This window comes from Pezoporus wallicus, unplaced genomic scaffold, assembly GCF_028554395.1.
Source record: "Pezoporus wallicus isolate ANWC-B61680 ecotype Strahan unplaced genomic scaffold, APGP_CSIRO_Pwel_v1 contig_3017, whole genome shotgun sequence".
NCBI classification, from domain to species: Eukaryota; Metazoa; Chordata; class Aves; order Psittaciformes; family Psittacidae; genus Pezoporus; species Pezoporus wallicus.
The window spans coordinates 3,095,119-3,215,259 of NW_026638957.1; the positions used below are offsets into that span (position 1 = coordinate 3,095,119).

General features: G+C 40.9%; 2 protein-coding genes across 8 annotated transcripts; both read right to left on the reverse strand.

Annotated features, from left to right (window-relative positions):
* Nucleotides 1-12,556: 12,556 nt before the first annotated feature.
* Nucleotides 12,557-46,936, reverse strand: TC2N (tandem C2 domains, nuclear). 7 transcript variants are annotated; one of them, XM_057413317.1, is made up of 12 exons: nucleotides 46,918-46,936; nucleotides 29,167-29,293; nucleotides 28,289-28,519; nucleotides 25,072-25,236; nucleotides 22,131-22,222; nucleotides 21,602-21,677; nucleotides 20,411-20,511; nucleotides 19,415-19,531; nucleotides 18,210-18,422; nucleotides 16,166-16,280; nucleotides 15,494-15,693; nucleotides 12,557-12,762 (listed from the first exon to the last, which is right to left on the reverse strand). In XM_057413317.1, exons 2-12 carry the CDS (start codon nucleotides 29,231-29,233, stop codon nucleotides 12,652-12,654), a joined length of 1,488 nt encoding a protein of 495 aa, XP_057269300.1. In that variant the 5' UTR covers nucleotides 29,234-29,293; nucleotides 46,918-46,936; the 3' UTR covers nucleotides 12,557-12,651. The 7 variants fall into 7 exon arrangements, with proteins under 7 accessions (XP_057269300.1, XP_057269298.1, XP_057269301.1 ...); XM_057413315.1 differs by lacking the exon at nucleotides 46,918-46,936 and adding an exon at nucleotides 43,723-43,804; XM_057413318.1 differs by lacking the exon at nucleotides 46,918-46,936 and adding an exon at nucleotides 43,723-43,762 and having other exon boundaries at nucleotides 28,289-28,516.
* Nucleotides 46,937-62,050: 15,114 nt separating this feature from the next.
* FBLN5 (fibulin 5) lies at nucleotides 62,051-106,675 on the reverse strand. Its single transcript, XM_057413323.1, has 11 exons — nucleotides 106,171-106,675; nucleotides 103,969-104,023; nucleotides 101,760-101,811; nucleotides 100,358-100,600; nucleotides 75,325-75,447; nucleotides 72,468-72,584; nucleotides 70,935-71,054; nucleotides 68,022-68,144; nucleotides 67,358-67,484; nucleotides 64,639-64,834; nucleotides 62,051-62,922 (listed from the first exon to the last, which is right to left on the reverse strand). The coding sequence occupies exons 1-11, from the start codon at nucleotides 106,185-106,187 to the stop codon at nucleotides 62,761-62,763; spliced, it is 1,335 nt and encodes a 444-aa protein (XP_057269306.1). The 5' UTR covers nucleotides 106,188-106,675; the 3' UTR covers nucleotides 62,051-62,760.
* Between the last annotated feature and the right edge of the window lie 13,466 nt (nucleotides 106,676-120,141).

Below are 120,141 nucleotides of genomic sequence, written 5' to 3' on the forward strand. Positions count from 1 at the left end.
CTTATGAAGTTTAGCCATGCCAAGTGCAAGGTCCTACACCTGGGTCAGAGCGATCCCAGCCACAGCTACAGGTTGGGCAGAGAAGAGATTCAGAGCAGCCCTGCGGAGAAGGACTTGGGGATGTTGGTTGATGTGAAAATGAACATGAGCCGGCAGTGTGCGCTCCCAGCCCAGAAAGCCAACTGTATCCTGCGCTGCATCAAAAGGAGTGTGACCAGCAGGTCGAAGGGGGTGATCCTGCCCCTCTGCTCTGCTCTTCTGAGACCTCACTTGGAGTATTGTGTGCTGTTCTGGTGTCCCCAGCATAAAAAGGACATGGAAGTGTTGGAACAAGTTCAGAGAAGGGCCACAAGGATGATCAGGTGACTGGAGCACCTCCTGCATGAAGATCGGCTGAGAAAGTTGGGGCTGTTCAGCCTGGAGAAGAGAAGGCTGCGTGGAGACCTCATAGCAGCCTTCCACTATCTGAAGAGGGGCTACAAGGATGCCAGAGAGGGACTCTTCATCAGGTACTGTAGTGATAGGACAAGGGGTAATGGGCTAAAACTTAAACAGGGGAAGTTTAGATTGGATATAAGGAAGAAGTTCTTTCCTGTTAGGGTGGTGAGGTACTGGAATGGGTTGCCCAAGGAACTTGTGAGTGCTCCATCCCTGGCGGTGTTCAAGGCCAGGTTGGACAGAGTCTTGGGTGACATGGTTTAGTGTGAGGTGCCCCTGCCCATGATAGGGGGTTGGAACTAGATGATCTTAAGGTCCTTTCCAATCCTAACTATTCTGTGATTCTGTGAGGACCATGTGCTTTACCTGTCACAACATGGCCCCCTGATCCTTTCCCCACGAAGTATTTACATGTAGCAGTAATGTGGCTGTCTTCGTCTGTGCATGCGGTACTGGCATGAGCAAACTCCTGTGTGGCTGCCCAAGCGACTGCAGGTTTTGTACCTTTATGAAAATGCTGAGCCCTGTCTTAGCTTGTGCCGTTTGCTGCAGCATGGGGAATTGCCATGTTTTTTTTTGCTATGACCTCTCCATTAGTGTTGCATGCCTTTATTCTTTAACCGTCTCTTCATGCATTTTGGATCACCTATTACATGCATTCTGTCATAGTTTTAGTAATTCTGTAGGAGCTTTTGTGAGCTGGATGACTGTCACCACTTTGCAAAGTCCAATGGTTTTATCACAAATTAACTGTAGAGATTGTGATGTCACATTGAGAAATCCTATTTAGTAAAACAGGCACAAATGGATAAAGCTTATTAGTTGATAATGAAGCTGTACTTTAATCAAGAAACACTAAAACTGAGAAAGTAAATAATGGGATTCCAAGGGTATGGAAGGCCAAGGATTAACTCTGCATCAGTCCAGACTATAGATGAAGGTTCTTCTTTCCCATTTTCACCTGAGCTGCTGAAATTGTATTTCCAGTCCTGAACACTTGCTTCCGAGACCCCAGTGCAGTGTACTGAAGCTTTCCAGGGGGTGAACAGCAACAGTTACAGTCTTCTTACCATGTAGAAGACTGTAGTTTCTGTGGCTTGCCTGTCCACACGCCAGCTGAGATGAGCTGGCTCAGATTTTCCAATGCACAGTCCAGTTTAAATTGCACCAGCTGAGGATGTGCACCTGAGCATCAAATTCATGGCTTGTTCTGCAAAAATTCCTGCTGCAGTGTTGATGCAGTTGGCATGGCTGACATGCTCGTTGCTTTTGTAGACCAGGGTAGTGCTTTGATCTGTTCATACAGAGAGACACTTGCAAACAGATTTGACATACATTTCTGAAGCACTGGAGAAACTTGTCATTCAGATGACCTTCCAGGGGCTGATTAAAGGAAGTAAAACAGCTGGATGTTTTTGATTATGCTTTGTCTCTTAGGCAACTAAGAGAGGTGCAGGCAGGGAAAGGGAACAAAATGCTGATGAAGTAAAGTAGCTGAGAACAAGTGGATGCCATGAATACAACTCAGTTCAAATAGAATATAAGCACCTGCTGTACTTTTCAAAAAAGGTAGTTGTACAATTTTTACTTCCACAGCAAGGAACAGTGTTGCTAGACTGTGGAGGCAGTGTTCTCACAGGAGAATGGATAATTGGTACATAAACTCAGAAAATCCTGAAAGATACAGCAAGGACATGAGAGGCCTGAGGAAGCCTAAACAACCAAGATAAGAAGCTGGATTTCACCGAGTTAATGAGAACTGTGGACTGTTGGCAAGCTTTCGAGGTCAAGTTCCCACACCTGTGCTTAACCAATTATATGTTAGTTGCAAAGGGTCTTCAAGACATGTATCCAATCATAATATGCCAAATCACTGTAAGTGCATGTAAGAAACAGTATTTAAGGGGTTAAGGCTTTGTAATAAACGGCTTTTGTCTGATCATATTCATCTCTGACTGAGTCCATATATTTTCTACGGCACTAGACAGAGAATGTTGAATACACACTGATAATCTATTTCCTTCTGTCTGAATTTTGGCATTACATGCAGAGTTAATACCTGAAATCCCATTGTGGTATACTTCTGAATCCATCACACTTCAGGCTTTAATTTATACACACTATGCAGTTTTTCTGCACTGAAGAATGGTAATCAGCAGGGTTGAAGTTGCTCTTCAAAATGCATAATGTGGAAAGACAGTGAAGTCTTAACAACTCACAGCAAAGGAGTAGAGCCTCAGAGATCCTCTTCAACTCCCAAGGTCTACTTCACCTTAGCACAAGAGCTTAGTTAACGTGCCCCTAACATCACTAAGACTCTACTTCCTTGCCTTTGAAATTAGGGGAGTGTATTAATCCTGATTTTTGCAGCCCTTTATCTAACTTTCCCAACTTTTATTTTATGGGTATTCTGACCCACTTTCCCCCCCCCCCTCCCGGCTTATCAGTTTGAGCCACTTATGTTGATCACAAATGCACATTTGATTGTCACAGTTGCATCCAGAATTTCTTGAGTTTATCTGTCCTGCTTTACAAAAAATAAAACACCACAAAAACTTTTGAGTCATCATGAAATCATCCAGTTCTTTGGGGATGTTTGTACAGTAATTCTAGATCAACAGACTCACAACTGGCAGTTATGTGTTCCAAAAGCAAGTCAGACTACCTGAAACTAAGCTGATTCCATTGGTGAATTTGTTTTTGATGCTCTGCACAAGTCACAGGGTAGACCCAAAAGCAATGGTTAGAAATCTCAGCTCCTGATCCCAAGGTTCAGGACTGTTTGTAGCTACCAGAGTCAGTGCTGTGCCAGTGGAACACAGAGCTTTTCAACCTCAATGCCTTGGGAACTGGAATCGTGATCAGCAATGATCTGAAAAGCTTCTCTGTCCTGTGGCAGTACAGAGGAAAACACGGCTGAGCCCTAAGCTCCAGAAGCAGCATAGTTTCTCTCCTTCTCTCCAAGCCCCACAATAATTTTTGAGCCCATTAGTCATTGCAGCCAAATTTGACTGATGATAGATGTCACAGATAGTTCCATTTCCAAAAGTTTCAATAAAACCCAGCAACAGACAGGTAGACAGGGGAGAGCCAGCTCCCAGTTTCCCAAGTGAAGAAATAACTGTCATGATCTTGCCACTTACTAGAAATCAGAGAATCTATCTGGGAGAGAAACTCTTACCATGACCTGATGTGAAGCAGAATGATTCAAGGTCTACCTCTATTTGCCCACCAAAGTCAAGGAACCACGAAGGGCGAATCCGTAGGAAATCAGGCATAATTAGGTCAACAGATCAAAGGTCAGTGAACACAGTAGAATGAAGCATTATTTAAATACAAAAAGAATGAATTCAATCAAGGAAGTACTGAAAGAACCTAAGCAAATACCTAAATGCGTCATCATCTATCTAAAGTCACGTCAAATAAAAGCTTTGTCAATAGTTACAGGCATGTTACATTGCTTTGAAAAACAGTGTTTTTCAAAACAAAAGTGCTTCTTTTATTTTACCCCCCTCGCTACCCATCCTTAACAACTGCCCTTCTGACCTGTCCTTACTGCAGGAAAAGGGGCAGATAAGCATGTCTAGGTCCACCTCAGTGTTTGAAGGACTAATGAATACCAACGCAGAGGAGACTCCACCCTGCTTTGGGTGTACATTCTGTTTTCTTCTGCTATATTTCACAGACAAAGAAGTCACTTCACTTCTATGACAAGTGACAATGCTTGGCTATATTTAAAACTAACAAGTACATTCCCATGACTGGTTGGTTTATTGTTTGGTTGGGGTTTTTTTCAAATATTCCCAAGATCTTTCAGTCAGTGCTCTGCTTTATATATGAACCATACCATTCCTCCTGTGGAAAATTTCCCTTTTTAGGTACTGCATAGGTCCAGAATTTTGCAAGATAAGGATAAAAAGTACAATATGACAACCCCTACCTTTTGGCATCTGGCAGGGATTCCAGTCCCTGGGCTAATAAGCATTTCCCAAATCTTATATACAGGAGGTACAAGCCTCCCTCACCTGGAGGGAGCTTTTCATAATTCTTCCTCAAGCCTTCCTTTGTCTCACAGCACAGATAACAGCAGTCAAACAACCACTTTGTCCTCAAAGGTCAGAAGCACTAACAGCTTGCTCCTTCTCACCACCCAAAATGATTTCCTAAAGTAATTTTTGGAGGAGGATAAAGGCAAGTGAAGATACCAGATATACCTAAGATTCACCCCATTGTTGTATTCAGTGGTGGTAGACAATACAGAAAGTCAGGGAGCTCCAAAAGAACCATACCATCAAAGCTGTGAGCAAAAGTAGTGTCAAAATGCAGAGCATCGGACATGACCCAAGCCCTGGGACTGAAAGCATTCTGCTTGTAGCTAGTTCTTTAAATGCCAGAATTAGGACGTGTATAATGCTGGTCCAAAACTCTAGATGAAAAAGAAGTGAAACATTGCTAGAACAGCAGAAAGTTAATTGCAAAAAGCAGACATCATTTAAAGACTTGCCTATGATGAAGAAGAGCAGCAGTCTACAGGAAAATAAAAGGAAAGAGAAAATTGCACAATCAGTAATACAAGGAAAAATCAGCACAGAGGATTTGTTTCAAAGCCACTGTAATCTATGTGCAAAATTGCATTATGTTTAAGACATGCAGATCTAGTTTCAATGAAATTCAGTTTCTACAAAAACATCACTGTGAAGAGATTTTTATCTATTTAAAAATACATATTAAATATTAAGCTGTAACCTTTTGTTAGAAAAACTGTACCATCACAGTGCTGAAATAACTAAAACAGCTTTGAAGACAAGTTGGCTTCTGTTGAACACAAAAGGAGTTTTGCCCTAGGTTGTGAGAGACAATCACCTGTCCCTCGGTGCAACTAGGGAAAAAATCTAAATCTGCTGGGGCAGTTTTTGTGGAACATGGTGCTGATTTTAATGATGGCTTTCTCCATGCACCAGGCATGAGATCATGTACAGAGCTGTATTTACATGGTGATGTAATTTTACAGAGGAAGCTGGAAAAACAAGGAGGGTATACCATATCCAGCATGATTTATGTCAAGCTTTCCACAACTATGCAGCTTCCCGCCCATGTTGGCAGGATGAAAGTAAAAACTGGGACAAACCTGCCCCCAATTTCTAGACACACTTATGCCTTAGCTGTGAAGTCAACTCATAACTCAAAAAGCAACTTCCAATGGGCAGTTTTTAAATCAAAGAACATATGTGCTTAATTGAATGCTTAAAATTACCTTTTATTTTAAACAGATGTCCTGCCAACAAAGGAACAAACTAGGAATGTCTAATGGATTTAGCAATATGCCACTATTTATGTTGTGATCACAAAAGATTCGATACTCTAATACAATTATTTTCCAAGAAATGTTCTGTGATAATGTGGTTTACAAACTTTTACATCCACTCATCTTTTGAAGTAGAATCTTACTTTTCTCTTCCTTAAAAGAGATGCCATGCTGTGCCATTGAGATGAAAAATAAATTGAGACTTGAAAAATAAATTTGTTGGCCTTGTTTACATGCAGGATGCTAGTAGTCATAAATAAACAGAATTGTTTGATTTATCAGTGAAGTTATATACACACATTCTGGAAAATCTCATCAAGTTTAGTCTATGGCAGGCACGGACCTCTGTATGAATAACATTTAATATAAGATCATAACTGGTCTTCCAGTTCCCCTACATTCATTTTGGAGTTGATTGAAATAAAACTCGTGCAGCTTCTGAACCTTTTCTGCCTTCATCGAAACTGTTACAAGCTGGGAAGCTTGGTGAGTCACTAACAAGAAGCAACAGCAAATCTGACTATAAACCATGTGTGCCTTACATCTACAAATTAAGTGAACTGACAAAACCAGCTTTTATAACAGTATTTTCAGTAACAGTAAACTTGGATATAACAATCAAAATAGTGGCTGAACATGCATCAAAAGGATAGCACACAGCTGTCACCATTAGAAGAGTGCTGTGAGACACTTTTTTTCCATCCTTGTGCGTGTATCCTGCAGTACATAAAGTTCCTTGCTAGTTTATACTGTGGCTTGGTCTTCAAGTGGTGCATCATTTTCCTTTGTTGGAGAACTGCCTTAGCTTCAAATAAGCCAGGAGCTGATTTGGAGGAGCCAAAGTCTCACGTGTATTTATAGCGAGGTAGACTCTAAGCAGTAAAGCAAAATATTCTGCAATTAAGAGGCAAGACATCACAGCTGATTTTCAGCTGGTGTCTTAAGACATTCAAATTGAAACTTAAAACACCAGCTGAAACATCCTATTGTAAAGTCAGCTGTACCCCCAGACTGGTGGTAGGAATATGCATGTATCTTGTCTCACATTTTTTCTTCAGGACTGTTATCTAACATAACAACTGTACTGATAAGCTCTAGACCCGGTGAAGCATGAATGAAGAATGCTTTATGTGGCCGCTAGTAAGTTTGTCTAACTGATTGATTCTACTACACCACAAATTATCTTCCATCTTTCACAGTTCTGTTCAACAGTCGATGTGTATGCGCCCCAGTGTTTCCATACAGACATTTTCCACTCCCGTACATCCTCTGCAACACCTCCAATGCAAATAACCACATAACTGGATTAACTGGATTAACATTCAGTGATGGCAGCCCCTATCCTCCAAAATAGTTTTGTTTTCCAGCCCACTGTAAGCAATCCTCTGGACAAGCCCTTTACCTGGCAGGTATCCTCCAAAGCACCAAAACAGGCATTATCATGAGACTACTGTTTTGGGGGAAGATGCGTTGTTCAAAGCACAGCTTTGGTTTACTTGCAAAGTAAATGCTGATGTGATGAGTGGGTGCCTTTTGGTTCTTGAGCGGGACAGGACTCTCTCCATTCCTGGATGATGTTCCTCAATAGTGAAAGCAAAGAGAATTGCTGGTTTCCTCCCAGGATCTTGGGAGGCGGTAATTAGGACACAAGTAGGACACAGCAGTTAAAGCCAAAACATTGCAACGTAAGTGTCTTTTCATCATCATCTTGCGTCTTTCCCTCTCTACCACACTATATACAACAGGGCTGGAGTGTGCACAGAGACAGACATCCCAATGCTCTGCTGCCATGCTCTCAGTAATGCAGTGTACACTGAGTCAGCTGAGACTAGTAACGAGCAGAGCCATATTTTGTGTGGTGGGACAAATAAAGCATTTTCTACTTTCTATACCTGAAATGCAGTCAGTTTCGTCAAGATCAGTGTAGTGCTCTGGACAAATTAAGGAACAAGTCTGAGCGACAAGCAACTTACATGCTCCTATTTTGTAGGAAAAAAGCATAGTGTCTTTATCCAAATATTCTATTAAGAATTCATTAAATTCTTACATGAATGCAGACACAAATGCAGAAAACTACAAAGCCTTGGAATGAGCACAGGCTGAAGCAGTGCCTCAGACTATTCTTTTCAGAGTGCTCTGATACTCATGTGCGTCTTTCAAAGGAAGGCCTTACATATCTCCTCAGTGTGTTAGCAGTCAACTCCACTACGTGCAACATTACAGGAAATACAGTTCCTTACTTGGCACAAGCAATCTAGGAGGTTCCTCGATTGTGTGGAAGACAACCTCCTTCTGTGAGTAATAGAGGAGTGGCCCAGGAGAGGTGCCATGCTTGACCTCATGCTCACCAACAGGGAAGGGCCCGTTGGAAATGTGACTCTCCAGGGCAGCCTTGGATGCAGCAATCATGAGATGGTTGAATTCGAGATCCTCAGGACAGTGAGAAGAGCGTGCAGCAAGCTCACTGCCCTGGACTTCAAGAGAGCAGAATTTGGCCTCTTCAGGAACCTGCTTAGTAAAGTTCCATGGGATATAGCCCTAGAGGGCAGGGGGGCCCAAGACTGTTGGTTGATATTCAAGGATCACCTGCTACAAGCTCAGGAGTGTTGCATCCCAACCAGAAGGAAGTGCAGCAGGAGGGCCAGGAGACATCCTTGGATGGATAAGGAACTGCTGAGGAAAATTCAAAGGAAAAAAGAGGCTTATAGAAGGTGGAAGCAAGGACAGGAGGCCTGGGAAGAGTACAGGGATGTTGTCCAGGAAGCTAGGGACCAGGTTAGGAAAGCTAAGGCCAAATCAGAATTAAATTTGGCTAGGGATGTTAATGATAACAGGAAGGGATTCTACAGGTACATAGCAAATAAAAGACTAGGAACAATGTAGGCCCCCTACACTGGGAGAACTGGGTACCCTGGATTTGGAGAAGGCTGAGGTTCTGATTGACTTCTTTGCCTCGGTCTTCACTGGCAAAGGCTCTGACCACAGCACACAAGTCTTGGAACGCAGACGCAGGGACTGTGAGAATGAAGACCCTAGGCCCACTGTAGGAGAGGATCCAGTTCGAGACCATCTTAAGAACCTCCAAGTCCATGGGACCTGATGAAATTCATTCTTGGGTCCTGAAGGAGCTGGCAAATGAAGTTGCTAAGCCACTGGCATCATATTTGAAAAATTGGGGCAGTCAGGTGAAGTTCCCGATGACTGGAAAAAGGGAAATATAACCCCCATTTTCAAGAAGGGGAAAATGGATGACCCAGGGAACTACAGACCAGTCAGTCTCACCTCTGTGCCTGGCAAAATCTTGGAGCAGATTCTCCTGGAAGGCATGCTAAGGTACATGAAAATCAACAAGGTGGTTGGTGACAGCCAGCATGGCTTCACTGAGGGGAAATCCTGCCTGACCAATTTGGTGGCCTTCTATGATGGGGCTACAGAACTGATGGACAGGGGTAGAGCAGTTGATGTCATCTACCTGGAATTGTGTAAAGCGTACGACACTGTCCCACATGACATCCTTGTCTCTAAATTGGAGAGACATCAATTTGATGGATGGACCACTCAGTGGATAAAGAACTGGCTGGATGGCCACACACAAAGAGTTGTGGTCAATGGCTCAATGTCCAGCTGGAGACCAGTAACGAGTGGTGCCCCTCAGGGATCGGTGTTGGGACGGGTCTTGTTTAGCATCTTCATCGCTGACATGGGCAGTGGGATTGAGTGCGCCTTCAGCAAGTTTGCTGATGACACCAAGCTGTGTGGTTTGGTTGATACCCTGGAGGGAAGGAATGACATCCAGAGGGACCTTGACACGCTTGTGAGGTGGGCTGATGCCAACCTCATGAAGTTTAACCATGGCAAGTGCAAGGTCCTACACCTGGGTTGGAGCAATCCCAGGCACAGCTACAGGTTGGGCAGAGAAGAGATTCAGAGCAGCCCTGCAGAGAAGGACTTGGGGGTGTTGTTTGATGAGAAAATGAACATGAGCTGGCTTCAGTGTGCACTCGCAGCCCAGAAAGCCAACTCTATCCTGGGCTGCATCAAAAGGAGCATGACCAGCAGGTCGAAGGGGGTGATCCTGCCCCTCTACTCTGCTCTTGTGAGACCTCACCTGGAGTATTGTGTGCAGTTCTGGTGTCCTCAACATAAAAAGGACATGGAAGTGTTGGAACAAGTCCAGAGAAGGGCCACGAGGATGATCAGGGGACTGGAGCACCTCCCGTATGAAGACAGGCTGAGGAAGTTGGGGCTGTTCAGCCTGGAGAAGAGAAGGCTGCATGGAGACCTCATAGCAGCCTTCCAGTATCTGAAGGGGGCCTATAGGGATGCTGGGGAGGGACTCTTCATTAGGGACTGTAGTGATAGGACAAGGAAGGGCTAACAGGTTAAAACTTAAACAGGGGAAGTTTAGATTGGATATAAGGAAGAAGTTCTTTACTGTTAGGGTGGTGAGGCACTGGAATGGGTTGCCCAGGGAAGTTGTGAATGCTCCATCCCTGGCAGTGTTCAAGGCCAGGTTGGACAGAGCCTTGGGTGATATGGTTTAGTGTGAGGTGTCCCTGCCCATGGCAGGGGGGTTGGAACTAGATGATCTTAAGGTCCTTTCCGATCCTAACTATTCTATGATTCAATGATTTTCTCAGAGAAAAAAGGTAGGACTTGAACTTCAGTTTGAGATGCTGGTAAACATGGGTATAATTAATTGGGGGGAAAAAAAGATGGAATATTTTCTTTTCATAACTTTTATTATAAACACATAGATTAGATATTAACATAGGAAAAGAGAGATGTTTCTAGTTAGGCCTTTAAAGGTGTCCTTAAGCAGCCCAAAAAGCCGATTTTACACAGTATGCACTGAGTTGGCAATCTCTGTAGAATCAAAGCCTCCAAAGTACTGGGATATTCCCTGTCTTCTCTTTCAAGTAGAGCAGTATTCTGAATAAGGAAACAGTTTGCACTTCTGTTTACTGCAGTTCAGCCACAATGAATAATAAGATTGTCATATTCAAGTAAAGATACTCCAAGAATATCGGCTAAGTCCAGTTTCCTTTTGTTCATGTTACCCAACAGGTCAGGCCAAGCGTTGAAACTGTCTGGGAGTTAATGCTGTCAGTCAAGATCCTCTAGGCCTATTGGGAACTCGGCAAAGAGTGTCAGTAAGAGCTAGAACTGATGTTTGCTCTCTGGGTAACATGCAGAACTTTTCCAGTTTGTTTATAAAACTGGTGAAAAGCAAAATATGTAAGAACCTGGGAAAACGCTTTTGTTTGCCTGTTTTCAAAGTATTAAATTTAAAAACCAAAAATGGTCGAAGTTTTAAAAGCTATAATTATCAGCTGATAAAAGAGAAATATCAAGGAAATTCCATTTTTTCTTTACCCTTACTCAAAGTCAAAAAAGTTAAAATAAAGATGCTCTGAGCTCTTCACTTAAATACAACATGCTTTCCTGTTACAGCATTTTTTCTGCTCCTCGCTGTTCCGTTGCCTTGAAGCAGCAAGTGCTCTCACTGCCACTCTAGTCCATGTCAAATGCTTGAATGGGATTCAAGTTATAAAAAAAGCTAAAATTACTCAGTGTCTATACAAACATACATATTTGTACAGTCCAGACAGCAAACAGTAAATCTGTAAGCAGTGGATTTAATAGAATATATTTTTCAAATCCCATAGTTCCAAGTAGGGCAGAGGCCTGTGCTTTTAGATGTATATATGATCAATCATGTACATGGCATTTTCCCACCTTAAAAATAACTGTGAATAAGCCCCTGAAAATGCAGGCACTGACAGAAAAAATCATCATAGGATTTTGCAGTGAAAATATAATTTGCAATAAAAATAGGATAATTTTTTCTTGCTACACACAAGTAACAAAAATACTCCCACACGTAATTTTTCACCATCCTAGACATGTAACAAATATTTCTGCATAGTAGCCCATCTTTTAAACAAAGCCTAAGTTCCATACTGTGCTGCATTTTAATTAATATCAAAAAGCACTTATGTCAGTAAATATTTGCTTACTCCCTCGTACATGGTAGTCTGGGTTTTAACAATGTAAGCAAATGCTAGAACATTGTTGATTAGATAGGAAGTGGTTTACACATAAGAATTCTATACAAGAAATTTGTCTAAAAATACTAGCCCTGATCCAAGGGTGGTTGCCTGTTTGTATTATTCCATTGATTCCAACCAGAATTCTCCCAAACACAGCAAGTCTAGAGGGCCCTACTTGCAAAGATCACAGTCAAAGAAACTCTTTTCTTTCAATCACTCTGTTTAGAGAGAAGGATGGGAGAAAACACAAGCTGCAGGCATGTCAGGGAACTGAACAACCCTTTATCAAAGATGGAGACTAGAAAAGTCTTTGGATACTGCCTTACTGCAAAGTTCCCTTTATGCCTTTTACTGCCACAGCCTTCCCACTTGCTCCGGCACACACTACTCTGATCAAAAGGTGTCAGCACAGGTGTAGCCTGAGAGGCTCAGAGGTATGTAGGATCAAGCCGCTGACTGGACCGATTCCTGTGAACTTTGGAGCGTGCCCAAGACAAGACTGCAGATGAGGATAGAGTCAGTGACTAGTGAAGAAGATGCTGATTCAACCTGCTTCTTTCCAGGATTGGATTCCTGTGCTCTCATGGAGCCTGAAAGGGACAAAAATATATTTTTCAATGTGGATTTGTTAAAATCGAATGAGCACTTTTCCAGTTCCTAAGTTTTCCTCTTAATAATATTTAGCCAGTATTCCTCTTGGTGGAACTGAGTTTTCCCTGTTATCATGGAGGTTTGATGTATTGGAGAGCTTCCAAAGAACTTGTATAGACGATATTTTTCTTTTTATTTATACTATTTTAAACAGTGTAGGAATATCTTTGTAGAAAAATCAGTCCTGAGTTTCATCTGCAGTCTTCAAGACGGACCAATGCTGTACCACTTAACAACAACCTTTTCAGGGTTAGCAATAGTATCTCTCCACTGCTTTACTGCTTCACTGTTACTGCTATCAGAACTTATCCAGATCTGCAGAAAGAAACAAAAAGAAAAATAAAATTGAGTTTACCTGATATAACACAGAGGCCCAGAATTTATTGGCTCCAAATAAATACCATGGAAGTGTAGAATGAGATACAACATGTAGACTGTGACCAAAGAGTAAGACCAACAAATACGGTTCTCTTGCGACTAACGTATTTTGGCTGTCATCTGGGAACACAGGGAGTCTGGGTTTAAATTTAGTCTCTAAAATAGTTTAGAGAATTCACTACATGCTAACGTTTCTGTGCTTAATAAGATGTTTTAAGTCAAGCATTCCTTGCTCCACACAAATGCATGTGCTAGGGTCAAGGGCTCATGAGGGCCAGTAATGGCTCTATGCTTTCAAACTCCAGTTGGCTGCAAGCCATCTGGCATCCTCAGCTAGCTGTCCAGCATTGTCATATGCATTTAAAATTGCACACTCCAACAGTCAAGGCCAAACCTGCGTTCCACAGTTACTAGCATGCCCATACCACACATAGTCACGCAGTAGGAGTCTCTTCCTTCTCAGTATTTAGTTAATGGATAGTGGCCATTAAATGAGGAAATGAGGTACAAGGAGGACATTTTCCTCTGAACATTATCACCAGTCTCATTGCCAAAAAGAATTCTGCTTATGTAAGTAGGTATCGTTATTTACAGGACTCTTATTTCCTCGAGTCTTCCAAGAATGAGTCTTTTTAAGACTTCTCAGAAACCTTCACTATGGAGCACATTTAGCCTACACTGCTGAGGCATGAAGTCCTTAAGAAGTGAGAATAATGTCTTCCAGAATACCACAGACATGTCCACAGAGATTCAATATACATTTTGCTCATGATTAAAGACATGCCTGTAAAAGCAGGCTAATCTAAGTATTGTCTGCTTAGAACAGCATCCAATTAAACATCACTCTCTGAAGAACAAAATTAATAGATCCAGCTACATTCCTCTTTTTCCAGCTATCCAGCCAGTTGCTCAAAGTACTTTTTTCCCTGAGCCATATTTTATGTCTTCATGTGTTATGTGGCAATGTCTGCCTGCATGAGCTGAAACAACCTTTCCAAGTAACCTCTGAGGAGCAGAAGTAGCTCATTTCCTCCCCCTAAAAATAAGATCTGTGATTAAATGTAACTCATCAGATTGAGATGACCTCATATATTGCTAAGTGACTGCAAAATCATACCCAGTTATTTTTGCTCCAAGGTAGCACAACTAAGATGAACAATTCTATTTTTTTAATTTTTGTTTTTCCTATTCCAAATCCAATTCCACCAACAGGAATTGCAAAAAGATGGAACGTATGTGACATGAGGCTTCATAAAATGGAGGAACTGCACGTAACTTGCTGGCACATCACTTCTGTAGCATATCAGCATCTCCTGCAACTGCATGTCTTCAACAGGCACAAGAAACATCACCACAATGGGACACTACCCCTTTCTGTACCTGAGGATAGCACAGCCCTTCATCTGACAAGGGACATTACAGTTGGTGTCTCAAAATCAATTCTACATTATTCATTTAACCATATATTAAAATTCTGCTACTAAAACTAGCTGAGTCAGGGAAAGCACAGAGCATTAAGAAAAGCTATGTCTTGCTATACCAAGAAGAAAAAGAATTATAGAATACCAGGTTGGAAAGGACCTCAAGGATCATCTGGTCCAATCTTTCTAGGCAGAGCACAACATCAACTAGATAGCCCAACACCCTGTCCAGCCAAATCTTAGAAGTGTCCAACATTGGGGAATCCACCAGTTCCTTGGAGAGATTATTCCAGTGGCTCATTGTCTTTATTGTGAAAAATTTTCCTCTTGTGTCCAGTCAGAATCTCCCCAGCAGTAATTTTTGCCCATTACCCCCTGTCTTTTCCAGGTGACTCCTTGTAAAAAGGGAGTCTCCATCTTCTTTGCAGCCACCATTTAAATACTGGAACATGGTGATAAGGCTCCCCTGAGCCTTCTTGTCTCTAGGCTGAATGAATGCAGTTCTTTCCCCATACAGCAAGCTCAGCAAGCTTCCCAGTCCTTTGGTCATCCCTGTGGCGCTTGTCTGGTCTCTCTGCAGCCTGTCCACATCTTTTTTGTATAGCAGAGATAAAAACTGAACACAGTATTCCAGGTGTGACCTGACAAGCACTGAGTAGGGTGGGAAAGAAAGAAGGGGCAAGATGACTGTAAATTAGAACAACAAGGGGAAGAAGACAGAGAATAAAGAAACCAGACAACCAAGTTGTATGGTGGTTAAATAAATATGACCACACAAATGCTTTCAAAAGAAACAGTGCTGGTATTTTCTACCCAGGAAGGCAAACTGATTGTAGCTGTTGATAATTCCTTTCATACACAAGTGTATTGGTATGGTAAGCCAACACACTCCCTTTCTGTACAGTACAGTATAGGTTGTGCGGTTTATTTTCTTTAGAAAGCCTAGAGCCAAGGAGGAGATTGTATATCTGTCTGTATGAAAGAATCTTCCACATAGTAGTACTCCACGCAAAAATGACTCAAGGATTTCTTCTTAAAAGAAAAATCAAGTGTCAGCTCCCATTCTGATGTTAGGGCATGTTTAAGAGTCCAGTACTGTTATTTCTTGGGTTACATCCAGGAGAGTTTATTAGCATTTACTATTTTGCTATATGCCACCTTATTTAAAGTATTTTAAAACTCATACCAAGAAATCTGTGGAACTGGATTTTAATTAAAGGATATCATGCCAGTTAGCAGAAACCAACCTGTCCTAGGAAGTGTTTTCTTCTCACTGAACTTCTGCTGTAGAGCTTGATGAGAAAGCCAATTCCTTGTTCAGCTTGGCTAACTGGAAAAATCATCATTTCTCTCCACTTCACGTGGCCATTAGTGGACTTCAGAAGACGAGTCTTCTTCTTATAGATCATCCCTTCTGTAGTAAACATTCCAACTTTCACAAAGAAATCTAGCACAAAAGGGAGGGGAAAAAGGCATAGCACACAAAGGGTTACTCACAAACACATCCCAAAAGGAACCGACAAGATCTACATCTATTGTTCAGATTGCAATAAATTCCCAAAAGTCTGGCCAAAAGGACTGTTCAATAGCTTTCCTGACTAGTCACACAGAGTATGTTCACTAATATTGAATTGATTAACACAGTGTGCAAACAGCAAGTGCAGGCTAATGCTCTTATATGTCAGGATTAATACTGGGATACAAACCTTCCAAAATACATAAACACATAACTTCAAACCAAACAAAAAGTAATCAAGTAAGACATCTGTGGAAACAAGCCTTGGCAATGGAAATCTACTGCACAATATGTTAGACTGAGGTTTGTAAGGAATGTTATGAATTGCCAACCCATTTGAGCAGCAATTTACCTGTTACAAATGCTTTTAGACAGGAGGCATGAGACAGCTGATGTAACTTACTTGAAGACAGTGGTGTAGATGAAACTGGAAGGTTTTGTGCTTCCAGAATCTGTAACTGTATCCTCCTGTTTACTGCTTGAAAACAAGTTCCTACTTGAAGTTCTGCACGGCACACCTACAAGCAAAAGAATGTTGCTATAACATCTGGATTAAGTTGTTTATAAATTCAGGAAACACAGGAATTCTGTCATATGCTGGGCTCCCACAGTTATATCTGGGATTTCCTGGACAGAAATAAAAGTATGTGGTGTATACACAACCTGCAGATGCACAGTAAGTGTGTCTTGCACTTGTCGTAGCTGCAGTACATGTGCTTCACTGGTGGACTGCTTACGTGCAGCACACAGATGACCCTAGTGGGCTGCAGCCAGAGAGACTGGATAAACAGTCACCTGGGAAAGATCCCTCAATGGTAAGTGCAGACACATACAGGGGAGACCAGACATGCCATTGTAGCTCTCCTAAACCTGGGTGTGGAAGTGAGAGACCCACTATGCTCCACTAGTGCAAAAAACCTTTGCAGTACTTTTCCCAAACTTCTAAATTTTGCAACATGCAGATATAAGCAATGCTTTCTATAAATAAGAGACCCCATCACTTAGTGTTATGAATATAAAAGGGTAACTGCACGCTGTGGTGTTTCCTATGTTATGGACGCACTTGGGTTTTACATGCCTAGGTACATACACACCCCCTGCTCTCTGACTGTACTGTAAGCTCCAGCCTGAATTTTTGTATTTTATAATTTATAGTATTTTTTCTAGTTGCAAGGGTGCATTGAGGCATCTTCATTACTCTCCTGTCAGATGCTAATATACTCTGAGCACTTAAGAACAGCAGGAGAAGGCCAATGGAGACCCAGGTTTCCTGACAACCTCCATTTAAAAGGATTTTGCTGGTCCTACTTCACTTTAAGTTTTAATGGACTGCAGTGAAGCAAATGTACCAAGTAAGAGAGCAACAGGTTAGTAACAGTGAAATCAGGCTCCAGTTCATCGAAGAGACCCAAATTCTCTTTGCAGCTCAGCCACAAAACTTCTGTGTAACCCTGAGAGGAAGCCACTTATTCAACTGAGCTTTGGCTCTCTATTGGCAAGTAGAGTACTTGCTGCCTGACAGGGTAGTACAGGGGTGAATTCCAGCAGTGTCTGGAGGGCTCTTAGAAATAATGGTGAAGAAAGCCAACAGAGAGAGAGAAACCGTGAGGTGATACAGGAATTTACACTGGGATGAAGCAGTTTCTAAAAGAGCTTCCTCTTTCACTTAAGCTTATGACTTTTGAAGCAGTATGGTTATTCTTGTTGGAACTAAAAAATGTCAAGTGTAACTTACGTTAGAAATCAAGAGTGTCATTCATGTTACTCAGACACACTTTGATAAAATTTGCTTTTGAATTGCTAATTCAAGTTTAATTTGTTGCAAATACAAATGTCTAGACACAATCTGTTGAAGAAACAAACAAAATGAGGGTAGGGGGAAAGGAAATCCTGCTGTGAAAGCCACCTGCTTCTTATTATGCTAATGGAAATGAACTGCCTGAATTATTACTTCACAGCATGGAATCTGAACATGAAATATATAGCTATCTCTGCAGTTTCAAGCCACTGAAGATCTTGGCACTTTTCTTCCATAACAAAACCAGATTCCATTTGCTCTGAGCTCTTGCTGTGAGTCCTAAGGAACTTCTGATGCCTTTTTGGTCAGAAAAGGCAATTACATGGTGTACATTGCTGAACGTTTCCCCAGAATACTGCTCCCTCAAGCTGCAGGCCATGGTGTGGAAGAGCTTGCTCTAGTCTTTTCTCAGAAACAGCTGCAGTTTATGACCAGAACAGCTACAGTCTGCATTTTTTCCCCATCAGAATGCCTTTCACCAAGAACAGGGCGGGGGAGAGGAGGGATAAGGGAAAAAAAAAAACAAAAATAAAGGGTAAAAAGAAGAGAAAAAGAGACACACACACACCAATTGCATTAACATTAAATTACTACTAAATTACTTTACTTTCATTCCCAGCAACTATTTCTAGTTGACACAGCAACATACTTTTGCAGTATTGGCACTTACAGGTGCCTTGGAAGGAGGAGATATATCCAGCCAATGACTTGATTCCTCCGAGCTGAGCTCCCGCAGTGCCAAGGAGCACTCTCCAATTGTTTTTTTCCTGGGAGTCTGTGTCTGGATTTTAAATACCAGTCGGACAGCCTGCAGGCTTTGCAGTTTAATAGCAAATACAAAAGTTTCCATAAATTCTATATCCTAGAAGGAAAAACAGAGGGGTAACATCACAACCGTAAAAGTCACACTCAACTCAAATGCTAAAAACTAAGGCTTCCTCGTCCTATAGCCACTGCTCCCGGCTACTATTTTAGGTTGCTGTGGAAAGTGTGCTTTTGCAGTGGTAAGTCCCCACAGACTCACCACCTCATTGTCACACCCTGGCAGGGACAAAGCTCTCTATGATTTTTCACTACCACAATGAGTTGAGGCCATCTCTTCTGGAGCTTTACAATAACATATACACATTGTCAGAGCAAATTCCTCTGTGGCCCTTTGCTTCTGTCTCTCCTAATTTTAGTTCTTTTACCTCTGACTCACATTATGGGAGTTTTATGTTGGTTTACCTTCCACGCCCTCAATATTCACTTACTGACACTAGCAGGAGTCTTGTCCCATGCAACCAATTCTTACTGCCTTCTGTAGAAAGGAAGTATGAACTTCATCTCCTGCCCTAATGAGAGGCAGTACTGCATCTGCCTTCCCTGGGGTGAATGTGCACCTACAGGTATGCCCAGTCTTCCTCCAGTCCCCAACAACTGAGTTGCCAAGGCCAGCAGCTCATGGTTCAGTCCCCTATAAGCCTATCTGTCCTGCTGACTTGGGAGAGAAGGAGGGCAACAGTACAATGCAAGAGAGGATATATAAGGGGAGGAAGTGGAACAAAGCTTTTAATAGGATTTTGAGAAAGGGGGCTAGGAGAGGTGGGGAGAAATAACCAAAACTTAGACAACTACCACGCAAATATGGCATAGGAGTAAATGTTTGGTCCATTAAAAAAAAACAAACAACCCCCAAAACAAAAACCCCAAACAAACAAAAAAAACCCACCCAAAACAACAAACAAAGAAACAAACAAAACAAAAACAAAACAAGAAACAGAAAAAAAACAAAACATAAACCAAACACATTTACATTTCATTTTTATTTATCTGGGGAAAAGATTTCATTGTTTTTTTCCTGCCTCTACTTACAATACACCCTTCCTTGGCAGAAGATTTGAAATGCACTGGTTTGGGCAGTGTGAGAATTCCCTTGACATAGATACGAGGATGTTCCCCACAGCTAGAAGGCCAGCTTAGGTCTTTGCACTGTAACATTGAAAAAGACAGTCATTTTAGACAATGTAAGACTCTGGCCTTCAGACAACTGAGAGTCTTCTACACTGTTCTAGAACTATGCTAAATTCCTGTAATACTGACTGTAAATCAGAGCCAATGTAATGATTGCGTCACTTCAGATCTTTTCATAATTAATTTTTTACAACCAGAGGGTAAAAAATTGCTCAGTAGATTTTAATGATTTCACTATGTGGTGATTTGACAACAGATAAATCATGAAATCCCTTATGTATTATTTAGCACTTGATGTAGTTATGAGGATTTCAGACTACTCAAACTTCCACTGCCTAAAAATTATTCATAGTTCCTGGAAAATTCTAAAACAGCCAGCAAAACAATATCACATTAGCTAACAAAAAAGCCACAAGAAGTTATATGTCCTCAAAGTGTTGTTATGGTTCTGCCCTGAAGGAACTGTTAAAATCTGTTAAATGCTGCCTCCAAAATAGCTCCAATTAGCTGCCTCCAAATTTCCATAGCAGGACCAGCCTATGACCAGCTCATCTTTCTTACCTATGCTGAACAGTTCCTCACTCCACAATCAGAACACATGTATAGTAACATACAGAGTTGGATTCAACTTTTGAATCAAGTAGATTCTACTTACTGCAGCAGAACAGAGATTGCAACGGGGGGAGGAGGGGGATGTGGGTGGGAGAAGGAGAGGAAGATACTTTGAATGAAGCCAAATATTACATTAGACTGAACTTTATATCAATACTTAGAAGGAATTTTCTTTTTCTCCTAAAGTATTCCTTAATGTAACAGGGAGGCAAATTTAATAAGAATTATCACTTAGTAAAATAGATACTTGAGTAAATAACAATCAAGTTATTTATATTTTCTCACATGTGAAACTGTGATCCAGATCTGTTCTACAGAAGAAACATAACACAACTTCACATTCAGTCTTCCAAAGTCTCGTTCATCACCTGATAATGTTATAGTATCTGTGGAAGAAAGCCAATTAGTGTTTTTGAAAGTAATGCAGTATTTTAGAAGTTCAGTCCAAGAATAAGGGAACTTGTTAGTAGGTGGACTGCCTATCTTTGAAAACTTCTCTCAAAATAAGTGTGAAATACCTTAACACCTACATTTTAAGGACAAAATATCCATGAAGTCCTGTAGCCTGACCTTCTGCATAGCTAAAAGCTGTCATGTTTACCTCAGTTATAAATATTGAATTTTATAACTTGTACTTGAAAAACTTTTAGGAGGGAAAAAAAGCATATGCTTGAGACACATTTATAATCTATCACTTCCCGTAGATTGATCACTTCCACTCTTAAGGTTGTAAATTTGTCTGCTTTTTATCTTTCTTAGATTTCAGTTCTAGTTTAATAAACGTTTTACTATTGTGCTTTTCTCCAAGTCGGAAGAACTGTTTAACATCCAGTGTTTCTCTGGCATAACTGAAACTGGGTCATTGCCCCTCCAGTCTTCTTTTTGAGGAGACTGGGTGAAATTCTGTCTGCCAGCAGGGTCAGCTCCATGGGGACTTGATTAATTTTTGAGGGTTTATTTTGCAATATCTCCACTTCAGTATTTTTTCATAAATAAGCATACTAGGTTTGCATGCAATATTCTTTCCTAATTCTCAGTGTAATATGGGCATTGGATTCCAGGTTCTTCCCGCAGAAAAACAGTGATACATAAAAAAGGACTAGAACTGTGACCAAGGTGCTGCATTTGATCCTAACAGAACATCTGCAGTTTTGTATTTCACTGAGGTAGTAAATCCAGGGGTGAGTTTTTCAAAAGCATTTGAGAATTCCTCAAAGGCTCATTTGCTCAATCCCCTGATGATAGGAAAGTGCAAATCCAAAACTCTACATTTCGAATTGTGAAGTAGTCTCCAAATTGACTTGCTAATCATAATCACCTAAAAAAACCCAAACAACAAACCCAACCCCAAAAAACAAACCTCAGACAAAGAATATACCCAACCCAAACACTCTCTCCCATCAACAGCAGAGACAACTTAATGTTTCAAGTGCAAAGGGAATTATTTCATTACAAGGAAAACAAACTAAACATTACCCAGACTCCTGTTACTGCCTTGTGAATCCTTCCTGGAAGAGGTACTGCTGGGTACACTGGATAATGAATCGTATCTCTGGAGGCAAAAATAAAGTCACTCAATTCAGGGCAACAAATGTAAAAACCCAGAGAGATTCTACCATCAGACAAGACATGATAAAAAGCAAGCAACACCCAATTTCAAATAATTGTCTCATTCCTTACCGATCTCTTTATTCAGCAGCATGGAATTACTACTTTAACACACATGGAATTACTACTTTAACACCTTAACCTCCTGTCTGTCTTGGCGTGCCTAACAGACTGCTCAGGTTTCTCAACAGCCTGTTGGGCTAAAACACCAGTACTAAGAGGAGACATCAGGAAAGAGCCTCTTGAAGTTGGTCAAGACACTGAACTTTTCCCCCTTGTCTTTCCAGTGGGTAGTTCAATGGTCCTCAGTGTTTACTTTGAAAACACAATGCAACAGGAACAGATACACCAAGTAAGCTGAGTTTTCAGTATAATCTACGTTACAAGGGGAACTCACCTTCATGAAGCGATGAGGTGGGCTTCTGAGATCAAACATTGAACGACTTACATCAAATGATCCAGGCAAAGCACTGGATCTCAAATCACTAACTAAAAAGACAAAGCGAACAATACAAATCATATAAGCAATGTTGCTAGAAAAAAAAATTAAGCTTCTTAAGCATTTAAGTAGACCTATGGTAGGATTGAAAACTAGCTAAACAATACCTAAGGAGGGATGTCAGCACCTTTCCCTGCTTCCCCTTTTCAAGAGAGAATGAGCCATTAAAATATCTTAATTCCATCCTTGAAACAGTTTGAACTTACTTGGTCACACTGGTAGCACTGGTGGAATGGGAAGCCTGCCTCAAAGTTATTTCCTCAAGAGAACTGGTTGTTTTTGTAAATGCTTTAGCCAAACAGAAAGCCTTGTCTCTAAATACAGTCAGCCAGAACTGGGGCTTAGCCTCATCTCCTTTTTAAAATTTTTCCACAGTTAACATCCCAGTGCAAAAACATGCTTCCTGCTAAACTTGTCCTCATCTCCCTGGCTTTACTGATCACAGTGTCAAAGCACTGTAATCTGCACTCTTCCTAGATCTCAGACGAAGCAAGTCTTAACTCTAAGATGACAGGTACTTGTTACAGCAAAAAATCAAGATCTTTATTTTATAGAAGGATAGTTTCCTCAGCAGTTGGAGGTGGTTAAACAGAGCCTATCAGTTTTCTTTTGACCTCGAAGCAACGCAGAGCTAAAGCACGCTGTCTGCATATGTAGCACCAGTAGAAAATGAGAGCTGAACTAGTGCCACTGTTTCAGGAATCTTTGCTGACTCCAGTAATGTTCAAGAGATTTTTAAAGCCTCCCAGCTTCAAAACTGACCCATACTGAAAGCAATATGGTTTAACTTCTAGGACTGTCTGATGCAATGAATAGCTTTTTCTTGCAATGCTGCGTTACATTATTTCAGAATTAATACAATATTTCAGAAGACTTCCATTACAACTCACTGATCATAGCTTAACAGAATTAACATCACTTGTTACTGAAAATTTATTTCCCTCTCTGTTGCTATCAAAAGAAAAAAACAATTATGCTTCTTGTAGGATATGACAATAAAGAACAAATCTTTCTTTTCCCAAAGAAGAAAAAAGAGAACAAAAGATAAAGATAGTTTTGAGAACCCATAAGAGGAAAAGGAAAGTAACATAATAATTTAGATAAAATTTAATGAAGGTCTGTATGGCTGGCACAAGCTCCAAATTCTCTTCCGTGCATGACATAAAAGGGCTGAGTTGTTCATGAAGTCTAGTGTAGCAGTACCACTATAATATCATATGAAGCCTAGAAATCTTGTTTGATACAATGAGAGCAAGTAGTAGAGTCCAGCTCATTAGTTAATTTGAAATTTATTACAGTTATAGAAACTCATTCCCTATTCAGTACTCATGACTTTCACAGCTTACTGGGAAACATCCACTTGAGCCTACAGGTTACAAATCACCAAATTGCTTTAAGGACAGTACAGTCTGCTGCATCTGTTAAAGCTGCTTACTGTTTTCAGAGAACATGGGGAGAGGGCTTCACATGAAAATTCAAGAATTTCACTTCATACCTTCCAAATAAGCACATTCTGTTCTAAGCCCCACCCCACCCTCCCCAAGAATAGTATCATAGCACTTGCTGCAACAAAACAGGCTTAGAGTTTTGCTTAATTAGTCTATAGATGCACATGAAGAGAATCATGTAGGTTCTAAAAGAGTTGTCAAAAAAACTCTGGAGGAAGAAGACCTTTTAGAACTGCACTCTAGACACACTTAAGTGACATTTCTTATACTTAAGCTTACTAAGACAAAACCAGTGAAGCGTTTACTTAGCTTGAAGAAGAACATAAAAGAGATGATGAACTGAAGGAAAAATTCAAGACAGTTTATAGAACCCATTTGGCTCCCACCACAGGTGCTTACAAAGCCTAGCAAAACCATATGCGTTAAAGGTGGCTGAAATGCTAAGTGTGTTTTGTTCTCTTAAAAAGAAAATAAATGGAGTAGTCTTCTCACATAGTCTCTATGGTGATTCAGAATTATTTTTAAAACAAGCCCCAGAGATGTTTTCCCCAGCTGTAAAAGAAGCATGCTATACCATTCTAACTAAAACATCTTTTAAAATGCACATTGTTGCCAGCTTCTGATTCAATAGAGGTGTGTACATTTCTTTGCCTGCATGAGCTTTTTGAATGTGTTTGCCTTAGCAGTCACTTCAGCAAGCAACACTTAGTCATTTACTTTAATCTAAACAGTATTCATTATAGGATACATATACTAATGAACAGCACAGAAGTAAACTTTTACCTGGATAGCTAAACACTTTCTAGCTGAACTTTTACTATCTCACAGCCCTCCCCCATTCTTAAACACTTGCAATCAGAAGCAGGGACATTTCTGCACCTTCAAAAGCAAACTACAGAAAAGCTGGCATATAGCATCACTTCCCATTTTACACCTGTTCTTATAATCTAATCCTGGATGTTTTTTTGGTGCTTGTTCTTCTCTCCATATATATGCACTCCTCATGCATTCCTCCACTCAACATACTGCCTGACTTTCTTTTTCCATCTCCCTCACTCCTATTACTGGTAACTGGAATCTGCAGTACTGCATCCTGTTTGAGATCACAGGCAGCTACACTAACTTGCCTTGCCAATTTGTCTACCTTCATGTGATACATGCAAGCCTTGTTAAGCCCTCGAAAGACATAAAATAACAGTGCAGCTGGAAATCAAGCAGAACTGGCTCCACAGACTGATTCAACACCCAAGAAGCATCTATAGCATACAGACTAGTTTGAGAACTGCTATAACCGAACACGTCTTCTGTAGACTAATGGCTTTTTTTCTCTTACCAGTAAACCCTGGGAAAGACAGAAAAATAGAAAAAAATGAGGGTGCAATCCTTCTCACCTGATCCATATAATTTCCTATTATCTGATTTTGCTTGGAAGCGCCTAATCAGATCTGGCGAAACGCGCTGCTCCAAATAGAATGGGTTATACACGTCATAATGGGGCCACTGGTACACGCCGTGCAGTTCTGCTTTCCGGTCACCAAATGAGGCTCTGGCAGATTCTGCAGTGCACAAGTAAACATCAAATGCAAGAGTTCCAGACATAACACATGCTGCCTGGCTTCAAAAAGCAGGCAGATTGCCTTCAGGGCAAAGGACAAAGTATTTCAATATTATCTACTTCAGGAAAAGGAAAAAAAGAAGTAAAAGTAAAGAAAACACACATACACAGTATGTCAGATTTCCACAGTGTGCCTGCAAACACAGGAATTAAATTGGCCACAAAAAGCTATGCATACCCTGTCTTGGGGTTCCACAATAAATGCCTAACTAGTTAAAATACAGAAGGCTCCAAAACCAGACAGCAAGATAAAAAATCAACAGCAAAAGCAGGGCCATGTGTATAGAAAACCTCTGACTTATTTGGCTACCTACTCTCAGTACATTCCCACTCAGCTGATGGACCCCCAAACCTTCAGGAGGGTCTCATATGGAAAGATAATGCAACTTACGACTACAGTCTCCCTGTCATCCAATTTCCATAGAAAGTCTGTCAGTGGTAAGATCACTGGTCCAAAATGACTCAAATTGTTGGCTGAGGCATACGTAGACAGATACGAGACTGCTTGAATCCCAGCCCTTTACTCAGCCCATTACAGCACAGGTGCCCTATTTTTCTTTCTTTTATTTATAATCATTTTGGAAAAAACATACACGTCTCGATCAGCAGAACAGTAAAGAACACTGCTCTAGTGCTTCATTTTGTCTGTCTGGAGCAAAAATAAGCTGCATAGTACAGTACAGTAGAGAACAGGGATGGGGTGACCTGGACTCTGAAAAGCTCTGGCATTTGCTTCCTTCACCTTCCTGGACTTCAACCCATCTGTTAAAAAGTTCTTTACCCCATTATAAAGTGTCTTCAATTCTGGAAGTGTGTTGCACCATAAGAGGCAAACAATTATTGCTCTAAAATCCTTTCCACCAAGTGTTAGTAAAAGTAAGTAACCAAGAATAACTAAAACAGTGAGATGGAACATGAGAGATGATAAAGCATTAATTCAAGTATAATGGACTTGAGTATGATGTGAATCAGGATGAATGCTAGAAGTGAAGCCACAAAGAACTGCTACATAGCAGATGATGGAAAAGCCAGTGTTCCAGACCAGGAGCACACTTCTTCCCTGCTACCTTACTTCTGTGACAGCATGAGACATGCTGCAGTGAACACTAAAGAGGAAAGCTGCCAGAGCTTAATTGCTTTCAGGAGGGATTCCAAGAATTAACACTGAGCATGTTCAGTTTCACTACAGAAAAATGGTCAGACATGCACAGAAAATGGAGTGGAACCAAGAGCAGAACTTGGACTTTTACAGGTATTTAACAGTGGCCTAAGAGGCAAATACTCCAAATACATTTTTTTTTAATACACTTTGGCTAATATGAAGAAGGAATGACAGCTCACTTCAATGTGTTTAGTAAATCTCCCTAAAAAGTAAACTTTTCATTTTTAAACAGAACTTTAATGAAGCTTAAAAAATAAGTATTTATATTTTGAAAGAGGAATGGCAGTTGCCTACTTGACATAAGAGCCACTTTTCAAATATTTGTTCAAGAATTTAAAATATTTGCTGAAAAGAGACAATCATGAACAGTCAGGTCATCTTACTAGAAGATCTACCAGGTTTATAGCCTGAGAGCCACTCTGTTCATCCGGTCCTTCAGAAATGATGATAAAACAGAATTCCCAGTCCTGACAAACTTCTCTGTACACTATCTTGAGGATAAGGTTGGACAAAGCAAGGCAGAGCCTGAGCCCAGACCCAGTTAGAAAGGGGATTACCAGGACCATGTCCTGCATGTCTGTACCTTGTCCAAGTATGGTGGTTCTTTTAAGAACCAGCTACTGAAATAGCAGGCAAGTAGGGAGGCTAACAGAGGTCAGGCTCAGAGATGAGGAGGGCCTCACATATTCTACCTCCAGCTATTAGGTCGCCTGTCCATGTCTGGTGAGGCAGACTTCACCAAAAAAAACACTAACCAGATTAGGTACAGAATGGCCAATCTATACCAAAAAGCTCTGCTAAACTGATTAGCCTGGTTCTGGTGCCATTGTTACCAGCAGGGATGGGTGAGGAGGCAGTTTGGCAATAGGCTTGCAGGAGGAGAAAAGAAGCAACAGCAAGGACCTAGAGAAAACAGAGAAATCACACAAACACAAAGCAGTTAGGTAGTACTGTACGGGTTGTTATGCAACATGTGGCTGACTTTTTTTCAGTTACTAAGGTTTCCACCTTCAGAAAAGAAATACAACCACATGGGACTGAAAGCTTATCACAGCCTCGAAGCAAAGCAACTCTAGAGAAAACAACCATTCGTGTATGCCCCTGTGCCAGACTGATTCTAGGCATCCCCTGGCAGGATCAACAACCTAGCAATAGTGTATGACCTGAAACTCATGTTACTGTGCCATGCTCCTATTCTTTTGAAATGTCACTGTGCCTAAATTGCACGTACATCATTTTGGCAGTCTGAGCATGGGACTAACTGATAGAGGTTGAAGCATAAGATTGTCGTGAAGCAAAGAATTCCAGTAGCATGTGCAACCTTATACCACCGAGATCCATGACCCTTGGCCTTCCAAACAGCAACAAACAGAGCAGGAAATAGTAGGGGCAAAAAATTCCACCATGTAGTAGCATATGCTGTCTATTAGCAAAAATTTGAAAAGGAAGATGTGTTAGTATGTTAAAGCATATCAGTTCATTAAACATGAAAGCCAGACTACCCTCCTTCTTTACTTGAGTCATCTGTATACTAGGGATGTGCTAGGTTTTTCCTTGCTGCCAATAAACTCTCTACTAAAGCTTCTGTTTCCTTTTGAGTATGAGCACTGCTGTGCCATCCTCTCTTTCAGTTTTATTCAGGCAACATCACAGAGACTCACAGTGGGAAGACATCCTTCCCAAAACCTCTCTGGGTGTCCAGAAATAAAAGAAACAGAAGCAGGCTTCTAGAAAAGTTCTGCAAACATATGTTTTCAGTAGGGATACTCGACAACTTCTAAGGAGTAGCATAAGCTAAACAACTATTTCAGCAATGCTGTTTATATTTTACCTTGAATCCCTCCATATGAGATACTAGGAAGGTTCTTTGGTTGTACATAGGCCAATTTGAATGGAGGGACCACAAAAGGTACCTCCTGACCATCCAGGGGCAGTTTAGAAAGCAGATAATCCTCTGAACAGCCAACTTGACGCTTCACTGACACGGAAGACAATGGAGGCTTCTCTACAATAGCTGGCTTGCTTGTGGCTGCTGCTTCAGATTCTTTCACCATGGAAACTGCTAAAAATAAAACACAAGAAAACAGACAATCCACATGTGTATTAAGTTTTGAGCAATACTACGAAGAGAACTCTTATTTCACAGGATCTGCGCTTGATACCTTACTGCTAGAGTTCAGTTTTACTAGTATTCAGGACTAGCACCTGGAAAAGATACTCATCCTCATGACACTTGCACTGATCCAAATTCTTTGTTGTCCAAGCTTCTATATTTATAGCTACCTTGCTCTTAAGTGACTTCTCACAAGAGCTACACTTGTATCATAGGAGAGTTTTTCAGACATCTAAGATGTTTGCAAATCCACAGAGAGTTTAAAAAAGAAAAAGAAAAAACCAAAAACATTCACTCTTAGTGTTTGAAAGATACAAGACAATTACAACCTTGGGTAAAAAGCTAGCTTTTTTGGACAACATTCTAGGCCGCAGGAGCAGACTTCAGACGAGTGTTATTTTTCAGTTCCAATTCCAGTTCATAACGCTAACAAGCATGTGTTCCATCTCCAGATGAGGTATGGAAAGAATCTTGGATATCATAAAAGAATTCAAGCTTATCAGTTGTAACACAGTCATTTTACTAATGGGAAATCTCATAATTAATGAAGCCAGAACAGCAAAACCCTTAGTTCATGTCATTATGTCAGAACTCACGAGAATTTTTTTCTTTTTCCATGCAGAAACACCATTTATAACAGTCTTTTATACATTCTGTTGCCATTGTTTTCAGTGTTGTGATTTAGAGGAGATCACAATCAAAGATCCAGTGGAGCTATCAAACCTGAAAAACAAAATAAAATAAACCATGGCAGATGGGAATAAATGAAATCAAAATACAGTATTATCAGTTATTTAATACATGACTGCTTATTGGACACAGTCCCAGGGTCAATGAGAAAGTTACTTCAGTCCTAAAAGGATCAGAGCCATCAGATTTACTCAGATCTTAACCAAGACAAATTATGTTTTATGTAAAAGCACAGGAAAGAGATCATTTTAACATACAGCATCCAAGTACTTTCGGTGACCCACTCAGACAGGTCCCTGTCTTTTGGGAACGCTAAAATTTGTCTCATATTTCTGTGTATCACTGGGCTGTGGAGTTTGTTCAGCTTTACAGCTGTTTTGATGTGGCCTTGTCAAGTCATTTGCAAGATGTGCTTTTTATTCCATTCCCCTTGTTCATGCTTCTCCTATCCTCTTTCACTCACGTGCTATTTGAACATACATCCGTACGCGTTTACATTTTTCATTCAACATACTCCATTCTTCACATTTGAAAACACTTGTTATGAATTATGCCAAAATTGCTTTCTCTGAGGAACTACTGCTTTCTCATAATTGTATACACATGAATCTGAAGATTTGGTTTATTATATTATTGTCTGCTATGCATACAGAAATAGAGAGCACTGACTTCCAGCACAATAAGAGGCATGTAATCTACCAAAGAATGAGAACAAATCTATAACAGCTGGTTAACATTAAAAGAACTTTATGACAATGCTAACTGGCCTCATTTAAATGTCTTTATCCATATCCTTATGTTCTCTTTTCAGAGGGACTCAGACAGCTGCATTGCCTCCTGTCCAAAACTTTAGCTGTCTAAGTCTAGTTATTTTCCATGTACCTAAAGTACACAAGGTTCTTTGTAGAACATACCCAAGATGTGATTCCAGCTCCATGGAGGTCAGAAGACACCAAGCAGCACATAAATACTAGCTGAAGGGATGGAGAAGACAAGAAGTGAAAGGGGGAAAGCATAGAGAGAAGATGACAATTATACACAAATGGACATATTTACTCAGTTATCTCAATGGCAAGAAATTGCTGAAAGCTTCTGTACTCCAGCACAGGAGTTATTCCCACCTGCAGCTTGAACAGTGTTGTCATTTTCTTTGTATGTGTATTCAAAGACAGCTAGGGAACCACACAAATACTGTGGAAATAATACTAATATCTCCAAAACTTTTATTTCATTAAAAGCCCCTCAAAATTCTGATGGATGCCAAGTGGAGATATTAAGCTACAGGCACTTCATTTAACTTAGAAAACGTGCTTTCTTGTGTTAACATTATTTATTTCCATGGGTAGGGAGCAACTGAAAGTTATCAACAGATGTATCAATTTGCAAATATGGAACAAACACAACGAATCCTTACTGACCTGCTCTTTTGCACCCTACAGTACCTCCTCACTGTTAGTTGTGTTTTACCTTATGGGTTTTGCAAAGTCACTGAGAGCACGTGGCTTCATGAGGAAGTCTTGAATTAACTTGGTATCTTTAAAATACTAATGTAAAATAATGAAGGTTTATTATTATAAGTATATAATTGTTCCAGAATTAGTCTTAATCCTGAGCTATCACAAAGTACTGATGAGAAGGCAAGTCTTAAAATGTATTCCCATGAGACCTACTCTACTGAAAGAAGGACCTAAGGGAATATTTGGTTTAATACAATTTCTCTGAATAATTTTTGCTGACATTAACTATTTCCTCTAGTTTTATACTGCTCTTTTTTGATTAGTAGACCAAAATGAACAAAATCCAAGTGAATGTAAAAACCTCAGAAGCAGCCTGAATATGAATAGCACACATTATTCTGGAAAATGGGAATACTACTGAAGAGATTACAGCTTAGTTTCTATCCAGACACTGTAACTCTAAACAGAATCCATCACTCAGTACTTGCTCTGATCTCAAAATTGCCCATGTGTGTAAGTACAGCATGAGATCTGCATCAAAAAATCTTCAGAGGCCATGCCACCGACTCCAGAACCTGATTTGCATCTATACTGGGGCACTAAAAGAGGCAAGCGAATTTCTCGTTAAATTCTTCACATTTCTAAGGATCAAATTTTCACTGCTGCTCTTCCCTCAGAGGCATGCTCATGATACCTAAGCCTGCTAGAACTACAAGTTTACTTTAAGGTTCCCTTGCAGTGATTTTCCTTTCCAGCTGTTATCGGTACACAGCTGGTGTTAATATGCTTTACTCTTGTTCACCATGTTTAAACTGGGCTGAAACAGCTGCTTCATTTGCTCTAAGCTTTGAAACAGTGGTATCTAAGCCTCAGTGGCAGTTTGCACAGGCAAAACATCTTTGATCTCAAAATGTCCAGATTGAATTTATTCACTGCTGCTGGTGAAGAAACCAAAATGTCAGTAACCACCCTACTTTCCACCTACATAAAGTGGAAAAATTGATTTTTCTGCATCAGAGAAGATTCAGTTCATGGTAGGGATCTTATTTTCCCCAGAACTATTTAGCTGAGGCCATTAATGTAAGCAAATAAACAAATGTAAATAGTCTGTCACAACCAGTTTCCTTTCCATCAAGAGTTGAGTGCCTTACCTAGAAAAAAAGGGCTTTTTTTTTAAAAAAAAAAAAAAAGTTTAAATATTTTAAGCTTGAAAATGTAATAGTTTAAGTGACAAAATTCGTGCTTTTGTTCCTAGACTTCTACCAGACCCCCATTATAACAAAAAGACCACATTTGCCAAGGGATAGATCACCAACATGCAGGGCTCCCTCGTTCCACTTTGAGCACTTTGCTTTGTGAAATCATAACATGGATGGTCTCAATACAGTATCTCTGTACTTCATTAAGCTACAAAGATAAATATATATGGGTGTTTTTTTTTGTTTAATTCAGAAGAGCTATCTTGGCAATAAATTAGATGGCTTGGATCCAGTTCATTTATTTTCTCATATCTTTGTTTCCCAAGTTACTTAAGGTTAGTTACACAACTTTCACTGCATGCAAAAGTTTCATCTTAATCATGTGGGACAGAGAGAAATTTATCAGGTTCTGTTAATTAACCAAAAATGAACAAAAATCTTGCAGAAAATTAAACCAGTATTTCATGATCTTGACAGAGGTTGACATTTCTATCAAAGGTTACACTTCTCCCACATGCCAGAAACTTTTGCGGGTGTCAGCTACCCAAAAATCCTTAGTGTATCATTTAAGAGTTGTTAAAAGGTTGTACTAACATGCATTTGCCTGGAAATTTACCAAATAAACCTGAACTATAGAGACGTTTGTTAGGTGCACCACCAAATTCCAAAGAAATACTGACTTTCCAGCTATACCATTCTTCTTAACAAGAAGTTAGGACTCCTTGACCCCATCTCTAAGTTTTCAAGTGAATTTTTGTTAGGCAATATGCATACATCAAAGACATCCTCCATTTTGGAGATATTAGGCTGAGAAAATGATAGGAAGAAAAGGAGAATTATCCCTGATTATCAGACAAAATAAATGAGAAAAAGAAATCAAATCATTTGCAGTGGAAGAGGGAACAGAACCCAGATCTTCTCACTCTGTCTCAAACTCTATGGCTTCCTTGGTATTTTTCCACTGATTTCAGTGAGCTTTTTTATTTCTCTCTTCCCAGTATCAAGCCAAAATAAGATAATCAAATGTAACTCAGCAATAGTTCTTCCACACCAAGGAAGAAGAAGAGCCAAGTTATTAGAACATCCTGGAAACAACAAAGTTTAAAAACCAACCACACGCATACACTGAGCCTAGACAATTACAATCACTACTATTTTAATGGGTTTAGATGGAGAACATAAATTATCTTAATGATTTCCAGATTTCTCAGATAGAAATTTTGAATGAGCTAAAATCAGATAAAGTATCAAAGACTTCAGTTCCAAATGACTCCAGGATGATTACAAGACAGAGCTGTTTGGAGAAGAAAGTAAATATTTTCAACAACTCATTAAATAAAAAGAACATGGTAGAAAATGGATGATTGCGGTATTAAATATTAAAAGCTGAAAGCAGTCTGAAAAAAAAATCAGTCTTTGCTGTCTTATGATAAAAAGCTGTGTTTTGCAACAAGTTTGTAGGCTGTCGATGTATTTTACAGCATCTAGACACAGCAGTGCTCCATAAGAGTTGATCAGGTAACACATTTAAAACTATGCAACAGATACAAAGGTGAAATAGCTGATGTCAAACTGGGAAAGTTAGCTAAACCAGAGGTTTCAAACGTGATGAGATTTACTGACAGCAATAAATGTATGAAACACATTCTCAGATCTGCATTCCAGAAACACATCAGAGCAAAATTTCTAGTAGCAGGAAGTCATCGCAAAGCAGGAGGTGTAAAAGTTGTTCTTCAGCATTTGGGATAGATCCTCAAATGACATAAGTGTCTATAGCTCCAGTAGCCCCAGCAGAGCCACAATATATTGCAACATCCCAGGATCTTGCCCTGTGAAGAAAGTGAGCTCAAGCTTGCCGGTTCACACCTCAGCCAAACAGCACATTTATGCTACCTCTGTGCCTTTCTGCCTTTCATATCCAGGAGACACAGTCAATCCCACCCATATAAATCCTTCAAATTGTGTAACAGTACCCCTGCAGGTCTCAGAAGATTAACAGGAACATAGCACAGCAAAAGCTGCTCCTGATGCAGGTCAGACAGATTCTCTTTTGACAGTGCAAATGCTGCAAAAGGTTTAACTCCAGTGGCCAGCTGTTTTTTGAGTTTTGTTTCTGGGGGTGAGCGTCTGGGAGCTGCTCAACAGTCTGAGCACAGCTTCTTGTCTGAAGAGGGGTGCCTGGGACCACTGCATCTCAAAACCAGTCAACATGAGTAAACAGCTTCAATGGTTTTGAGAAATTTGCTTCCAAGTACTTTGCTACTATATCAACAAGGACAGCACATGCACCCAACTACACACATCGCACCATGCATAGTCATACACTTGCCAAAGGCATAGAATCATAAAATCATTGGATGGTTTGTGTTAGAAAGGACCTTAAGATCATCTAGTTCCAACCCCTTTGCCATGGGCAGGGACACCTTCTAGTAGACCAGGTTGCTCAAGCCTCTGTCCAGCCTGGCCTTAAACACTGCCAGGGATGGCACATTCACAACTTCGTTAGGCAGCCTATTCCAGTGCCTCACCACTCTCATGGAAGATTTTTTTCCTTATATCCAACCTAAATCTCCCCTGTTTAAATTTAAACCCATTGCCCCTGTATCACTACAGTCTCTGATGAAGAGTCCCTCTCTGGCATCCTTGTAGGCCTTCTTCAAATATTGGAGGCTTGCTATAAGGTCTCCACACAACCTTCTCTTCTCCAGGCTGATCAGCCCCAATTTTCTCAGCCTTTGTATGGGAATAAGCCCCATGGTTTAAAAAAAAGCCCTATTTTATGGTGGACTGTAAGCAGGTCTGACTTGCATCATCCATACAGGGAAGACAGGCACTTCAAGTGGGTCTGAGCATGTGAAAAGACAGCACACAAGCTTTTGTTGCTATTCATTATAAACCTAGACAGTAGTAGAAAAGGAAACAAAAAATGCCATATCAACACGCCTTCCAGGTGCATGATAAAAGATTCCTACCTATGCCTGTTCCAGAAGACCCTCACAATAGTGATATCTGCAGTAACTAGGGGTGGGTAGGGGGGTGTGTGTGTGTGTGTGTGTACATACACCTTCGTTCCCTGCTTGTAAGTCAGGGAAAAACACAAAAGCTCTGGAATTTGAGTACAGAGATTATTCCAGTTCTACCTTCTAAGGAAATGAAGAAAAACGTGAGGCTTTCCTTCCTTTTTGTGCCTGGAAAGTGAAAGGGATTTCACCCTGACAGTAGCGGGTTGCAAATGAGTTGCTGAAACACAACAGAAAAAAGTCAAGTTATGAGAAGGCTTTTGAAGGACAAAACCAGAAAGGCATTCTTGTGAGAGGCAGCTTACAAACAGTTTGACAGAAACATAATGAAAAGATGCAAAGCTCTCCCAGTGCAGCAAATAAATGCAGAAAAAATACAATTACATATTTAAAACTGAAAGAAAGAGACTATGCATCATTAACCTAGTTCAAATGATGGGTATTTTATGATGGACCATTGCACAGCTTTCCTGGCTCAAAGAGCCTAGTGGCATTGTTTAAGTAGTTAAAAAATTAAATCTAGTAATAGAAATAGATGGCAAAAAGTTGCTGGGAAGAGTGTCATGCTCCATGATGCAAACAAACCACTAACTGCCTAGGCAGAGGAAGCACCTTCCCACACTGGTAAATGATGGCACAACAGCCCATCCAGGAAAGCTTTACCAGTTCTTCTCACTGATCCCAGAAACAGGAAACTGAACTGAATGGACAACTGGTCCGAACCAGCATGATTCTGTCCTGCAAACTCCTCTCATTCACTTACAGTTTGCTAAAGCAGAATCTCCCTTTTGAAGAGCAGAGGGCCCATTATTGCACCTTTGTCCCATCTTCCTCAGATACTGACACCCCTGGATTTCAACCAGTTACTGCTGCGTTACACTGAGCAACATAAGCAGGAAAACTCCTGGGGTTTATGTCAGAAAATATTCCAATGGCTCATCACCTTCACTGTTAATATTTTAACTCAATTTGCAGTTGTTTGGCATTTTTTTTCCCAGTTTTTATGTCCCTTTGCTATATTAAGAGTGTTAATTAGCAGTAGTGTATCTTCATTCAGATCTTAAAAGATTAGGATCTCACCTTTTGTTGTATTTCTCTTCAGTAAGAGAAGTAGACCAAAGCTTCTCTGCCCAGATGAAGATGATCTAATATATGTGTCTCTTCATGCAGGCCCTGAACTGAACCCTACAGAAAATGCACTTGTGCAATCTAGCTATGGTTTCCCTCAGCTCAGCAGCTGTTTCTTCCCAGGGCTCCAGGCTGGAGGTGGCCAAATGGCCTTCAGTACATCTGTAGATGCAGCCCTGGCACAGACCATGAAACAGAGTATATCGTGAACAACTAACTGCTTTTGCCTACTTCCCTGAAGAAAAATAAAGCTGAGCAGGTGTGTGTGCTTGAGCTATTGTGCTACAGGAACAACTGCCTCTGTTTTACAGGCACCATTTGGAGAAGGGGAACAAGCCCTGGCACAAGTACACAGTCCAAAGCCATCCTTCTGACACAGCCCCCAGGGACACCCTGACTGGCTTAGCATTACAGCCTTGCACCTGCAGCCCTTAGATGCAGACTTAATCCAACCCTACCCCAGTATGCAGAAGATTAATAACATCATTTACAAGGGCCAAAAGAACACTTTTCATAAATCTGAGCCAATTTTCTCATGCAAGATTTATATTTGAATTAAGAAGGGAACATTATAAATCTATCCCATGCTAAAACTTAAAACTTGGGATTTTAATATGCTGAATCCCCTATGCTCTGGGCTTGAAAAGTTGATAGTGTTTCTTCCTAATGCTGCATTAGGCAAGTAATCAATTCATCCAATTACTGAACTGACAACACTGTTCCTGTGAGCTGTAGATAAATTCACTGACTTGGACAAGGATGTACAATATGGTATGTATTGGGGCGGTAAACACAAATGAATAAATCCATTATGTTGGACTACAGATCATTTTGGACTCAGATGGAAAACAGCAAAGCAAAAGTTGAAGTCAGGACACCAGAAAAGAAAATTTAAGAGACTGAAATCTCTGTAAAAAGAACTTGGCTTTTGATGAGAGCATGGAAAGAATTCAACATAAGATAAGTCCTTTGCTCTAAGCAGATTAGGAAAAAATCATTACTATCACCAATGGTTACTTAACTTAAGACTTTCTTTATGTATTCTGTGTCAGGTTTTAATCCAGTTTTCTCTCCTTCAGCAGTAATGCCAGGAAGCCACAAAAATAGAACTGTCAGCAGTCCCTCTAAAGCCCCAATACTAAAGAGAACTGTTAACATCTGGATGTATTTTTCAACAGGACAGCCAAAAAGAAGGTATTTTAGGCAAGAGCATCTGCCTGTGCAGTGGAGTTCCCTAACATAGCTAAATGTGTCTAGCTTTGAAAAGATGGCTCTCAGAAATCAACTCAGTGAAACACTTAAAGAGAGCACTGAATGGCATCCAGGGCTCCTCAACCTCTGCCGTGACCACGGAGCCACACACATGGATACACATGTAATATCCAGACAGCTAACCAAAAATAGCTCCTCCTGTATATATAAAGAAAAGAAGAGTCTTGGCCTACAAGAGTCAAAATGGAATATTTCTTTTTTTATATATATATATATATATATATATATATATATATATATATATAATAAACACACACATATGCACACACGCACCTACTGCTTTGGTTTAGGTGAAGCAGTTTTTTATTAGTTATTTTACATTAATTATTCAATAGTTATTTTACAGATAATTATTATCCTCTTTCATGATGAAAACAAAAATTTTTAAATTATGGAGTTTGCACAGGCTGAGGATTCCCTGTTCAGCAGTTCTGCTCTGCACTATCACTATAACCAGTTACAGCACTGTGGTGAGAGAAAGGAAGTAAGCAACTGGTGTAAATGAAGGCTATAAGACTATGGCTGAGATTAAGAAAGGCAACAGGTGACTGCAGGAGATCCCATATATGAAATAGATTAAATAGATTGAACAAATGACTTGAGAACAGGAAATGGGAATTGATCTAAATTAATTCAAATCCAAAATACACTGGGTGTATGGCTCTGCACAGCATGTGCACTGAGCTCAGGAAGCTGCCCGAACATATTTTAGAAGTCCAGGAGGATCCCATCTTTATAAGATGTAACAATGCATTATTTTTTGCTTTAAATCCACCCAGACCAGGGGCCCACGACCACTTTTAACAGCCCCAGCAGTGCCTCTCAGCTGCCTGGTTGGAGAGGTTGGCAGTTGCCCAGGCAGAGGAGTGGAAACCATGCACTGCTGAAAAGAGGTATTTTTGAAGACTTTTGCATCAACACTGGGAGAAACCAGCAGAAATCAGAGCTGTCTCAATTTGATGGGAGTGTTGAACATCCAATTTATTATCAGCCAACCTTTGCTACAACTATGGGGTATGGTGGTGAGGCTCCACTACCTTCTGACAAGACATAGGTCCTGAGAGCAGAAGCTGACAGCATGAACTTACCATTCCCTTTTCCCCCTCAGAACAGATTTGCCTAACAACAAAGCAAATAGCTATACCATGAATGTATGGGGGTTTTATCCTGTTAAGTTTAAATCAACACTCTTCACACAAGATTTTTGACCCAAGATTTCACACATTGGTGAAATGAGATCTGGAAGTACACATACCACTGAACTGAACAAAAGCCAGGATGATTCATGGAGATGTTCTGTGCTTAATCAAGGTTTCATGAAGGAAACTTTAGCTACTCCAGTCAGTGCTGAGCAAACAGAGAACCTGAATGGGAGACTGACAGAGAGTTTCCAATCTAGAGGCTGACAATCCAATTTTGCAAAAGTAAATTGCGGGGGGGAGAAACCCCACACCAAAAACCCAACACAAAACTAAAATATTTTGAATTTTACTCTACTATGAAATTAAACCAATCTTGGGATTGTTTTGTTGTCACCTAGAAGATCAGTTCTAAATGCTTTATAAATCTCTTGGAAATGGGACACAGAACTGTTTGGTTTTTTTTTTTTTTGTACCGGTTCACTGCTACCCACAGCAGCAGTGCTAGCTCAAGTGACTTTTAAATCTTGTTCTCTGACTAACCCTCCTCTCTCTATGGCAGGTGCTTTCCTCACTGGAAGATGTACAAACACAGAGGGATGGATGCTTTAATTCTGTAAAGAGAACTCACCCGTAGCACCCCTTTATCTGCCCCTCCAGCCCCTGCCAAGCTGTGGTCAAGGGGTGGACTATTTTCTGGTCACATGAACCACTTGATGCTGTGCAGGCTGGCCCAGCTCCAACAAGCAGGGTGGACAGGGCCACATCTAGCCCCCTCAGACTGGAGGCATGAGGGTGCTGTGGGACCAAGGGGTTTCATTCCTCAGGTGTAAGGGACCCTCCTGCAGTTCTGGTGATGAGGCTGTCCCACAAAAGCCAAGCAGTCTTTTAGCTCTCCATGCTCCAGACAAAGACAAGGTGCTACACATGTGCATCGACATAACACAAGCGTGCTCTTTTGACGAGTCTGGAGGGGCCCAGGGGAGCTGAGCGGGGAGCCAGGTACCCCTCTGCCCAGGCTGGAGCACACTGAGCAAGTGTCCAGGTTCAAGGCTCCAAAGCACAGGTGCAAAATTAATTTAAATGCAGAATAGGTTTTGAAGCCACTGGATCATGGTCCTATATATCTTTTCTGGACTTGAAAGCTAGTTTAATTGCCAAAGCAGCATCTCCAGAACTGGCTCTTTAGGCCAGATCCAAAGCTCTTCACAGTGACCACAAGAGCCCCCAGACACTAAGGGCCTTAATCTGGGGCCTAATTATCTTTTGTTTCCAGTTTAAGTGTGGATATCAGACCACTGAGAAAAGGCTTCTGAACAAAATCACCAATGTACAATTTACAGGAAAGAGAGGCATGAGATAGTTGACATAATTTTTATTTTGGCACTGAGTTAATGTAAACTTCAGCTGCGATGACAGGCAAACAAACACTAGTACTAAGCTTAAGAGAAGTGTCCTCACTAATCCTGCGTGGTTTGATGTATTAACATGAGTAAGAAATATGATGCAACAGAGATGAGCTCAAACCAAATCCAGAATTTGAACCTCTTCCCACATGAGTTTAGGTTTGAAGATTCATCCCAGCCACAAAAAGCTATCAACATAATTTTTCTCTGCAGAATCAATCTTTCTGAGGGAGCCTGAATAGCATTACTAACCAGTATGACAACACAGCTTAACCCAAACTCAGCCTGTCCTACTTAAAGTCAAAACCCCCTTTGCCTTTCCCCTTCAAGGAACAATGTCTTAGGTTCTCTGCTGACAGAGATTGGCTGTTGTCCTACTTAGCTTATGTAAAGAGAATATTTAGAAGACTTAAAGTATCGTGGGAGACAGAAATTCAGAGTAAACAAAGTCGTTCTTTTATAAAATGAAACAAGAGTCCAAAAAGGGGGGCAATAGGTCAGTATATGCATCACACAAAATTCACCAAGTGAAATAAATAACACTTTAATCAAGCAAACCAGTTCAATAAACATTTCCACCAAAGGCAAAAAGGCATAAGCCAAAGCGGATAGGATTCACAGGAACACAGTAGGCCTAAGCTAGCCAAATCCCGGCTTCCTAGCAGAGGCTGCTCACCACACATAGCAGCTGCATCCTCCTGTCCTGAACTTGCCTAAAGGGCTGGCCGCTACCAAGAGGGGCAGTTCCTGTTGGATGTAGTAGACATGCAGCTGCATGATGAGTTGGCCCAGCTCATTGATTAGATCCAAACTAAACCGCCAAAATAAATGAACTTTTTCGGTTTTTTTTTAAAGTACTTTTCCATCTCCCCCTGTGGTTGACTGCACAAAGTGGGGTCAGTGTGCTGTGAGGAAATTGGGGGGGGGGGGCAGACCTGGACTGCCCTTTTCACAGCCAACCCACATCCCTGGGAAGTGCGTTTAGAGTAATGTACATCTGAAGCTGAAACACCTACAAGTATGATGAACAGAGGCTGAGTGAAAAGCAAACCAGCTGATATGAAACAGAACACAAGTGACAGGACAAAAATGTATTATGACTAAGCCTAACGGTTAGGACAAAGAAAAAGAGACCAGAGTCTGAGTTTTTTCTCCAACACTGTAAATTAATACCCTATAGACACATAACTGATGGAGCAATCCTGCTCACATTCACTCTTTCCATAGCATAAGGAAACTAAATCACCAGGGGATCCACCACCTAAATTAAGTGCAGAAAAGGGCAGTGGATTTGATGGAACTTCTGTGGTGTCCAACATACCCTTTGGGTGCAGTGCTCTTAGTAGGTGTGATTTTTATAGGTATTTGCAAGAATCAAGGGACACTTTAATAATAAATATATTTTTCTTGAAATCCAATATTGCTTGACCACAGCTAGTCTGCAAATATACTTTTAATATTTAATTTACAGCTGGAAAAAAAAAACCAGAAATCAAACTTCTCCACTCCTGGATTTGTGCCCTAGCCACTGAATTGTAGGACCACAGCTCACCTAATGAATATTTCTGTATTGAAAGCAAAGTGAAAAAGTTTCATAAGTAAGGAGCCAGAGACCACCAGCCCAGAACAACACACAGGTTTATGGCTCTAACACTCTCTTGAGAAATAAAAGATGCAAATTCAGAACTTGGCTCTTCATATCTGGATAACACCTCTAGACAAAGCCTAGAAAAAATAAGAAAGCGGTAAGGAGGGAACACATCAGTATAGTCCCCCTGCATGTCTTTTAAGTGGTCCTGATCATCTATATGTAATCTGAAGACACCTGGGCTCTTCAGGAGCAACTTGTCAAGGAACACCTCACTTCTAGATCCCTGGACAGCATGGGCAGCTAACTAATCAACACTGTCAAAACTAAAGGCACAAGCAGCAGCAGATCTCAATGCATTTAGTGAGTATTACTGGAAAAAACCTGAGTCTGCACAGATCAGAGACTTAGGACTGCAAGGATATAGCTCAGAGGTGAGGGTGCCCGCAGAATCATCCCAAGCACTTCACAGCTGTGGTGCAGCATACATCCCCTGAGATCTAGTTCTCTTCCTGCACAATTAAAGTGGCACTGACTGGAAGTGTACCTTAGAGGAATGACCATATCAACCTTTCTGTTCTTATCTAGTGAAATGCATCGCATGAGACATTGGGCATGTTTTCACATTGAAGAAAAGTTACCAGACCAGCTTAATTTAAGATGATATTTATTTCAGAATGCTGTTTAATAATCAGAGTGATCTAAACCAGCCAGGAATCCAGCTGTATGGTATGCATTAAAAAAAAATACACCGTGGCTTTTGAACAGGACAGTTTGAAACTGCTTACGAGCATGACTGCTGCTTTAACAGTGCTCTTGGATACAGCAGGTTATAACTTCACTAAATATAATGTATTTAATGATGCTAATTTCATGCAGTACAGAAGGGAAACTGTCTAGCTATATTCACAACTTCCTTCTGAGTTTCGGTAAACCACACCTCTAATTACCTGAAGTGTTCATAGGGAAGGAAATAACCTAATTAGTTGTTTCTTGTCTATGAAAATGCTTAGCTGTTAATTCACACAGAACAGCAGGATTTTAAAAGGACATTTTCTTATAGCAATACCAGTTTAAGGCTGTTTTAAGTACAATTTAATCTCAGACCTAATTCCTATGAAGATTTAATTCTGTAGTAGTTCAATATAGTGAATATTTTCCTACCTCCCTCCATTTCTCTAGGTCTGTCACTTGATAGAAACTACAGTCCTCAGACAAATCTTGGAAGCACACTGTAAAATTATCACTCATAGCCATAAGCAAACAAACCGCAGGCACTGAAAGGTCTCCACTCCAAACCCCTGATCCTGTATCCTGGTGACAAGGCACTGTAGATCTGCACATCACCTGTAACACAAACTGCCCATAACAAATACTGCGTTTTGTAACTCATGTTCTGCAAGTTGAATTGTCTGTCCAGTTTTAGCCTACTTAGAAAAGCCACTTAGATCAACATGCTGACATTCATAAAAAAATCTGACTTTAAAAACACACTGTCCCATTCAATATACCTATCAATATGCACTGGGGGAAATACATCAGTTTGTAAAAAAGATCATTAACTTTTGTTTCTCAGGAGCCTTCTTTAGTTTTTCAAGGGCACAGTGAGAAAGTAATAATTTACAAATCACAGTAGTATCATTGTATACTCATGTTTAAATACTCTAAGTATCAATACACAAGGCAGTTACGATATGTTCAATCATGTGGGTGATACATACGGAAGAGTAACTTTAGCAAGACAGCCCAAGCCAGCCTCCCCGGCTGCGGTGTTCCCATTTACTCTCACCGACGTCCCACACTGCTATATCGGGGTGTGCCACGAGTTACAGAGCCTGATGGAGATCGGCTGTGGTTCTGCTGGAAATATAAAATCCAACTTCACATTTCCATTGAGGACTAGGCAGGGAAAGCAAGCTGCCACTTCCACCACTCGCCGCGGTGGTCCGAGGAGGGCCCGGACGCAGGGGACACCTCGGGCGGTTCCCCTGCCTCCGAGCTCCGCCGGCAGCCACCACCGCGGGCCTTCGGGCTGCCCATGGCCGCCAGGGCAGCTCTACGGCTGGCCCGGAGCGGTGCTCGGCCTCCCCGGCGGTCCCTGCCTGCACCTGCCACCTCGCCGCTGCCTGCGCCGCTCTCCACCGCCCCCTTCCCTTCACACAGCCGGCGGCGGGCAGCGCGCCAGCGGGGCCCGGATGGGTGCTCCGGACCTCGCTTCCCGCTCCCACCGGCCCAGCTCCCCGGACCCTGTACCTGCTAGGAGGGCGCCCAGCCCCTCCTGCGCCCGGTCGTGGCTGCTGCTGTCCGCCGCCTGCCCGCCGCTCCTGCGGCGCGGTACTGCCCTGCCCTGCCCCGGAGCTGCGCCCTGCCCCGCGGCTCCTGCCCGGCCACTCGCCGCCTCTCTCTCCTAGGCCTCTCCTCCCGCCCGGTGGCTGCCGGCCTCCGCCTGCCCCTCGCAGCCGGGCACTGCCGGGCTCTTTGCCCGCATAGCTCCTCAGGTGCGGCCCAGCAGCGTTTACTCACCCATCCCTATCCCGAGGGACAACTTCACCGTCGACCTGAGCCTCACCCGCCTCACCAAAGGGACAGATTTATTTCCCACATAGCTGCCAGTAACTTTTCCTCGTCGCTTGCTAGGCTGTTACAGTGGCAAAGCCAGTGCCAACGCTGCCCCTTGCTTTGCTAGGAGCAACACCAGGCCTATATTTTAGAGAGGAAAAATGAATTTCTAATTTTTTACAATGCTCTTAGTAAATGGCATGTTCATCTGGAATATGGATCCCTGTCAAGTCGGGTTTTACATAGACACACGAGAGAAAGCCCCTGCCACAGAGTGCATCGTCCATAGGGGTAATTTATGGATCACATGTGGTGGATTGGTTCAGAAACTTCATCAGGAAATTCTGGTTCAGAAATTTCCTTGCAGGAAGCAAAGTTTTGTGAGACTCAAGGTGGTCTCCTGTCCCTTTCCCATCCCCTCCTTGATTCCAGTTTCTGATAAAGAACTAGAAGTGTTAAAATACCACAGGAGGCAAATATGAGTGAGATATTGGTGGATTCCCCATCCACCAAGACTGCAGTTTTTCGATTACAGTATTTTTCATTTTAAATTTAATAGTACCATGGACCTGCTGCTTACTAAAAATTTCATGGTTGTCATCATGCAGTATAACACAGCTGCTTTGAGCTCCAGAGCCACTGTAAGGGGAGATGCTTTGCCAAAAGCACCAGCTCGTAATATTTGAGCTAACAAAGCATCTCTCTTCATCTCTGCAGAGCCAGTCACATAGTGCTGGGGTATCACATAGCAAAGTGGCTCTGATTCCTGCTAATGGAGCTCATGAGATTACGTGTGGTCACTATTCTAAAGAAATACCAGTAACCTGATATGCTTCCAAAATTGTCTGAGTCCTCCTGATGTGCACATTAAGCAAGCATTTCAGGGTGTCTTACTGAATTAATTTACCTGATTGAACATCTTTATCTTCACTGTTCACAGAAGTGCGTTGTTTAATGGCCAGTAAGGTCCCTGTGTGTAGCTTGCTGCTAACAAGTTACATCGGCATTTTCACACTCAAGGGTTTTTCAGGCTCTTGAGTGACTTCCAGTCCTGCCTGAGTGGCTCTCCAGGTGCTGGAGCCAGCAGTGCAGTAGCAGCCAGCCTTTGGGACTGCAAGTTGCCTCTCCGATGAAGGAAAGGACATTAAAAATGGTATTTTTGACAAGGCAGTTAAAGGAAAAAGCAGTTTGTAAGTCCAGCTTTCCTTCTTTCTCAAGGCAAGACTGCCCTCTGTAATTTGAGGGGGACTTTTCTCACATCACTAAGGCTGCTTTAATGGTTTGGGACACACCTTCCATTCTGCTTTCAGCCACTTGAAAACTGGGGAGTTCGTTTCAGTAAGTGCATGGTAAGGGGTATGACTAATTTGATCTAGTATGGAGAGGGAGAACATTAAATATCAAACTTAAACATGGGAAATTTAGGGAGAAATTCTTCACTGTGATGGTGGTGAGGCCCTGGAACAGGTTACCCAAGGAAGTTGTGAATGCTCCATCCCTGGAAGTGTTCAAGGCCAGGTTGGACAGGGCCTGGTTGAGCAACTTGGTCTAGTGGGAGGAGTCCCTGCCTATGGCAGGGGAGTTGGAACTAAATGATCTTACGGTTATGATTCTGTTACTGTGCTGCGATTTTTTTTTAGCTGGGGTGAGAAACAAACCTCCACCATCCCATAGATTTTTGTCCCAAGCAAATCTAGTCTGAATGAAATTAATTTACCACTGTTCTTTGCTTCCTAGACCTTTCTGTCAGCTGCAAATACTATCTTCCTTCCCTGCCAGCCTCCTGGCAGCATAGAGTGCCCCAGGTTGTGCTCTAGTGTTTGTAATCTTTCTGCAGCTAAACCTTGCTTGAGAAACCTGGTGATGTTCCCATGCCTCACTGATGCCTGCTCTTGGCCCCTCTTCTCTGTGTCCACACCAGACAGTCACTACAGCCACTCATCCTCATTAGTTCTAATGCTCTGCAGCTGCTCTTGTCTCCTCATGCTGCCTCCACCCAGGGCACCCTCAGTACTAAGACCAGGCTAATAAACTGGCCTGGTTTTGGCTGGCTGTGCCAAACCACAACACTGAGCTCCAGAAATGCAGGGCTGAGACACTTGAGTAGGCCCATGCAGAGCCAACAGAGGAGAATTTATTAGTCTGGGCTATGCTTCACATCTCATATCCCCCAGCAAGGTCTTGTCTCATCTGTTTTGAACCTTTGCACAGCACACTTTTTCACTTGCTGCTGAGGTTGTTTATGCTATTGGATTACAACTTCCCAGTGTTTTTCTCAGTGAAAGAAGAGTAGCCAGAAGCGGAGGCTGTAGAAAGTAGCTACAAGCAGAAGTGCATGCTGTTGTCCTTGGGCCTCAAACCTTTAGGAAATAAAATAATGATACAATAAAACCCCCATGTCTAAATATAGATACAAATGTTCTTGAGTAATCCTTTTTATCTACAAAAGCTTTCAAGCAGACTAAGACCCTTTTCTTCACTTTGTGCAAATACTCCAGTGAACAAAGTTTTAAGCAGGAATGCTGACAGAGGCTGCAGCTTTGCATCAATCAAGCCTGAATTCTTCCTCACAATCATTTGCCTCAGAACCCTGATCCCAGCACTTGTGCACGTGTATTGAGTCATGCCAACCCCCATGTTAAAAGATCTAGCAGCTCAGAGAGTTTGAATCATGTTTGCAGAGAGCATGCTGTAATCTTTCAAGCAAAAAAGTGGAAAACATCATTGCTTAGTAGTTCTTGCCTGCTTTGCAAAAGATCACATGCAATTAAGCCAATACTTGCAAATAGCTTCCCCAGCTCTGGAATCCTTCAGAGCAAGCAAGGATCTAACATTGCTGCTTGTGAAATACTTTAGTTTTCAGAAACTAACATGAAGTGATGTACTTACCGTCAGAGCTAGAATCCAGTGTATATTGCAATAGCCAAGTGATGAGCTTAGCTGTTAGGACCTAAAAGCAGGGCGTTATCAGTACAAGTCCAGCACACAGCATACGACATCTTACAGCCAAATTCCGTGTGTAGCCACTAAATTAAGTTTTCTGATACAGAGTTTTTTTACAAGAGAAAAAAGGAGTTTGCAACTTAGATGTAAGTGAAATAGCAGAATCCTTTTCAGCTGAAGTCTCTAAGTGGTTAATACACCTTCGTTATAAACAACTTCTGCAGCCAGAGGCTTTTACAACCATTAAAGTTTTTGCAGCAGTGATCTTTATCCCCTGAGGTTTTACTGGGAGAAACATGAAACTATTTCCTCATCCTTCCTGTGCTACTCTCAGCTGGAGCCTGGCTTTTTCCATTCTCATCATAACCTTTGAGTTAAGCAGACACCTTCCCTCTTCTGCCACAGATGCTGGGTGGGGTCCACACACTTCATTATAGAAAGCTGCTGTAATTCAATCTATGACTGTTATTTTTTGTTTTCTCCTTTTTTTGAATGCATGTTTAACGTCACGCTCTCCTGACATAACCACTGTAATTCTGTCCCGCATCTGCGGCTGCAGCCAGTTACCTCCTCCCAAAACACTGGGAACAACTTTGTTGCACAACATCTTTTGAAAACGTTGCTGCAATGCCTAGAGGAGCAATTGCATGGAGACACTTTGTTGTCCAAATTAGACCCTCTCTTTACCTCGTCTAGATTAGATGTACTGTGAATTGGAAAGATATCTGCTGGCTTGTTGCCTCGCTTTATCCTATAAAGCAGATTTTCTTTGTACAGACACACATCATTAATACATTCTGATAATAAATCCAAGGCAGGCTTATCCTTCATGCACCAGAACACTTTGGTTCTGTCTCTCTACAGCCAGTCCCATATCTGTGTGGGCTGCAGCAATTGCTTCTGAACTACACAGCAGTCTTCAACCTTCAACCTTGCCAGTTTGCCAGCCCCGGACTAGCCTAAGGCGAGTTGAGGTTCCTGGGTAGACAACCACTGAGGCACAGGGGTGCTGTGCTGGACCTGGAGTGGACTTTTCAGGCCATCAGCTTCACCCTGGGCTGACAAACAGAAGTGACTGTGGGTGCATATTTATGCAGGAGCAAATGGTTCAGCTTCATCCTCAGGCTGCATTTCTTGCTGCTGCTACTGTCTAGGAATCCAAGATGATGCATCCAGTAAACTCAAGAGACATTATAAACTTTCATGTGCAGTTTGCAAAAGATGAAATAGAGCCAAGACATGCTCCTTGAAGTGTTTTCCAGTTGCATCCTTTTCTTGACTGTTCATTAAGAGCCAGCTGCTCTTAATGACCAGCAAAGGTTTGTGAGGACATTGTCACACCTTCTGAAAAAAGGTAATAAGATTAAATGTTACCAGCATCCTGGCACCTTCAGATATTTTCTAGAGCTTTCATTCTTGCAAAATTGTGGGTAGATGTACTATCCCTGCTTTAAAATGAGCACACTTCGGGCAAAAATCACTTGGCATATCCAATCTGTCATTTGGATCCAAACAATTCCAGTATTTTCCTGTTTGATTTGGTGCTTTAAGCCAATATATTTAGTGTTTGTCTGGATACGGTTTGCTATTTGAAAACTGAATTTTCTGGGTAAAGGATAAAAAAGAAAGGAAGAACTTTGCCTGTTGTTGATTTCAGAAGAGATTTGAAATCTGAGATATCTTTGAGTTTCCGTCTACCTCTCAGTGCAGTAGTTGAACTCAGTTCAAGAACTGGATTTCAAATTGTTCCCAAACCTTCATTGCTTGGGCGGGGGGGGGGGGGAAAACCCCAAAACCCACACCCAACAATCCTCCCCCCCCCAAAAAAAAGAACAAACACACAACCCCACCCCCAAAACCACCAAAACCCCCAAACAAAACAGGAAAGACCTGTTTCAGGGAAGGTTGTTGTATCACTGAAAAAGTCCCCATGGAGCACCTCTGAAGTAATACTTATTTATTATAAATAATTTCCATAGTGTCACATTAACAAACATAAAAGGTCATGAACTCCTGTATTTGAAGCAAATGTATTTGGCTGCTGGGATCTGGCAGAATTTCCTCCTGTGGGATAGATTGTTTGCACAGACCTTTATTGAAGAATAATATTAAGAATGAATTATGAAATATTAATGTAACGTAGTAAGAAATTATTGTATTTTACAAGTCAGAGACATAATAAATCTCACAGAATTATTTTAGTTCATCTGATTAAAAAACACATGAAAAAATGATAGCTGTGACCAGCTAGCAGTGGAAATCTGTGTGGTTTAGGCACTGCAGTTCAAAATGGGCTGGAAACGCAAGTCCAAATGTAGGCATTTAAATGCACATGTGTATTTTTGCTATGCCCCTGCTGTATGAAGGGATTGAGGAGGGAACTGATAGGGAGCCTCGGCAGGTGGGGAAGCCAAGGGCTGATGGGGAAGACAGGCCACCCTAATGCACCCCCATTCACCCCCAGCCAGGGAGCAGGGCAGCTGCACAGCCCCAGCCTTGGGCATCAGAGATCTCTGTGAGGATGGGGATGGGATAGGGATGGGCAGGACATCAGAACTGTGGGGAGTTGGAGACCATCACTCCTACAGTTTGTGTTTTTCTCCCCACTCTTGCCCAGGCCAGTGAAAATCTCATAGGAGAAGCCCTTTCCCAATACCTGGGGGATGTTCCCTGGGCTGTTTGTGAAGCCCAGTCACCCCAGAAGGTGCTCTCCCAATGTGCTGGGATGGTGCCATCTCCTGGGATGCCTCTGAGTGTCTCCCCAAACACTGTTCCAGTCTCAGTTGCTTGTGACACTTCTCAGAAATATGTGTTTCAACGTGAAATTGATAATGAGGGGCTGCTCTCCAGGTCTTCCCAGTCTCCCCAGGGCCTGGGTGCCTGCCTGCCCAAGCAATAGGCAGAGCAGGCAGCTGACCCAGGGACAAAACGTGTCCAAATTCCTGCCTGGCCCCTTTCTTACCCCTGCTTTGATGGGACCACAGGACCTGGTGCTGCTGCCCTGCCCTATGTTTTCACACCATTGTCTCTCTGGGTTCTGCTTATGGCCTCAGAGCTGGACTCTCTCCCAACAAAAGACACAAAAGATACAGGCCTGCCCGAGGATGAGCAGATGTTCCTCTCCCTGGGACACAGAGGCCAGCCAGGTGTCACCGCTCACAGAGCAAGGGCAACATGCAAAAAGTCCTTCCTGAAAGGGACCAAGTCAAGAAACAGCCCCAACTTGTGAAGCACAAAAATAGTTTATTGTTTCCCATTCTAAACCTCTGATCTTTTCTTCTTCTATTTTCAGATGAAAGCAAACTTTATTTACCTTGCTTAAAGGGGTGAGGGCAGAAAGCCATCCCAGAAATCACAACACTTTAAGGCCTGCCACCCCTGTGAAAATGAGGGAGCCAGGAAGAACATTTATGCAGCCCGGTGACCTGTTGCCCATAGAAGCTGGAATGCTGTTTTTCCATCTGAAATTGCTCAGTTCAAAACAAGAGAACATGCTGACCTTCTAGCTGGATCTTTGGGGAAAGGCAAGGAGGCAAAAACAGGCCAGTCTGGCTTGGTGTTTAAAGCCATTTAAAAAATAGCAAGAACTAGAAACAGAGGTTGCTAGCCTAAATTTAACCCTTTAACAAAGCTGCAGTATGTTTGGCTCTGTTCCCTGGCAAGCACACAATATACAGCACTCTCAAGGTACATGAAATAAGGCAATGCCAACCTGCTGCCCTCCCTCCCAGCCTTCACTTTGCAGGGCTGCCAGCAGCGTTGGCTGCTCCAACCAGTGCACCCAGAGTCACTGGAAAGTAAATGTGCTGTGGTCACAACCCTTGGCAATAACACTAGGGACCTTGACACGCTTGTGAGGTGGGCTGATGCCAGCCTCATGAAGTTTAACCATGCCAAGTGCAAGGTCCTACACCTGGTCGGAGCAATCAATCGGCACAGCTACAGGTTGGGCAGAGAAGAGATTCAGAACAGCCCTGTGGAGAAGGACTTGGGGGTGTTGGTTGATGAGAAAATGAACATGAGCAGGCAGTGTGCGCTTGCAGCCCAGAAAGCCAACCCTATCCTGGGCTGCATCAAAAGATGTGTGACCAGCAGGTCGAAGGAGGTGATCCTGCCCCTCTACTCTGCTCTCGTGAGACCTCATTTGGAGTATTGTGTGCAGTTCTGGTGTCCTCAACATAAAAAGGACATGGAAGTGTTGGAACAAGTCCAGAGGAGGGCCACGAGGATGATCAGGGGACTGGAGCACCTCCCGTATGAAGACAGGCTGAAGAAGTTGGGGCTGTTCAGCCTGGAGAAGAGAAGGCTGCGTGGAGACCTCATAGCAGCCTTCCAGTATCTGAAGGGGGCCTATAGGGATGATGGGGAGGGACTCTTCATTAGGGGCTAATGAAGACATTAGTGACAGGACAAGGGGTAACAGATTAAAACTTAAACAGGGGAAGTTTAGATTGGATGTAAGGAGGAAATTCTTTCCTGTTAGGGTGGTGAGGCACTGGAGTAGGTTGCCCAGGGAGGTTGTGAATGCTCCATCCCTGGCAGTGTTCAAGACCAGGTTGTACGAATCCTTGGGTGATATGGTTTAGTGTGAGGTGTCCCTGCCCATGGCAGGGGGGTTGAAACTAGATGATCTTAAGGTCCTTTCCAACCCTAACTATTCTATGATTCTATGATTCTATTTTAGAGGAGGAATAAGGATGTACTCTCACCCCAAAGCAGAGCATTATGCATATTTATCTCATGTTTGGTTATACACATTATTATCCAGAGAGGAGAGAACATGCAACCCTTCAGAGGCTGCTCTGCTGAACAGACTGAAGTGGGTTACTGTCTTGGTACAACCTGATCGTACAACTTGATTCACTTGAGCTGAATGGTGCAGGTGTCACAAACCTGTATGTTAACAGAAAGTTTAAAAGCTGCACACTGCAGGATATTTATTCTCATTGGTATTTTCTTGGCAGATTATTTTCAAGAATCCTGAGTCAGCAGTAATAACTGTAGGTACAAATATTTGTTTACATGTCACAGTAGCTTTGCCATGTTATTTACCTGTACTTCCCAAGCCAAAATTTTGTATATATATGACTAAATCTGGCGTTCCATGGCAAGCAAATACCCGCTCGCCTCAAGTGTTTTCAGCTGTTATTATCGCTTTAACTCTTAGGTCCGTAAGAACTAGATCATGTGGTAGCAAGGAATTCAAGGGTGAAGGGTTAATCATTGCACTGCAGCTTGGGGATTAACTTCATGTTAAAACCACGTGCGTGTGTATCCAAGTGACATAATGAAAAACATGATGGGAGATGGAAGGTGCACTCATTCAAGCAAGCAAGGATTTATTGAACTAGTTCTTCAAGATCTTAGGAAAACTAACTGAACATTTCTCAGCTAGTGCTGTGGCTGCTCCCTCACTGATATGGCTATCCCATAATTAACAAGGATTTTCATTAGCAGGCAGACAGAGACTTTTTGTCTGTACTGGATTTTAGGGGCCTTGGTGATCATTCTGTACTGGTATGGTGTCTGAAATGTGCAAAAGCCCATGAAAGGAAAAATAAAACAGTCTAGAAAGAGAAAAAATGGAAATTCAGAGTGCCATTGAAGATCAGCAATTACCTGCCACTCGGGACAGTCCTTATGATCAGTGCCACAGACTATGAAGCTTTGCATCAGTGTGAAAGAGCCAAGTTCATGCATGCTGTCCTAATAAGTTACTGGTATGAGAAAATATTTCCCACTTCTTGGAAAAAACATGAAAGGTTCATTTTTTCCATCCTTATGTGGCTATGTGCAGGCTGACACTGAGGACAGTTTAACAGCATTCAGCAGCACCTGCAGGCCCAATGAATAACTGGTGCCACCAAAAACAGAGCGAGGAGAGGGAGGCAGGAGTTCTGATACACAGAATACAGCCTGTGGGACTTCTCAAGGAAACACGATTCATAGCTCACCCTTAAGGAAGTGCAGTAGGAGGTTAAATCCCTGCAGGATATCAGTTCTACAGCTCAGCCAAACTCCATCTCTCCAGCAGCAGTGACTTTAACCAGCTGGCTGGACAGCACTGGCAGAAGAGAAAGTACAACCTCCACGCTTGTGAGTCAGCTCTGGAGATACTGTTGACTTATTCACAGAGCTCTTGCTGAACAGGGACCCTTGGCTGGGAAGATACTGTCAGAGCAGATTGGTCTTCCATTGTGAAAAGAACAACAAAAGGGAAGGAGGGTCACACTCTCCAGTCCCATGTGCAACCCCATCTAAGACAAACATGACAGCATATATAATAAGAACAATCTGAAAAGTGGACTGCTAGCAGCTAGAGGAAGAAGAATGCAGTGGTTCAGGTCTGGAAACCTCAGATGAGGCTACTTGAGCTGTATGCCAACAGCTAAATCCGAGCCATTTTGTTTCCCAAAGTGTTTATTCTCCACCAAATTGAGTGGAAAGCCCAGCCACTCGGTGGCTTCAGGCCACTTGTACCAAAGCAGGTACAATGGAGACTAAGAAACAAGAGTCCTTGATCATGGACCACAGACCTGTTTTCTCATTTTTTTTTTAGCAGTTCTAGACAGTTGTTTGCTTTTCCTGAAACTTTGCAGCCCAGTGTTCCTGCACGTGGCCTCTCCTGTTCTGGTTTGCACATGTGCCTGTTTCAGTGTCATTTTTCTGGAGTGTGTGATTCAGGAGCAATGCATTTGCAGTGTAGTGGAAGGAACTGACGTGTCCTCATGATACTGTAAATGAGCAGCAGCAGTTCCTTTGAGTCTGAAACAGCTATAAAGATCTTTATCGGCTCTCTGAGTGGCTTGTAAATCATCACAAGCCCAGTGAATGGCGTATTACCTACCTCACTTCTGCAGTGAGTTATTTGAGTGATGGAATGTGAGAGCGCAACAGTGTGACTTAAGTTCATTCACTTCCCATAAAGCAAACCAGCACCAGGCTTGGTTGCCCTTGCAATTCACTGAAAAAAGAACTTTCCACCTTCAGCCACAGAACCAACCAACAACAGCCAAATGCCATTAGGCATGGGTCATTTAGTATGGTACGGGTGGAAAAGCCTTTGTTGTACTAAAATCACAAGCTTTGTAGTGCAGGTGGGAGTGAGAACTAGCTGCTAGTTAATGATTTATACATAAGGAAACCGGTTCAGTCTATTTTGTACTAACACTATTTGTTAAGTAGACAAGTTTATTTTGCAGAGCTAAGCCAAATTCTGTCCATAGCCTCATGTTCCATGTACAAACCCCTGCCTTCAGTGATCCATGTTGTACCTCTAAGATCCAGGGCAACTGGGAGAGGAGAGTGGCACCATATCAGGCTGCGAGGAGAGCTCATCTCCTAGGATCCTCCAGGAATGCTTCCAAGGCTGCAGCATGCAGCTTTATAAACCCTCCCATACATCCTACTCCAAAAGCATGCTCCTACTGGGCAAAGCATGGCTGGTGCTTGGAGGAATGAGGCAAGGGAGCCATCCCCACTGTCAAAAGCAACGACCTGCTACAAACCTTTGGTGAGTTGCAGGGGAAAGAAATACCTCAGATACATCAAGCTCCGGGTACAGATAAAGTAGTATTACACAAAATGTTAATTTGAGCCTTATCATGTATAAATGCAGAAGGAAATGAAGGTAAAATACACACACACACCTCCGAGTATGGGCAAGTTTACAACAAAAACTTTCAAAGAAAATTAGCTTCCTGAGAATTCACTGTATTTTGCTTTTAAGTTTTCTCTGCCACTCTATGTATGTTACTAGCGTTCATGATCAATAGATGTACCAGTATCACTGATACTCATTCAGCTTGTTTTGCGAAGAGGTTATATAATTCTGGCATGAATGCTTGTAGTGATCCTATATGATCACCATTAAACCAGGCAACGATCAAAATAAACTAGAATTCAATTATGATTTTTGTTAGCAATGTATTTTTTATTTAAAAAAAAAAGCTTTAAAATAGTCCCTACTGGCATATTCAATGTAAATTGTTCACAAGTTGTAAAACAATACTAGAAGTAAAAGCTCATTTTCTGCTACAAATGAAGTAATGCTTATTGGTTAAGGGGGCAGGACGAGGGACATCGAAACCATCCATTTTAAGTTACAGTATTCCTCTTCCAAAAGGAATGAAGATAGATACAAAATATAACATGCTTATTAATCTGTACAGCCTGCAAGTAAGACTTCAGGAAATTACTGCTTAAGCAAAAGCAGAATTTCTGTGGAGCATCTGTTGAGCTGGGCAGCAAGTTCTTCTCCCTGCACCTATACCGGGTGCAGAAGAAACTGTTGGTATAAGGTGGTTCTGTATGTCCTGTACCTTAAATTGTACTTACAGGCTTCTGGTGTTCAGTGCAACTCATTAGGTGACAGGCTGGCCAGGGCAGTGCGATTTTATTGAAAGCTGATGCTGCATTCAAACACATGAATGCTGCCCTCCTTTTTTTCTATTGAAGTGACTCCTAGCACTTTTCTGTCTTTCAAAGGCCTCAGCAAAGCTAAAACATTTTGTACAGCAAGAGAGAGACTTGTCTCAGAGATCCTGCACAATGAGAACGTTCCTTAGAACTTTTACATTATACTGGTTTGTACTTCCCTTGCCTCTGCCCCTTCTCGGGCCCATCCATCAGCCAGCGTTTGTGTCTAAATCCTGGTAAGGATCAACTGTGTTTATCTTGCCAATGGGAGACAGGGATGCTGGAGGCCAAGGAGTGAATTCTTCCTTTTCCAGGGAAGGGATATCTTCATATCCAGTGTGGGATATCTTCATTCCAGAGCTACTTACAGGCTACAGGAGTACTTATCTTTCTAAGGAAATAACATCATTTTTTATGTTTTTGTTTTCTAATTGATTATTTTTGTCCCTATCAATGACATCATAACCAAAGCACTGAATATTAACTAATGAGCAAGCTCTTTTTTAATTAACTTTCTGGTTCAACTGCAATTTTATGCCTCAATGATTCTTTTTTTTTTCATCTATGGGAATGACTTCACAGTGGTGTGAACCAAATGCTGTCACTTAGACCGCTGTGACTCACACCAGATCAGACTGGGTAATTAAGTGAGCACAGCTCTGGGGAATGGCAGAGGGATAGGATAGATCTTGCTCCAGGTAGTATGCATGTGGTAGGCAACAGCTCAGTCCAGTAATTTTGAATTTTTCATAAATGTATAAACACAGTGACAGATTTTATACACATTATGAAGTGAAACTCACTTGACATCATTAAAAAGTAAATGAAGACATCTATCCTTCAGCTGAGCACATGTCTTTATGAGTTTAGTGCCTTCATCACTGATATGGGGTGCAGACTTGGACTGAGAGGTGTTTCTGATCCCTGCAGCAGCCTTGGGATCTCTGTAGAGTAACTGCTGTTGTTTTGGAAGGGGGCAGTTTTTCTGTCCCCTTCCCCTACCTGAATGGCATCAGGTGGCAGTATTTTTAAATGATGAAGTAGATTCAGACTCCCTTGGAGATACTGATTTGAATAACAAATCTTTGTTTGGATTTTACATAATCAACAAAATGAGGTTACTGACCAAAATGTTTCTTAAACCCAGCAATTTCTTATGAATACAAGAGAAGTCTGCTGCTGGACTTCTAAATTGTGTTTGCATTTTGTGTAGGCAGCCAAGAAATGCTGTATGTTTTGAGGATTTTTGTCAAAAGTAACCTTTGCAGCTATGATTTCACACATGTAACACAGAACATTTGTAGCAAGTTGTTGATGAGCAATCTCCAGACTTAGGTCCCAGTACTGAAAGCCACATGCACATGCATTACTTTGAACACTTCAGAATCTCAAGGAAGTCGGCATAATCCCTTATAGGTTATAGGGAGGAACAATTTCTATGAACATTGCATGGGCCATGACTCTGCAAAGGCCTGGGTATAGCTTGATATTTTAACAATATATGGAGCCAAGAGCCTGGGTTGGCCTTTGAAGAACAGGGATGAGGAATCATTCATGGAAGCATATCAATGAATGGCTTGAAATACCAGAGGAAAGTTTGAAGCGTCAAAGATGCCTCAGGAAATCATGAAGTACCCAATGACAGTGCCCACAGAGAAAGAGATACTGCAATTGTAGTACTGTTTATTTACTGGAAACAATCTTTCAGCTCTACTGTAAAAATGATATGTATCTGCTTATGTTTACACCATTGACACTGAGATTCAAGACCTCAAAAAAACTGGGCTAAATCCAGACCCAATGTAAGGTGGTAAGCAATCACTGAGTTCAGCATAGTGGTGACATTTCACTTTTTGATTGGGCCAAATACTCTGTAAAGTGGGAAAACCTCATCCAAGGTGTCCAGAGCCCAAGGGTGTATTGCATAAGCTTGATCATATCAGGCTTCTTAAAAAGCCTTGATACTATCAAGCCAGCATGATACAGATGCAATTTCAGGAGAAAAGTGATTCATCAGGAACTACAAGAGCATCTATCACCTTCAAATTTGGGGGGTTATGTTCATTTTTAATCCTCTTCATGAAGTCAAACCCTGCCAGCAGGCTGGGCAATCCCTTCAGCCCTAATATTTTGCTGTGAGGGTGCCTACCATCATTGCAGGGGGAGGGGGCTTCAAAAGCAGCAGGTGGGTCAAAAGAAGCACCTTTGTTTCCAGTGAAACATCTGAAGAGCTTGTTGTACAGATGGTGGGTGCAGAGGAACCTGGCAGGGAAATAATGGACCTGCTCTGGCTATAAGAAAAGCAGCTGAGGTCAGTCAGAGCTTAGAAGAGGCACATAGCCTCCATCTGATCTCCAAAAAGTGTGACAAGGTCTCCAAAAAAATTATTATAGTGCCAGAGAAGTGAAGCTCACTCAGCGTGTGCTTGCAGTACATGATCATAATGAGATCACTTGTTTGGGACAAACTCAAAAGGGAGAATGAGTCACTTCTGGGATACAGGAAGGAATTGAAAGAGATTGGACATTTCAGGAACTTTTGTTTGCTGAAGTGTTTCCTGAAGATCCCTTGCTACAGAACTACATTCCTCAATTCTTACATAAAGATTACTGCATCATTATTCACTTGCTGGTGTAAAAGTGTATCTGCCTTGCACCAAAACTCTCCCTCTTGTGAATTCATCAACATCAGAGTAGTTACACAGGGGAGTCAGTTTGGCCAATGGAAGCCACTAGAGGGATCTCAGAAGTCTGAAGAGCTGGAGTAGGTGAGGTTTTCACTTCTGTTACGCACGCTTATAAACATCAGATGCACTCTGCGCTGAAAACAGGTAAGGAAATCCTCTGCAGAATCAGAGGCATCCCCACACAAATACCTCTGGATCCTATGGCACTGACCCGTCAGCCTCAGTCTTCATGACTAGCACCTGCTTTGGGGTTGAGCTATTCAGAATTGGTTCAAAGACTTAAAACAACAAAATGTGACACCTGCACTCATATCAGATGAGGAAATAGAATTTGCTTGTTGTGTGTTATCTTACAACTCTGACTTCCAAATGCAGAACCACACTACCACAACTAGTTTTAGCTATGTAAATTCTCCTTGCATACACATACATGAACAGTTGTTTACACACACATAGGGAAGACCCTAAGGATACTTCTGATCTTTCTGTTAAAGAGCAGCAGAGTCATGCAAAGTGTGAGGGGTTTGTCCATCCAGGATAGAGATTTATTTTAACAATAGTGCCTGTCAGGTTTGAACATACTGTTATTTATTTATGATTTATTTTAACATCTTTATTCTATGACATTTTAATTGGATCTAATACATCTACACGCTATGGAAGATATTCAGTAGCATATTCTGTGATTAAGCCAAATTGGAGAACTTGAATGACGACTACATTTGGTGATGGTAGGTGATCAGCTACTCAAAGAAGCTTCAATATTCTCAACAAAGTTGTTGTCAGAGAAGCACAAGTTGACAAGCTATCCCGTGGGATCCAGCAAACTCCCAGGTGAAACAATATTTTTTTGTCTGTGTCAAAACATCTTAACCCCCTAAAAATATCTGGAAGTCAAATAGACCAGATAATAGGACCCATTCAGGCTCTACAGCACTGGATCATTCATCTCTTGCCATTATTCTCCGTCTGGCACCTAACCTGACTAGCATAAATCACTTGGTTCATTTATCAGAATAGATTATCCTTTCCTCACTGTGATCCGTATCAAAATGACCGAATGACTGTCATTTCTGCTTTTGTTTACTTTTATTCCAATTATTACATTGGCAATAGGTGCTGCACAAACACACAGTGAGAGCCAGTCTTTCTTCTGAGGACCTTCGTTTAAACAGACATGACAGCCAACAGGGAGGAGAGGCACAGAGCTGTCCAATCTCAGCTCAGCCAGGGCATGGCTCTGCCACCCCAAGTGAGGAGCGTGTAAGATCAGAGCTGGAGGGAAGCCACATGTATCCAGACAGGGGTCAATGCCCTCATCTTGTGCCAGCCAGAATATTGTCATTAACTATATGTTAAAACCCTTTGTGTCAGAAAATCCTCTGCAATAGGTTAGAATAAATAATCATTTTCTGGACCTGGAATTCTGTCTACTTTTATGGAGGCCTGGCCTCAAAGGAGGACATAAATGTATACAGGAGTTGCAAGTTCGCATTTTTAGCTTTCAAGCTGTATAAACCTGACATGCATATCCCTATTTTCTTTTCCTTTTTTTTTAATTTGGCGAGAATTGCTGTACTATACAAGTCTGCGATGGTCTATTGGAAACAGACCCCGGACTAGGAAATGGAGAGTTTAGATATTATAAACTGCTAGTAATTTATTATTTTGAGATTGGCATATATTTTGGCAAAGTTAAAGTTGGCTGGAGTGATAGTGAGTGATGAAAGATGTTATGGCATTTGAGAAGTGGCTGAATTCCTTTGTTTCCAGACTTTTCACTTTTTTTTAAGGCACGGAATGTTTATATAGAAAGTGTGAAGTTTTATGAGTACTTGCTGGACCCTGCTAAAACCAAGTGTTCAAGCTTTACTCTCTTAACAAAGTGTTTTGTTATGGAATTCCTCTGGGGTTTGATGTTTCTAAATTAGGGTTAAATCAGGCTGGTATGTGGAGGCCATGGGAGAACAGCCCAGAAGTGAGAAACTGTCTGATGCCTAACAGGGTGTGCTTCATCTCCAGGGGGTGATGTGATGGCAGGAAGAAGAGGACTTCTCAACTGAGCATGAAGAAACCTTAACACAGGGGAGAAAATGGGCCTTTAAAGTGCTGGGAAAACTTTCAGCATGTGAAGAGTTCAACATCTTTAATGTAAGAGACCCTGCCTGACCCTTGCCTCCTCTCTGGGCCACCAGAGCCTGCTTGTTTCCCATGTCTCACTTCCATCATCTGGGACACATGAGTACTTTTGGTTAGCCCCATGGTTATAAAATAACATTCCTCTTTTCTGCTCATCTCTACTTTCCCCTCCAAGACTGTGGTATATGATGAGCCATGATACACTCAAGAAACACATTCTTGTTTCTGATATTTCTGTCCACATTTCCTCTACATGTATCTCCTCCAAGTTGGCTACTCACAAAACTCATTGGCTTCCTGCCCTCAGTTTGCCTGTTAAACCTTGGAGTCTGTCTCCAGCCCTTTTGTTTTTACAATAAAGGACAGCCTGCATACAGAGCTGTAAGCCACAAGATCCCAGGACATTGTGGCAGCATGGAGACAAATAAACCATGAAGAAATAGAAGCTGCTAAAACACACTCAACTCAATGTTTCATTGTTGTCAGTCATCGCATCAGGGCTCCCCTCAAACTGAGTACAAGTAAAAAGAGCAAGAGTCTCTGATAAAGCTAGGGAAAAACAGCTCCAGACGAACTCGCAAAGCTTATTAGGAGTAAGAGTTAGTTTTCTGATTGTGTAATGCAGTCTGTGCTGTGACAACTTTCTGAGTCTGTATTCTCCAATTTAATAGTCCACTTTAACGAAGACCTCACATAATGCTTCCACTCTGCTCCTGCCTGCTTGCATTGTAATCTTCATAAACTTCTTTTACCAAGTAGCATTATGCAATTCCAGCTCCCCAAAAGACAATGCAAAGGTTCTTTCTTGCCATGGCAATGCTACAGGGCAAATAAGGCAAGAAGTAAAGTAGCAAGGGGAAAAGCAGAAGAGCTTGTTTCAGAGAAATGTAAGAACCAGGCATATGAACCCTCATCCCTACTAAAATAAAAGACCAAACTGCCAGTGGCTTCAACAAGATGAGCATTGTATCTCCAAACTATACAATTTTTATTTAGTTTTTTTTCAAACTCCTGAACATATATATAGATTTAGCTTAGCACTGTGAGGCCTCAGCTGGAATATTTTTCACAGTTTTGGGCACTGCACTTCAAGAAAGATGTGAACCAACTGGAGAGAATCCAGATGAGAGCAACATGAATGATCAAAGGTCCAGAAAATGTGATGTATGAGGAAAGACCAAAAGAATTGGTTTTGTTTAGACTAGAGAGGAACAGTCTGAGGAGAGACATGACAACAGCCTTTAGACACGTTAAAGACTATGGCAAAGGGGAAGATAAACTGTTCTCTGTTTCTACTGGAAGTAGGCTAAAAAGCAATGGATTTAAGTTACAATAGCAGAGATTCAGATTAGACTTTAGGAGAAACTTTCTATTGGTTACAGCAGTTATACCTGAGAAGACATTGCCTGCGGAAACTGCGGGACCCCTTCATTCGAGGTCTGGGTACTTGTATACACCGGGGTCTGCTTTGTGGCAGAGGCATGAACGGTAAGACTGGTCCAAGTCCTTTTCAGTTTATTCTCCCCAGTGTTAGGAATGCAGGAGGGAAACTGCACATGAACATAACAATTTTTTCTGAAGGAATTTGGACCGCCTGACCTGAGTGGTCTTTGAACAGGAGATTAGTTGTAACCTCAACTACAAAGTTAGTATTGCTGCCTTATAACCATTACAAACTGTCTGCAACTACCAAACTCAGGAAAACAGGAAAATAAAGTTCTGGGGTTTATCTGCTCTAAAGATCCTGGACACTGTTCTGGCAGTGAAGGCCTACATTAAAAAGCCTGGGTGAAAATAAGCATAGCATCCTTAATATTATAAAACATGCCATCCAGTGATTTCTATGAACTCTGTTATATATGGAAAGATTTAATACAGGAAGGAACCCAAACATGTGACACCTTGCTAGAAAATAGAAGATTACATAGTAAAACATGTATTTTGGAATGAATTTACAATGAGTTTTAACTATAAAATGGAATCAAAGAAAAAACAGGAGAAACTAAGACAAATGCAGGGTGAATTGAGACAAAGTGCCTGACTGATAATTCCAGCGATAATTGGGAATGTAAGTTAGCACTTCTGAGATCCCTTGTTTCATTAAGTGACTTTTTGTTTCTTTTTTGTGCTTTTTTGTCTGCTTTCCATTTATAATAATAAGAAGAATAAACAGCAAGATTGCAAAAGCCAGCTTTTTCCTCAGTTTCTTTGGTGCTTTTTGCCAAGCAGCCTTGCAGCTACAAAGGTTCACAATCTTTGAAATATAAGACTCATACCCTAGAAGTGTTTACAATGGAAAGAAGACTCCTTAAAATGTATGACCACATAGAGAATCATATGGGATCTGCTGACAATACATCTTCAGATGTCTACAGCCTGGTAGGGGCTGTGCAGGAAGAGGCCTCACTCCTCAGACAGGCATAGGTCATGGGTCTGTAGAAGTACTGATTTGTTTTGGAGCTGCTATACGTACTGGCTTCTGAGGAGAGTTCTGCAGGGGAAGAACTGTCTCTTATTTTAATGTTTTCAGAGCATGAACTCAGGGTTTAGAAGGAGTATTGTGATACGTATATCCTCAGCCGGATGACAGAGCTTCCTCTGAAGTTGATGACAGTGTTAACAGTGATCATTTCCAAGTCCAACTCAACAGTACGGGGGCCCTTCACAGGGCGAGTCATCACCAGAGTAGCACTGATTGGTCCTGTTTGCTGTGCACAAAACAAGAGAAAGCAGGTAAGATTGCCTATTATTTGCCTATTATTTGGGAAGATATTATTTTGTTTGGTGTAAAGAACATTATTATTTTGAAGCAGTGAACACCAAGAAGGGATTATGTTAACAGATCTCAAAGAACAGATATTCCTATGTGAATAGGATCAGGGTTTGTTATATAATTGCATATATTAACATCACAAAACCTTACCCTCTGAAGAGAGCTTTAAGTATGTGAAAGCAGTTCAGAAAAATCTGTCTGTAGTAAGTGGAAGCAGACCTTTGAAATATTTGGCCAGAACAGTGGATTATGGACATTTAAGAATCAGAGCTTCTGATGTTAAGATCAAGTGCATTATTTTTTTATTTTTCTGGCAAAAACTTATGTACATAAAGAGTTACCTGTTTTATCACTAAACTGAGCAGTTTGTGTTATCTCTGATCAGAGAAGCCCAACAAAGCTGTGGGGAGCTGGACGGCCCCTTGTGCCTCAGCCGCCGGGCGCAGGGTCCGGGTTTTTGCCCTTGCCCCGCCTTTCCCTTTTCCCAAAGCAACGAAGCAACGACTGGGCACCACCTGCCGGCTACGACCTGAGTGGAGAATGAAGCCGCTGCCAGGGAAGGGGTAGCTTGTGCCAACGGAGTGGCTTAGGTGACAAATAAACGGTGGTGTGATAAATGAAGAAAAGAAAACAAGCAACTTGAGCACTGATACTGATGGCTGGAGCCTTAGTATCTGGTGGGTCAACCCAGATGAATGGGAAAGGTTGGTGGCATCAGTAATGGCTTTGCAACAGGAAAGCTCTTGTGAGATGTAAATGATCATTCTGGGACCACTTGTCATTCCAGTATTTTGAAACATTTTCCTTTTTTTACAGTGAGAATCTGAGGCTTTTGTGAGAAATTGGAATCTATCACACTGTTGGTTTCTGTGGGCAACGAGAACTATCAATAGCTGCTGAATATTACTTAATGTGAATATCAAAGGCAGGTTTTGCCTAGGGTTAAAAATCAACCTTTTGAATGTCACCATCCCTGGTGCCTCTGCCTCATTCTGTGCAGATGCTTCCCATTGTCCCTACATATCAGAGGTGCAGTAAACATGACTGGAGAACAGAAATGTCTTCTGAGGAAAATTCAGATTAAAGAAAAAAGTAGTTATGTATTCCTCTAACCATAAATACACAAAATCTGTATTCTCTGTGAAAAAAAAATACATAACAAATGAAAGAAAAGAACACAGAAAATCAATTACTGAGATAAAGGCTGAGGTTTGGTGGGGGTTTTTTGTTTGGTTGGGTTTTTTTGTTTGGTTGTTTTTTTACTTTGTGATTTTTATTTTTTCCCAATTTCCAATGAAGAGTTTAATACAGCAAACAAGAAACGTTGACTCAGTGACAGTTACTGATTGTCCATCAAATATAAAAGGTTTGGCACATAGTTTCTCTTGAGCATGGGAGCCCTGAGCTATTCTTAGACATGGGTAAAGCCCTGGATTTTCCTGAAACTAATGTCTCATTAAAAAATATGTTTGCTTTGAGTCAGTTACATTCCTGAAAGAGCCAGCAGTGTCTGCAGATCAACTCACTCTTTGCGTGTCCACATGTGAAAATGTTTCATACTCAGTCTTTAAATGATATTCATTAAAAGTATGTTCTGCTATGAGGATATTCAGTTAACTCAGTGTTTTCTCTCAGTGAGCACCAGACTTACCCGCATGTAGAATTCCCTGCCCTCATTCCCTGATTTGATTTGGAATATGTAATAGGCTCCAGGGTAGCGAGTTGTTGCTTGCATCTGAAAAATGTCAGAAGGCACAGACCGCCCGGACACCATGTCCATCACTCTGTACAAGATGGTGAATGGCTGATCTCTGCAACCGGTGTTTTCAGCTGGACACATGCAGCGGCTAATTGTTAGAGATAGGATTGTCATCAGAAGTTACAAACTGCTGTAATATTTGATTCTTTAATGCAAATACAGCTGCTTAAATAAATAAACAAATCATATTATTGACCAGAAAAAAAAGAATCAGTGAAACTTGTAATGCATTTTCTCACTTTTTTGTATTCTCTGTGTTGCTATTCCGACCCACCTATATCCCTGCCTTGTCTTTCTTGTCTTCTAGGCCGAAATATCTTGGCATCCTTTGTCTCCTTAGAAACAACATTCGCTTTCTTATTCATCAGCTTGTCCAGCTTCCCCTTACATCCACATGAATGTTTGCCATATACAGCCAGGAGCTCCACAGCCCCCCTTCACCTCTCTGCACTGCCCCTTGCTGGCTTTGATGCTTAAAGCTTTTCTATTGAAAGGAGGGCAGCCAGGCAACCCCTGCTCATTCTCCTCACACAACTTAGGGTTTCATATTTGACCCTGCTCGTGGCTGTAGAGTCTTAACAAGGAAGCTATTTCATACTTCTGATCATCCTCACTGCTCTTCATGAACTTTTGTCCAGTTATATTTCTTTTGAGAGGAAGAGAAGGAACTGCACAAGTCTTGAAGATGTGGGTACACAATGGCGTGTGCTCTAAGGACATTATCTACCTATTAACAGCTCAAATTAAGATTGCCTTTCAGATCATTAGGTAAGTATTGCAGATCATAGAAATATCTATGACAACCCTCAAATCTCAGTTTGGGTAGATTATGATCAGCACCTTTTATTTAATTTGGGGTTGCATTCATTTACACTGAATTTCATCTGCTACTGTTATTGCACAGTCATTAAGGCTCCTTCTGCACTTCTTTTTTGACCACCACTTTTCTCTACTGTCCTCAGGTAGTCCTGCAGACTTTGCCCATCTTATGATTTATCCTTGCTTACAAATGTTTAGCAAAGTAGGTCCAGCTCAAACTCCTGCAGAACTTCACCGTGAAAGTTGACAACCTAATACTTTATTTACTTTTTCTCTTTTAACCTCTTATTCTTTTTGCCAGGGACTTCTCACTTCTTTATTGCTGCTTAATCTCCGTAACATTATGTGAGGTGCTCTGAAACCAAGGGGACTGTATCAGCCCATGTGCCCTAGCCACATGCTGCTGATTTCTTCAGAAAACTCTAGTAAAGTTGTGAGGCAGGATGTCACGTTATAAAGGCCATGCTGGGGAATTTACTGGAAGAGAGTTGTGTCTTTTTGCTTATTTTTTCTATTACTTCCACTACTGACACCAGTTTAAGACAGTTCATCTGGCATGATCACCATAAAAAGGCTCCTGGCATTACAAACACCCAATTCCTTCCACAGAAAACACAGATGCAAGGAATTCACATGGCTTTTATACTGACCACTTCTAGACAGATGCCACAAATTAAACGCTGTCACATCTAGGCACCAGCCAAGGCCATGAAATACAAAGCTCAGAGATCAAGAGTTCTAATGCAAGCTGATCTGTGAGGACTCTATAGTTGGGCTCTGGGGAGTTTAGGTCATAAGACTGCAGCATATAGAATGTTTTTTAGTTGGAAGGGACCTTAAAGATCACCTAATTCCAACCCCCCCTGCCACAGGCAGGAACATCTTCCACTAGACCAGGTTACTTAAGGCTCCGTCCAACCTGGCAACCTATATACAGAGATTTCAGATTTTTAAAAATCCAGTTCAGATCATAGAATCATAGAATAGTTAGGGTTGGAAAGGACCTTAAGATCATCTAGTTCCAACCCTCAAACACTGTGGGTGAAATACTATGGGCAAAATACTATGGGCTGCAATATACAAACATCTGTCTGGAGCTGAAATATTTTGAGCCCCAGAAAAACATCAACAAAAATGTAAAAGAAACAGGCAATTTTTGGAAATGTGGGGTTTATTTTTTGCTTGCTCAAATAATTCCAAATTTAGACAGTAACAGTGCTAACAGCCTACCCTGACATACTAGATTTCTGCACAAGGCAAATCAGTCTGAACTTTTTAGCATCTCTAACCTTTAAGCACTAGGAAACTAACTGTATTCTGCTATAACTGTCATCTAATGTTTTAAATTACTTCCCAGACATAAGCTAGTTCGTATTTACAGGAAATATTCATACTAATAAACAGGCTGAATTTGAGCATATATGAAGTCAGTAATATAAGTAAATGTCTTATTACATTACAAACCTTGTTGTTTTCTCTACTCCCTGATAAGTATTATTCCAGTCTAACTTCCCACACATCTGAGTATCATATCATATCATATCATATCATATCATATCATATCATATCATATCATATCATATCATATCATATCCTACCTGGTGATCTGGTAAAGAACTGCAATTTCTTATATTTACAAAGCTTACCAATGGTAAATGCAGCAACAGCATGTACACATAGGTTTCTAGACCCATTTCATGGCTGTGTTATGAAAATGTAGCCTGTTTGGTTCACTCTAGATATATTTCATACAGAGAGAATTTGCTTTTGCGGCTGTGGGTAAGTTACTCACTTCTCATTAATCTGGATATAAGGATCCTCACATCGTACTGGGTCTAAACATTTGTATTCTCCTGGGATATTGAAACATGTTTGCTGCGGAGTGCAGGTGAAATTTCTGGTTTCACATTCATTGATATCTAAAACACCAGAAACAAGAGGAAGGATAAATCAGCAAAATACACGCAAGACACCAATCTTACAAGCCAGTTTCCATCTTAAGGGGTTGCCCCAAGATTCGTAACACTCTTGCACCATGAGAAGTGGCCTTTTGTTAACTGGCCCCTGTTTTAAGATCAGTTTTTACTCCATTCATTTCTGCTGTTAGAGTGCTCCCATATGCTGACCACTGCAAAAATAGGAAAGAAATTGGCTGCTCAAGGTCTCTGACCTTAGAGAATGGGAAAACTAAAGAGAGACGTGCAGCAGAGAGGAATGCATCTGAGGGCTTTCCCATGTAGCTGTTTCCTAGTCAGTGAAGTCTTACACCAACAAACCAATTCACCTCAGCGGGACTATTCACGTGATGACATTCTTACCAGAATTACACAATTGGCCCCTACGAGTATTTCACTGCGCAGTGCCAAGACAAAGCATCTCAAGTCTTGAAAACCTTTCCAGACACAGAACTATTTTCTGATCCCCTTAGGTTTTAATCAGTGCAGGAATGTTCTTACCTTGGCAACTTCTGTTATCATCAAGCAAGTTATAGCCCGAAGGACAGATACAGTAGTAAGAACCAGGCCCATTCACACATTCGTGCTGGCAGAGGAACTCTGAGAAGCTGCATTCGTCCATGTCTGCAGTGGTAAAACAAAATTTACTGTCTTTGGCTTTATAGTCAAAGGAGCAGTCCCACAGGCAGGTGGCCATCCAGACTAGTTGCCCATCACCTCAGCTGGAGGTTGGCAGCCTCCAACTCCCTACAGCTTTGGAGCAACCTAGCAAAACGCTATACAACAAGTTCATGGTTAAACACTTTTTTCCTCAGGAAATCAAAACTGCTGCTGAACACAATGCATTTTATTTATTTATTTTTGTTTTCGAATACCTGTCAGCAGTTGGCCAGGTTTTCAGTTATGTTTTACGTCAGAGATAGAGCCACTCCAACAACAAAGCTGCAACTGTAATTTGAAAGGAGAGACTTGGCAATGGTTTTCTTTGCTTTCTTTCCCCCTCTTTTTTTCTGGACAGCAAACTTCCCTTTCCCAGGGCCACATGGGTCCCAGCAGAAGTCCTGCAGCCAGCCCCGGCTGTTCTATATTTCTTAGCCTCTAGCCAGTTACTTCCAAGGCATTCCAGCAAGACTACAGAGCTCATCCCTGCTTGGGCCAGACCTACTGGAAGGCTCAGCCATCTCCCAGATACCCAGGAAGCTAAGCAGTCTGTCAAATCTTTGATTGAAAGCAGCAATTGTGCTCTTTTCCCCTTGCACTCATTAATTGAGCAGTCATTTTAGTCTGCGGAGCTGTGCTTAAGTGAGAAATAGGAACTTCAGAGCTGCACATGGCTGACTGAAGGGAAAACACATGCAAAGGCACTAGACTGAGGGAGGCTGCAGTTAATCATTTCCTTATTTCTCTGTTCAGGGGAAGAAAGAAACAAAGGCCAAAGCCCCAGCCAGGAACTCCCAAGTTCTTATTCCCAGCTCTAACATGTTGACTCTCCCAGGCAAATCACTTTTACTCTTCAGACTGAATTTCCCTTTCTTCTAAATTGGGTTCAGTCCATTTATCCCCTTTCAGTGTTTTGTGCAGATGGATTGGAAAGTATTTGAAGTACAAATATGTTAAAGCGGCTTTATGGCTGTAGCCACATTATCAAAAGACAGATGAAAGGAATTCTATACCTACATAGTCCTGTTATTGTGTGACTTGGCCCAGTGAGCTTGCTGATAAAAACCCACCTTACTAACAAAACATGGAATGAGGGCTGACCCCATAAAGGGATGGAGATACCACCCACCCCCTCCAGGTGTCCAAGCCCACACCTCCAGCACATCAAATTCACATAACCTGGGCTCAGCTGGAGGTGCTGGAGGGACTTAAAGCCCCAAGAGTCCTACATCTCTGCCACCGAGCCCACACAGGGCAGACACACCTTTACTGTCCCTAAACACTTTTGGCATTCTGCTGACTCCCTGCAGAGGACAAGATGGTAGGCATTTCAGAGCACATCTAATGCACGTGCAAGACCCCTGTGACTAGAAAATACTGCCAGTGTTGTGACAGCCAGCTTGAAATCTCTGCCTCTCCCCTTCAACTGGGGCAGGGCTACCTCCCACCTTCAAGCTAACCTAGCTGCTGTGGAGTAATCCAGCAGCTGTTGAAGTACATCTGGATCCAAGATGCCTCATAGGAGTGTCCTCCTATGCCTCCTAAGCCATTCCCTTTGTGAGCACCAGCCATGTCTAGTGATTGCTTGTGAAGTGAAAGAAGCTCATCCAGAAAAATTTGACCTGCTTTGACGAGCATTTTCTTGCACAAAATGGTCAAGCAGATGTTTTCTGCTCTAAATCTGGGTGGTGGAAAGTCCCTTTTGCTATCTTAACTCTCAGACATGAATGAGACTCAAGCACCACCTCTTCTGTCAGCATTTTGCACTGGCAGTGTTCATGTTCCATTGCATTCATCTTCACTCATTCAGGTCCCCGGCTAGCTCAGGAGCACATAAAATGATGCAGGAGTCTAACTTAGAAGGAGATACTCAATTAGAAAGCAGAAAACTCAAGTTGGGTGTTGCAGCTCTAAATGCTAAATTTAGAAGACCCTGTAGAGATTTAACTCCTGGTTCTTTCCCTTATAATAAGGATGCTTGCAGGGAAAAAACACTTTAGAAACACTAATCTACACACATACTGCATATTACATGTCCTTCTCTCTCAGAAATGGCATGTTACATCTGTTTACTGTAAATTAAAAACCCAAGTATTTTCCAGTGTGCTTTTCCTTCCAAAGAAATATTGGCTGAATTCTCTAATTTTATCAGGCTGTGGGAACATTAAGCTAAGAAATAAGTTTTGCCTTCAATTAAAATAAAGCAATACAAAAACAAGGAAGAAAAAGTACAGTGACATGAGCACAGTTTCTTCTGCTATGTGATGAACAGATTAGCAATAGCTGTACTGAGAAAACATACGTTGTTTCTGAAGCGTAGCCAGAGGAATACAGGACTTCTGAGGGAGTTTTCAGGCAGAAGTGTGCAGTCATAAGAGCAAGAGAAATACAACAGACAAATGGAAAAGTGGTTTATACAAAGCATTTAATCATGGAAGAATGTTCTTAGACTATCCCTTTACTTGCTCTAATAAATTTTCCTGTTCAGCATTACAAAGCATTTTCTTATGCCTTGCTGTTATCTTGGAGCTTTTTAATATGTAGCTTATTTCTTTAAAACCTTTTACAGCCCTCCTCTGTTGTGCTTTTCTGGGTTATTTGATGTGTGCTTTAACTAGAAAGATCATAAGAGTTGCAGCAGTCCTGGTGCTAACCATGGACCAAGGTAAAAAACATGTACAAAACAGTACACTGGAAAAAGAAAACTTCACAGAATTAAAGAAACCAAAACAATAAATAACTAAAGATAGTTACCACTGCAGTTAACTCCATCAGCTTCCAGTTCATAGCCAGGTTCACAACGGCAAAGAAAAGAGCCATAGGTATTGACGCAGGTCTGAGTGCAAGGGTTTTCACTTGTACATTCGTTCACATCTACGGAAAACCAATGCCCAATGTATCACTGACTTCACCCCAAACTCTATTTTTAACTCATTACTGTAAAAATTTCAAAGAGATTAGCGGTACAGTCAGAATGATTTGTTCTGAAAAAATACAACCAAGTCAGCATTGTTTATTAGGATTCAGGCTGAGGACTGGAAATAGCATGTTGGAAAAACAACATGCATGGAAATGAGGCATTTTGGGAATGTATCCAATAAAAAAAAAATGGAAGATGCGGATGAAATATTTATTACAAATGCTTCTGCCTTTATCCTGCAATTTTAAAGCCATTGAACTGATTTGTCATAACAGACCTAAGAAAAAATGCAGCAGGATATTCCTGAGGAAGGTAATGCAATAAGGAACAATCCTCAAGGAAACCTAGGACTAACACAAAACTTTTTTTTTTTTTTTTGTCCTTATTTTAGGACATGAGCAGCTTCTCATTAGCAGTTCATCATTAGCAGAGACCATTTACCACAGCATGTGGGAAGATGCTCCTTGCTTAGCTAGGGACAGGCTTTACAAAGAAGTTGTGTTGACTTCCAGAGAAGGGAAATGAAACCGGTGAAGGACCTAGAGGACATGGCTTATGAGGAGTGGCTGAGAGAACTGGGGTTGTTTAATCTGATGAAGAGAAGACTCAGGGAGGGCCTTACCACTCTACAACTACCTGACAGGAGGATGGAGCAAGGAAATTGTTAATCTCTTCTCCCAAGTAATGAGTGATTGGTCAAGAGGTAAAAGCCTCAAGCTGCATCAGGGGAGATTTAGATTGTGTATTAAGAAAAATTTCTTCACCAAAAGGGTGGTCAGGCATTGGAACAGGCTGCCCAGGGAAGTGGTGGAATCACCATCCGTGGAAGTGTTCAAAACCCATGTAGATGAGGCATGGTTTAGTGGTCAGTCCTGGGGTAGAGGCTGGATGTGATGATGTTAAAAGGTCTTTTCCAACCTAGTTGATACTATGATTCTGTGATAAATTCTATGGCTTTGGTTGAGGTAGCATATCACAGCAAGAGGTGGTCCAATGCTCAGGACCCAAGTCTGGAACTTGGGAGACTCAGATCTAATTTACTGATCTGACAGATTTTCCCTGTCTCAGATGGGTCACATAGCCTCAGATTTTAGATATGAAATCAGTGCTTAAACTCTTGGTAATTTCATTGAATCAAGTAATTCTAGATTTTATGGGGTTTGTGTCTCTGTGCGTATTTCTCTCCATATACTAGTCATATTGCATGTGTACCCCTGTGAAGTACTGTGAAGCTGCAGAAATATCTCAGGCTGACAAACATTAACGTTTTCAAAACAGTGCTAGGAAGGTTACTTGTATTCTAAAACATAAGCAAGTTTTAAGGGAGCTGCTGGGTTGGGACCAAAGATTTCAGTCATTCACCATACCTTGGCATGATCTTCCATCATCGTTAAGGGTAAAACCTGGGTTGCACGTACAGGAGTAGGAACCGGGTACATTGGCACATAGCTGCTGGCAGTAGCCATAGCGACATTCATCTATATCTATAGATGGGAAAGATGAAAAGTAGAGTTGCCTGCATTTTCACATGCAGGTACAAAGCAGCAAACACACCGAGTCAACAGTACCAATAACACAGAAATAATCCAGCGTACTGGTTAGGGATATAACAGCCAAACTTTCAGATGTTCAGACCTAGAGTCAGTTAAAATACGTCTCAACCCAGAAGAATCTAGTAATGTTTTTTTATCCACAGCTGACATCTATTAGTATGTCCCATGAACTGTCATTGCTGTAATTTTGTCTTAATGTGATACCACACAGAAGCCAAGAATCAGTCCCCTTAAGCAGCCACCTTGAAGCATACCTGACAGCTGGCACAGGCCATCAGCACAAGCACAGCCAACATTGTAGCAGAGTTTTGTCAGAAGCAAGATAGATAGAAATCTTTTTTACCTCTACAAATATCAAAGCTACTCACTAGGAAAGCATTATTTGTTACTAAATACTGTTTTTTTTAGAGAGGATATTCTTTAAGGCTTTTTTCCAAATAGTCACATTCGTATTTTATATTCATTTTTAACAGACAAGTTACAGCCTCTAAAATGTAAACAGTATATTTAATGCCAAAATAGCAGTTTGGGCTGAATTGCAGCATTAGCAATACATGGAACTAATACTTAAAAGTACAAGAAAATGGTATAAGATATGTGTGATGGTAAATGCTAGGAGAATTTAGCCCCTGGACTAAGAATTGGAATGAAACACCTGAACCAGCTGACCTTTCCAAAGCTTTACATTTCCTTTGGTATCAGTTGGCTTTTGATTTATGGAGATTTTTTTAAATGGTTCCTCTCAAAGCTTTGAAGTCAACTTTGTGGAGTAGAAAAACAAGTGTATTATCTCTGGTCAGATAGCAAGATAACCTAAAGTCCAGGGTCAGGTATGGTATGTAGACCAGCAGAAGCTTGGTCTAAATCCTGAAAAAAAGTAATATGGGGTTTTAAGTAATTAATATCTCATTCATTAATACAATAGATTACACAAAATACATACTTTGGCTTTTGCAGGACTGTTATCTCAAGAGTTCTACATTTTGAGGATAAGGACTTTTACACAGCTGCTTTTGTGGGTGGGTTGTGTGGATACTGCTGTAGATACCAGGATAATTACAACTGATAGAAGTGTAGTTTTTTGTAACTGGGGTTTACTAACAGTGCACCAAAAAAGTCTGTCTCTAAAACCTCTGATTACAGTAAATGGTCTCCTACGCCAGCAAAAGTCACTTCTCCAAAGGCAGTGGAAAGCAGGGAAAACTGAGAATTTTCTGACACTTAGGGAAAAACAGAGCAACTGTAAACACAATTTGCTTTTAGCTCTTTGCATTGTCTTGTAATAATCTCACATGATTGTTTAAAGTGAGCAGCACTGGGGTATTATTGCTCATTTTAAATAGCATAAGCGGATACCCGAATCAATTCAGCAATACAGCCATTTCAGTTCTCTGGTATATCCACAAAGCAGTAAAGTACTTTAGATCGACATCTAAATCCTGAATTGCTGTACACAACCCTTTTGTTTAGGCTGTAACTGGGAGAACCAAATGGGTAACAAAACTGGTGATGCAAAGCAGAATCCCGCTCCGTGCCCTCCCTCATCTCCACTCCATCACATACACCTGCACAACTGGAACAAGCTTTTCTTCCCCAAGGGAAGAAGAATTATCAGAGATTAAGAAGCAAGGGACTTGGAGATTTAATATCCCAAGAGAACTACAACACAGTGACTCCCCAAAAGTGGCTATGGCCGCACAGACCCTGGCTCAGATGAGGCTCGGCTCTGTCCCTGCCAGATTAGCTACACAGCAGCTGTTTCCAGTAGTTGGGAAAGCAGCCGTGAGTCAGTCCTTCACTGGAATTGGTACTTGAGAGGAGAAAGTTGGAAAATAACTGGAGAGGATCCAGGGATGAATGGGAAAGGAAAGCCCATTCTCCTTCCAGCAGAAGCATTGTGGCAGGAGAGTCCAGCTCCGCAGAGCTGGCAGGCAAACTGTCTGTGCCATGGGGAAAGATACATTAATGAGCAAACATTACCAAAAAATGTTGTATCCTATCTCCTAGGTCCTATCTGTGTACCTAAAATTAACATCTACTTCATCATCACATGGGCTCATCAAGTGAGGGGAATGGGCTGGAGGATAGGGGAGCTGGAAGGTTTTCCTGTGCTGTTGTTGAGGGATGGCTTTTTTTTTAACAGGTCTGAGCTAAAAGTATGAACAGGACATTGCTGCAAGGAATATAATAAAATCGAAATAAAACTGGTTGGAAGCTACCAAAACAGCACCCAGCTCAGAGGTATTTCTCACCTGAAAGCAAAAGATTTGGTTGGTTGAATCTAGGGATTTACTGGTCTGTTTCTTGGTATCAGATACTGATTCCTATGGGTCCATTGTCACAATGTGGAAAGGACAGGTGTGTTGGAGAATAAGTCTCTTTGTGTACATGCTTGTGATGGATTTTATATGAAAGGGAATCCTTCAGACTGGGAATATGAAAATCCCACATGTTAGATGGATGCTAGTCATATGGCATTTACATCTACATTTTTGTTCCACAAGGGAGTCTCTGCCAAGCATACCATTGGCACTTACAAAGATGAAAGACAGTTTCCATGTAGCCGAAGGTTTAACTGTGTACTTGACAAAGATGCTCAGTGCCATGATTTCAGCTATTCATAGGTACACATGCACAGATGCTCAAATAGCATATCACATGAGGTTTTTACCTAAACACTGGCCTTCTAACAGCCAGTAGCCTTCAGTGCAGGAACAGGTATAGCCCCCCTCAGTATTAATGCAGATCTGGGTGGGGTTACATTGGTGAGAATCTGAAGCGCATTCATCCACATCTGCAACACAGAAATACAGCAAGAAAATGTTAGAAATGGCAACAGCAGAAGACTGTGCACACTGTAAAAGGGCTTGCATTCACAATGTGTACACTGGCTCCATGCGAGGAACCAAAGTGTGGTGGAGCAGAAAGAACGCCCATGACCTGAAGCAAAATTCATAGTGATAAATATCTGAGGGAGGTGAGAACTTAGAGTGCTCATCAAATCTCTCCCTCTTGCAGATGTCTCAGTGTTTCCCAGAGCTCCTCAAGAGAGGGATCGCATTACCTTGAGCTTTTTATTACTTCCACACCAAACTTTCTCGCTGAACTGAGATTTCCACGCTACATGGCAGCGTTCAGCCCTAGCGAAAGGCTGCTGAAAGAGCTATATAACCTCACTGTGGAGTTAGAGATGAATGGGAATTCAAGAGATGTACAAGCACAACTCAGACATATAAAAATAATTATTTCCTGCCCTTACCAGTGCAGATTATTTCACTGTAATTTTTCTGACAGAAAGTTCAACCAAAATCAACCTTCACCTGAGGAAAAAAAAACACCCCACACTTCCCTGGAATCAATTTCCTGACAATAAAACTCTTTTCTTTTTAATTTTTTTTTTTAACCATCTTTAATATTTGTAACGTATTTGGGTTTTATTACAATGCCTCAAGGTGGTTTGTTGTGGGCTTCTGTTTTATTTTTTTTCTTTCCTTTTCTTTTTTCTTTTGCAGGGGAGGTGAATAGCATTCCTACATTTATATAAGTCAGGACCCTGGAACCTAACTGATTAAAAATGCCTTTCAGAGTCAGAAGTTCAATTTGAATCCCTCCTTGCTCAGTCTCTTCCCTGATGTTTCTGGCATCGGGTTTGCCTCTAGATGTCAGAAATGGAAATATCAAAAGATAAATTGTGTCATTTTTTCAGCCAACTCAGATTTCTATGTTTTATTTATTGATACCTAAACTATTTTTTATTCCAGCATACTGTGCACTGGCCTTTGCTGAAGTACTGTGCTGCTCCCTTGACCACCCCATCACCACACACCACCACTCTCTCCCATTCTTATTAACACAGACTTTGGTGGATCATGACTGAAAGTATCTCACAAACGTGCTGGGCTGGAGTAGGCAGCAGAGGGCAGGAATTGCCTCTCAGTATCTGCCCTGAGGCACCTAGCACAGTCAGACAGCTTTAAGTCCCCAGCAGTCTTGAAATAACTGAGCCAATCCACCACAGCAGTGTATCTAACATGTTCACATACATAAATAAATACAGATATATCATATATATGGAAAGAGTTCTTATCTTGCCAACATCTGTACCAGAACAATTTATGGTGAGTCAAAGCTGGTAAGATAACAAGACTGGGACAATTAGAGGTAATTAACTCTGTCAGAAATCGGTTCCCATGTGTTTATTGGCCAGACGAAGGTTGGCAAACCAGTGGGGAAGTGGGGGTAAGATAACAAGTCTAGACTATGTAGTTATATAGATATGCTATTTAGTTCAGCTATTGCTTCTGCAATTGGGCTAAAAATTCTGGATCCTTCCTTCTCACAGCATATAACATAATTGGTAGTATTTGAACACAGATTTTATCTAACCATAAATTTAATAAAAATGACATTATTTTCTCCTAAATGAAAAATCTTTCTGTTTGTCATGTTTGCTTATTGTTTTAGGAGTTTGACCTTGGGATCTGGCCAATTCCGCTGTTTCTAACCTACCCCAAGCTTAAAAAGGAGGTTTTAATTTTCCATGCTCCCTGTTTCCGAGAGTATTGACAGATGAAGCATAGTGGAGACAGAATGAAGGTTAGGATCTTACCACCACATATGGTAGCAATGATGTTTGAAGACTAAAGATCCTCTACTGCTCTGTGGCGTATCTTTCTTGCAGGGGTACAACATGCATCCTTCATCAAAAGTAATGGCTGGCTAAGGGATCAGCTTTGTTCCTGAGCCATCTTTGTAGCAGTTGCATGAGCAGCAGTAAAATCACTCCAGAAAAGTAAAACATAGATCATCTTTCCTTTGCTATCTACCAATCAGATTTCTCTGCTTACTCCCAGTCTTCAGCTTCTGTAGTGGTATTGGAGACGTACTTCCATTTGAATGCAAAATTTTTTACAACAGGGCTACCTGAAGGGTTTCTGTTGTCCCTAGAAAACCTGATCAACCTGAAGTTCTCTATGTAAAACACCTTGATTCCCACACTTTACAGTGAACAGTGTGTCACTGTTGCTCAATGCAACCAACAGGTACAAACAGCTTTACTGGTAGCATCAAATCTTTTTGTTTGGGCCTGAGTGCACACACCGAGTTCTATATTACCAGTCTCTGTCTTTCTCTAAGATTGCCCCTTACCATGATGTCCCATTAAACTCTGACAGACTCAGCCAATGCAACCAAAAAATATGTTGGTACAACAGTTGGTTAACCATTAGGTATCATACTGAAGAATATCAGAACTGGGAGACAGAGGGAACATTGCCCAGCTCATTTACACAGTTCAGCATACAGTAAATCTGGTGTAGCTGATAGAGTCAAAACTAGACATTTGACAGGGAAAGGAAAAAACCAAAAACCAGATTATTTCCACTGAAGAGAAAACTAGTTACAAAACTTAGAGAAATTGCCTATAATGGATTCACTATACTTAAGTGCCAGCATAGAAACTATATCAAAACACTCTCAGGGCATTTTTCGTTGAGTGGAAAATTGCAAGTGGAAACAACCTGACAGCTAGTCAATAATATGTAAATAATTTCTTATTGTGATTGCACAGCTTTTTTCTGTCCCATTTGAACATAAATCTTAGGTGTGATAATGCTCTGGTAATATCACTTCAAAGTTCATTTGTACTGCCTCTGCCCTTGTGAGGGAGGGGGTCACACACAATACTAGTGCAAGACTGTGATGCTAAATGTACATGATACTAGATTGTCATCAGTTTTGTATGTTCAAAGCAGATAAGACAAAACAGGTAATTAAAAAAAATGTAAGAACTGCTCAATGCAAGGATTAGAACATGTGGCAAAGCAGCCCCTGAGATGCAGTTTTCTGAAGCCTGGAAGAGTGTCTCTGACCCAGCATAACTGGAGTTGGAGTCTTCACCATAGAAAGAAATACCACAATGAGATGTCAGCCCCAGAGTAAAGTCTAACAAGCTGGAGAGTAGAATAGTTACTAAAGCAAAGCAAGCTAGCAAGAAAACCTAGAAACCCCACTGCCCCCCGTTCAGGCTGCAAATAGGTTGTGATATTTGGTGATTTTAACATCAGTACCATGAAAGCATCAGATGATGTCACCCATCACTGATGAGTTCATTATACTGAACCTGCTTTTAGTACCTTTTATAGCCAAGATCCTTAGAAAACATATTACCTTTATCCCAAGAGCAAGTCTAGATTTTGCTAACAGCTAGCTTTATTGAATACCTCTTCTGTGATTTTGGCTAGATTACTCAGTATGTGGCTACAAAAATTGCCATGAGGTCAACTAGGACACAATTATGAAGTAGATGTGTCCTCAGTGAAAACAGACTAAAGGATCTGGTAGTTACTATGCAGGACAAAGAACCAGAACAGCAGCAGTGATCACATTGTATCTTAAGTGCTGAGAATTTACTCTGTGGGAACTCATACTTTCACTTCATCTTCCACTTCCTTGCTTCCTATTTGAAAAATGAGGATAACAGAATCTCTGTTTGTAGTCAAGCCTACCTCACTGTTTAGCATCTAAAACTATTCATGGCAGGGCCTGTCCTATAAAGAGAGAGCTCACAATTAGCCCATTTTTATTTGAAGCCTTCCAATCCTTATACAAATCAAACTGTACTACAAAACCCTGCAATGTCCCATTTGCTGGTAAATATCAGTGTCCCTGGATTTTAACAAGGAAATTCAAGGCCAAGAAATTAAAGGACTAGCCTGAAATCACTCAACAATACAGAAGCAAGAACAAGTCACAGCTATTTCTGACTTGCAGTCTTTCATGTAGCCCCTATTATATGATCACTTAAAAATGTGACTTTTTCAGGAATTTTGTGCAGCCTCTACATTGGCTATTGATATCTAAAGTAAAGACTAACGATCATTCTGAAAGCCTTATGTTCTACTAGGAGACCTCAGTGCCATCAAAGGCTCTTTCAGCTAAACTCTATGCTACTCCCAATGTTAATGGTTTACCCTAATGGTGCATCGAATCTCAGTTTCCAGAGGTTACTGAAACAGAAAGAGAATTATTGACACTGCCAGTGGCAAATTGAAAATGTTATCTAGCTACCACACTTCTTACCTCTAGAGACAGAACTGGGACTGTTGCTGTGAAATTACATACGAAACTAAGAGGATGTTTAAGATCATCATATCTAATTGTTTTGCGTGAGTCCAAATTTTCCCAAGTGACTCTGAGTGACTCCTTAGAGGTTCCTGACTTTGAGAGCGCTGTTGTTCAGCACTTAAACCACATTAGAGAACCAAGGCAGGGCAGGATGGATCACTGTTCAAAACTTCTCTTGTCAAAGAGTCCATGGCCACGCTGGCCCTGGATATCTTGGCTCTTGATTATGCTGTGTGATGTCAAATCAGCAGTCATCTACTTTCAGACATCCATCCTTCCAGTCGCTGCGTTCACATTACTGCTCCCACAGCTAGTTCCAAAGGCAGAAGTTCAGGCAGAAGTCCACTCTGAAATTAAAATTTTACCTGAAGTGGGAACAATTCTCTTTGTTACTTCTCAAAGGAATGCAGAGATAACCGCACAGCCCATCCAGACCTCTGCTCTCTGCCTCCTAAGAAATGGCACCTAGAATGAATGCAGAGCCTCATGGTTGAAGTCATGAGTTTTAAAGATCATTGGTTTACTGGCTGAATGAGAGAATAGGTATGTGTTATCTCCATATACATCTGCCAGGAAGCCCTTGCTGCAAGAGCCTGAGCCTGAATACACCAAAATTAACCACATCCCTCTCCCTTAGTTTAGTGCATCTGCCTTAAAAATTTATGGCTGTTGTGGTTTGGTGTAGCAACCCTGGGGTGTGATCTGTTTACTTGACATTTCAACAGAGGTGAGGTGGCTGGGGCAATGAGGTTTAGTCTGGGGATTGTAAGGGTGGAGAAAGCGGGTGTTTTATGTTTCTGGCTGACTGGCTGCCTTTTGTGGGATGTGATGTGCTGATGCTTTGTTTTTATTGGTGCAGACTGTATCTTTAATGGATGGCAGCATGCCTGCTGATGGGATAGATATCATTTACAATGTCAAAATAAATAAATGAACTAATTGTTTTTAGCATGCAAATTACTGGCTCTGTAAAAGCTAGCAGTAATCTTCATGGATTCTTTAGAATTTAGCCACATCATGGAACAATGAATGAAATTTTTAATTCATTTATTTTATTTAATTACTTTATTTATTTATTTCATTTATTAATTTATTTAATTCATTTATTTAATTTGTAATAATAATTGAAAAAATTAAGAGTCCTACATACATAAAAATGAGGCAGCATGTTAATATAGTTAGAAAGAAAACCTAGATGCCAAACTGCAGCACAACAGCATGTCTCACCAGGGAGGCTAATTCCTACCAGAAGACTTAGTGATCATTTATACTGACTCAAGTCCACAAAGACAGCAGAACTGAGGCCACTCTCATCTGTATCAATAATATTGCAAGAAAACACAGCATAAAAAGAACAGCAATCCACTGAATCAAGACCAGACATGTTCAATACTGCTCAAAAGAGAGACTAAAATGAGGAGACCAGAAATCTCAGGAGAGAATCATAAATGTGGAACCATGCTGTGAGTGTCTACAGGATCCTGAGGATCTTGTTTTGGTCCATTGTTTTCCACATTTGTCATAAAATGCAGAGGATCACAAGCTGGTAGAGGCAAGAAGTCAAAAGTGAACACAACTCTTATATGAAAACAATTTTCTAAGCATGGTGGGCACATTTGAAAGTACATTTCAAGGCATACAAATGCAAGGTCTGATATCAAAAGTAAAAATGTTGGTCATTAAAATAACTCTGGAGACAATCACTTGAACATGATAATCACTTGAACATGAACTTTTCCTGACACAGTGTTGCTGAAAGGACAAGCATAAATTTGAGAACACCGAGTAGACACAGGAAATTGTTCTTACCACTGTATATCGCATTAGTAAAATAATCACTGAAATACATTTCTGGTGTCAACGCTTCAACAAGCAATATTGCAAAGAGATCAGAAAATCTGCAGAGTAATTCCAAGACATAGAAGTTTGTCTCGGAGCAAGACAATGCTCCATTTAATAATCTATCTAAGAAAAAGTTCGAGGTATATTTGCCTGTGATCTATAAATATCTTTATGAAAACAAAGTTTTTAGCTAGAGATGGTCACTAAAGCTAGCAAAAAACAATGAGGTGAAATTCAGAGTTTAGAAGACTAATTCAAACAAACTCAAAATTAAAATAAGGCACGAACTGTAATAGTACTACTGATCAAGCATCTGAAAAACAAGTAATAAAGCCCATAGTAGATGTTCCCCTACTTTAGGGCCTTATACCTGAATGGTATTTCTTCTTTGAAATATGCTATAACAAAAAAATGTGTGCTTGAAACACCAGTTGCTGGGCATGTTTCTATGGCCTGTGTCATAAAAAATAAGGATTACAGGGTCTAAGTGGTATCTTGAAGCCATTGGGAGATGCCTCTTGGCCAGTGAAACTACTGAAAATGGGGATAGGAATTTGTAAATTTCTGCCAAATGCTTTCTCTTTTGTAAAGATGTAAATGTACATATGTGCAATTTTTCACTTTTTTGTTTGTGCTTTTATCAATAGATTTGACTTTTAGTGAAAGATATTGTACCACTAATGTTTGCAGTAACTGCAGAAATATGTGGAAAATTTAGAAAATGTTGCTAACTTTGTTATGCTAGAATATGTTCAGTCATCAGCCTAAAGATGTTGGGCATGCCAACCACCTTTCTTTTAGGACACACAGAATGATTGCATCTTCATAAAGCATGAAGCAAGATAAAGATGAAGAATCCAAGTTCTTCAGGAATCTTCAAGAATCCAAGATCCACAGACAATCTGTTGAATTAAAGATCCCAGAGAGGACTAAACTGCAGGTTAAGAGAAGTGGTGATTGTTTGAGAAGCTAAGTGAATTAAAGAGGTGGAAAGCCACGGAAGAAAGCCAGCAGACAAGAGGAGAAGCAGCAGAGGTGCTTAGGAACTGGAAGGAGATGCCCACTGGAAGGTGAGGTTCAAATACTGTAAGCAAAGACACTCTTTACCTTTCTTGCGCTTGAAAAACAGGACTTTGCACATAAACAGGACTTATGAATTAAAGAACACAGAAGGAAACAAAGGCCTTAAGATCAGTTCAGAGACAATATCAAAGTCCTTTAGGAAGAGACTTTCTTGACAAAAAGCTACTTTCAAAAAAACCCAAAAGTTAAATAAACACAGTGGTGAGTCTGATTTTGGTATTTATGGTTACGTACCACATGACAGAGTAAATGCATGTGGAAAGATTACCAAAGAAGCTCCATCTCAAGGAGATTATTTGCACCTGGCACTTCAGGAACAAGGGAGACTGCTACCTTCTTAAGTCCATCCACTGATTTTGGAAGCTGTGGGATCTGTGACTACACATATTCTTTCACAAGAGTGGTCCATGCTTAGGGTGCTGTGACCATTTCACTCCCTCCATGACAGCTCCTTTCCCTGCTGGCTGAGAAGGTGCTAACCCCCCTAGCAGAGGGCTATCATGGAAAGATGTGGAGTTATCATCTCTGAGCTAGAACCAAATTCTTGGAGACTTTGGTGATTAGAAGACAAACTTTGCTTGGATTCCGTATTCAAGGGGAAAGCCAATGTGGACAGCAGATTTCCAAGACGATATGATTTTGGCAATGTGCACTGTTTCGCAGATGGACTGTTACATTTTGTTCTTTTTGGAACATATTTAGTATGCATGACTTCCTTTCATAAGTAATGAATTCTGATAATCATGCCACAAATTTCTGTGGGTCACAGTAGCAGGTATGGCTGCATTTCCTTCTTTGGATCAACCATTGAAAAAGTGGGTATGTTTTTGCCATCATGATTATTTGAGAGCAATTAGCACCATGGGGTTTAACACAGTAAGGCTGAAGATTAATTTCACAGTTGTGACAGCACGAGTCTTGCAGATCAAAACCAGTTTGCCATGGAAAGTCTTCTTCGCCCTTCTGCTAGATGGTGGGGGTGATTTGGGAGCCCTACTTCTCTATTTTAACCTGTCTATATTTTAGTCCTGCTGTCATATCATCACAACCCCAGGAGCTCACCCCACTCTCAAGATGCAAAGCTCTTGCAGAGAGGCTCAAGGCTGCAAGCTTGCTCCAAAATCTGCTCAAACAGTGAAGCTCGTTCAGTCATTTATAACCCTCAGGGCTCCACTTTACAATTATATAAAGATTGGATGTCTATTTTTTATGGGAATAATTGCAGGCCAGGACTAAACATCCGAGCTCAGTAACATGGTATCAGTTCCAAGATTACTTGGAACAGAGCACTTTCTCCAAACTTCTCCCCCACTCCTTATTTGGACACAGAAATAATTTCCTCAGTAGTAGATTTTTACTCAGTGAAATCACATATTTTCTCAAAACTTTTTTTTTCTCAAGATAATTATATTTGATAAGAAAAGGGGAGAAATAACAATGCCACATTCCTAAAGTGCAGACTGAAGCCAAATTCAAACTACTGCTGTGTGGGGTCAGTGTTTTTTCCCAAGGACAACTGACCCTGCTGAGCATGGACACAATCCAAGACCAACTCCCTAAACACCTGTTTAATTGCATATTTCAGTGTCTGAGGACTGGCTGTTGATTGCTGAATTCATTTTGCATCTGCATCCCGTGTACGTTATGTTATTGGTTGATGGCTAGATAAGGATTAAAGTGTTTTTTTCACACAGATGGTCACCCTGAAAGCGGATACTAAATAGTGTGAGGCATCAATCTGTAATCCTGCTCCTTCTGCCTGGTATGAATATTGCTCAACATGTGTCACAGATTCTGGATCGCCTGCCAGTTATCTGAGCTGTTCCTTAGCTAGCACACTTTGGATATTACTCAAAGATGATGATAAACAACAGCTAAACTGTGAAAGGACTTTACTCTTTTAGCACAGTCCTAGTCCTGGTTTTTTGATTGAGATTTATAGGACAGCCATGCAGGTAAGTGCATAGTAGGGGAACAAAAGGGGCAGCAGGCTCTTCCTCTTCTGCTCAGAACAGAGCTGTGCATGGTTTGTACACCTGGCATCATCTGCATGACCACAGCTCCTCATTCCTACCAATTCCCATGGCTCCCTGTTGGTACAAGATCACACGTGGCTGTGGGCTGTTCAGACTGTTCCTGGTGTCCCATGAAAGCTTTTGCACAAATGTACAGTCTGCTTGTTAATTCTGATATCAGAAAGATGACAAACTACTGATTTCAGTTAAGGGTTTTGCTTAAACATGGAAACTCCATGGACTAGAGCATAGCTGTACACTCTGGATTCATGATTTGCTGTTGCACAACTTATGAAATCCATGGTCATTGCATGTGATTTGGGAATCTCAGTTATTTCTCCACCTCACTTTACTATTCCAAGTAGCTGTGGTATAGTAGAATAAGAGTGACCTAAGAACCCTGGTGGAGTAGGGTAGAGATGTGTTAGAATCCTACTGATGACACTGAATCTGATGAATTAGAAGGTACCAAACAGTTGTTGCTCAGCATGGTTTCATCTGCATCAACAGGAAACATATTTTTCAGCTGAAAAAAATGGAGAATTACTGTTGTACTACCCTTTTCTCTAGATTATCAGTTCTATGTGATCATATGCTACACTGAGGTCTGCTGGTAGGGTGGTGAGAGCAGCCAGTGAGCACTGAGAATACTCCCAGATGTTTGGAGGTTATGTAAGCCACACTTTCTATTGCAATGTAAATGAAAAAGATGTGCAATCAGAGTCAGGAAATGCACACTAAGAAATTAAAACATACTTCTAGCAAAAGGTCCTTAGAGCCCTCCCTCTGCTTCATGATATGAAAAAGTCTCTAGAGAAGTCTCTAGAGAAAGTGTATAAAATTTCACAGTAGAAACTATTAAAAGTAGAACTACTAACATTGAACACATGAATTGTCTATGGCTGAATTGTATATTTTCTGTGCAATTCTATGGGCTATGTTAAAAAAACCCTGTAAGAAGGAATATATTAAAAATATTGCAGTTTAAGTCACTATTTATAAAGCTTTTAAACATGTCTGTGAAATCCTATTGGCTTCTTCTCCAGCAAATTCTTTCAAAGTCTTTTCTGTTAGGGTACAGACCATGAGGGAAGAAGAGAACTGCTATTCCCACTTTTGCTCCCCAGGGAGCTTTGAGAAATCACTAGCACAAATAGTCCAGCCAGCTGGTTTAGCCAATTGGTGGTCAGTTTACATTTCCTCTAATAAGTGAACTTCTTGACCGTACATTTTAACTGAGTCATTAAGAGCTCCTTTTCCAAGTGTTTTGGCAAGCTAACAAGGTCTGAGACTCTGAATAGACCACAATAACTAGTAAAGAGAAGAACAGCACTACTTTTAATGCAACAGAAGAAATCAATCCAAATGGATCCAGAAATTAAAGCCGCAATGAAAATAAAGGGATGTAAATATCCACCTGCAGGATATAACAGAAACTTTTATTGGAAGGGCTGCTTCTTCCATTAAAATGCCACTTTGGATATACAACATAACAAAAGCTTTAACCATTGCTCAAGCATGTTGTGCAAACAGACGTGGGAGTGAAGTATTGGAGACCTGAAAATACAAGAGACATCCTAGGTGTGCCATATGTACATATGCCTAGAGAGGATTCACTGCCGATGCTCTAGTCATTGTCACAGGATACCTTGAAATCTGTAATATACATGAAAGAGAAAGGACTCCATGCACGAATATAAAAAAGGGAACTCGATTATGGGGAACTGGAATAGCAATATGTGACTCACCATTAATCACTCTCTCACAAAGCTTCAGCAATCATCATCAGCATCTCATTCAGGAATATACTGGATTTCAAAGCTTGGCTACAGCATGCAAGAAGGCTACAGGTAGAAGGTGCTATGACTGTATACTGCCTCACGTCACTTGAACTGCACAAGTCAAACACACATGCAATGGAGCCTACAGTGCTTTGTCTTCCTTCAGGAATCTAAGACCTTAATCCATGAGCCCAGCTGATACAGAACCAGGGAAAAGACTCTGGCAGCACCAACATGCAAGACGTGCCTGGACAATGGGGCAGTTTTCTATATGCTTTAGGGGTTATGTAGAGTTGACTAGTTATACATGACTGAACACACTCATCACTGGTCTGCCCGGTTGCAGCCACAAGTTCTTTACTCAGTGTGATTTAGAAATCCTTAGGAAGGGAGAACTTCAGATCTCTGCCCATGGCAGCAACCCTTGCCAGCTGCTTTAGGAGCTGTCGCGACTGAATACGAAGACAGTGTTATGCTTGGCACTAAAGGCATTGGGGAGCTTATCAGGGGAAAGAATTGTTTTTCATATTTCATCTGAGTTTTGAATCAGTCCATGTGTCAGCATGCTTTATAACAATATCTCAAAAGCACCACAAAGCCAGTGTAATTCTTGTATAAATGTTAGGGCCTTTTGGGCTTTTTTGTAAGCAAAGAATGGGTAGTGGACAAGAGCCAGTAGAGAAGAAAAATCTTCGAGAATTATACTTTGCAAATACTGGCTTTCAGGCTCAGACAGCTGTGTCCTCATTACTGTTAATAGCAAAGAGTTACGAATGTTGGGCAACATTCCCCTTTGAGTGTATACATAGCAAGCCATCTATTTATTTATTTCTGTGGTGGTGATCATTGGAAAATGCTTATAATTGCTGCTCAAATAACTGGCTTTAACTCAGATTTGGCATTCACTGTTTTATAATGACTGAGCCACATTTGCTTGCAATGTTCCAAAAATTGCCACCAGCCAACTGGTTTGCAAATCTTCCTGGATAAATGAAAACTGTGTGGATATGGGAGGTTTACTTTATTCCAATTGGCATGTGATGTGGATGTCTACTGGCAATTCTCCTTCTTACTCTCAGTTCATGTCTCCCTGAAAAAGAGGTGTTTAATCTCAAAGGGCTTCCCCCCCAACTCTGCTTTCAACCACATTCAGTTACCTTTTATGCATAAACTAAGACAGAAACTTTCAAGATTTGTGAACTCCTGAGATAACAAGCCCTCAGAGCAGATACACTGAGCCTTTTGGGGCAGAAAGTTGTATTTTGTTTAGCCTCAAGAACTACCAGTTTTGAGCAGGACCATGGCAGGTTCTGTATGGTTATGAAACTCCCAGGCAGGACAAGGTACTTTCAGCCTCATATGGCAGATTTCTAATACAAGTTGACTAACTTCTGGGCAGGACTTCTGGCTCCTGCCCATCAATCAATAAATCAATTGAGATAAGGGCAGATCTTCTTCCCCTGTACTGATCCTGGTGTAAAACAGATATGTTGATCTGGATGGTCTTGGCTGAACCTGCACTCTGTGAAACTCAAGATTCACTTCACTGCAAAGCTGGGAATAAAATTTTCCACTTCTGATCATTGCTTCTACTTCACTATATCAGCTTCCATCCAAAGATCTTACAACACTACAAAATCAATGCTAAACCTCAAAATCTCTGTGACAAAGAGAATATCACTTTCATTTTATGGGAGTCTAAATAAATTAAATAAATTAAAAAATAAATTAAAGGCTAGAATCAGTGTCAGACACAGGCTCCTGCACTTCAGGGACTGCAGTCTCAGTATCATTGCACAAGGCATGTTGGAGCTGACATCTGAAAGTCATCTGGCCCAAACCTCTGCTCAAAGCAGGGCTATTCAGTCAGGTTGCTCAGGGCCTTCTCCAGCTGAGGTTTGAACTTCTCCAAGGATACAACCTTTAGCTACAAACTTTATGAACCTCTGTTCCAAAGTTTACAGGTTCAAACTTAAACAGGGGAAGTTTAGACTGGATATAAGGAAGAAGTTCTTTACTGTGAGGGTGGTGAGGCACTGGAATGGGTTGTCCAAGGAAGTTGTGAATGCTCCATCCTTGGCTGTGTTCAAGGCCAGGTTGGACAGAGCTTTGGGTGACATGTGTCTGTGCCCATGGCAGGGGGGTTGGAACTAGATGATCTTAAGGTCCTTTCCAACCCTAACTATTCCATGATTCTATGATTCTGTGTTTGACCACCTTCAAGTGATAGCATTTTTTCTTATATCTAACAACAATTTCTCATGTTCCAACTTTAGTTAATTCCTGTTCACATGCACTTCTGGGAAGAATCTGGCTTTTACTTCTCTACATACTCAGACAGCTGAAGACAGAAAGCAATACAATTCCCTCACCAGTCTTACCTTCTTAAGGCAGAGAGAACCTGCTTCTCTCAACCTGTCCTTGTATGTTATGTGTTCCCACCCTGTAACCACCATAGTAGTCCTGTCCTGGATACGCCTCAGGATGCCCATGTTTTTCTATACCAGGGAACCAGTATGACTGGGAGAATTGGGTGCCCGTGAAAGCAACAGGAATCTGGGAATCTGCTGCATACTGAACTCCCTCCTGGAGGTAGCTAAGAGAAAATATTTAGAACACTTGCACATAGATATTAATTGTAAACCTTGTATCAGTGCAGTTCATCACAGTGACAACGTATTTGTGAATCTCTGCTTAATTTACTAGAAATTCTTGAGATGGGAGAACTATTTCACAGGATGATGTAGAAACACAGCTAGAACCAGGACTGCCCTACTCACACATACAGGTCTGCATGTTTTTGTCCCCAAAGCTTCAAGTTAAGTCTAGCTTCTTTGCACCAGAATTCAGGAATTGCTGACAAGCGCTAAAGGCTGAACATGGGGCCAGTCATACCACCAACGTCACAGGCAGTCCCACCACTTCTCGCAGTACCCATGAAAGCTCAGAAAGACACATGCTCACATTGAGTATTCCTAAGATAAATGGTTCAATTCCAAGTCGCCTGGCCTGAAAAAAAAATCTGTTTAGGTAATTAAAAAAAAAAAATCATAGAGAAATAAACAAGAAAGGCGATGTTCCCAACCAGCAGGAACATTTCACATCTGTGGTTATTCCTGGAACAAACTCCTGCTCTTACTGTCCAGCAGGCACATCCCAGTGAATTTTCCATCATGTGGGCCTGCTGTAGTGAAAAACTAAATTACATTTTTCCTTTTTCATAGTACTTTCCTTTATTAGCCTCTATTACTAGGGCTCTGGTCATATTCAGTCATGCAAGAGAGCAGGCATAGTTTAAAAGGCACAATCTCCAGCACAGAAGCATGCCTTGCAAATCCTTAGCATGACTGGCATTTTACCATTTGTAGTCTTTCTAATCATCTCTAATCACATACTGCAGAAAATTATTGATTCTGCATTTCCCGTCCTCCCCAGGTCAGAGGGAATGAACCACAGATGGATCATGTGTTTCCAAGACAGTTTCATGTCCCAAGATTCTAGATGTCAGCTTGGCATTTGGGTGGAGAAGAACATGATGGTATTTTGTATCTTGTAGCAGAACACATCCCTTATCAGCTTCAGAATGTGCATAGCCTGTTGGGCCATTAATGGATATACTGCAAACTGCCTGATTGCATTTAGAGGTATCCTCCAGTCTTCGTAGGACACATTTATGCCACAGGACTCTGGGCTCAAATCTACACTGAGGTTTGCAAAATTGCTTGTGGAATATGAAGTAAAATTTCCACTTTTTTCAATGAAGATCATAAGCAGTGTTGGAAGTCTTATTTGAAACCTTGTACAAAAGTCTTATTCTCTTATGCCACTTTTCAACTGTGTCTAGTGAAACCCCTTGAAAATGTCAATGAACCAAATGTCATGTTGCAAACCAAAAAAAAAAAAAGGGATAAAATCACTGATTCCGCTGAGAATTTTGTCCCAAAATGCAATGTACTACCTGAATAACATAATACAGGTTTTACAAAGCCGTATCTTCAAATAGTACTGATTTAGTGGGGAGGAATACCTCCTTCCTAAAACTGGCATGCTACACGATTTTGGGATGACTGCATGAAACCAAATGATAGCTGTCAGTGCACAGTCCTGGGCTATTCCATCAGCCTGCTATTTCATCAGCTCCACTTTTGATTAAAATTATTTCAATCTGCTTCTGAATTAAAGCTCCAGATGCATTGCTTAATGCTTTGCTGGCAACAAGTGTTGTATATATTGCTACAGTCTACCATTGAAATACATGAGTGTGATCCAAGGCTCCTCCAGCCTATGCCTAGTTTGGGATTCCCCACAGGGGTTACAATAGCTGAAAATTCGAAGCATACTATAGCTTTCAGACCACATGTCCTCCCCCTGGGCCAATTCCTGCTCCAGGAGCAAGGAGTGGTAGTCTGGCAAACTGACTCTGCACTACTCTGAGATTCCTCTTTCAGAAAGGGGATTTCTGGCTACCCATTTAAGCTATCTCAGCTTTGCATTGTTCCGCCATAGTGACAATAACTGTTATTTAATGGGTGGCAGCTCTTAACCATGCTATGAACTTTTCTCTGCAGCGTTAGATAAAGCAAACAGTTTTCTTTTGTGCCTCAGTGCACAGTGGAAGCTGGAAATATATCAAAGGACTTGAAACTACAGCAACTTAAAGATCTTGATAACATTTATCTCACTCCCAACTTGTGCAAGGCTCTTTCTTGTTAACAATTGTTTTAGGCAGTTTTTAAATGCTCCTGCTGATATATTTTCTACTATTCCTCCACTGCAACATGCCTACTGTATTCTTTTATAACTTGATACACTGCACTGTCATAAAGGGCTTTACTGTGTTCAGTTGGGCTAGTGATGTGTAACTCCCATTCATCTTCTGGTAGCTTTATTTTCTTTGAAAAAATCTCTCATCTCATTGAAATACTAAAATGGGAAGCCAGTCAATTAGCAGATGAAGGCGACAGAGCATGGTAAACACCACATAACATCAGGCAGCTCTTCTATTTTTGCGTGGCAGCTCCATCATGGGTCCAGTGTATCAGGGACAAGACAAAGGAGCAATGCCAGCACATTACCTCTGCCTATGGAGTCTGGCAAAACATACGGACCATCTGGCTGATTCATATTGTCAAAGCAGCCAATTCATATTTTCTATATATTTTGGCTTAGCATCTTGATTGTGACATATAGCCATGGCAAATTTCAGGCTGGAACCAAGTGAAAAGAAACAAAGCTGACCCAAAAAATATAAGGGAGAGGCCAAGAAAAACGGTGACTAAAAAGTCATTGAGAACACTGCCATCTCTAGGCACTGTTGAGTGCTGCAAATACATGCAAATACTAACGCAGGCCCAAGCAGAGTGCTGGTGCTATGAAGGGCATTGAAAATAAATAAGCCTTTCAGGTAAAGAGAAACACTCTATCTCCCACATATTGAACTCTGCGTGTTATGCCACAGGGAGGTAGAGAAGGTGTCACTCATGCAACCAGAGTCCCTGAGGGTCTCAGAAGAAAGTTACACATGGACTGTCATCCACAACAGAAACAGACATCCATAGGAAAATGAGAGAAGCCACAGAGCCAGTATGTTGGAGAAGGGTGCTCATGAAGTCAGTCAATCTTCCAGCACCATTAAGTGACTTAATTTTATTTCAAGCCCTGTAATTGTCTAGTTGGCAGGACTGCCTTGCCGACAGCTATCCCATAAAGGAAAGCTCATGAAATCTGCTCCAGAGCAGACAGAGCTAATAGGTACATAGTGGCTTTAACTGATCTGGCACTGCTGAAATCCCTGGAGGTAAGACATAATAAAGGCAAGGCAGCCACAAAGCCCCATATGTCAAACTGCTGTTAGCAGTGAGTCTACAGCATCATTCTGAGACTAACAGCAGGGGTGAGAGTCCTGTCCTGGCCAGCACATGCCTGCAGATATGGCAAGCTGGGCATGATTACTGCTCCTCTGAAGTGAGTCAGATATAACCTCCTGCCAACTAGCTCTTGGGGACAGCTGAAGTCTGTGTATTATTTGGCTCAGAGCCCATCACCCAATAACCTCCAGTTCAGAGACCAAGCTTAACTGAGGCCATTAAACCAACCAAAATCTAGAGTATCAATTAACCCTCTTTCACTTGCATACCCTTTCCCTCTGCAGTCTACAAAACACAAGGGAGATGGAATTCATGGCTTCTTGCCACCTTGTATACCAAAGTGTCACACAACTGCATGAAAGAGGGAAAACTGAAACACATCATGAAATAGAGAGATCACAGTCCAGAGAGATTTTAACCTTCCTTTGTCTGGAGGTGGCCCGCACATCTAGCAAGACATGGATGTTTTTTCTTTGATTATGCCCTATCTCTGCATACAAACCAGTTGTGCTTTGTGACGTGACACATTCTCTTTCAGTTGTTCCCCTCCATATGCCACTCTGCCTCCCTCCTGGCTCCCAGCCTCAATACAGAAGAAACCAGAAAACTTTTAATCACCACTAATAAGCAGGTGAAGACATTTCCAGATATAATCAGTTTAGCTCAAGCTAAAGTTGAAAGTATAATCAAATATTCCCCAGGTGGCCACAGGTTTTAATTATAAGGTGATCTTCTAACCAGCTGCCTATTTGTCCCTCACAATGTCTAGGAAATTCTTATCAGGGTATCAGGAGATGAGCAGGAGGAAAATATGGTAGCAATCTCCTGACCATAAGCTACTTATGCTCAGTGGCTTAGGCTCAAGACAGATTAATTTAAACCTAATAAATTCACTGCAAGAATTGCTCTCAGATCCTAAAATCTTCGTTGAAATCAATGGGGTCCATAATGAGAGGTTTAAGAGATTTTGGTATCCAATTGACTATGTAGCTATCTACACGGGATGACTGTTGTTCAGTCAAGTACAGTTGTGGCCATACTCTAGTTCTGTTCATTTTATTTTCCCATTTCACATCATCATACATAAATAGTCAGTCAGTGATGCTTGAAAGGCACTGACATGCAGAATGACGGATTTGAACTTACACTTTGCTATACCCAGGAGCCTGCTGGTTTTCATTCCAGTACAGATATGCCAGTTTTCTTAATAACATGCCATCCTTCTTGGCTTGCATGTTGTATTTCTTGGTTCAATTTTACTCATGCCTTTGTGAGCAGTAGAAACTTTACAAATAAGAGAAGCATTGCCTGTGCTTTAACCACCAGACTGTACTCCTCCCACAGTGCACTTAGCAAGGGATGAAAGAAGGAATAATCCAAGGCACAGAAGGCTCAGTTTACCTTGCTACATACAGATACACACAGCAACCTTTCCTATCAAGCCAACTCCCCCTCCACAAATGGATTCACTTCAGTGGAAAGCAGCGTTTCCACCCTCATTCTGCTTGGTAGATTCTACTAGGGGAGGATATGTCTATCGATGGCCAAATTTCTGTAGGAATGACCCTACCGATGGACCCTACTGTAGAGACTGAATCTTGCCTTTCCTCAGCCCTGGCCCATCCTCCATGCTGTGCAATGGTTTCCTGAGGGAGTAAAGAACTCTGAATATTTTCAGATGTATGGTTTTACCCATTAATATTTTATGGTCAATTAATTATTACCTTTATGAAGGCTTGTCAATAGATAAGACCATCAGATCAGAAGCACTGAGGCTGGATCCAGAAGAGTTATGTTTTTCTGGAGCTTTACAATGAGGGTTTATTCAATGGGACAGGGCTATGTTAAATATGCCTGTACTCTATGACAATAATGATCCTTCTTCCATTAGTCCCCTGGCATATGGTCTTCTCTCTTAATGTACATAGATTGTATTTTTCATGTATTTCTTTTACCTGACTTGTCTAGTCTCATTACATTAGATAACCAAGGGTCAACCATCTTGAACTGTGCTAAAACAGGAAATGAGTACAGTATAAGTAGATGGTGACTGAAAAACTTTAGGATCAAATAATCATTTAAAGCTTTTGTAACACAAGTATTCCTGAAGTAGATGGGAGATACTGATTAAATTCTGTGACCACCCCTCTCCTCTGATCTATGGAGAAACATAGACAAAAGTGCCCAGTAATTTCCAATCAGTTTAGTGTGCTAGGAAAGTAAGTAAGTTCCACATGACTCACTTTGAGCTTCACTGTTGTAGGCTTATTAAACCAGGCCTTTTTTCTCCTGTTTATATATTTTTATATGATTCTTGTCAGGGATTTATCTGAGCACCTATCACCTACTCATGAAATTACACGTGGTACAATCCTGAAAATTAATTACCATTTCAGTTTACGCAGAAAGACCTGAAGAGCCAAAATACCCAGCACATTTATCTATTACGAAGTCAAGAGCTGACTGCAAAATCCTCCAACCCAAGCCTCAGCCACCAACTACAGCTTCTTCTTGAAATGCTTCAGAAGCAACGTTCCTGTTGCTATGGCAGCATGAAGTCTGAATTTATATTTCCCCATACAAAACCTGAAAGGAAAACCATCTTATAAATAAAGGCTACATATCATGGCCCTTAATTTAAACGGGAGTTGTTATCCATTACATATCCTTTCAGGACACTGCACTCAACCACTTTCAGAACCTATTCTCATGCAGTCTTTCTTTTTTTTGTGTGTGTTTCCTAGTTAATTTGGATATGATGGCAGTGCTGCCCTAACATGAGCCATGCATAGCCTTCAGGAACTGGCCCTCTGGAATAGCAGAAGAGATTGTATCACAGACCAAAAGGACACAGAGCTGAACCAAATGGGGTTTAAAAAGGCAATAGTAGGAATGGATTACATTTGCTTCTCCTTTACACATCCCCTTCTAGGGCATAATCTCCCTGCTGCATTTCCCTCTTTTTCTTTCTCCTGTTTCTGTATGCTCGGAGAGGTCACTAGAAAAGTCACTGTTAGGAGGCAACCTGACTTAGTAGGTAAGCCATTGAATAAGGAATTCCATGCTCTACCCCCAGCATAGCCATGGGCCTGCCACAAGACCTGTGCACCTCCTTTCAGTTCCCTGTATCTTCATTTCCCTCCCCTCTCCCAAGACACGCACACACACATATCTGGTTCTTTCATTTTGCTTGAAAACTCATCTAGGCATAGCCTGTTCTTAATGAGGTTGTGCACAGAGCAGGTCAGCATAATTGCACACTTGGATGTGGGTTTTAGGTATGCTTGCAATATAAATGATAATGATCTAAAACCCATCTGTGCAAAGGTAATGTTTTGAAGGAAGGAGTTTTGCTCCATGAACGTAGGAATGGGGACTTGTAGGTAGGGAATGTAGGAGGTCCTGGCAGTCTTTGTGAAGTGAGGAAAGCTGAAGCAATGACTGCTCCACAGATGAGGTGACTGCTCCACAGAGGAGGCCTTGAAGAACAATTCTCTCTTGGAAAAAACATCTTTCCATTTCCCTCTGGTTTCGTGCTTCTTCCTTTCAGCTTTTGTTTTTAAAATAATGATGCCTTTTTTTTTCTTTTTTTTCCTTTTTTTTTTTTTTTTGTAATTAACTCCTCAGGCCTCCTCCCTTCCTTCTGTCTCTAGGTCATACTCATCTTGCCTTATGCTTGCATCTTTCCTAACATCTACTTCTCTGCAGTAGTCTGAGAGAAGACTGCAGCCTGCTTTCTCCAATCCCTCCATTCAACTCTCTTAGATGCCTTCCCACCTCCATCAACTCCCCACATTGTGCACATGCATTAACAGGAGAGGAAGTGAAAATAGGAGCCCACCCATTACAGTTCTTTCCACAATGTCCAGAAGGATCTGTGTTTGAGGCATGTTTTAAAAATCTTTGTAAAACAGGAAACAGCAAGGTGGAGTGAAGGGAAATTGGAAAGAGCTCTCAGCTTATGAATGTATAATGCAAGAACATGGGCTCTCGCTCCAGTTTAATCCTGCCAATAGTTACTAGACTGAGTTCCTTGAACAAAAAGTCATTATTATGACTAACCATTCTGTATTTATAGAGATGCAGCGTTAGAAGACAAACAGTTCAAGAAGTGCTCTTGTGCTAGATGTTCTTTGCCTTTTCCTGTATATGGTCTTTTACTCCAGTGTTAATTGTCTTACAAATCATTCCTAACCTGTGCTGTTGAAAACACAATACATGCAAAAACACATACAAAACACATACAAAATATAAAGCATTCAGCAACTCCAGAGGTAAAAATGCCTTGTAGCAGGAATTAAACCCACAGAAGATTTAAAAAGTAATTATTATAATATTCCTCTAGCAACAAATGACTACAGCTACTTCTGCACCAAGCAGAGGACACTGGAATGGGCAAAGTTCTCACTGAGAGGTGTCACTTGTGCCAGGAAAGGTTTTGTTTTCACATGGGACAAGATCTGGAGATAAAGGAGTGGTGAACATGATGGCGAACCTTCCAGGGCAGAAAGAATGAGGCAAAAAAGCTTGAAAGGGAGAAGAATGGCTTAAATGTCTTTTTTCTTTTTGCCATGTTGGAAATACCAGCCCAAGAGGGGGAATGTCATGATGTGAACCACCAGAGATGCTCATTCCTCTAAGAGCCAGGGAATGCGAAGCCTTTGCAGGCAGGCCAAATGCCAGGCTGTGACAGAGCAACCCTCTCACAGCCTTTCTACCTCTAACAAAGGGGGGATAAAAACAAAAGAAAACAATACAAAAAAGAGAAACAAAACTTGCACACACACACACACAAAAAACCCAAACACAAACAACGGAAAAGAGCCTGTTAAATCTCACAGCTTTCAGATTAATTTTTAACCCTGTTTCACTTTGGAAGTCTTTTGAACAATCTCAGCTCTTCAGAGCTCAGAGAAGGTTCCTGTGTTTAATAAGCTGTTTTGACTGGAATGCAAAGAAAAAGTAAAGATTTCTGCTGGCCTAGCAACAGAAGATGTAGCCCAGACCTATAACCCCATATCTGACTAGACAAAAATGTGTGCTCTGTTAAAAAATGGAAATTTCTCAGAAACATTGGCATTAGAATAGCTTTGGTTCCCCTGACATCAATAGCAAAAAGTCTCATCATCTCTGATGGAAATACCTGTCACTGATTTTATTTGGAAAGAAGGTGTTGCAAGGCAGGTGCCAGAACACCACGTAACAAACCTGTGAGTTATATAGTGGCTCAGCTACTGGGCAAAATAGCTTCCAGTTTACTCTTTTCAACTATTCCACCACAAATTAACCCTCAAAGTGCTTCATATCCTAAGAGCTTGTGAATTCTGACAAGCGGGGAAGCACAGAGCACCTGAAATATCATTAACATGAGCAATGCTTATAATCAGCTTATAATAGGATAGACCAATAATTCATGTGATTCAGACTTTCTTGAAAGACCTGGGCAAAAATCCTGAGGATCCTGACAAGGTTCCCTGCTGTCTTATCTCCAGGACTTCAAGAACGAAAGAGCACAACACCCTGTTAACTGCACCAGAAGTTCTGGAAACAGGGGATCAGGCCTTTCTACCACCACTGCAGTGAGATACCTTCCTTCATGTCCACACTTTCCATCCTAGTGCACACTAGGTACAAAAATAAATCCTGCACCAAGACATGTCTCTCGAGGATTTCACTGAATGAAAAACTAAATCTAACCCCAGCAGAGACCCTTCCCTCTGACAGGTCTTGTTTTCTTTAAGTTTTGTTTTTCTTCTTTTAACACAAATATGATCCATCATGTGGCCAAATTCAAACCTGATGCAGACTTTGTAAAACTGCTCCCAGCTAACTGCGGCACTCAAACAGCAGCCTGTCTATGCCCATCTATTCTCGTTAATGTCTCTATTCACCAGACTTTCCCTTACAATTAAATTCCCATATTTGAAAGTTAAAGTGACAGAAGTGAACAGCCCTGACTGAAGAAAGCATTAAACATCGCATTTCTGCCAGCATGAACAGGAACATGTATTCCTTCGCAGGCTGGCAGGTCCACTGTCAAAGTGCCCAAAATCCACCTGTTTTGATTAGCAGGGCTTGCATGCGACATGCCAGAGACAACAGAGGGGTTTCATTTCCACTTTGATTTCAGCACTTCTTTTCCACTAACTGCCCCATTTACTGATTCATCTACATCAAAATTAGCAAATTGAAAACGCTCCCAGAAGTGTACAAACCAGTAGATATATAAGTGAGGTTGATCAATTTGCTAAGATGAGAAGGACTACTTCAATTTTCAAATGACTGAAGAGTATACATGCTTATTTTAACAGCAAACCTACCAGTTATCACAGGACTTCAAAACTCCTCATAAAAAATCCCCAGACAGATTGGTTTTGGTTTTTTTGTTTGTTTTGTTTTAGGTTGTTTGTTGCTTTTTTTTTCCGGTAGGTATTACTACTAGTGCTGGTTAGAAAATACTTTTTTTTTCCCACCTTGAAATGTAATGAAGGCAATGATTCAAATACAGAAAAATGCCCTGAAGTCTGTGAATTTAAATCTCCCATGAAGCATCACGGTCTCCTCACTAGAAAGCAAACAATGTACATCATCTGAAACCATGTCCTGCCAGAAATGTCAAACAATAGGGCAGAATTAGCCCAAAAGACAAGTCAGTTTTAGCTCTTGTATCGTTCTGCAGCAGCATTCAATAAAGAAGTGTTCTGAGTTAAATGCAGTTCTTAGTCTAAAGACAGGCAATGTTCTCTATTGAAAGGTTGTATCTTCTGTGTTTTGGGCAATTTTTATTGTCAAAGACCAGTCCTGTTTCAAAACAGATTTTGATAAAAGCCTTCAGACAATTAGCTACATGAGATAACAGACAAAAAACTTTACTATTAGGACAACTGAGACACAGAAGTAAGTGGTGGTAGTGGCTATAGGTTCACTCTGTGGTAGACCTGTGGGCTATATCTCTAGCACTTACCCTGAGCAGCCACCAGTGATCACTGATCCTGAGCTCTTGATTTTAGATTTGGCATCAAAATAAATATTTTGGCTAGTGGATTTATTTTGTTTGGTTAAGAAGTTTTCTGTCTGCTCCTTCATACCATGGCATTATCAAATGAAGCAAACCAAAGCGATATAATCTAAATCTTCCTTAAATTTGAGTAACACAGAAGCAGCTTATATTTAAGTTAAACACAGTACAAAAGGGAGTAAGTGGAATCAGAATCCAGCAAAAGATGCAAAAGTAGAAAAACTACCAACACAAGAAATTTTTCATAGGCTTATTTGTTTTTTTTTATTTGAGAATGGGGAACATGAATGTGCTAAGACAAAGTCAGTGCTCTACTGGGGCAGTGATCCTTTCCCCTTGTGTTGTTTGATGCAGTGCCTTCAACAGGGAGTTCCAGTCTCAGCTGAAGTCTATAGTCATTAAGGCAATGGTAGTGCTAACAGTTGTGTACCACCCTCCAGATATGAAACATATGTGCTCCAAGGGGATTATAGTCTCAGCAAAGAACTCAAAGCATGAGAAGAAACCACTCTTATTTATACCATTTAAAGGAGGAAGACTGATGTCCAGACATATGAGCTATCACATATGGCCAACAACTTAATCAAGGTTTTTTCAGTCCCCATCTAACACTTTAAATGGACAGCCACCTTCTCTCTCAAGGACAGAATCATAAGAATAAAAGGCATGCCTTTGATGCTCTGACAAATCCCCTGCCATCAATTGGTTGTTTATCTCATAGAAAACATTACTTCTCTCATGAAAGTGGGTTTCCTGATTAAATAATAAGACTGATTAAATAATAAAATCTTCTCTTGGCTTGCATCAAGTAATGACTATATGAAACGTACAGCTCACATCCTTTAAAAAAAGTGTAGCTGAACTTCAAAACACTGGGCTTGAGTGATTCAATTACTAAAGGACAATTGTTTCTGCAATGTCAGACAAGCTTTAATGTAAGCAAAAGCATAGAACAAATGTTTCCACTACTTACCAGCACACTGATTGTTTTCATCCAACTGGTAACCAAATCGACAGATCAGAGGTCTCGTAACAGTAGGGTAGTTAGGAACAGGGCCTGGTGCTGGGGGCGGTGGATAAATATTTGAATAAGGGTTCAGATATGGTGATCGATACACTGGGTTTGTTCGGGGTACACATAAATAGCCACCATTCTGGTTGACACACACCATATCTCCTCTGCAGGCCTCAGGAATAGTTCGACATTCATCAATATCTGGATTGAAATTGCAAAGTGAAATGAGTGATTGCTTCTTCATAGGACCTATCAAAAAATAGTTAACATTTTTCTCAAGACTTTGCTAAAAAATTTGATACTCTCTTTGAATGGAAAAGCTAATCCTTCCTTGTGGAGCCTCACTTTGAAGTCAGATCATACTAAACCAGGAAATATCCCATATATTCAACATATCCTATATCCTACTTGCTTTACTTCACTTAGTAGAGGGGAGGAGAGGAAAGCCTGCTTTGTTATTCTGTATATGTTCAGTTTAAGCACTGATTTACACATGACTACAGCATGCTACCACCTGTTTCTGCTAAAGGGTCTGTCCAAACCACAACATGCAGATCAGGATTTCAAACACTGGTGGTTTGGTTTGCCCAGCTGTGAAACTTGGATTCTGATTTGGAACTCCTGAGCTTCCTCCCACAGAAGAAGTTAGGGATGTTCAGATCTGGCGACATGGTTCAGACCTCCTTCTTGCTATGATTGAGATCATCACTGAATTAAATTTAGAAAGATAGAAATCAAGCTGAGAAATCAAGATAGAAATCAAGTCAAGCTGAGCATTTGCCTGGTTCTTGGGGCACGGAAGCAGTAGGCTGCTATGGCAGGGCAAGCAGTCTTTTTCTGTTTTTTTCCTTATTGCTTGAGTGACTTTAATACATGCAGAAAATGCTGCCCTGGAAAATGAATGCCATTGATAAAAAGATGCTATAGGTCAAAGTGTGTGTTTCCCTACATTGCCTTAACAATTTACTTGGAGTTTCAACGCTGAGAAGTGGTAGACTCTCTGAGCCACCAAGTGGAGGCTTCCAACAAAGCCACTAAATACTGGCTGAAGGAGAAAGAGGAGAGTGAATGACCCTTGTCACTGGGCAACTAGAGTGAGCTCTCATCAAAATGCAGCACTGTTATTTGAGAATCACTGACAGCCGATTAGTATCTCAACAATGTTGCTATATACTTGTGCTATGTAAACACATATTTTTATATATATGTATATATTTATATATACAGATACACAAACACACATATTTGTCAAACAGCAAGAACTTTCAACTAAAATGTACTAGCAGCAGCACAATGTAAACTCAGTCAATTCAGGATTTCTGAACTCCGTTTAAATGTATGGATTTAATTAAAGTCCTACCTAAGCATTGCCCAGAGGCACGGTCCAGGTCAAACCCATTAGTGCATTGTTGCTAAAATAAGAAAACAAAGGACAGTCAGTGACTGTAAAATGAGAGAGTTGCAGAATCAAGTGCTCATCTGGATTATTACGTTTAGCACAATTGTCCAGCACTTTACATTACACCAAAATGAAGTCCCTACCCCAAAGGACAACCAGCAAGGCATGAACCTGAGGTCTCAGAACATATGCTAGCCCCTTAACAGTTGTAACAAAATAATAAAATAAAACTAAGGCTTTTCATTTATACCAAGCCTTTTGAATCTGAGAGAATAAATCTTTAGATGACACATGTTCTAGGCATGCAACGTTACTGGAAGTTTTGCTCCTTCCTATCCTGTGGTGCTGGTCTTTATCAGGGCTGAAACTTTGAGTATTCAGCACCTCATCAATAGTCATCAGCATTTCTAAGCCAATCCTAGTGAAGACTGTATCAAAGCCCATTAAAACGATTCCCTGCTCTCCCTAGGTTTTGACTGTGTCTTCAGCTACACAACAACCAGCCAAGCAGTTGACACAAGCACAGGAACCTGACAGTTAATAGGTTATACTAAGGAATGTAAGCACGAGATATCCAAAAACCAGGAACCACTGAAGTGACCAGGGGATGGAGTGTGTTCAAGATTCTTCCTTTTTTGTAGTTGCTAAATGATAAAACCACTTAGTTTTAGACTTTGTGGAAGAAATCAGTGGAAGAGTAAAGTATTTGGCTCATGTTTGGCAAAGTTGTAGGTGGGAGACAAGGGGTTAGAGGGATAAGTCAGTGGAAGCAGACCACTGCAGGAACTAGGGAGGGAACATGAAGTGAAACACATGGTACTGCTCGGAGTGCACCTGCCACTTGCACATATGAATACACAAACCCACTGTTAGAAGTGTCAAACAAGTATGAAAGAATTCAGTCCTCATTTATTTTGGCATTCTGAAATGTTTTGGCATCATGTTGTGGAAAGCCTCACGTTTTAAAGAATGTACGTAATCTACCTTTTGTTCTCTTTTCTGTGCTGTGGCGCATACACTACACCTAGGTTAGGAGGAAAAGTTGAGATACTTTTTAACACAACTATTTTCTTTTGGACAGTAAGTGATGATTCAGCACTGAATCTGCTGTAGAACTGGTTTCAACAACTTTTTAGAACTTTATTCTAGAAAAGGATCCAATACTGTCAAAATGACCAGTTTCAGTATCTTCAGAAAGAAGTCACTGATACAATTTTGGTTTCAAGTTGCTTTCTGCTTAGACTTCAAAAATCAATTTATGGTACAGGATGTTTTTATAAAAATCACAATGGAAATGTTTTTCAAATTATAAAAACAAACCCTTAAAGACATCTCAAAAATTCCCCAGGGGCATGAAAAGCATTTCCCATACAGACATGTTCACAAAAGTATCCATAAGCATGCCATGTGCAGGAAATTTTCAATGTAAGAGAAAAAAAAGAAAACCAAACAGCTACATTTCAGAGACTTTTGGCAAAGGTATTTAGAAACACAGCTCTTGACACTGAGTATATCTGGATTATCAACTAGGAATCCAAACTTAACATGCCTTTGGGAACTGTTTCTCCTGATTTAAAGTCCACATGGAACCCAAGAACACAAAGAACTAATGCTTCTGCTATTTCAGGAACTGGACTGCTTTACTTCCATCCACCCTCAAAAGCCCTGCCTCTTGAACAAAAATGGTATCAGGCATAAATTAAAATGAAAACTAGGATACAGTCATTCAGGATCACAGTCCAAAAGTAAACAGTCTTAAAACAAGATCCTGCTGTAGACAGAAAATACCTATTTATATGAATAAGTTTTCCAAGAGTGGATGTTCCCACCACAAAACTGAGCTGTCCCTGGTCTCATGGGATGGCTTTTCTTGTTTCCTTTTCCAGAAGCATTCAGGTAACAGGCAGAATCAGGTTTTTCAGTGAGTTCCAGGTTTCTACAGGGATATCTTGCTGAGCTGGCAATGTTGAGTCAATAAGCTCAGTCCATGTTCAACTCCAGAATATCGCTGGCTCCAAGTTCTCCCCTCTAAACCCTTAGACCACACAGCTTCCTTTTCATGTAAACCCCAGACCACAAAGATTCCTATTCACCTGCTAGCCAGTTAAGCCTCATGCCATACAGCACTTCAGTACAAAACAGCACATAGATCTCTGTGTATACCTCTCACCTGTGCTTTTCCAGGTCTTGAAAGGCAGATGGCCAGTGTGAAAGCAGTCAGTATCCTGTAATGTGCATAGAAAATAGGCTGAAAACCTTCTAATATCCAGGTTCATTATGTAGAATCAAATACGCATGAGCAAATTAATTTCTAGTGACATTTCAGTATATTCCACAGCATTTTGCTAACATAAATTTGGCCTCAAGAGAGGAGTAATACAACTGTGGGCCACACTTGGATCTCAGAGTTACTAATATACTATGGTTTTGTGCAACTAGGATTAAAATCAGATTGTACATGCCTATTAACTAACCTATATTTGTATGACACCCCATGCAGCAACTGTTTAACGAAAAAGTGTGCAATATTCAGTGAGCATTTTTGCCCCTCTCTGACACCTTCCTTTTGAGAATATAAAAGCTTTTCTTGCACATTATGCACATTGTACAGACGGGTAAACCAGAGCACAGGCCCTGCCTAAACTCACAGTTGCAACGCATTGGCAAGACTGCAGACATGTCATGCAGGAGGTCCTGAATCCAAGCCAGTTGCTCTAACCGCTAAACCGCATTTCATCCCCAGGAGACTATATCTGAGATTAATCCATTTTCTTAGGGCCAGATTCTGTCCCTTTATTCAATCTTGAGCAATACATCGCTCTGTAAGCAGACAGACCGTGCCAGCTCATCAGCTACTAGAAGTTGCTATATTCAGTGAAGCCTTTCACAGTTATATCATCTTAGCATCTAGTGGGACCTACTGGGTCTCTTCACTGCAACTGAAAGAAGGGGATCCCTTTATAACAGAGCTCTGAGGCTATTTTTGGAACTCCTTAACTAGAGCATAAAAATTCTGGTCAACTAAGCTCTTACCCCCGAGTATTTACCAGGAGACTGAAACCCATGAAAGGATAATAAGAAATTATTTTTTCTATGTACTATGGATTTCAGTGTTTCGCCACTGCCTCATACAAAACTTCTTCTCAATACAATTAGACCCACATCTTGCTTATCTTGGATTCTAGTTCTGAATGGCAATTGTATACAATATGTTCCCACAAAACTAGCACAGGAAGCAAGGGATATTTTAGGTAGCCTTAGCTCTGCTACCCAAGCAAGCTGCCAACTTTCTCTCAGAGCTGTCTCTGATTTCCAGTGCAAACTGAGCTCTTGAACAAGACCTATAAATGCATCAGACAAAACCACACACAAGCAGTGACCGACACATTTGAACAAATTTGTTTTAAATGAGAAGACAGGCACAAGCTCTGAAAAGTAAACATAAACCCTAAAATGGTTGTCCATAGTGCTACGAAGACAGAATGTGCTTGCTGGCAGCTTTTGAGTGACAAGAAAAGGCAAATTCTGCACAGATTTTTCCTTGGAGTCGGATGGAAAGCATTCAAAGTACAACGTTACCCATTTAGGATTGCACTTCATTTACTGATTCCTCAAATCTTTTTTAAGAGATTTTAAAGCATGCACCATTACAAAGACTGTGTACTCACTTCGCATATAGCAAGAACAGCACTAAAAGGAAATAAAACAGGTTTTAGCTGAATGTTAACACCTAGAAACTGAGCTACACTCTACATTATTACAGAGTACTGCACACTAACAAAATCCCCTATAAAACTGGTCAGACAAAACACATACATTTCTAGACAGTCTTAGTTTCCATTGTTACAAGATAATATATTCTTTTCTCTTGGTGGGGGGTGACCTTACCGCCTCTTATGTGTTCTGCCTCCAACCATCATCTCAATTTGCTCATTACTTTAGATCTCAAATCCCCTCAAGAATTATTAAGACATGCACAGCACAACCTATCAACACTACATGCAGCTGGTCACAGGAGCTTGCCCAGCAGGCAAAATATTTTAAACTAGTGGTTAAGTTCTGCAATAGTAACTAATTAGCTTCAAATCAATCACTGTAGCCAGTGGGATCATTTGCTGCCGCAATTCAGCACTCCTGCGGATGCTGGGGTTCCTAAAGCACAGGGTATAAGCACAGATTAAGAAGAAACTTGTCAGAGACAGCACAGATTTAATAACAGACAGATCGTCTTTCGCCACCTCTGACCACTGAGATCCCGTCTCTTTGCAAATGGCTTTAGCAAGTGGATTGGCATACCGAATCCCTGCCACAGCTTTTTTCCACAAGCAGGTTTCCCTTCAGTAAGTAGAGAAGTTGCATGCATACCACTTACCTTTTTAATCCTTGCATGTCCAAAACTGTTAGGGAAAGGTGGAAAAAAAACAGAGTCTGTGCTGATGAATAACTAAAAAGTTTTTCCAAACATTACCCTCTGCTAGCACTTCAGTTCGTCAGTCATTTATAGTCCAAAGAATGAAATAGCAAGTAATGGAGAAGATCAGGAGCCGTCTGTACCTCCTCAGACACTGGAGAGAATACAGAGAAAGCACCTGGTTTTGCTTAGTTCTCTTCTGTAATTCAGCATTAAACCAATTGGAGGAGGAATGTTAGAAATGAACACTTCATTTTCTAAGTATGTTAAACAATGCAAATGGGGGCCTCAGCCTGGGACAGCTGGTTTAGATTACAAAGCTCACCAACTGGCTAGACTCCTCACAACAACCTCGAGGAGCCTGCCAGGATAAAACACTAACAGCTTGAAGGAAAGCCTCTCCCGCTGCAAACTTCACAGTTAAATGTGCCTCAGAGCAGAGAGCACCGTTATTGGACAGAAACCCTTATCAAGGGACTGGAGAAGGGAAGGGATTGTTTTCCTTGCTTTGAGAACAAAAAAAAAGTCAGGCTTTTTTGGAGGCCCTCTAGCTGGTGTCTCGGACAATGAATATGCAACACTCACTGCTTCGTGCCAATGGCATACTGATGAAAGGTCTGACCCTCTGGGAGGTGAATAACTTGAATTCATGACGCTTGCAGCTACAGGAACTATATTGCTTGGGGATTATCTGAAAACAGGAATAAACAAATTAAAAGTTCAAAGGAAAACAAATGGTTTGTCTGCAAACACTGACCCCATGCTTAAGGGAGCAGCTTGTAAAATGAAGTATTTCTCAGGAAAGACAAATCTTGCAGATCTCCAGTTAAAACTGCAGAGGAAGGAAATAAAGTACTTTGTCAGGTGTTTTGCAGTGTTGCCACAAGCAGAACTTTAACATGTCAAGCAGAACATTTATGAGATGTGAGAGGTAAGCAATCAGATGCTGCAGGTCTATGCTAGATCCAAAGATGAACACTGAAACTGAATACAGACACAGATATTAAATGACTACTTCAAAATTCTGTTGAGTTTTCCATTTGAGGAAATCCTTTATTCCTAACGAACGTGAGATGCCCAACCAGACAAAAATCTGTCATCCCTCTCTATAGCAGATTCAGAAACAGAGTTGTTACAACAGATATTCATAAAACTGGCCTCTAGGCATGGATACCCAGGGGAAGATACAAAGGCTGAGCTGCTCCAGGGTTGCTGAGTCATATCGATGCTAATGGGAAGTGCAACAGCTCTGTACCTTGTTAACTGCCTGCAACTGTCCAAAATGACAGCATCAGACACTCAGTGCCATTTCTGAAAGTCTGCCTCTCAATGGCTTCTTTGCCTCACCTGTATTGTATGGAAAATTACACACCCTCCTAGAATTATTCAAAGAGAACCAATACACTTGCAGATGAATTTTAAATAGACTTCCCCAGAGCTTAACAAAAACTCACACAAGGGACTTCTGAAGAAGGTCACTGGGCATGTTGTGAGAGGAAAGTTTTGTCATGGGTGAGAAAGCAGACAAGAAATACATAGCAAATTTTCATTGTGGCAGAAGGCTAACAGAGAGTGTTCTCATTACTCCGTAACTCCAGTGTTTCTCAATACACTCAGTGATCTGGAGAGCTAACAAGCCGAAAAGTAGCAGGGCTTGCTCTATATTAGGTGTGTGAAGATAACTGAAACTATAGGAAACAGCTCTACAGCAAAACACATGCTCGGAGCATCCATTTGTGTAGATGAAGAGCTTGCTGCACATACTTGTTGATCTTTCACTTGCTGATCCATTGAACTTTTCTCACCATTGCATAGAAAAATCATTGTATGCATGCCAGAAACACTGGAAGAATGCAGTACCAGTTTGCTCCCAAAGAATTGCCTCAGACTAAAGATTTCTGATTCATCAGCCAACTGGCAGAGGTGTTCCAGCGCTGGAATCAGGAGCTGAATCCAGACCTGACCACCTAAGGGGCTCCCTTAAGAAAGAAAACTATACAAATGTTTTGATTTTTCCTGTCTCCATCTGACAGCTGGGGTGAATAAAAAGACAGAGTACAAGAAGTGTACCAAACCACAGCTTGGGCTAGTTTACAGTGTGGTGACTGGTTTTGTTCCTAAATAAAAAGATTTGATATTACGGCTAAGTCCAATTTCTGCAGCACCTTTCTGCAACTACCATCAGCCACCAAGTAATGAGATACAGCCACACCCTTCTCACAACTCTCCTTGACAGGAAGAGTTGCATAAAGGAAGAAGTTTGTGGTACATAAACCCCCTTTTGTTCACCCTATATAAGCATGGACAATTCAATATATCTTTCAGCACTGTGTTCTGACACCTTCACCATTTATGCTTAAAATGGTGGATAAACTTCACATCTAGCAACACTCTCGCTTCAGTGGTCTCAAATATCCCCCCCATGTTATAAAATCTATTACTGCATTTAGATTACCTTGACATTTTCTTTGTCTTCATGAGGAGGTGCAGAACAGTCCCCCGTATAAAAGGGGTAAAAGTAACTATGTTCTTAACCATTTGCTTTGTGTATAGCTAGGGTTGAAACTATGCCCTGAATTATGTTTAAGATTTGGATTTCAAAAATTGTGTAATACATAATCATAAGGGGCACATAAACTATGTCATGTAATCTTAACTCTAGCCTCCCTGGATGATACAACTGAGTGTATGAATTGCACTATGCTCCTGCAGATAATGCACAGTGCTGTGTTAAAAGAGACCCTCAGCACTGAAGAACATAATCCAATGGCTTCTGAATGCTAAGACAAAAGCTGTGTATAGGTCAGGGGCCTCAGTAAGAGTTAATTACACTCAGGACTCCTTAACAAAGCAACTCTATCACAAAGCCAAGTTCTCATATACTAACTTTCACAACACTTCATCTATGTTCTTTTTAATTCTGATATTATACTTCTCCATAGCTATGTTGTCAAACACCTTCTTAGATGTTCTTGTCATTTTTTAAAGTTCACCCTTTCTGAACATTCTCAAGGACACTGTCAAACTGTGGGAGCAGAGTGAAATCACACAGCTCTGTATGGCAGTAGGGGTACAAGCCCAATGTTTTTTTGAGTGACAAATCTTAGGCATCTTTTACACAGCCATACAGACCTGAATTCATTAAAGGAATTTGGCAATAACTGACACTTTAAGGCCATATATATCCAAGCTTTAGATGCTTAAAAACATCCACTCTGCTCCTATCAGACCTTATAGAACCAAATTTTCTACTAGCAAAACTGGAAAAGCACTTAGAGCAAAACTGCTGGGTATTTACTGGAATGATTGCATTTTGATAGTACCTAAGCTCCATGAGAAAGTTGGCTTTTGCTTGTGGAAATTGGTATAAGTGATCCTAGAGACTGACAAATTAGCAAGCTTTTGTATTGTCACATGCTGATATAACACAAGACACGCAGCAATTTGAAACACACGTCTCACCCTACCACCACATGAATAGCACTAAGCACATGGGAAACTTGGTCTCAAACCCTAATTCTGCCTGAAAAAGAGTAGGGCTTGTTTCTTCCACCTCCTGGGAAAGAATCTGAATTTCAAACTGTTGGTGTTTGCAGAGGATTCCCTCTCCTTTTTCAAAGATGGACTACATAACATCATTAGCTGAGGCCTGCTTCAGGTACTGTCTGAATTACAAGTGCTATCTCATAACATCAATGCTATACTAACCTGTTCCAGATGGCTCAAACCAGAAGTCAAAAGCACAGTCCCACACATATTTTCCTTTCTGAGCCAGACACAACACAAGCAAGAATTAACAGGGAAAATTAACATAATACGTAATGGTAGAAACATCACTAGTGCTAACTAAAACATACTGGGAACGTAGAGTCTCTGAGATGTTGTGTTGATCTGCAGCTTACGCTACTGTTCCAGGAGGAGAAAGTGCTGCTCCTGCTGTGCTGCTGTCTCTTGGGGCTTAGTTGACTCAACATGGTACAGTTGAGGCACACATCACCTGTGTGAGCTATCCATAGGAAAAAAGGCCAGTACAGCATCCCTTCCTTACCTCCTGTATGGGGATGTCACCCATGTGCCTGTAGCATGCATGCCTTTGAGATGACAATACTGCTGATGATATCATTGTTTCCCAAGAACCATAAGCAAGAGCCCTTGTGATGTCGTAGCAGATGGTCTCAGAGTTCCCTACCAGGTGAGCCACATAATTGAAAGTTTATATTTCACTTTATCCAACTCTACATCTTGCAGATGTTACTATCTTGCAGGTCTGTGCTTACTGTGGTACTGGCTTCTAACAGCATAATTTCTTTTAGAAAAAAAGTTATCAGTGGAAAGCCAGGCACTACTGGATCCATTCTGAAAACGTATTAATCATCCTATTACATAAGGAATAGGAGAATCTAGCACGTACTGAAAACCAAACAGCTTAAATTTATGCCAAATGAACTGCATCTGCTGTAAGACAAAACTGTTTCAGGTGTATTATTTGCAGAAGGATCAAGTTTGATGTTCATGATCACCTGCTTAGCTGTAGTATTTTCATGGGAAGTCTAGCAAGACCACCTGAGGCAAAAAACAGTAATATTCTTGGAAGAATGCTTCAGTATGGTTCAGTTCTGGTTTTTTGTTTACTTGGTTTTGTTTTGTTCTGTTTTTCCCCAACAAAAGCAAGGAAAGCAAGCAAACTAAATCTTTTTGTAAGTTTTCCAGGAAAAATACAGACTCTTTCACAGCATTTTTGGTGCACGCAACAACTCCCAGCAAGACCTTTCCTATTACTATTAATTTGCATCAGTATACAACATTCTTCTTGATTTTTTTGATCCTTAAATGACTGGCATTTATGCTTTTAAACCTGTTTTCCTGTAAAATGCATATGGAACACCATCCTGTACCTAAAGACAAAAGATCTTGGGAACTCACACCTTTCCCTTGGGCAGTTGTGAGCATCCAAGAACATGATGTGCCAGCCACCGTTCATACTTCTTTCTTTCCCTGTTGAACTTCCTCCTTGAGCAGAGAGCAATTCACATTCTGCCTGAAACTGGAAAGCTCCTTTAGTTTGTTTTTGTTTATTTTATAAGATTGACATGTACATAAGCTAGGCTGAAGTCTTCTCCTCTGCATTTTTTGTCAAATGATCTAGACAGTGTGGTTGAAAACAATACTCTTTAATCTCATGACAAGATGTTTACCAGCCTCTTTCAATAACAAACATAAATCCTTTACGGCCAACTTCAGCTAATAATGAGCTTCCATAAAGAAATACCTAAAACTCTTAGTACTTCTGGACCAAGACTAAAGTCTATTTCACCATCTGAAGAAGCCAATATTTAGTCTTCACAAGGGCTGGGATACATAAACCACTGGTCTCCAATTACGACCAGAGAGTTAGAAGTACATACTATAGCCTCCCTTAGAAATACTCAAGACCAATTTATTTTATGTTTAAATGCCTCAAGAATGCAGTGCCTTTTGCAGTTTCTCCAGTTCTTTACTATCTCATGCACCACTGCACCACACTGTATGCACTGGGCACATCTGGCACAACAGCATCAGGCTACATGTTACAGCAGCTTACTGGAGGCAGTAAGCTCACCCTTCCAAGTTAACACAGCAGCATTCCCAGGGCTGGGACATGTGTGTAGTAAAACATCAGCTTCACCTGTGCTTCCTCCTCTCCCAGGTACTTTATTTTCATCACATGGGATTTATGTTTTGGGTGGGTTTTTTTTTTTTGTCCCCTTCAGATTTAGTTGAGCATCCTTTCTCTCTCTTTTGTTAAATATTTCTTTTAGTCTGCTCAGGCAACTCACTTTGTTTGTACCCAGAGCACATTACCCTCCATAGCATCGAGCCCGTTCTGCATTTTCCATTAAAACACTTCAGGTTCCAAGCAAACCCAAACAAGTCTGTGGAAATGCCATCTATCAGTGGGGATGTTTGAATGTTCACAAATGTGTGCGCTATTTTTCTAGGAGCACCTGCCAGAACCCTGCTGACAAATCCAGAGCAGAAAAATATTTGATATCAGCCCTCTCCTTCCAGAGCTTCTCTCTTTCCAAGTGGTGGAAAACATTCCCATGTATCACTGGTATAGGTGCACATATAAGAAAAGACTTCAAGTTTCTTTCTCCAGTGACACAACTGGCAAAGATGTCCACATTTTTGGCTCTTTATGATTTCTAGAGTTACATGTCAGGCAAATATACGAGTGACAGAGACAGAAGGTTTCTTTATGAGGAGAGTGATAATTTTGCCTGTTTTGTACTTAACTGTTTTCCTAACCTCAGAAGACATTTATAAACTTTTCTTCAATTTAAAAACTACTGCACTTAATCTACTTATTCCCATAGCAGGGATTACACTGTTTCACAATTTACCTGTTTATTTTGGCAGTTTTGTAAGTTAACCATACTGTTTGGAAATAAATTGGCTATGAAAGCAGGTGATAAAAATGGAGTGTGTTGTCTACTTGCTTTCAGACTCAGCATTCACTGCTCTGCAGCAATGAGGGCTGCTATAAGGAAGCAATTCAGAATGCTATAGGTATCCACGTCACTGAGCAGGGGATGTACTCCTGTTTGCTATTTGCTGTACACACACTGCAGTGCTCACAAAAGTTTTGCAAAAGGACACAGTTTGCAGCAGAGATGGTTTCTTTCTTTTCATTTAATCAGCTAGCCTTTGCTTTGACATGCACTGGTTGTCACAGCTGAAGGAGCTGAGCAGTACCAGGGGCTCCCCCTGCAGCCGTAGCTCGACTGTTCCCAGGGCTCCAGTTCAGGTGCTGGGAGGGGAACAGAACCTTAAGCAGCCATGCAAAGACAGTGGAACTGGACCCTTCCCTCAACAGAGGTACTCGTACTGCTAACAGAGCCCATAGCTGGAGCCTGATAAAGCCATCAGTCCCCATTTTGTCCACTGTTTCAGAGCAAAATTCAAGAAGCTGAAGCTGTTCCAGGTGAAGAAAATACAAAGGAACAAAAACTCTGACAGATGAAATGTAAAAAACAGAAAAGCAGGCCAAGAAAGTTTGAGAAACAAATTGTAAGAGGCATAAAAGCTAATAATAACACCAAGAGCAGGAAAACTGCCAGTCTGCAAAGCCAACAGATGAGCAAGGTATAAAAATAGTGCTTAGAAAAGATAAAATCACAGTAGAAAGTTAAATTTCTTCTTTATCTGCATTTGCTCAAGAAACTCCAACAGGTTCTCAAAGTGGGGGAAAAAAAAATAAGTAAAAAATTAAAAAATCATACTTGAGAGGATCTGCCTCAAATTGCAGTGCCAGCAGAAGAGGCTGTAGAACAAATCAAGAAAACGAAGAGCAATAATTCATCAGAACTCACTTGACATTTAGAAATTAAGTGTTGTAACTGAATTAAATGTGAAGGTATTTGACGGCGGAATTATTTATCTTAAGTGTAACCTCTCACAAAATTGCCTTTGTGCTAGAACAGAAGGTATCAAATAAGATACTGTATTTAATAGGTTTCCATATGATAAAACATAGAACAATAAATCCAGGATATGAGGCACAGCACAGGAGACAGTGTTGATCTTTCAGGTCTAGATTTTCTTGGAGACATCGTCAACTACTATGTATCTCAGGAAACTAGTTCTGATCCGTGGCATATAGATTTATTTTTACATTTACTCTGTTACTCCACGCAACTGAAACTGGCTCCAGCCAACTCTAACTGGCACCTGTAAACAGCAAACATGAACGTTTCCCAGCAAAAACTTAGGAATTTGTGTAAAATAGTTGTAATTTCTTTCCAAGTCTAGGATTTAACCTTCAGGCTTTGTAGCCACCCTTGGTAGCCCAAGACAGGGACCATGGAATGGGCACTGAAACCAAGTTACATGTGGATGAGACTCCCAAGAGGTCTTGGTACTGGAACATACTGTTAGAAGACCAGGGAGAGGGGAAAAAAGGGAAGGACTCAAGAAGGTTAAGTTCAACTGCTTATTGAAGTGGAACTTCTCAGCCCATCTCCTCTCCTCTGCACTCTATTTTTGGCAGCTCTTGTTGCTGCATCAGCACCCTGGACAACTGGGGCATTCAAGTGTCAAGCACAAAGACAAGACAACGTCACTGTGGCAGGGTACATATAAGCTTCTTCCAGTCAGTTACAAGCATAATTCAGTCTCAGTTTGGCCTCTCACTAGGGTTTTGTTTATATCTCTGGGCCCTTCAGGTTTTGATCAATTGCAATGACTTCTGATGTTTCCCTATTCCACTGTAGCTTCTAATGAAAACATTTCTTTCATGAACTAGATTTACTAACCATATTTGACCAGGGCAGTGCAGGCTTCAGATTGCCTATTAAAAGTACCAGTTCAAGGAAGCTGGAATCACTTACTGACTTCAGAAGAACACCACGAGAGTGCTGAGGGGTCCCTGAATCACCAGTCCAAGTAGGCAGGTTCTTAGCAGCACACCATAGCCATCAATCTGTCAAGAGTCCAGCAAAGACAGAGGTACTATCTACAAGACCTTTGCTTGCAGATGCCTCTCTGCAGGTCCTCGATCCTGAATACTCTGCAGACAATGTGCTATTCAGTCTGGGTTTGGGTCCAGACAGATTTGGCAAACCTGGTTATGACTCACTGGTTTTCTTTAGAATCCTGTACTCCTCAAATTTTTGTAGTTTCATAATAAGCCTCCTCTAAGCTAGTTGAAAACTGTTAAACATGTGTTCCTGCTCCTATTGTCAAAAGTAAGGCAGTCTTCTGTTTGCCTTCATTATTACTGGCACCCACTACTTAGGAATACAGAGCAAAGTGCAGTCTAAATATTTTCCAATTCTAGTTCCAGAGAAAGTTTCAGTTTTGATGACTATTTTTCACTGCTCCAGTTCACCATTCAAGCCACTTCCTTTACTATATTTTTTACTCCTGGTAAAATTTAGTGTTGGATCCACGGTATAGCAGATAAACCAAAACAATATGAATGAACCAGAATCAACTCCGTGATTTGCTTGCAATTCTAAAACCACTTTTATTACAACCAAAGTATTGCCCAAGTACTTTAATACCTTATAACAATAAAGAAAACTGCTGCAGGAGACAAGTGAAACATTTGTGCATAAAGGTTAATTTTACAACCAATATTTCATCTGGTTGGCTCCCCCCATGGCTAGCGGAACGCTCAATCTTTTATTTCCCTTTCTAAATACAGTATCTCAGACACCCACACCTGAAAGTGCCCTGGATCACTCTCATGGTGACTACTTACTCTCCTGCAAAATAATGTTTGCAGCTCTCACTGTTTACGTGTTCCTAATTAGGAACTAATATTTTTATTGAACTCACCTTACTTGCTCAAAACTGTTAGTATGCCTTACTGTTGCACTGTTTACATCCAGTGGCCACTTTGTTGCTTAGGCTAAATATATTTTTATTGATAATACTCTACTAATGCTCAGGAAGCACATGGATTCAGGGTACCTCCAGTTGTGTAAATGCAGTTGCCTCTGCCAAACCTAACATGGGCTTCTGCCTCTCTGGGCAGCACCAAAAGATCAAATTCTCAAAATCTTAGCATGTCCTTAGCTGCCTACTCCCTACTTCACAAAACTTCAATTTGAAGCATTATAACTCTTTGACTTCCTGTTCTCAGTGGGTTATGTTTAGCAGTGCTTCCTGTTCCAGAGAACCAGGAACTACCACCCGTCTGCCTTTACTAGGTCAAGAACTACCACCCGTCTGCCTTTACTAGGTCAAGATCAATCACCCAACTTTGTCTGCATGATAGTTTTTGCAGAAGGTTGCCAAAAGATAAAACATACACCATTTTGAGTGCATTATGTGCTTCTTTTCCCTGACCCCTATTAATTATTCCCTCAACAAACATTAGATATTGTGGCTTTGCGACAGTGATGGCTACTACTAGTTTACTGATTTAGGGCAAAATTCCAGCAAAATAGAACACTGCTACAGAGCTTCCTGCAGCTGCTATCACTGGTGACCAGAAACTGACACTGAAAAGGCAATTATCTTGGCTGCTCTCAGTTTCTGTGGCTCAGCTCAGTTGGTGTGTGGCAGACCAGTCTTGAGGCATAGCCTTAGCTGTGAAGTTGCCCCATTTGTGTATTCAGCAAAGCTCCTTCAAGCTTGAGATGATGTTAAGTTTGACCTTTTTATAGATGTAGCAAAGCTCCAATCCCTACCAACAGACACCATATCTTTAAAATAGGAATTATTCTTTCATCTTATGAGCATAATGAATGGTTTTGAATTTGTCAGGGTAATCAATGTTAAATTTGATCATGAGGTACATGTATTAAATTTAGCAGATTTTTTCTCACTTCACCCAAAACCAAGTCTTCCGGGACCATGCTACTAGTTTCATGGTTTTCTTGACTGCTGCATTTTTCTAGTCCACCTAATAAATGACAACAGAAATATGGCAAGAAAGAGTCATCTGGCATATCCCATCCCTCTTCTTTTTTTTTTAATTACCTTGAACTTTTCATGTGAATCTGTATCTCTTTTTTTAGCAGTTCAAGATTTCACTCTGTGTTTAGCTTTGCACTCCACAACTACATTCTTGTCACTAGTTAGGGAATCTAGTAATACAGAAGCTCAGCTTCTACAGCCGCAAGAGCCATCCCAGCTGTGGAACTACAATATTTGCAGGAAGGTACTCTTAGATAGTGTACATTACTGTGGTAATAGGAGTCAAACAGAATTGCAGAAGCAGACTTTTAAAAAAGTGGCATTTTCTTTCTGGGTGGAACATTCCACATAGCTGGACCTACCAGCAGCAAGGAGCTGCATCTATTTCCTCAAAGCAGAAAATGCCTGAGTATGGATCCCAACAAGAACAATCCAAAAAACACCCCTCCAAAACAACCCAGGGCGTAAAAGAACTTAAATCAAAATGGTTACAAATAGAGAAAATAGTGTGTTTTCAGTCCGCTTAAGAGGCCTGTGAAATGCTTTTGGTGGTACCGTAGTATTTATTGGCTGACTCATCACAGACCAAGAAAGGTCAACCTTTTCAAAGGCAGTCTGTCAGAGACTGATAGAAACTTGAGCACAAGCAACACTGATTTTAAAATCTTATCTATGAGAAGCTGTTTAATGGATATCTTAACACAAGAGCAGAGAAAGATTAATTCACTATCAGTGCTCAAGGATGATGTACAACATCTGTGAATATTTTAAAAGAAATTAGTTTTAATCAGCAATGCTGCAAGTTCAGTAAGAAGGCACAAAACATCAAATTACTTGATACAGGCACTTACTGCATGAGAAATGCCCCATTTTATGTATGAAAAAAACACAAGTTATATTCCAACTGTTATCTACAACAAAGAAAATAAGCCTTTAATCACTTGATACTTTTTTTTTTTGGCACAACATTTTGACTTTTTGCAGCGTGGCTGAACTAAAATTTGGAATTAATTTGTCCAAATTAGCCTTTCAACAGATGTACCACCACCTGCAAACAGGCACATTTCTTGTACACTCCCGCTGATAATATGCTTTAAGACTATTTGCTACAAAATGCCTTTGAGATACAACAGGTGATGCTTTCAGGTACTTCTCAGCTTCTGTAAGCTTGAGATGAATACAACTGTCTAAAAGTCAGCGTCGGTACTGCTGTGAACTGCTGTGAACTGCCATGTACAAATTATTTTTTCCTTTAAACAGAATGCCAGCAGTTGTGTAGTCCTCAATTTTTTTTATTGAAGACTGGTTTCCACATTAAAGCTTTGCAGGGCTGCAAATGGATTCAGCAGCATGTAATGGCGAAACACAAGAGAACAAAAAACAGGCTGGTAGTTCTTATATATTATTTTCTAAGAAACCTAATTACAAACTTTCCACCTGAAAGACACCTACTCAAGACAACAAACTATTAAATTTACTGGAAGGGGGGAAAAGAAGAGCCAAACTAAAACAAATGCATGCAATGTTTTTAATTCCTTAAGCCCTACTGCTACCACTACCAGATGTCTATTAAAACGTTGATGGAAGCATATCAACACAAACACTAGTTTGGTTTGCATGTCTAGATAAATTGAAGACTTCTCTGAAAGAATGCATGAAACTTATTTTTGTTATTTCCATGGTGTAACAACGTCTCTCCATAAATTTTAATTTTATTCTGGTAAAATCTACTCCCAGTACAACATCAAGTTTACAAGTATGTCTCATTAAACAAGTTGAGAAAGTTATTCTTGATCTTTTGGATTACATGCCAGTAATCAAAACTTGCAACAAGATGACATCAAGGATTAAAATTGTGAAGCTTTCATGATGCATGGGATAATGTTACATTCTTAAGAGGCAAGCATCTCCCATTCCGTCTCTTTCACTTTATCAATCAGTCACTGCTATATGTGTTCCAGGTAGCCTGCCTTACTGGTAACTATTTATGCAAAATGGGTCAGGAAAATGAATAAGAAGCAATGACAAAATGCAGGCTGGGAACTAATATTTGGTTTAAAAATTTTTTTCTACACTGGTCACTATAATGTGCCAAATTATATGGCTGTAGCTAACTGGTTTAATGCAAAGAGCTTAACTTAAAACACCCCAAAAATAAAAACAACACACAGAAATTGTGCGCTCTCCTACAGTAACAACTGGAAGATTAACCAGTTACTTCCTTCTCTTTGGACAGAATGCAGGATGAGCAAAGAACAGCAAAATACAAAAGAGTGTAAAGAGGAGTACAGAAAATCCTAATCCTTATTTTTTCCCTTTATGTCAAGTTTGCAAAATGAATTCTTTACTAGAATTCTATTACCTTATCACTGAAGATAACTGACAGCTTGTTAGACCAAAACTAGGAGGACCATACTCTTTTTCCCCTGCAAAAAGCAAGGTGAAAGAGAAAAATTAAGTCAAATGAAGAACAAAGGTTCTCAACTACTGCACCTGCTCAAATTCCAGAGAGAATTTCCCCCCACGCATACTCTGTGTGAAAGACCCACACAATTAACAGGATAGACTACATGAGTCACATACTTAGAAGTGGGAAACTGGCAAGGTAAATACATATGAAACAGTTATCAAGCACAAAGCAAACACTAAGAAAAATTAGAGGAAAAAATGTATCTGCTAATCTTTCAATAAAAACAAATCTTGAAAGTTTAGAATAATCTGTGACACAGTCTAAAGACCAACAAGGCACTGAAGTTGTTCTACACTATTCAATGCAAAAGTACTGCCTAGAACACAGAGCACATTTGATTTCTAACAAAGCAACAAGACCCAGCAATTTAGTTATAACATAAGCATCCCTAGAACAGAAACCTCTTAAGCCATGGGAATTTTCCCCATAGCTCAATAGACCACCTAGGACTTAAGGAAGTAGCTTAATGAGTAACTGAAGTTCTACAATACCTTTCTTGGTTTTAGATTTCCCTCCTCATAGCTTACTAAATAAATAGAGCCGATTTACAGCAGGCAGAAAAAAAAAAAAGGTCTACACTTCATTTACTGGCATTTCTAGAGCTTCCTGGAAGAGAAACTTGTACATATCAAATCCTCAGCAACTAAAGAAAAAATCTGCACAATAAAGATCTGCTCAGTTAGTACATTCAGAGGATAGTGAGCAACATGAGTCCATTTGTAATTCATACTGTACGTCACACAGTTCTTAAAAACTAAACATTTCTTTCTGCTTTGGCTCACCAAAAGGTGATTTTATTCTGAAGCTGTTACATATATATACATATATGTATACCTATCTTTAAACAGACATGATTACAATACGAGAGACTGCACAAAAGCCACCAGATTTCAGTTTTCTTTGTATTTGTTACAGAAAAAAAAAAAAAGTACCTATATCATTCCAGTTTAAATGATGAGGTACATCTGAAGTACCAAACTGGAATGTTCTCAGCCAAGGTAATTTCAAATCCACGTTACATTTATTACATAATTCAGAACTTTGGTATACCATGT

Excerpts from the sequence above, each read along its gene's own strand:
- FBLN5 (XM_057413323.1), bottom strand. Across the intron at positions 72,585-75,324 it reads GTTAGAAGGCCAGTGTTTAG|ATATAGATGAATGTCGCTAT; the intron begins GTAAAAACCTCA and ends TCCCATCTATAG. Across the intron at positions 71,055-72,467 it reads TGATGGAAGATCATGCCAAG|ATGTGAACGAATGTACAAGT; the intron begins GTATGGTGAATG and ends GGTTTTCCGTAG.
- TC2N (XM_057413317.1), bottom strand. The coding sequence starts at position 29,233 with ATGGCAACAGAATGTATAAAAGACTGTTATAAATGGTGTTTCTGCATG. Across the intron at positions 20,512-21,601 it reads AGGCAGTAACAGGAGTCTGG|ATACTATAACATTATCAGGT; the intron begins GTAATGTTTAGT and ends TTTCTTCCACAG. Across the intron at positions 12,763-15,493 it reads GAAAACACTTCCTAGGACAG|ATCTGGATAAGTTCTGATAG; the intron begins GTTGGTTTCTGC and ends TTCTTTCTGCAG.